We start from the raw sequence: 144,179 nt of genomic DNA, 5'->3' as shown, positions 1-144,179 counted from the left end.
TTTCCACAGTTTATTGTGATCCACACAGTCAAAGGCTTTGGCATAGTCAATAAAGCAGAAATAGATGTTTTTCTGGAACTCTCTTTGCTTTTTTGATGACCCAGTGGATGTTGGCAATTTGATCTCTGGTTCCTCTGCCTTTTCTAAACCAGCTTGAACATCTGGAAGTTCACAGTTCATGTATTGCTGAAGCCTGGCTTGGAGAATTTTTGAGCATTACTTTACTAGCGTGTGAGATGAGTGCAATTGTGTGGTAGTTTGAGCATTCTTTGGGATTGCCTTTCTTTGGGATTGGAATGAAAACTGACCTTTTCCAGTCCTGTGGCCACTGCTGAGTTTTCCAAATTTGCTGGCATATTGAGTGCAGCACTTTCCCAGCATCATCTTTCAGGATTTGAAAGAGCTCAACTGGAATTCCATCACCTCCACTAGCTTTGTTCATAGTGATGTTTCCTAAGGCCTACTTGACTTCACATTCCAGGATGTCTGGCTCTAGGTGAGTGATCACACCATCGTGATTGTCTGGGTCGTGAAGATCTTTTTTTGTACAGTTCTTCTGTGTATTCTTGCCACCTCCTCTTAATATCTTCTGCTTCTGTTAGGTCCATACCATTTCTGTCCTTTATCGAGCCCATCTTTGCATGAAATGTTTCCTTGGTATCTCTAACTTTCTTGAAGAGATCTCTAGTCTTTCCCATTCTGTTGATTTCCTTAATTCCCTTAGACTCCTGTTAATACAGTTAGCTCTTTCTTCTTCCCTTAACAGCTCTCTGTCCTGTGCTGTTAAAGTCCTACTGTAAGGTTTATTTCTTACCTTTCCTATTTCTATTTTGCTGTCCATAGCTTGTTGCCTAATTTGAATTAACTGTAACTCATAGAACTCAAGCTTCCCAAGAGAAGTGAGATTACTAAAATATAATGGGTAAAATTAAATTTATTGCCTAAGAAGAAAGGCGGTAGCTCCTTCTTTAGGCAGTAAAGTTTGCAGGTTTTGTGATAGTTTCATTATGTTTGGTGGAGAAGGCAATAAGGCAATACCCTAGTACTCTTGCCAGGAAAATCCCATGGCCGGAGGAGCCTGGTAGGCTGCAGTCCATGGGGTCGTAAAGAGTTGGACACGACTGAGCGACTTCACTTTCACTTTTCACTTTCATGCACTGGAGAAGGAAACGGCAGCCCACTCCAGTGTTCTTGCCTGGAGAATCCCAGGGATGGCGGAGTCTGGTGGGCTGCCGTCTATGGGGTTGCACAGAGTCGGACACGAGTGAAGCGACTTAGCAGCATCAGCAGCATTATGTTTGGTGGTATTTTATGTATTCCCATGATCAAAATATTCTAGAAAGTAAGAATGCTAGATGAGTGACTGATTAATACTGTACTTACTGTTAGGAACATTACTGGACCACCTCAAATCTAAATCTTTAAGGTGACCCCCTTCACCCAATTAACAGTATGACAGAATACAGTATTATCAGTTATTTTGGGTAACCTTGGGTAAAAGCTGTCAGATAAAAGGATAAGTATATATTTTAATATCCTCAATATTCATTAGGAAGGTAAGATGGAGGTTTACAGACATGTATATTTTGAAGAAAATTTCTTGCCCTACAATTTTTGGAGTGCATCTAGATATCAGCAGTCCCTCCCCAACAAAAAACTTTTATAATGAAATGGGTCATAAATATCTACTAAATAGAAAAAAAAATAAATAGAAAGGAATCATGTTTTCAAAAATTTTAGCATGATTATTGTCATTAAGAAATTTATTATATATAACATCTTGAGCATCATATTTAATGTTCAAGAAAAAGTTTAAATACTAAATACCAATTAAAGTAAGGTATTACCAAAAGAATATCTCCTTTTTGACACTCTTCTGGAATCTTAAGAGATAAGATAAATTTTATTTCATTTATTTCTCAATTTTTTGAAGTAATGGAACAAGCAGTACACTCATGAGTTGATGAAACTGAGGTTGAAAAGATATTCTACAAAGTTCTTAAAGCTCAAGTGAATTAATGGGGGAAAAAAAGTCACAGGCCTTCTAACTTCAAGTTCCATCTTTTCACTATTCATTGAGCGTATTATTCACACATTTATTGAGCACCTGCTGTATGCCTGGAATTATGCCTAGGATACAAAAATGAACAAGATCTGATTCCCACCCTCAAAGAACTTAATAGGTCTATGAGAAAAGGGGGAAGACATTTTGGAAAACAAATTTTATGAACAAACAAAAAAAATCTGCATTTGGGGATTTCCCCAATGTTGTATGAAATTCCGAATCTACAAAAGAGTTGTGCTCCACTAGTTCATTATAAAGGTTTTTAAGAACTTAGATTTCTGGGAACTTCCTTTCTGCATCCCTTCTCTACTTAGTTCCAAACATAGTACCAAGGACAAAATCTGCATGGTCAAAACACAGTCATGCAAGGAACTCTAAAAATCAAAGTATCTTTTCTATGTTGTTGCTCATCTAAATTGGGGCTTCCCCAGTAGCTCAGCAGTAAATAATCTGCCTGCAGTGCAGGAGACACAGATTCGATCCTTGGGTCAGGAAGATCCCCTGAAGAAGGAAATGGCAACCACTCCAATATTCTTTGGAAAAGATCCCAAGACTGGGGAAGACTGAGGGCAGAAGGAGGTGACATAGGATGAGATGTTTGGATGGCATCATCAACTCAATGGACATGAGTTTGAGCAAACTCTAGGAGATAGTGAAGGACAGGGAAGCTTGGTGTGCTGCAGTTCACGGGGTCACAAAGAGTAGGACATGACTGAGTGACTGAACAACAACCAGTATTCTTGCCTGGAGAAGCCCGTGGACAGAGGAGCCTGGTGGGCTATAGAACATGGGGTCGCATAGAGCTGGATAGGACTGAGCGACTGAGCGCTAATCCCTAATTATGCATGCAATATCTTTTTAAAAAACCTTCAGTGAATTTATACAGCAATAAAAAAATTAGTATTGCTTCTGTTGGGATACAAAAGTAAAGTTTTCTATGTAACTTTGGAAACTAGGATAATTACTATCAACTAAATCTCATGTAAAGCAGCAACACTGGATATTCAATCTCATAAACAGGGAAATGTATATACATCTAACAAAATGTTATATGACAACTAAATCTCAAAAACTATTTTTCATTTATTGATAAAGATGAAAAAGTGAACACCCTTGCGAGCTAATGTTCAATGAGATGGTATACTGCTAGTAGGAACATGAAATTGATTATAATTTTTCTGTAAGGTAATCTGGCAGTCTTTACCAAGAACCTTAAAAATCATCCATCCTATTTAGAAATTATCTGCAGGAAATAATCTGAAATGATGATCAAGATTTATGTGTCAATATATTCAAGAGTATTGTTTATAAAAGGCAGAAACAATAATTGGGAAATCATTACATGACTTATGGTATATTATGACTATTACATAGCTTTTAAAATAGTTCCTTTTAACAATATGAAGAATGATGAGACTAAAATATTAAATAAAAAATGAGAATATCAGTGCAGTTTTAACACAAAGTGTACATAGAAAAAGACCAATAAAAACTAGATATAAATATGATGAAAATGTTATCAGTGGGTGAAAAATCATGATTTTATTTTCCTGATTTACTTTTCAGTGCAATTTTTCTTCAATGAGCGTGAATTACTTTTCTAATTAGAAAAAATGAAAAGTGAAATAGTTGTATTTATTATACAGGCTAACTTCTCCATCTGTGAAATATTGGTCATTTTCATTTTCTTGTTTTCTAAGTTCTCTATAAATGGCTATATTATTTAATAAGATTTTAATCGTAATTATGAAGAAAAATGTTTCCAACAAGATTAAGTTAAAAAAACATGGAAAAAAAAAACAAACATGTAAACATAACAACTATGTAAAATACAAATTTGCAAGAAGACAGAGGATTAAATATAAGATCAGAAATGAAATAGTGTTCAGCTGATGAATAAAAGGGATTTTTTTCATTTTTCAAAATGTAATTTAATGGTAAGAGTTCACTTTCTGATACTTTAAAAAAATGATTTCACTTCTCATAGAAGATATATTAATTTTTTGCACTTAAAGAAACCACACACCAAACTGGTTTTGGGGGACTTTACAAAGAAGTTATACAATAAAGTTATTCTTCTAATGAAAAATCAGAAGGCATGAATAAATGTTTGCTGTCTCAGGTAACATCTGCTTCAGTGTTATTTACTACTGACACACTAATTATACATTGTTCTTCTGAAATACCAAGTAGCAAAATCCTTACCATATAGTGAGACCTTTGAAATTAAAACATAAGCACACTTTTCAAGCTCACACATCAAACCACAGGTAGAATCTGAACATACCAGTCTACCATTTGATTGAATAGTGACTGTGATTGAGTGGTCTACAATGAAACGGTTTCTGAAAACAACAAAAGTCAGTAGTAAATGGAGTTCTCCAGTTACCCTTTAAGAATAAATACATTTAACTTTTTTCCCAATTTAAAATTTGACTTGTAATAAACACATACTCCTTGACCCAAGAATTCCACTGCTATGGGATTATTCTGAGGAAATAATCAGATAGATGCACAAAGATGTATGTAACATGATTGTTTTCTGAAATGCTATTTTAGAAAGAGAAATAGCAAGAGAGAGGAATGATCTAAATGTTCAACAGGAATTTATTAAAATAAAATAGACTGTCAAATTCAAGGATACTATTTAACCATGCTTTAGACATTTTTCTGTAACCTTGGGGAAATGTTAACAAACATATTAAGTAAAAAACACAGATTTTATGTATAGGTGACATCAATTTTATTACGTATGTATAAAATATGTGTGAATAGCTAAGAGGATATGAACCAAATATTAAGTGGCTGTCTCTTGGTCTGGATGGTGGAATTAAAATAAGAATATTTTTATTTTCTTCTTCAAGTTTTTCAACAATGTCTACAAAGAACATGTAAATATTTTGTAATTGGGGAAAAACACATAAATACCATGCTTACTTTGAAAAAGAAAAAACAAATTTTAGCATCAATTTTCAGTTTAATTCATCCAAGATTCATCTCTTAACCTGTTTAAAGGATTTTTAAAATGAAAAGTTTCTGATGAAATTCCCAAATGTAACTGTCTTTCATTCTTGTAATTATCTCAAACTGGATATATGGGCTTTTTCTCTTTGAAGGGCGGGAAAGCACTGTCCACAAATGTCCTGTATAAAGAACTTTTACCTAAATAACATATTTCAAATATATGGAAGTGGAAGGTAGAAGAGGTACATTAAAGAGGAAAGAAAGAAATCTTAATGAATTTCTGGAACCCATTTGGTTCCAAGGAAGTGAATTTGCCATCAGCATTGGCCATGAATCAAATATCATCATGTGAATCCAGGAATCAAGGCCAGTTTCAGTTATTTCCAAATAAATGTTTTCTTAATTGCCTGAGACAGAATTTCCCAGTGGAATTAAAAGCAGAATGCGTTAAATTCTGGTAAGCATTTCTACAGAATATGAACATTTATACAACTTATTTTCCACATTTGTCCCCTCTTTCGCTCCCAAAGAACAGATCATTTTGAACAATACTTTGCAGAATAAACATGTCAAATTTTACTTGTCTGGGTACCAAGAAACTAGAGAACAATTTCAAGCAAAACATATATGTTCCATGAAAAATCTAATTTTTATTTCAACACACAATTAAAGAGCATACATAGACTTAGTTACAAACATTAGTGATTAAGTTATTTGGTAACAATTCCTCTTGTTGAACATAGTATAGCTGCTTCTTGACATCTGGAATATTTCACAGAACAAGATTAATAATATCAAGATTACAGAGAGGAGTCTTAAAATTTTAAAGCAAAATATAAAACTCAAATGTATTAAAAAAACTGAATTATCCTCTTCAAGAAATTCCATACTCAGGGAGTAATATGCTCTTCTCTTGTATCTACCTTTGCTCTAAAAATGCAATTTTGTACTTTAACTATTTGGAAAGCTTTAAAAATACTTACATTTTAAGGTAGTACTTAGTCTACAAATTATGCCTAAATATAAAAGCCCCCAAGCACACAAAGAATTGTTTTCAGTGAAAAAAAAAAATTGTTTTCAGTCTTCCAATGTCCTTGCTATCACTTTTATATTCCAGATTTTTAAAATAAGTAATACCTGCATGCCATTTCAATAAAGTAATTTTCAGAACCTGTATGAAATATATTTAAGATCCCATGGACCACACATTTAAAGGCTCTTTAGCCAAGCAAAACAAGAGGTGTGGTATTGCTGCTGCTGTTGCTAAGTCGCTTCAGTCGTGTCCGACTCTGTGCGACCCCATAGACAGCAGCCCACCAGGCTTGCCCGTCCCTGGGATTCTCCAGGCAAGAACACTGGAGTGGGTTGCCATTTCCTTCTCCAGCGCATGAGGAAAAATGAAAGCGAAGTCACTCAGTAGTGTCCAACTCTTAGCGACCCCATGGACTGCAGCCTACCAGGCTCCTCCGTCCATGGGATTTTCCAGGCGAGAGTACTGGAGTGGGGTGCCATTGCCTTCCCCAGTATGGTATTGAGCAAAACAATTATCTATTACAGAAATGGTCTGAAAATAACTAATGATGGTTATCTTTGGGTGGTAATATTATGGTTTATTCTTTTTATTTAGCTACACTTCTTAAAATGTTTGATAACAAACATGATAGATTTGATAACAGAAATACATTATTTTTTAATGTAAAAATAATACCTTCTCACTTGGTAATTTCCCTTCTAGGAGTTTACCTCCAATCACTCCTTCCTAAAATAACTGAGAATGCAGATACAGAGTTATATACATAAAAATACACTGCAAGTTATTGCTTGTAAATGAAAACTTAAACCTGTATAATGGTAAATAAGAAAACTGTTAAGTACAACAGGCTTCATCCACAAGGAAGAACACTATGCAGCTATTAAACAAGTTTAAGGGGCTTCCCTGGTGGCTCAGTGATGAAGCCAATGAAGTGCCAACAAAGGAGACACGGGTTCGATCCCTGATCCCGGAAGATCCCTCATGCCGCGGAGCAACTAAGCCAGGGTGCAACAGCTCTGGAGCCTGTGTTATAGAGAGCCTGGGAACTGCACCTGCTGAGTCCGTGTGCTGTGACTGCTGAAGCCCCCACGCCCCAGAGCCTGTACTCCGCAGTAAGGGAAGCCACCGCAATGAGAGGCCCACACACTGCGCCCCTGCTCCCTGCAAACCGAGAGAGCCCGTGCAGCAATGAAGATCCAGCACAGTCAAAAAGAAAGAAAAAACTAAATGTTAAGATGTTTAATAAAGTTATACATAAGAAGCAAAATGTTGAGGCTATAATGATAAGTGGAAAAAAGGATACAGTTTATATAAGTGTATCTACCATGTGATGTCATCTATGGAAAAAATGCATTAAAAAAAGACTAGAGGGAAATATGCCATAATGTTAATGATTTATTTCTATGGAGGGAGGAATTACACATGTACTTTTTTGTGTACTATATTCTTTATATTTTCTACAGTAAGACTATATTCATTTAACAGTAAGAGACAAAAATATTGAAGGGCACAAATGACTTTTCTGAAATCTTACTTGATGGCCAATAAAAGACAAAAAAAACTAGTCATACGCTTAGTTAGAAGGAAAAAGTTCTTTACTAGTGCAGTATTAATAAAATATACTTCTCAAGGACACTCAAAGCATAGCAAACTAGCAACCATGACTGCCTAAAATAGTTTAATAGTCTAAATGCTACTATTCTTTTCCATTATGCTAATTTTATAAAATTAGCTACTCTAATTCATAAATCACAAACCAATACTACAAAGCTTTTATGAAGTAGCATACTAAGAAGCTGGGTTCTATCACCACCTGCCTTCCCTTTTGTGTGTAAAATTTACACAGAGATCTAACATGAGAACACTGCTTCAGATGATGATGCAATTGTATTTCTTAAACAATGTCAAGCTACTTGATAGATTAGACCAAAATGAAGATCTCTCTTGTCAACTGATTTTTTATTCCACCTAAAAAGCAAACAGTCTTGGATATCCCAAGCTCTGTAAAAACACATCATTTTGGAGATACGAAACAAGAGACAGAGAAAAGTCAATTAAAAAAAGGGGGGGGGCCCAACTGCTCATTACTTAAATATTTAAATTAAACCCTAAAAATTGCCTGATGTTCAAATTTCAGAAAAAAGACCTCTACATTTTAAAACACACAAACTTACATTGATGATAGTGCATACTATATTGAAGAAACTTTTCTAAGCAGTAAGTATAATCATGATATTTTGCCAATATTGTTCTTTATGCCATATTAATTGTTCTCGCTGTAATTAGTATGTTCAGCAATGAGAAACTCAAACGATGTTAAATAACACTTTAAAGTTTCTACTATCCATATTATAATATCTGAGGAAGTTGTGCTTACCAAAGATAAACATTCAGTGAATAAAAACAACAAATACTGCTTTAAAAATCCTCATTAACAAATAGCATACTACAGTAAGAAACAACTGTATCTGTGCTAAGTAATTCTTAAGACAAATTACCACAAAAGTTCACAGAGTAACTTTATGAAACTTGAGATTTACAGGAACTTTTCTCTTCATTAATGCCTTGCTGTTTCCCTCACTCCTCTTATCTGTAACACCTCCAGTTACACCAAATTACCACACACACACTCACCCATCTTAAACTTCACACATTATTCTTTTTATACGTTAAGAACACCTTCTTTAGAAAAAGCAACAGTAGATGGGTTCTATGTACTAGAAAGTTAGCTTTTACCTGAAATGATTTTACAAATGTAAACTATGCACACAGTTGAGGATCTGAGCTTTTACGTGAAATGATTTTACAAATGTAAACCACGCACACAGTTCAGGATCTGAGTGCTCTTTCTTGATCTGACCTGTGCCTTCAATTACAAATGCCTTGATCTCACCGATAGCCAAACCATGATACTACTCCACACTGCCCCCTAGCTCTACAAGAGAGATCAGTTTAAAAGTAACACGGTTTGAGATGACAACCTCAAGAAAAAGTGTCAGTCACTTATAGCTCTACTTAAGTAATTCTTAAGTAGATACTATATACTACATACTAATAAGTAACAGCTGACAAATCTTTCAACTAACACTGATAAGAACTGATGAGAAAAAAATAATATGAGCTGATGGGCTTGGAATTCAACCACTAAACAATCGAGTTCGAAAGTTCTGTAGAAGCTCTTCCTAACTATGAAATCTGTTTAGTTTTTGGAGTCGTTAAGCAAGGACTTATACAAAAATACACATTAAAAATGTCTTCTTTTCATGTAACTAAAGGGCAAACAGCATGGCATTAAGCCATGTTTCCTTAGAGGAATGCAATCAATTTCTTCGTTTTAAAAAATACTGGGATCAGATTAAGTAATCTCACTACAGTCACATTATTTACATTAAAAACTTAAATTGCTAACTCTAGTAATTTTGTGAGAGGAAAATTTGTGACCTTGGCCCTGATGCTAAAAAAAAAAAAACAAGAAAAATGGTCGGAATTCGGCTGCCTCAGTCAGGATCAGCAGGGCAAGACGAAAAATGAGGATGACACAATGACATATGCCCCTTCTTTTTGGAAACGGACTTCTTCACAGTAAGCAAAACTTCTAAGAACAACAGCTACAAAAATCACTCAAGTTTTCCGTTCACCTTACACAGCCATTCTGAAAAAGAATCCTGCTATTTCATATCCAAACTCTGGTACCCTCGCACTAACAAGGAGAAACGCTGAACAGGATGAAAAGTGGAAAGGGAAAAAAGAAAAAGAAAAAAAAAAAGGAAAGGATGAAACTCCAGAACAACTACAACGACGCAGAGTACGTCAAAAACACAAGGTTTTATTCTAAAGAATGGTTTTGTTTCTACCGTTTTTCTAAAGTATTTAATTTGCACGTCTTAAAATAGAGACCCTGAGGAGAGCAGCTTGAGGCGGTGAAAGGAAGGGGAGGCGGGTTAGGTAAGAAGAGAGACTTGCGAGAAAATATGTGCGGTGCGTGAGAATGTGCGATGGAGGGCGGGGGGGGAGATGCTCGCTTCCCCGTCAGGAAGCAGCCGAGGGCTTTTAGAAGAGACAGGTAGAATCTGACGCGGCTTAAGGAACGCGTATTCACCGCCAGAACGCACCCCTGGTAAAGAAATCACCTAGCATAAGAAAGGCCAACCCCACCAACTGTGCGAATGCCCAGATGACCATTTTAACCGGCTCTATTGTCTGGAGTACTAAGGTGGAAATGCCTCAGGCACGAGATCCAGCGAGCCTGACACTAGGTCAGAGATACTGTCTAGCACCAGGAGCGGAGAGAAGATGGGACCGTGGCGCTCCGGGCATTCCCGGCCCTCGGGGCCCCCTTCCTCGAGCGGCCAGGGAGGGGGCGGCGCGGTTCCCCCGGAGCCTCGCGGAGCCCCGTCCGGGGCGTCGGGGCGCAGGCGGTCCCCTCGGCCGGGCTGGCGACGCCTCTCACCGCGCAGCCCAGGAGCGCGGAGACTTCCCCTCCCACCCCACCCCCAGCTGAAAGCCGGGAAGACGCGGAACTTGGGCTCCGGAGCGGAGGCCCACAGCCCAGGTCACGGCCACGGGTGCGAGGCTCTGGGCGAAATTCCGGGGGGGCCCCAGGGGTGGCCCAGAGAAGGCAAAGCGCCTGGCGGCCCGGCTCTCCAAATCGGACGACACCCGGGTCCGGGCGACGCGGCCCCGGTCCCCGTGGCGCTCGCCGACCCCTGGAGCTCCCCGGGTCCTCACACTCCCAGGCCCTCTCGTCTGAGCCGGTGACCCGGCCTCTCGGAGCTGCCCAGGCCCCCTGCGGCAGCCGCCCCTCTTGGCCAATAGCTCGTCTCCCGAACCCTCGCCTCGGACGCTCCCGCCGAGCCCCGGGCCGCACCTCCGTCCTGGTGATCCGGTGTCGCCCCAGCTTCACCACGGCGAAGTTGCCCTTGCCCAGCGTGCCCTCGATTTCGTAGAACCCCACCCGGACCGGCCCGCGCTGCAAGTGCCTCGGGCCATCCGCCATGACCATGCTGGGCCCCGCTGCGAGGCACGGCGGACTGGAGCGCGGACTGGCCGGCTGGCGGGCGGACTGGCGGGCGGGCGGGCTGCGCGGCTCCGCTCGGGCGACGGCGGCTCCGCTCTCTCCTGCGCTCCGTCCCTCCCGCTCCGCAGGGCCCAGCCAGGCGCGCGCCGCCGCTGACGTGCGCCGACGTCAGGGGGCCGGGACAGAGGGGCGGGGGCGGGACCGGGCCTCGATTGGTCACCATGGCGACCGGAGCCCCGCCGACGTCGGCGGCGGGCGGCCGCGAGGGAGGGCGGCTGGGCGGGGCCTGGACGGCGCGTTCCTTCCGGGCTCCTGCGCCCTCCGAGCTCGCGGCCGCCTCGCTGAGGAGCGGGGCGGGGTAGCCGCCTGGCCCGCCCCGCTCCTCGGCCACCCTGACGAAGGGTAAGAGCGAGCCCTGGTGGGCGGCGCGGAGGGCTGCAGCGACTGGGGCTGGCCCTGGGTCTTCTTCCCTCGCCCCGGGCGTTTGCTTCCCCGGCCCCGGCGTTCCCCGCCCACCAGGGGGACCTTCCCGCCAAAACCTCTCACCTATGACTACTGTTCTTCCTAAATTTGGCACGGGCGAAGAACTCTGGCTGAGCAATGCATTGCTCACAGGCTCCCTTCTTTGTATCTTTTTCTCATCTGTTTCTATATAAATCCCTCCAAATTTGATGTCTCTTAGCGTTCATTCTGACACCCGCACGGACCCTTATACACTCGACAGTGTATCAGCGGTGAAGTAGGCCTTGGAGATCACCTAATCCAGGGATTTGGAGCCTCAAATGGGCTTTGGGGCGCGAAACCCCTAAAATGTGTGCAATTTTTTAATGCTTCTTTGAGCTTGCCTCTGGGAAGATGGGAATATAGCTTTAAAATGTGTTGGTGACCGCGAAAAGCTTAAGAAATACTTACCTAATCCAGTTTCTTTTCAGATGAGGAATCAACCCCTTGGGAACGAAGGAAATTGCCAAGGTCACACTGGCAATGCTAAAGTTAGGATAGCAAATCACCACACCGGTCTTTCATATGCTGACCCAGGGAAACAGGTACAGCGTTATTTTAATATTTTGAATAAAAGGAAACAGACTCTGGAGAAATGGCTTTATTCCCAGACAGAGAAAGTATAAAATGCACTTGAAAGGTCTTGTCCCAGAAAGCAAGATTTTCAAAGAATGCGGACATGTCAAAAGGAAACAGAAGCCAGTTTGAAGTTACCTTCACTTACCCATCTGGGACAATTTGAGCATCATGAATGAATACTGATGGAAATGGACTATAACAATGAATTTTAAAAAAACAATCCACAGGTGCTTACTTATTCTTACAGTGTTTCAGCTCAGTTCAGTCATTCAGTCGCATCTGACTCTTTGCGACCCCATGGACTGCAGCACGCCAAGCTTCTCTGTCCATCACCACCTCCCAGAGCTTACACAAACTCATGTCCATTGAGTCGGTGATGCCATCCAACCATTTCATCCTCTGTCATCCCCTTCTTCTCCTGCCTTCAGTCTTTCCCAGCATCAAGGTCATTTCCAATGAGTCAGTTTTTCACATCAGGTAGCCAAAGTATTGGAGTTTCAACTTCACCATCAGTCCTTCCAATGAATATTCAGGACTGATTTTCTTTACGATTGACTGGTTGAATCTCCTTGCAGTCCGAAGGGACTGTCAAGAGTCTTCTCCAACACCACAGTTCAAAAACATCAATTCTTCAGCACTCAGCTTTCTTTATAGTCCAACTTTCACATACATACATGACTACTGATAAAACTGTAACTTTGACTAGATGGACCTTTGTTGGCAAAGTAATGTCTCTGCTTTTTAATATGCTGTCTAGGTTGGTCATAGCTTTTCTTCCAAGCAGCAAGTGTCTTTTAATTTCATGGCTGCAGTCACCATCTGCAGTGATTTTGGAGCCCCCCAAAATAAAGTCTGTTTATTATAAATAAATGCTGTTTCCACTGTTTCCCCATCTATTTGCTGTGAAGGAATGGGACTGGATGCCATGATCTTAGCTTTCTGGAGGTTGAATTTTAAGCCAATTTTTTCACTCTCCTCTTTTCACTTTCATCAAGAGGCTCTTTAGTTCTTCATGTTCTGCCATAAGGGTGGTGTCATCTGCATATCTGAAGTTATTGATATTTCTCCTGGCAATCTTGATTCCAGCTTGTGCTTCATCCAGCCTGGCATTTTGCATAATTGATATTTCTCCATATTTCTCTGCATATAAGGTAAATAAGCAGAGTGACAATATACAGCCTTGATATACTCTTTTCCCGATTTGGAACCAGTCTGTTGTTCCATGTCCAGTTCTAGCTGTTGCTTCTTGACCTGCATACTGATGTTGCTTTTACTCCTGCATATAGGAGGCAGGTAAGGTGGTCTGGTAGTCCCATCTCTTTAAGAATTTTCCACAGTTTGTTGTGATCCACACAGTCATAGGCTTTGACGTAGTCAGTAAAGCAGAAGTAGATGTTTTTCTGGAACTCTCTTGCTTTTTTGATGATCCAACAGATGTTAGCAATTTGTCTCTTACAATGTTAAATAAGTATAAAAGGGGGAGAAATGGCTATTTTTCTTGATAGCGGAATGTCAACTAATACACGTAGGAGAAATGATGAAATTAGAAAATCACCATTTTGCAACCATTATACTACTAATTGATTCAGATAGAATTATCAATAGATTTTAAAATCATTGGGTGCAAATTTGCTGGGGAACATGATATTTACACAGTCTGAAATCATCCTCAGATTTCTTATTCATTACAAATGGATAAAAACAGTACTTCCACGGTGGAGAAATCTGACAGCACCATAACTAAAAGATCAAAGTTAATGTCACCAATTAACAATTAATGGAATAAAATGACATGATGTACCTCTTGGATGTGAGGTACTGAGAAGGATACAGCATTCCTTTTGTAGTATTCCTGTCAAAGATACATGTTCTGAAAATAATCACAAAGAAACTTATCAGAAAAAAATGCAAATTGAGAAACATTCTATCTAACCACTGGCCTGAATCAGTGTCCTGAAAGACTGTGTAACTGTTTTAGATTTAAGAGATTAAAGAGACATGTCACCAAAGGCAATGTGTGACCCTGGATTGGGAGAAAAGTGTTAGGAATATTTTCAGGACAACTGTTAAAATTTCATAGGGATCACATATTAGATAATAGTATTATTTAAATATTATTTAACAAACATAGACAGCATATTAAGAAGGAGAAACATCACTTTATCCACAAAGATCCATATAGTCAAAGCTATGGTTTTCCCATAGTCATGTATGGATGTGAGCGTTGGACCATAAAGAAGACAAATGCTGAAGAACTGGTGCTTTCGAATTGTGGTGCTGGAGAAGACTCTTGAGAGTCCCTTAGACTGCAAGGAGATCAAACAAGTCAGTACTATAGGAAATGAGCCCTGAATATTCATTGGAAGGACTGATGCTGAAGCTCCAATACTCTGGCCACCTGATGTTTAGAGCTAACTCATTGGAAAAGACTCTGATGCTGGAAAAGATTGAGGGCAAGAGGAGAAGTGGGGGACAGAGGATGAAGGTTGGGTGGCATCACTGACTCAATGGACATGAGTTTGAGCAAACTCTAGGAGACAGTGAAGAACAATGAAGCCTGGCATGCTGTAGTCCATGGGGTCACAAAGTGTTGGACTCAACATAGGACTGAAGAACATTATTTAAATGTTAAGCATTTTGAATTTTATAATTGTTTTGTGGTTATGGAAAAGGGTACCCTTATTAAGAGATACACACAGAAGTATTTCGAGATAAAAGTTTTGATATATGCAACTTGCTGTCAAATGGTTTAGCAAAGATAAGGCAAATGTGGCCAAATGTTAAATTGATAAATCTAGGTAAAGGGTATATGGTAGTTCATTGTATTGTTCTTGCAACTTTTCTATACTTGAACTTTTTAATTAAAATTAATATATTTCTGTACATATAATTTTTCTTTCATTTCATAATTTTATGTTATTATTTTAATTTATTTTATATTCCTTGTGTAAGATTGTCTGGCTCTTGGAACCTGCACTTGCTTACTGTGCTTCTGCCCTTCACTCTCCCAAAGCAGTACCTTATTCTATTGTGAGTTATGTTGTTTGTAAAAGTGAGAAGGAAATTGGGGCTGGAGGAGGAGGAAGGTTTAAGATTAATGATTGCTGGGAGTAGTATATGAGGGTTCATCCAAGTAGACCAGGAACCCACATATGTACCCCAGTCAAAAATAGTTCCCATATACATTTTTTCTAGTTTGATTAATGTGTTTTAATTGCTCTGTGAATGGGTTCCTCTGGGAATCTGCTGAAAAGCCACTTACTTAAGAACCAGAAAATACACATAGAGATAGATCCACTAGAGCTAACAACCTCCTCCTTTAAACGTGTATCTTTTGGACAGAAATTAAGACTCATTTCTATCTGATTATTTTAATCAGATAATTAGGCCAACTGCCTCCTTCTGCAATCTAGGATTACGACTTGATTTAGGGATGGATGGAAAGAAGAGAAAGGATTGGTGGGGAATATCAAAAGGTTTCTGGCAAGCCAGAGTTCAGTGTGAGGGTGCTGAGTGTCTAGAGATTAGAGAAAAAGAGCCTTGAGGTGGGAGAGAATTAGGAGGAGCTGGCCAAAAAAAAAAAAACTTTGGCCACCTGGAAATGCAGCAAGGGTGCCACTGAAAATCACTGGTAGGTTGTCAATGTAACCCTCAAGAAATACATGAGGACTAAGTCAGAATATTGCAACCTTGGGAGCCATGATTCAGTTCTGTTTCCTGGGTCCAAAAGATCTACTTCCCCTCTCCAATTTTAACTCTGTATATTTCTTCTATACTTCTGCTCCCATTAATTGATAATTATATACATTGCAGCAATTACTAATACTATTTACGTCTTGCCTTTTTGTCTCCCTTTCTTTCCCTCTTCTAGCTTCTTTCTCTCTTCCTATTCCACCCTCCATGCTCCACAGGCACCACCACCCTGCCCCTCAGGAAAAGAACTAAAAGGAAAAAGGGAGAAAAGAGAAGAGAAGAGAGGCTTCATATAACTCCCATCTTTTTCATCTCCAGTTTATATTGGTGAGGTAGAGTGCTCTAGTCATCAAATTTCCTACTTGCTTGACCTTTAAAATGCAGCATTCCCAGCTCAGCTGTAAGTCCACTATACTTGCCATCCAGCTGCTTAAAAAATATTCATGTAACACTTCAGAAAGCAAAAGTACACATAGAAGGAATTAAGACAATGATGAAAGTTTGAGATAAGAATTAGTTCTATAACATACTTAACTTAGAATAAAGCAGTCATAGATTGTGAATGTGGAATGGGAAGAGGAGGTAGCAAAGACGTAGTGGAAGAATAATTTGCAATGCGAGGAAAGAAAACTTTATGGCTCAGTGCTGTATATCTTTTGCTGAAGCAGATCCCATGAACCTGAAAAATAAATAAGTACCATATGTTTCCTTTATCATAAACAACATCTGCATTTTTGCTGTTTTTATCTTTTCAGAACTGAAAAGAGTCAATACACTGGTAGGCTCAGGGCTGAATTTAGAGTTAGTTAAAATAAAAAATTGGTAAAGTCTTTATTAAAATGACTTTGCTTAGAAAAAATAGATTACAAAGTTAGAATGAATACCTTGCTTTTTATAGTGCAAAAAGCAGAAAGTATATCAGAAATTCCAAATCATTGACCTGGGCCAATTACAAGGACTTGTTAAGGTGCTATTACGGAAACAAACTATAGGATTAACATTATGTAAAGAAAACTTTCTTTGGCTCTTTTAAAGGATGGGTAACCATGTCCTGGTTTTAATTTTTTTTAAGTGTAGGTTTAGCTGTGATGGGTCTTCTCTAAATGAAGAATGTGTGGTCCTTTCTAAACTTTTGAAATAATTTGAAAGATTTTGTATCTCCTCCCAGATGACAGATTTCCTCAGGATCTTAAATTTTAAAGGGATCTTAGAATCTTGTGAGTCCATCTTCCCATTTGATACAGAAATCCCCAGATACTTGACAGATGGCATCAAGCCTTGGTGTACTGCTTCATGCTTCACTACATGTCTCAGTAGAAAATTTTCTTTCTTCAGTTCTCCAGGCAAAACATTCCTGAATTCACTAGCTAGCTGACAATATTTCTATTCCCTTAGTCTTTCTTCTCATGCTTTTCTGGACTGTGGTTGTCAAAGTCTCTCTTAAAATATTGTTCTCAAAACTGAATGCAGTAGCCCAGATGTAGTGTTAGTGGCTTAGAACACTGGCCACTGAGTAGTCCCTACTTTGATTCAGACACTCTACTCATAAGAATTCAGCCAAAGATTGTGCTAGCTTTCTTTTTTAACAGCCACAGCCTACAGTTAAGATTAAAGCCAACTAAAACCTCTGGCTTTTTAAAAGTAGCAATTAATATTACCATTTTTTTGAGCAATTGCTTTTTAAAAAATGTAAATGGAAATTCTGATAGTTAAAATGTCATCTTGTTGATTTTGATTATGGTTCAAGATAATAAAATTTTTTGGGTTTTTCACTCTGCTGTCTTTCATGTTACCTAATCTTAGTTCTCTGAGTCATCTGCAAATTCAAAGCATGCTTCTATGGCCTTACTGCAGTTATTATTCTTTGTATCACCACTCCTAGTACAAATGTGTGATTTGTAGTAGGTTCATAATTAGATTGATAAACTGGTAAATAGGACAAAGCCTGGGTCAGAATTTTAGAGCTTGTCACTAGACATCTTCTAATTTGACTTCTAACAGTTTATGGATCAACATTCATTTGATTTGGTTTTGCATATAACCGTGAGTTCCAGGAAGATTATATGTCTAATGCTGCTGGTTCTTGTTCAGTCATAAGTCGTGTCTGACTCTTTGTGACCCCATGGACCCTCCAGGCTCCTTTGACCATGAGGTTCTCCAGGCAAGAATACAGGAGTGGGTCGCCATTTCCTTCTCCAAATGCTGCTGGGGTAAGATTTAAAAGAGGGTCCTCAACAGTCTAATACCAGTGTTTCAATATATAAGCTACCGCACTCTCAGTTACTTTCCCTTTAGTTCATTTCTTTCTATTATTGTAGTATTTTACTAATCTTCCCTAACCCCTCTAAGTTGTGTGCTTCTTTGAGGGTAAGGATCTAATCTTAGTCATTTTTTTAATTTTCTTAACTTTTCAGCAGAAGTCAACAAGTGTAGTTTCTTTTGACATTTATTGCATTCACGTGCCTAGGCACTATGGCAGACACTGGGGATGCAAACGTGCATAAGGTATGGTCTCCCTTCTTGAGAATTTATGCTTTAGAATGGGAACTCTGAAATCTATAACTGAGGAGTGAATCATGGGTCTATTTGGGAAAGCTGCTTAACCTTTTTCTGCCTCAATTTCTCATCGGTCAAGAGTGCACCTGCCTCAGAGTATTATTGTGGTCAGGATAGATACATAAACAAATACTTAAAGAGGTAAGAGTTAAAAGAGGTTTGCACAGGGAGCTCAGAGGAGAGGTGATTAGCTCAGTTTAAGGGTTCATAAGAGAGCCTGCCAAAAGATGAAAGTTGAGTAGACTTGTAAATCCTAAGAGTCAGACAGCTGAAAAATGATTGGACAAGCATTTGAAGACAAAACTGTGTGAGCCATGGTCACAAAGGTACAAAGAGACAAGATGTGCTCAGCTTCAGTTCAGTCCAGTCGCTCAGTTTTGTCGGACTCTTTGAGACCCGGTGAATCACAGCACGCCAGGCCTCCCTGTCCATCACTAACTCCTGGAGTTTACTCAAACTCATGCCCATCAAGTTGGTGATGCCATCTCATCCTCTGTCATCCCCTTCTCCTCCTGCCCCCAATCTCTCCCAGCATCAGGGTCTTTTCCAATGAGTCAACTCTTCCCATGAGGTGGCCAAAGTACTGGAGCTTCAGCTTCAGCATCAGTCCTTCCAATGAACACCCAGGACTGATCTCCTTTAGGATGGACTGGTTGGATCTCCTTGCAGTCCAAGGGACTCTCAAGAGTCTTCTCCAACACCACAGTTCAAAAGCATCAATTTTTCAGTGCTCAGCTTTTCTTCACAGTCCAACTCTCACATCCATACATGACCACTGGAAAGACCATAGCCTTGACCAGATGGACCTTTGTTGGCAAAGTAATGTCTTTGCTTTTTAAATTATGCTATCTAGTTGTCATGAACTTTCCTTCCAAAAGGAGTAAGCATCTATTTAATTTCATAGGCTGCAATCACACTGCAGTGATTTTTGAAGCCCAAAAATGAATCTGGACCACTTGCTTCCAACTGTTTTCCCCTCCTATTTCCTTGAGGTGGGACCAGATCCGATGATCTTAGTTTTCCTGAATGTTGAGCTTTTAAGCCAACTTTTCACTTCTCCTTCTTTCACTTCATATCCAGAGGCTTTTTAGTTCCTCTTCACTTTCTGCCATAAGGGTGGTGTCATCTGCATATCTGAGGTTATTGATATTTCTCCTGGCAGTCTTGATTCCAGCTTGTGCTTCTTCCAGCCCAGCATTTCTCATGATGTACTCTGCATAAATTAAATAAGTTAAATAAGCAGGGTGACAATATACAGCCTTGATGTACTCCTTTTTCTATTTGGAACCAGTCTGTTGTTCCATGTCCAGTTCTAACTGTTGCTTCCTGACCTGCATACAGATTTCTCAAGAGGCAGGTCAGGTGGTCTGGTATTCCCATCTCTTAAAGAATTTTCCACAGTTTATTGTGATCCACACAGTCAAGGCTTTGGCATAGTCAATAAAGCAGAAATAGATGTTTTTCTGGAACTCTCTTGCTTTTTCGATGATCCAGCAGATGTTGGCAATTTGATCTCTGGTTCCTCTGCCTTTTCTAAAACCAGCTTGAACATCTGAAAGTTCACAGTTCACGTATTGCTGAAGCCTGGCTTGGAGAATTTGAGCATTACTTTGCTAGCATGTGAGATGAGTGCAATTGTGTGGTAGTTTGAACATTCTTTGGCATTGCCTTTCTTTGGGATTGAAATGAAAACTGACCTTTTCCAGTCCTGTGGCCACTGCTGAGTTTTCCAAATTTGCTGGCATATTGAGTGCAGCACTTTCCCAGCATCATCTTTCAGGATTTGAAAGAGCTCAACTGGAATTCCATCACCTCCACTAGCTTTGTTCATAGTGATGTTTCCTAAGGCCCACCTGACTTCACATTCCAGGATGTCTGGCTCTAGGTGAGTGATCACACCATCGTGATTGTCTGGGTTGTGAAGATCTTTTTTGTACAGTTCTTCTGTGTATTCTTGCCACCTCCTCTTGATATCTTCTGCTTCTGTTAGGTCCATACAATTTCTGTCCTTTATCGAGCCCATCTTTGCATGAAATGTTCCCTTGGTATCTCTAATTTTCTTGAAGAGATCTCTAGTCTTTCCCATTCTGTTGTTTTCCTCTATTTCTTTTCACTGATCACTGAGGAAGGCTTTCTTATCTCTCCTTGCTATTCTTTGGAACTCTGCATTCAAATGGGAATATCTTTCCTTTTCTCCTTTGCTTTTCATTTCTCTTCTTTTCACAGCTATTTGTAAGACAACCATTTCTCAGACAACCATTTTGCCTTTTTGCATTTCTCTTCCATGGGGATGGTCTTGATCCCTGTCTCCTGTACAATGTCACAAACCTCCATCCATACATCATCAGGCACTCTGTCTATCAGATCTAGTCCCTTAAATCAATTTCTCACTTCCACTGTATAGTCATAAGGGATTTGATTTAGGTCATACATGAATGGTCTAGTGGTTTTCCCTACTTTCTTCAATTTAAGTCTGAATTTGGCAATAAGGAGTTCATTATCTGAGCCACAGTCAGCTCCCAGTCTTGTTTTTGCTGACTGTATAGAGCTTCTCCATCTTTGGCTGCAAAGAATATAATCAGTCTGATTTTGGTGTTGACCATCTGGTGATGTCCATGTGTAGAGTCTTCTCTTGTGTTGTTGGAAGAGGGTGTTTGCTATGACCAGTATGTTCTCTTGGCAAAACGCTACTAGCCTTTGCCCTGCTTCATTCTGTACTCCAAGGCCAAATTTGCCTATTACTCCAGGTGTTTCTTGACTTCCTACTTTTGCATTCCAGTCCCCTATAGTGAAAAGGACATCTTTTTTGGGTGTTAGTCCTAAAAGGTCTTGTAGGTCTTCACAGAACTATTCAACTTCAGCTTCTTCAGTGTTACTGGTTGGGGCATAGGCTTGGATTACCGTGATATTGAATGGTTTGCCTTGGAAACGAGCATAGATCATTCTGTCATTTTTGAGATTGCATCCAAGTACTTCATTTCAGACTCTTTTGTTGCCCATGATGGCTACTCCATTTCTTCTAAGGGATTCCTGTCCACAGTAGTAGATATAATGGTCATCTGAGTTAAATTCACCCATTCCAGTTCATTTTAGTTCTCTGATTTCTAGAATGTCGACATTCACTCTTGCCATCTCCTGTTTGACCACTTCCAATTTGCCTTGATTCATGGACCTAATATTCCAGGTTCCTATGCAATATTGCTCTTTACATTGTCAGACCTTGCTTCTATCACCAGTCACATCCACAACTGGGTATTGTTTTTGCTTTGGCTCCATCCCTTCATTCTTTCTGGAGTTATTTCTCCACTGATCTCCAGTAGCATATTGGGCACCTACTGACCTGGGGAGTTCCTCTTTCAGTATCCTATCATTTTGCCTTCTCATACTGTTCATGGGGTTCTCAAGGCAAGAATACTGAAGTGGTTTGCCATTCCCTTCTCCAGTGGACCACATTCTGTCAGACCTCTCCACCATGACCCGTCCATCTTGGGTAACTACCATCAGTTGTGAATATCAAGACTTAGTGATAAAAGTGTTTACAGATAAAACAGGAAGATACATGGGACCAGGTGGTGAAGGGCTCCTTCTTCCCCTTCTAGCCAGACTGCTATTCCTAAACCTTAACATAGAAATTCTGAAGTTGCAACTGGGCAGGAAGTTGCAGGAGTGGTGGATTCCAGCTGTGGCAGTGATGAGATGTGAAGGACCGGAGAAAGATGTTGCCGATTACTACCAGGTTTTTGACAGGAATGAAGAGATACAATCAATTACTGAGAGTTTACTATGTGTCATCACTCTGTTGGGCACTAAGCTGCATGAAGTAAGGACCCGGCCCACAAAGAGCGTATAATCAATATCATTCAAGCATTTAAGTCCTTATTTCTTATCTATCTATCTATCTATACACACACACTCAAGAGCCTGTTAAATAATTTGTAGAAATCAATATAAATTATGTTTGTCTACTGGAGCAAAATGAGTTGTGCTAGGAGTCAGATGGGGCTTCCCAGGTGGTCTTAGTGGTAAAGAACCTGCCTGTCAATGAAGGAGACATAAGAGACACGTGTTCAGTCCCTGGGTCAGGAAGATCCCTTGGAGGAGGAAATGGCAACCCACTCCAGTATTCTTGCCTGGAGAATCCCATGAACAGAGGAGACTGGTGAGCTGCAGTCTGTAGGGTCGCAAAGAGTCGGACATGACTGAAGTGACTTAGCAGGCATGCACACATGCAGGAGTCAGATATTCTGCATTGCTATTTGCAAGTTCTGGACACATAATTCTGGAGCTTGGTGAGGAGATTTAGGGTGAGAATTTAGAGGTTGATAGTACTGATCGTTGCAGTCAAGTTTGTAGATGGTATCATGCAATAAAAATATCAAGACTGAAGGAAAAGATGTTGCAGCTACTTTTTGCCTTCTGCTAGTCTAGGAACCTGTTACAGCTCTGGGAGATAAACTCACAGATTCATGGGGGCCAGGTTTTGAGTTTTTGCCATTGTGACTCACCTCTTAAGGGAATAAACATTACAAGCAAGTATATAGCTGTTCTTTTCTCATCTTCAGTCTTGTAAAGTGTGTTATGTTATGAAAACTGGCACTATGTTAGACTCTCATTTACTAGTGGACCTGTTCTTTTTGGTCTTGTAGGTATATTTTGGGAGCTGTGAATATGTAAATTTCAGTTTTTTAATACAATCCTCCAGTCTTGGTGACTATTAATTTTAACTTAGTCTTAGCAGTTACTTTTAGATTAAGTGTTTGTTGAATTTAAGTTTCTTATATTTGTAACTGCAAAAATTATTTTAAGATTTGCATTTATTTTTGGTTTTCCAGACTGAGGAATATATCCATTTGCTCAGTTCACTGGCCTAAAGATAATAAAATACAAAAACAAACCAATTAAAAACTGCCCCTACCTCCCCCTCAGAAAAGAGTGAAGGAGAAGACAGAATCCTACAGCATTTGTTTTGCACTCACAGGAGTGAGCAAATGGAGAAATGCAAAAAGAAATGCAAGAAGGCGAAGTGGTTGTCTGAGAAGGCTTTAAAAATAGCTGAGCAAAGAAAAAAGAGAAAGGCAGAGAAGAAAGGGAAACATATCCAACTGAATGCAGAGTTCCAGAGGCTAGCAAGGAGAGAGAAGAAGGCCTTCTTAAATGAATGACACAAAGAAACAGAGGAAAACAATAAAACGGGAAAGACTAGAGATCTCTTCAAGAACGTTGGTGATATCAAGGAGCATTTCATACAAGGATGAGCAGGATAAAGGACAGAAATTGTAAGGACCTAACAGAAGGAGAAGAGAGTAAGAACAGGTGGCAAAAGCACACAGAAGAGCTATCCAAGATGGATCTTAATGACATGGACAACCACACGATGGTGTGGTCGCTCACCTAGACCTGGACATGCTGGAGAGTGTGAAGTCAAGTGGGCCTTAGGAAGCATTACAACAAAGAAAGCTAGTGGAGGTGATGGCATTCTAGCTGAGCTGTTATAAATTCTAAAATATGATGCTGTTAAAGTGCTGCACTCAATATGCCAGCAAATATGGAAAACTCAGCAGTGGCCACAGGACTGGAAAAGGTCACTTTTCATCCCAATCCAAAAAACTGGCAATGCAAAAGAATGTTTCAACTACAATACAATTGCACTCCTTTCACATGCTAACATTATAATGCTCAAAATCTTCCAAGCTAGGTTTCAGCAGTGTGTGAACTGAGAACTTCTAGATGCACAGGCTGGGTTTCAGAGAAATAGAGGAACCAGAGATCAAATTGTGAACATTCACTGGATCATAGAGAAAGCAAGAGAGTTCCAGAAAAACATGCTTCATTGATTACTAATGCCTTTGACTGTGTGGATCACAGCAAACTGTGTAAAATTCTTAAAAAGATGAGAGTACCAGACCATCTTACCTGCCTCCTAAGAAACCTGTATGTGCATCAAGAAGCAACATTTAGATGGAGAACAGTGTGACGATTCCTTAAAAAACTGGAAATAGAACTGCCACATGACCCAGCAATCCCATGCTGAGCATACACACCGAGGAAACCAGCCTTGAAAGAGACACGTGTGCCCCCATGTTCACTGAAGCACTGTTTACAATAGCTAGGACATGGAGGCAACCTAGATGTCCGATGGCCAACGAATGGATAAGAAAGTTGTGGTACATATACACAATGGAATATTACTCAGCTGTTAAAAAGAACGCAATTGAGTCAGTTCTAATGAGGTGGATGAAACTGGAGCCTATTATACAGAGTGAAGCAAGTCAGAAAGAAAAACACCAATACAGTATATTAACACATATATATGGAATTTAGAAAGATGGTAATGACAACCTGTGTGCAAGATGGCAGAAGAGACACAGATATAAAGAACAGACTTTTGCACTCTTTGGGAGAAGGTGAGAGTGGGATGATTTGAGAGACTAGCATTGAAACATGTATATTACCATCGTGAAATAGATGACCAGTCCAAGTTTGATGCGTGAAACAGGGCACTCAAAGCCAGTGCATTGGGATGACCCCGAGGGATGGGATGGGGAGGGAGGTGGGGAGGTGGTTTGGGATGGGGGGACACATGTAGACCTGTAGCTGATTCATGTCAACATATGGCAAAAATCATCACAATATTGTAAAGTAATTAGCCTCCAGTTAAAATAAATTAATAATTTAAAAAAAGAAGCGACAGTTAGAACTGGGCATGGAACAACTGACTGGTTCAAAATTGGAGAGGAATATGACAAGGCTGTATATTGTCACCCTGCTTATTTAACTTATATGCAGAGTACATCATGCAAAATTCCAGGCTTGATGAATCACAAACTGGAATCAAGATCGCCAGGAGAAAGATCAACAACCTCAGGTATGCAGGTAATACCACTCTAATGGCAGAAAATGAGGAGGAACTAAGGAGACTCTTGATGGAGTAGGGGGAGAAGAGGAAAGTGAAAAACTGGCTTGAAACTCAACATCAAAAAGAAAACTAACATAATGGCATCTGGTCCCATCATTTCCTGGCAGATAGAAGGGGAAAAGTGGAAGCAGTGACATTTTATTTTCTCGGGCTCCAAAATCCAAAAAGTGACTTTAGCTATGAAATTACAAGTCACTTGTTCCTTGGAAGGAAAGGTATGACAAACCTAGACAGTGTATTAAAAAGTACAAACATCACTTTCCTGACAAAGGTCCTCATAGTCAAAGTTATCATTTTTCCAGTTGTTATGTGCAGATGTGAGAGTTGGACCATAAAGAAGGCTGAGCACTGAAGAACTGATGCTTTTGAATTGTGGTGGAGAAGACTCTGGAGAGTCCCTTGGACAGCAAGGAGATCAAACCAGTCAATCCCAAGAGAAATCAATCCTGAATATTCATTGGAAGGACTGATGCTAAAGCTCTAATATTTTGGCCACCTGATATGAAGAGTCAACTCATTGGAAAAGATCCTGATGCTGGGAAAGACTGAGTGCAGAAGAAGAAGGGGGTGGTAGAGGATGAAGTGGTTGAATAGCATCGAAGACTCAGTGGACATGAATTTGAGTGAAGTGTGGGAGATGGTGAAGGACAGGGAAGCCTGACATGCTGCAGTCCATGGGGTCACAAAGAGTCGGGCATGACTGAAAGACTGAACAACAACAATGAAAAGATACTTCTCTGCCAAGAGAGGCCAGAGAAATAAAAGGAGCATGGATCAAGAGGGAAAAATATTTTTTAAATCTAGGGAAAATGAGCTTAAAGGAGGAGAATTTCAAGAAAGAGGGAGTACTTTCAATCCCTGAAAAGATGTCGTGCAAGATCAAGATGAAAAGAATTCTTTAGATTTAGCCATGACGAGATAATGGATGATCTTTGCAGAGGATTTCAGAGTACTGAGGGTGGAAGCCAAACTAGTGTGTGTGGGAAGAGGTGAAGAAGAGTGAGTATAGACTGTTCTTTCAAGAAATTTGTCTGTGAAGGAACGAAGATAGAAGAGGATGCAGAGTCATGAAAAGGTTGGTGTTTTATTCTGTTTTCACTGGTGGAAGTTGAAGCATTTTGGGGGAAGAGTAAGAAGAGAGAAATATTGAAATAATGTGATTAGACATCATCTATAGAAGGCAATGAAATTTGAACGCAAGAGTCAGGAGATGAGATCCCTCCTTTACTCTGATGTGGGAGGCAGGGAGAAAGCAGGGGCCAGTTTGGCTGCAGGTAAGTGGGTAGCTGGCAGTTCAGGAAGTTTACTCTTGGCGTCAGTTTCCTCTGTGAGGTAGAAAGCAGACTGATTATCTGCAGAGTGAGGGTGGAGGAATAGAAAGGTATCGATGAGTTGTGAGAGTTTGAAAATCTGCTCTGAGAATGGGAGAGGAAATTGATTAGGACACACAGAAAATTTCCTGAGCAATAAGACTCTTCAGTTGAGGTGAAAAAAACCATGACTTGGAAGAAACATCAATCCATATGGTCATGGGACTTTGTTTTCTTTAATTAATTCATTCATTTTGATTTTATTTTTTATTGTGCTGGGTCTTTGTTGCTGCATGTGGGCTTTCTCTAGTGGTGGTGAGTGGGGGCTGGTCTTCGCTGTGTTTCACTGGCTTCTTTTGTTGTGGAGCACAAGCTTGAGGCAAGTGGGCTCCGATAGTTGCGACACACAAGTTTAGTTGCTCTGAGGCATGTGGAATCTTCCTGGACAGGGGATCAAACCTGTGTTGTCATGGGACTTTTTGCAAACACGTTTGGTAGTGTGGTTGTCAGACTGATACAGGGCTTGAATTTGCTGGGTGGATCTTACAGAATGTCAAGGGAGTTGAGGATTTGGCAAGAAAACTGCTAAAAACAATTATCATGTTGTCAGAATATATAGGAAAAAAGCAGGAGGACTGGTGGGGAAATGGAGGGCTCAAGAGTCTGGAGCATAAATGAGATGAGAGTCAGTACAGGAAAGATCTTGAGGAGTTATGTCTATGCTGATATATTTAAGCTGGATGTTGTTTTAGATGAGCCTAGGATCCAGGGAATATCCTCAAGAATGGGTGATTAGAGTGAGGAGAAATGGTCTGCCTCTTCCCTCAGTGTTTTCCCAGGTCCTTCACACAATGCCTGGAACACAGTAAGTTTTCAATGTATGTGTGTTAAAAAAAGCAAATACAAATTCTTTATTTTCTATTCCCAGTATATTATACCAATTCTCTTCCCCACATATTTCATTAGTTAACTATAATTATGATAAATTCTCTGAAAGAAAACTACTGCTTTCTATGAGATTGTATAACATGGGGTCCTGATTTAGTCTGGGAGTGGGAGTCAAGAAGTTTTCCTAAGAAAGTGATATTTAAGGTAGGCTCTGAAGAAACAGTATGAGTAAGGCAGGGAATAACAGGTGGGGAGAATCCTACCACTGAAAGTGAAAAGATGTCTAAATATCTTGAGGTGGGAAAAAGCTGAAAATATTCCAACTGAATAGTAAGAATGGAGATAGAGGAATGGGCCTGAAGGGGTAGGTTAGGATCGTATTTCATGAGGTCCTATATATATAGATCTTGAAGTACATTTTGATCCGTTAGACTTGAACTGGGAAAAGTTGACAGGCTACTGTTGTTAGCTTATAAATATTAAAAAGAATTACAATGTTATATGGATGTGCAATTATACACAGTGAAATTTGAAAGCTGAAAGATTATCTTCATTTAAAAAGTCTCCCTCCAGCAGCCACCACTTCCTTCTACACCAACTTATTTCTTTGGATTAAACAAAGCACATGAGATAGGCTTCCAAAAACCACTATCAAAATGCACTTAGGTTACCTGGAGAGAAAGTCTCTAGGCCTTCTTTGCTAATTTTTTTCCCCACTAGCTTTCATGATTAGGTTAATTAGGTTTTTGCATAGGGAAAAGATAAACATATTGATGGAATGCAAAGAAGGCAAGGAGGAGCAGAGACCTTTGTCTGACCATTGGGAAGTGGACGCGAGGCTCAGTTAGGCAAGCATTGTTAACTGAGATTTTGAATTTGGGGCTGTCCTGTTGAAGCTAAAGTTTCAGGGAATACTTGTTTTCACAATTTTGTGTAATATAAATCTACGTAACCTCTAATTTTGCTAAAATGGAGAATTACCACAGAGTGGCTGCTGATCCAAGATCCATTTTGGAGGAACTATAGGAAATAACAGGGAAAAACTCTAGAGAAATTCCCAGGGACAATGAAGCCTGTTTAGAACAGATGTGCATGTGTGTGTGTATGTGTGTGTGTGTGTGTGTGTATGTGTGTGTGTGTGTGTGTGTACACACCTGAAGTCTGGGACAGAAGGCTAATGTGGAAATTAGCAATAGAGGCCCAGACCTCTGGTGTAAGTATTCTCGAGGATAACAACCAGGGCAGAACAGAAGCCAGAGTATAGAAAACTGGTGGAGACTGACTGATTCAACATTTGCTCACATCTCCCTCTGCTCCCCACTCTCTCTAGCACCTAGGAGTACTTCCTTTTAAGGCTGCTTCTCCTTTTTGGGTGCAGGATGGGGTGAGTCTAAAAGTAGGGACCTGGTCTTTTTTTTTTTTTTTGGGACCTGGTCTTAAGAGTTACTTGGCAGCATGGTACCCAGCCTAAGCAACTAATTATGTAGTCTGGTGCTTGGAACTCTCTGACCCTAAGGTTACCCCTTCCTCTCCCCTTGATCTTGCTGGATGTTGACACAGACTGGAATCCACCCTTTGGTCTTTTCTCATGCCAAATGTGAAGACAGAACAGCTGATACCATCAGAGAAATATATGCTCAAAGGCCAAAGCAATGAGATATTTCAAGAGCATAACTATGTCAAAAGAGAGTAACAACCTGGATTACAGATGCCACCAGAAGAAAATACATTAAATCCAATGGTTAACAAACATAAAATAAACATAATAAGTAATTTATAAAGAAATCATAAAAGTCAAGAGGAAATACTGGACATGAAATATACGTATGTAATAGTAGAAAGAACAGAACAGACATAGCTAAAAAAAATTAGTGAGCTAGAAGGTCAGATTAAGGAGCTCTTCTGGAAGGAAGGAGGGAAGAATAAAGAAAAACATAAAATAAAAACTAAGAGATAAAGAAGACTGAATTGGAATGTTACCTTCAACTTAGAGAAAATAGGATTGTCAGAAGAGAAAAATAAAAATGGAGAAGAGGAAATATTTGAAGAAATGTAAAAAATTTATCAGAATTAAAGAAAGATGAAAGACCTTATATTTATGCTGTTCCAATAATGAAATGGAGGTTTTACAGACAAAAATAAAATTCTAAAAGTTTCTAGAGAGATGGAGCAGATCGACTACAAAGGAACAAGAATCACCAGGATCTCAGGTTTTCCAAGAGCAACAAGAGCTAATGGCAGTATTTTAAAAGTATTGAAAAGATACTTTAAGCCTAAATTTATATCCAGCCAAATTGTCATTTAACTTTGAGGGTTTAATAATACTTTCAGGCATATTAGGCCTCAAAAGTTTTTCACAAAAAGACCCCATAGTGAAAAGAATGTTGGAAAAAGTCCTCAAATAAGGAAAGAAGCAAATCCAGGAGATGCTACTAGAAGTGTATGAAGTAAAGATAATTAAATACCTGGATGAAGTTTGGTGTTGTGTTTCAAAAATTACCAAAGACCGAAGAAAAGAAAACGAGAAGATATGTCTACCATAACCTAGACTTAAATTTTATACAATATTGAAGGTAGTGTCTTTAAGTTAGACATTGTTAAGGTAGAAAAAATAAAACAACAAATTTAAAGAAAGTAGAAGGAAGGAGATGAGAAAATAGCCAAAATTAATGAAATCGGAAACAAAAATAATACAGATCAATAGGAATAAAAGTTGATTCTTTGAAAAAAATTAATAAAATAGGCAAGCCTATGGCAAGAATGATCTAGGGAAAAAGTAATTTAAAAACTAGTATTTTCTTATCACCTTTTAATCTCAACTTTAAAACCTCAGACATCTGGAGCATGAATGAGATAAGAACAAAATGTGCCATGTTATTGTTTATAATATCATCTCCATACTATACAAACACATTTGAAGAAAATGGGCAAATTCCCAGAAAAATATAATCTATCAATTGAATTAAGAAGAAAGAGAAGGCCTTCATAGTGTTATAACTTTAAGAAATTAAAGCAATTTAAAAAAATCACCTCACCAATAAAATTTTGGGCTAAGTGGTTTTGCAGAGAATTCTACTAAACTTTCAAGGAACATATATTAAACTTGTAGAAACTGTAGCAAAAACTAGAAAAAGAGAGAATACTCCCAACTCACTTATGAGGCCATATAATCTTGATCTTTAAATAAGGAAAGGGCAATATGAGAAAAGAGAATTATAGATTATATCCTTAGGGTTATAAGTATAGAAAGCCAAAATAAAATATTTGCCAACTAAGTCCAGCAAAGTATACAAAGTAAAATATATCATGTAGTGTTTTCCCAAAAATGCAGATAGATTCACAGAAAATCCATAAACATAGTTCACATTAATAGCTTCAAGGACAAAAACAGTATAGTTGTCTTTAAAGATTTGGAGAAATATTTCATAGAAAATGAGCATAAATTCATGATAAAAATTCTTAGCAAATCAAGAATTTGCTTAACCTAATGAAGGACAGTTATGTTATAGCAAACATTATACTTTTGAGGAATCAATAGTAGTATTCCATTTAACGTCAAGAATGATTAAGGGTGCCCAGTATCATCATTTCTATTCAACTTGGTATTGACAATTTTAGCTAATGCAATAAGGCAAGAAAAAGAAAGTAGAGGCATAAGGATTGAAAAAGAAATAAAATTGCCAGTTATTTGCTGATGACATAATTGCCCCACAGAAAATCAAAGACACGAGGGGCAAAGTATTATATTATTCAAAATAATAAGAGAATTTAGCAAAGTCAGTTTATTTCTATACCCCAGCATCAAATAACCATAAAATGTATTAATAATTTAAAAGAAGACATCACTTATGATGTATTTCAAAAATCAGATATATAGAAATAAAATTTCTCTAAAAGATGTGAAGGACCTCCTTGGAGAAATTTAAAACTGTTCAGTATCAGTATCAGTTCAGCCGCTCAATCGTGTCCGACTCTTTGCGACCCCATGAACTGCAGCACACCACGCCTCCCTGTTCATCACCAACTCCCGGAGTCCACCCAAACCCATGTCCATTGAGTCCGTGATGCCATCCAACCATCTCATCCTCTGTCGTCCCCCTTTCCTCCTGCCCTCAATCTTTCCCAGCATCAGGGTCTTTTCAAATGAGTCAGCTCTTCACATCAGGTGTATTGGAGTTTCAGCTTCGACATCAGTCCTTCCAATGAACACCCAGGACTGATCTCCTTTAGGGTAGACTGGTTGGATCTCCTTGCAGTCCAAGGGACTCTCAAGAGTCTTCTCCAACACCACAGTTCAAAAGCATCAATTCTTTGGTGCTCAGCTTTCTTTATAGTCCAACTCTCACATCCATACATGACCACTGGAAAAACAATAGCCTGACTAGAAGGACCTTTGTTGGCAAAGTAATGTCTCTGCTTTTTAATATGCTATCTAGGTTGATCATAACTTTCCTTCCAAGGAGTAAGCATCTTTTAATTTCATGACTGCAATCACCATCTGCAGTGATTTTAAAGTCCCGAAAAATAAAGTCAGATACTGTTTCCACTGTTTCCCCATCTATTTGCCGTGAAGTGATGAGATCCGATGCCATGATCTTAGTTTTCTGAATGTTGAGCTTTAAGCCAACTTTTTCACTCTCCTCTTTTCACTTTCATCAAGAGGCTCTTTAGTTCTTCACTTTCTGCCCTAAGGGTGGTGTCATCTGCGTATTTGAGGTTATTGATATTTCTCCCAGCAATCTTGATTCCAGCTTGTGCTTCCTCTAACCCAGCGTTTCTCATGATGTACTCTGCATATAAGTTAAATAAGCAGGGTGTCAATATATAGCCTTGATGTATTCCTTTTCCTATTTGGAACCAGTCTGTTGTTCCATATTCAGTTCTAACTGTTGCTTCCTGACGTGCATACAGGTTTCTCAAGAGGTTTCTTAAGCTATTGAGATTCATTAAAGAAATCCTAAGGAAATGAAGAGCAATGCTATGATATATATTTCTTATTTCTTAAATGGAAAAAACTTTAATAGTATATTTTAATTATCCTCGTATTGGCTCATAGGCTTAATGCAATTCCAACAGAAATTTCAGTAGAATTTTAATGAAACTTCACAATTTATTCTAAAGCATACATATAGTGTGATGTGCTAAGTTGGTTCAATTGTGTCCGATTCTGTGCCACCCTGTGGACGTAGCCTGCCAGGCTCCTCTGCCCTTGGTATTCTTCAGACAAGAATACTGGAGTGGGTTGCCGTGCCCTCCTCCAAGGGATCTTCCCAACCCAGAGATTGAGCCAGCATCTCTTGTGTCTCCTGCATTGGCAGGCGGGTTCTTTACCACTAGCACCACCTGTGATACTTGTTCAGAAAATACTTGTTCAGAAAAATTAACTTTGGGGCAGGTAAAAACTCAGAAGCTGGCCCATGTACTATATATATATGGTACTTCCATATATGATAGATGTGGCATGACAGAGTAATGGGGAGTGGAGAAACTGTTCAATAAATATATTTGTAATAACTGGTTACCCATAATGGAAAAAAATATTAATTGCTACCTCATGTCATTTGAAAAAAATGAAATCCAGATAAATTAAAGACTTAAATGTCAAATGTTAACTTTTATAAATTTTATTAGAAAATATAGGTAAATATATTTCTGACTTTGAGGTAGGGAAGCATTTATTAAAGACATGTAAAAAGCCTCTAAATATATAAAAAAAAAAAGATCAATAAATCTGGCTGCATTAAAATCAAGATCTGAACACCAAAAGATATCTTACAAAAAGAAAAGAGAGAAGGTACCAACTGGAAGAGGATGTCTGCAACCCACGTAACCAACAAAGGACTAATAGCAAGAATATATAGAGGTTTCCTCATATTAATGAAGAAATCCAGACAATCCAATAGAAAATGGGCAAGAAATACAAATAAGAATTTCACAGAGGAGAAAACACAGATTATCAATAAATCATTATGAGAAGGTCAGCTTCATTATTTATTGGAGAAGGCATATTAAAACCACAGTGATACCAGCTTATACCCATTCGATGGGCAGGAATTAAGAAATGGGACAATGCCACATATTGGAGAGAATGTGAATTAACTGGGTGCTTTATACAAACTTTTGGGAGTGTAAATGGTATTACCACTTTGCAAAGTTTGTCATTATCTAATGTTGAACATTTCCATATCCTGTAACCCAGCAATTCTACTGTTAGGAATATACCCAAGAAAAACTGTGTACAATAGGAGAGTTAAACAAGAATGTTCCCAGCAGCACTTACTGTATTCTTACTATTAGTAGGATAAATACCTGCAACAACCCACATACGTCTCAATAGAAAATAGAAAAATAAATTGTGGTAATTTCACACAATGGCATGTTATATAGCAAATAAATAACTGCAAGCAAAAATATGAATAACCTGAGCAATAAACTTTTTTAAAAAAGGAAATTCCTTAAGATTTTATAGAACTGACACTTTTATAATGTTGAAAATAAAGAAAATTTAAAAATATAATTATTAGGAAATACATATATGTGATAAAGCTATTAATCTCAAAAACAAGTTATAATAATAACTGCAAGATTCAAGGAATGGGAAGTAGAGGAGTAGACTGGGGAGAAGTCCAAAGGTGGGCGTAAATGATTCTTGTATTTGGGTGGTTGGTTCATATGTGTTTATCTTATTAGTAATAAACAAATTCATAAATGGGTACATAGTTAGTATAAATAAAAACAAAAGAGGACCATTTTAAACCAGTGATGGGTTATGAATCAAAGATAATCCAATTCTGGTCAGCTGAGTGCATGAACAACATCAGCTCCCTCACTATGTTTTGCTTTTGTTGTTATCAATAATCTGGCTGACAATCCTATTTTGGGTTATTTCTATGATCTCCTTTTTTTGGATGCATCAAGCTAGCACGTGGTAGATTCCAGAACTTGAAATCTCATCTGTTTGACTCTAGGGCCTAGCCCTTAACAATGGGGTTAGGCTCCTGGTCATGAAGTTTGTTTTAATCACTAGGATACCAACCTCGAGTAATTATTCTGTTGAGGATAACAGTCTCTAGATATGTGAAGGTAAGAGTTCACCAAAGAGTTCATTTAAGCATTTTGCCAAAGTATGCCATGGCAAGTTGAGGAATTTGCACATGTGTGTCATAATGGAAAAACTATGTTAAAATGAAATATCATTGAGTAAGAAGAATTTGAATGCAAGAGAGCTCAAGTGAGAAATGTCATGCACTGTTGGAAGGGAGTGATTCATTCCTCTAGTCTGCATAATGTTCCTTTCTCATATGCCCACACAGGAATGTAAAGATATAGAGAGAATATTCACAAAGCCTTTTTAGTAGTTGTCAGTGTCCTCTACACCTAATTTATTCTGCTTTGTGACCTCACCCAGGGGCCCTTCTTTCTGGTTTCTTGTTTTTGAAGAATATCAAATATGAAGCCCAGGCCCCCTCTACTGGTCAGCCACATTTTGACATATTGAATAAATGTCTTCCTAAATAGGGATCCATCCTTCCCCGTTAGGGAAGATAATTTGATGCTTATTTCTAGTGCCCTGATTTTTTGGAGGGCAGAACTGACAGTGAGAAAGAGAGAGGAGTATATATATTTTTTTGTGAAGAATACAGAATGTCACCAAGAAGCTGGTTTGTGGGCAGATGTCATAGAATGACTTGTACAGAAACTTTGGGGGAAGAAGATTGGAGGTGTGGAGATCAGCTTTAGAGGCAGCATCTGTAGTCTTTCTTTTCCGCTTAACAGTGTATTAATTTTCTTTGACTCATCATCAAAGTTAGATTTATTAGGTAATCCCACAGACAGACATCGCTTTTGGGTATATCTCTACCCCATTGCCCTTGAGACTGGTGTTCTCCTCTCCTTCCTGTGTTTACATGCCAAATCTATTCATCAGAGTAAAATGAGGACTTCTGAGGGCAGAAATCACATTTAATTTTCTGTCAGGTTCAGCCCCTAACTCCCAAATAGTGCATACCACATGGTAAATAACAATTATGCTACTTAGCTACCCTTCTCAAATTGCCATGTAAGGACAGAAAACACTCCCATCCAGTAGCCCAGGGAAATCCAAATCAGAAGGATGAAAGAAGATGCTGACCACTCCCCAGAAGACTAAATACAGTAATTTTATTGTTGGGCCCATAATCACTATTTGACCGGAAACGTTTCAGGATATGTTAGTTACCAAGATGTCGAAGTTCAATAATCAAATTCAGAAAACATCTATTAAAATGACTTCCCTTTTCCTCCACCCCTGAACCTCCAAATCCTTAAACACAAAAGAGGGCAAAACAAGGTGGTTCTTCTATTCTTTTGGATTCACAAGACCCTGACAGAAACTCAGAAGCAACTCTGAGCATCAAGTAGCAAACAGAAGGCTGCAGGTTCTGTGGGCCAGGAGCCAGGGGTCCCGGGCTCTGGTCTCAGCTCCATCAAATGGTGGCTGGGTTAGCACTGGAGAGGGGGCTTGGTTTCGTAGTGCCTCAGTCTCTCTATTGGTAGGCTAGTCATAATCACATCTGCTGTACATCCTAACCTCCCCGGGCAGGTAGGTAATGTGTGAGAAAGCATTCTGTGAACTCTGTTCCTAGATTCTCCTCTCATTCTGTATTCTCTCCAGAACAGAGTGGAGGGGATCATGTCACACCCACTCTACCCCATCATGTCTACATACTGGAGACTCCTGACAGCCCTCAGACTGGGCCAATTGAGGCCTACCCTGGCTTTAGAGGCCTACTCTGGCTTTCAGAATCTCACCCCCACCATAAATTATTAAAGAACACATGGCACTCAGCACTGACATAGCATGGCCATACGCCTACATATCCACTTCAAAATATTTTTATTGGAGTAAAGTTGATTTATAATGTTCAGTGAATTAGTTATATGTATACATATATCCATTCTTTTTTATATTCTTTTCCCATATAAGCCATTACAGAGTATTGAGTAGAGTTCCCTGTTCTGTGTCCTTATAAGTTATCTATTTTATATCTAGTAGTATATATATCTTAATCCCAATCTCCCAGTTTATCTCTCCCATATCCCCCTTCCCCCATAAGTTTGTTTTCTACATCTGTGACTCTACTTGTGTTTTGTAGATAAATTCATTTGTATCCATTTTTTACGATTCCACATATTAATGATATCATGTGACATCAATCAGTTCAGTTCAGTCTCTCAGTCGTGTCCGACTCTTTGCGACCCCATGAATCGCAGCGCGCCAGGCCTCCCTATCCATCACCAGCTCCCGGAGTTTACTCAAACTCATGCCCATCGAGTCGGTGATGCCATCCAGCCATCTCATCCTCTGTCGTCCCCTTCTCCTCCTGCCCCCAATCCCTCCCAGCATCAGGGTCTTTTCCAGTGAGTCAACTCTTTGCATGAGGTGGCCAAAGTACTGGAGTTTCAGCCTCAGCATCAGTCCTTCCAATGAACACCCAGGACTGATCTCCTTTTGGATGGACTGGTTGGATCTCCTTGCAGTCCAAGGGACTCTCAAGAGCCTTCTCCAACACCACAGTTCAAAAGCATCAAATCTTTGGCGCTCAGCTTTCTTCACAGTCCAACTCTCACATCCATACATGACCACTGGAAAAACCATAGCCTTGACCAGACGGACCTTTGTTGACAAAGTAATGTCTCTGCTTTTTAATATGCTATCTAGGTTGGTCATAACTTTCCTTCCAAGGAGTAAGCATCTTTTAATTTCATGGCTGCAATCACCATCTGCAGTGATTTTAGAGACCAGAAAAATTAAGTCAGCCATTGTTTCCACTGTTTCCCCATCTATTTCCCATGAAGTGATGGGACCAGATGCCATGAGCTTAGTTTTCTGAATGTTGAGCTTTAAGCCAACTTTTTCACTCTCCTCTTTCACTTTCATCAAGAGACTTTTTAGTTCCTCTTCACTTTCTGCCATAAGGGTGGTGTCATCTGCATATCTGAGGTTATTGATATTTCTCCCGGCAATCTTGATTCCAGCTTGTGCTTCCGCCAGCCCAGCGTTTCTCATGATGTACTCTGCATATAAGTTAAACAAGCAGGGTGACAATACACAGCCTTGACGTACTCCTTTTCCTATTTGGAACCAGTCTGTTGTTCCATGTCCAGTTCTAACTGCTGCTTCCTGACCTGCACATAGGTTTCTCAAGAGGCAGATCAAGTGGTCTGGTATTCCCATCTCTTTCAGAATTTTCCACAGTTTATTGTGATCCACACAGTCAAAGGCTTTGGCATAGTCAATAAAGCAGAAATAGATGTTTTTCTGGAACTCTCTTGCTTTTTCGATGATCCAGCGGATGTTGGCAATTTGATCTCTGGTTCCTCTGCCTTTTCTAAAACCAGCTTGAACATCTGGACGTTCACGGTTCATGTATTGCTGAAGCCTGGCTTGGAGAATTTTGAGCATTACTTTACTAGTGTGTGAGATGAGTGCAATTGTGTGGTAGTTTGAGCAGTCTTTGGCACTGCCTTTCTTTGGGATTGGAATGTAAACTGACCTTTTCCAGTCCTGTGGCCACTGCTGGGTTTTCCAAATTTGCTGGCATATTGAATGCAGCACTTTCAAAGCATCATCTGTCAGGATTTGAAATAGCTCAACTGGAATTCCATCACCTCCACTAGCTTTGTTCGTAGTGATGTTTCCTAAGGCCCACTTGACTTCATATTCCAGGATGTCTGGCTCTAGGTGAGTGATCACACCATCATGATTTTCTGGGTCGTGAAGATCTTTTTTGTACAGTTCTTCTGTTCAATTATTGGTCTCTAATACTGCTAAGTGTACACGTGTCTTACTTCTTTTGTGTTCACAGATTTAGGGTGATTTCACAACTATTGCACATGGTGGCTGAGAAATATTTTGCAACATTATGTGATTTATATCCCTCTTAAATTGTATATGTGAAGGCACAACCAAAACATTTATGAAGCATGATATCAATAATTTGCATTGGCAACTAGAAGGGCAATAAATTCTGAATGAAGAATCATTTTATAAACCACTTAGTAAAATTTAAGTACATTTTCAAATATTAAATTTAAAATATTTGATTTAAAACGTTGACATTGGATATTCCCTTGCAGCCCAGTAGTTAGGACTTTGTGCTCTCACTGCCAAGGGCATGGGTTCCACTTGATTCAGCAGCTAAGACATTGCGCACGCCCCCCAGAAAAGTTGACATTTATTCTTTTTAATTTATGTTTTCATTTTAATAGATGCTTTTGAATATTTTAGAAGAGATGTAACTTGTTTGATAATATATGAAAAATAATTCTACATTTTTATTCTTAGTTATTTTAGTTTACATTTATAGTGAAAACATAGTAACATTTTATACAGTTTGAACACACATTTTACTTTTATGTCATTATTGTCACGAAAGCACAAATCTTGTGAATATCTTCATTAGAACAGCTTAGTGACTTTACTAAAATGAGAGCAAGAAAAATAATAGATACTTCATAAACATTGACTGATGGAGTAGAAAAAATGCAAATTGAAAAATAATAAATTACCTTCAAGAGTACGAATTCTGCCTCAGAGCAAAAATCTACTATACAATTTTCTCAAGTGGAGTTTTTCCAAATGGAAATGTGAGAGATGTTCCATGATTGAGGAGGGGGGGAGATTTTTCTTAAAGTTTTGCTTAAATAGACTATATCTTCAGGAATACAATATTTCCCTTTTAGGTTTTATTTATATAGGAAAAACAGTAGGTGTGAGATTTAAACAAGTAAGATAGACACAGAACTTTAGAGAATGTTTATTTCCTAAAGATTGTGTTGGGCCATTTTCCCAGGGCTGTGTGTTTGCACACGCGTATGTGTGCCCTTGCGTGCACATGTGTGTGCGAGCATATGTGTGCACGCATGTGTGTGCATATGTGTGTGCTGCTGTGTGCACACATGCGCACACATGTGTGCATATGTGTATGTGTGTGGTGCTATGTGCATTTTCAGTGGAAAGGTTTAAGAAGCACTGAAAGGTATAATAACTGATGGTTGGACAAGGTGAGTATGCCTGGGGAGGGATTGACAAAATTCTCTTAACATCCTTCATTTGAAGAGGACCGAGGAATTACAGCATGTCACCAGCTTGATGGCTTGTTTTTGTGTGTGGCACAGATGAGACCAGGTCATTAATTCTCTTCCTAAGGGGGTTGGCTAGTTGAACTCTTCTACTCTGCTGAGATGGCCCTGCTTTGGCCAACCTAGTGTGAGCCTGCCTGGCTATTGGCAAAAGGGAAGGAGGGAGGACAAGCTGCTTTGGAAGAGCAACGGAATGAATGTTTTCTACTGAAGGTGGGTAAGTAGTGCTTCCATTTACTCTTCAGGGGGAAAGGAAAACCTTGCAGGAAAGTGCTCAAAAGTAATCCAAAACATTAGAATTAGAGGGAAACTTAGGGATCATGCAGAGACCAAAACTCTCATTTATAAATGAGGAAAGGGGGGCCGAGCAAAGTTCAGTGAATTTGTGCCGAGTTTTTCACGATTACTTAGTACCAAGGCAGAGCTGGGGTGAAGCCACTAACTCCTAACATGCTTGTTTTTTCCCAACTCTTCTCCCTAGGGTTACCGCTCTAATGTTGCAGAACTGAGAAAAACAGAGCAGAGAGGAACAGAAAGGAGAACGGATCACTTAGGATGTCGTAGTGCCTCAGAGAAACCGAGAACTCAGCACAGACCTCGCAAAGGGGGCACGGCTGACTCCTAATCTGTACCTTTCAGCTGTCCTTAAGACACCTCTCCCTTCTGGTTTCAATTTCAAGTTTCCAGATTCCCAGGGCTTCCCTTGTGGCTCAGCTGGTAAAGAATCCGCCTGCAATGTGGGAGACCTGGATTCGATCCTTGGGTTGGGAAGATCCCCTGGAGAAGGGAAAGGCTACCCACTCCACTATTCTGGCCTGCAGAATTCCATGGATTGTATAGTCCTTGAGGTCGCCAAGAGTCGAACATGACTGAGCAACTTTCACTTCAAAAGAACCCTTGTTGTTCAGTCCCTAGGTCATGTCCGACTGTTTGCGACCCCATGGACTACAGCAATGCCTGGCTTGCCTGTCCTTCACTATCCCCCAGAGTTTGATCAAACTCATGTCCATTGGGTTGGTGGTGCCATCCAATCACCTCATCCTCTGATGCCCCCTTCTCCTGCCCTCCATCTTTCCCAGCATCAGGGGCTTTTCTAATGAGTTGGCTCTTCACATCAGGTGGCCAGAGTATTAGAGCTTCAGCTTTAGCATCTGTCCTTCCAATGAATATTCAGGGTTGCTTTCCTTTAGGATTGACAAGTCTGATCTCCTTGCAGTCCCAGGGACTCTCAAGAGTCTTCTCCAGCACAACAATTCAAAAGCATCAATTCTTTGGCGCTCAGCCTGCTTTATGGTCCAACTCTCACATCCATACATGACTACTGGAAAAACCACTTCCTTGACTAGACGGACCTTTGTTGGCAAAGTGATGTTTCTGATTTTTAATACACTGTCTAGGTCTGTCATATTTCCTTCCAAGGAGCAAGCGTCTTTTAATTTCATAGCTGCAGTCACGGTCTGCAGTGATTTTGGAGCCCAAGAAAATAAAACCTGTCACTGTTTCCACGTTTCACCCATGTATTTGCTATGAAGTGATGGGGCCTGATGCCATGATCTTAGTTTTTTTGATATTGAGTTTCAATCCAGCTTTTTCACTCTCCTCTTTCCCTCTCATTAAGAGGCTCTTTAGTTTCTCTTCTCTTTCTCCATTAGAGTAGTGTTATCTGCATATCTGAGGTTATTGATATTTCTCCCAGCAATCTTGATTCCAGCCTGTGCTTCCTCCAGCCCAGCATTTCACATGATGTACTCTGCATAGAAGTTAAATAAGCAGGGTGACAATATACAGCCTTGTCATACCCCTTTCCCAATTTTGAACCAGTCAGTTGTTCGATGCCGGTTCTAACTGTTGCTTCTTGACCCACATACAAGTTTCTCAGGAGGCAGGTAAGGCAGTCTGGTATTAACATCTCTTTAAGAATTTTCTTCAGTTTGCTGTTATCCACACAGTCAAAGGCTTTAGTATAGTCAGTGAAGCAGAAGTAGATATTTTTTGGAACTCCCTTGCTTTCTCTATGATCCAATTAATGTTGTCAATTTGTTCCCTGGTTCTTCTACCTCTTCAAAACCTAGCTTGTACATGGGAATTCTTGGTTTAAATACTGCTGAAGCCTAGCTTGAAGGATTTTGAGCATAATCTTGCTTGCATGTGAAATGAGTGCAATTGTATGGTAGTTTGAACATTCTTTGGCATTGCTTTTCTTTGGGATTAGAATGAAAAATGACCTTTTCCAGTTCTGTGGGCATAGCTAAGTTTTTCAAACTTGGTGACATATTACGTGTAGCATTTTAACAGCATCACCTTTTAGGATTTTAAATAGCTTAGCTGAAATTCCGTCACCTCCATTAGTTTTGCTTGTAGTAATGCTTCCTCTGGTGGCTCAGATGGTAAAGAGTCTGCCTGCAATGCTGGAGACCAGGGTTCGATCCCTAGGTCAGGAAGATCCCCTGGAGAAGGAAATGGCAACCCACTCCAGTGTTCTTGCCTGGAGAATCCCATGGACAGAGGAGCCTGGCGGGCTACAGCCCATGGGGTCGCAGGGAGTTGGACATGACTGAGCGACTTCACTTTCATTTTCAATGCTTCCTCAGGCCCACTTGACTTCACACTACAACATGTCCAGCTCTGGGTGAGAGACTACATCATCGTGGTTATCCAGGTCGTTAAGACCTTTCTCGTATAGTTCCTCTGTGTATTCTTGCCGCCTCTTCTTAGTCTCTGCTCCTTCTGTTCAGTTCAGTCACTCAGTCATGTCCAACTCTTTGTGACCCCATGAATCACAGCACGCCAGGCCTCCCTATCCATCACCAGCTCCCGGAGTTTACTCAAACCCATGTCCATCGAGTCGGTGATGCCATCCAGCCATCTCATCCTCTGTCATCCCCTTCTCCTCCTGCCCCCAATGCCTCCCAGGATCAGGGTCTTTTCCAATGAGTCAACTCTTCACATAAGGTGGCCAAAGTATTGGAGTTTCAGCTTCAGCATCAGTCCTTCCAATGAACACCCAGGACTGATCTCCTTCAGGATGGACTGGTTGGATCTCCTTGCAGTCCAGGGGACTCTCAAGAGTCTTCTCCAACACCACAGTTCAAAAGCATCAATTTTTCGGCGCTCAGCTTTCTTCACAGTCCAACTCTCACATCCATACATGACCACTGGAAAAACCATAGCCTTGACTAGACGGACCTTTGTTGGCAAAGTAATGTCTCTGCTGCTTCTGTTAGGTCCTTACTATTTCTCTCCTTTATCCTGCCTATCCTTGCATGAAATGTTCCTTTGATATTTCCAATTTTCTTGAAAGGATCTCTAGTCTTTCCCCTTCTGTTGTTTTCCTCTATTTCTTTGCATTGTTTGTTTAAGAAGGCCTTCTTCTCTCTCTTTGCTATTCTCTGGAACTCTGCGTTCAGTTGGATATGTTTCCATTTCTTTCTTGCCTTTCTCTTCTCTTCTTTCCTCAGCTATTTTTAAAGCCTCCTCAGACAACCACTTTGCCTTTCTTGCATTTCTTTTTCTTTGGGGTGGTTTTGGTCACTGCCTCTTATATAACGTTATGAACCTCCATCCATAATCCTTCAGGCACTATGTCTACCAGATCTAATCCCTTGAATCTATTTGTCACCTCCACTCTATAATCATAAGGGATTTGATTTAGGTCATACCTGAATGGCCTAGTGGTTTTCCCTACTTACTTCAATTTAAGCCTGAATTTTGCAAGAAGGAGCTCATGATCTGAGCCACAGTCAGCTCCAGGTCTTGTTTTTGCTTACTGTACATGTACGTTACAATGCTATGTTAGAGTAAAACGAACATGTTTCAGCAATCTTATGTCTTCAGGATGGATAGTGCATACTCATGCTCACGTGCAAAGACCAGCATGATAACTGTCAACAAAATTGATTCACAGCTTTTTATCTATTTTAAAACACACTTCATGGGATAAATTAAAGAGCCCTGGAGATCTGTCAGTGCCCTAATTGTCCTTTTACTATTTGTACTTTTACTATTACTACTCTCAGGGCGATTGTTGATTAAATCCCTATAAAATATTTATGAGTTATGTCTCACTGGCTTTCTTGCAGATACTGTTAGTTACTATAGTACTTTAATCCAGGCCATTCAGTCCGGTCATGAAGAGGTGTTTTCCTCTTTCCTTAACAGTTGTCTAAATACCCCTGTTATTATGCTATAGACCCGTGATGGAATCTTCTGGGAGAAACATTGAAAGAATCATAACCTCAAGAAAGGCCTGCAGCTATACTCTTCACTATTGATACTAAATGGAATAGATTCACAGGTATAGGCTTTCCATTCTGATGTCACCAAGTGTGTGATTAAATGATGACTGAGGATTTCCAGGATTTTTTTTTTTTTTTTTAGTTTGAAAGCAGATGATTTTGTGACAGTAGTTGGCCAATTATACACTAAGATTATAAAATAAAAAATTAATTATCTAGTCTCTCTTCACTGCTCAGTTGTGTTTGACTCTTTGTGATCCCACAGACTGCAGCATGCCAGGTTTCCCTGTCCTTCACTATCTTCCGGAGTTTCCTCAACCTCATGTCCATTGAGTCGGTGATGCCATCCAGCCATCTCATCCTCTGTCACCAACTTCTCCTCCTGCCCTCAATCTTTCCCAGCATCAGGGTCTTTTCCAATGAGTTGGCTCTTCGAATCAGGTGGCTAAAGTACTTGAGTTTCAGCTTCAGCATCAGTCCTTCTAATGAATATTCGGGACTGATTTTCTTTAGGGTTTACTGGTTTGATCTCCTTGCTGTCCAAAGGACTCTCTAGAGTCTTCTCCATCTAGGATGGAAGAAAATTAAGATGAAAGGCTTGCTTGTGGATAGTGTTCTATTTTCTGTTGGGCAAATAAGAACATCACTTTTTTCCTGATTTATCACTAATTTTTGATTTAACAAGTTAACTCTGTTCAAAGTAGAATAAAACATTTTTAAGGGGTGTCTTACTGCCATTGGTCTCCCAGAGTTCAGAAAAAATCTATAAAATATCTTAGAAAATGGATAATATAATAATAAATCAAGAGGAAAATCTAAGAAAAATATTTTTTCAAGTTACAGCATTTTATTTTATTTATGTAAAAGATTGAAATATAATTGAAGTATAACATTCTCTTAGTTTTGGAGTACAACATAATGATTTCATATTTGTATAAGTTGCAAAATAATAACTAAAAATAGTGATTCTGAGGGAAATAGTAACACATACTGATTGGTTTTGTCTATAAAACTACACAGAACAATGATTATTACACAAAGTGCCATTTACTTTTACTTTACTTTTTCATCACGATGTCATTATTTACACAGGTTCAGAACAAATCTATCCTTTTCCTTTGGGGATTTGATAAAAACTTGTAACAGAAATGTCACATTCAAAACCAAATCTCATTTAATTAGGTATGGTAGGCTCACTATTAAGAAACAAGGACTGCTCTGGAATATTTGGAAAAGATGCCACAGAATCTTTCCAGAAAACTTTCCTTGTTCCTGCTCTATCATGAGTGGAATCTCAGCCTTATGGTTAATAAAGAATGTTACCTCCTGGACTTCCTTGGTGGTCCAGTGCTTAAGAATCTATCTGCCAATACAGGGGACACGAGTTTGATCCCTGATCTGGGAGGATTCCACAAGCCTTGGGGCAGCTAAGCCTATGCGCCACAGCTGCTGAAGTCCTTGTTCTAGAGCCTGTACTCTGCAACAAGAGAAAAGAGAAAGTGAAAGTCACTCAGTCGTGTCCGACTCTTTGCGACCCCATGGACTATACAGTCCATGGAATTCTCTAGGCCAGAATACTGGAGTGGGTAGCCTTTCCCTTCTCCAGGAGATCTTCCCACCCAGAGATCGAACCCAGGTCTCCCGCATTGTAGGCAGAGGCTTTTACCGTTTGAGCCACCAGGAAAGTATGAAGCCTCTATACAGACGTTAATTCACCACAAGGCTTTCGTTCCTTTGAACCATACAATAAGGAAACCTTTTCATACTAATCAACATCTCTTGTGTGCTGGGTGTGCTCAGCTATGTCTGACTCTTTGCAACCCTATGAACTGTAGCCCATCAGCCTCCTCTGTCCATGGGATTCTCCAGGCAAGAATGCTGGAGTGGGTTGCTATTTCCTCCTCCAGGCAATCTTCCTGACCCAGGGATAGAATCCCTATCTCCTATGCCTCCGTGCACAGGCAGGTAGATTCTTGACCACTGGGCCACTTGGGAAGCCTCGCACCTCTTATGACTCCTATATAAATTAAACTGGCCAAATAGGAAAAATCCACCAAGTTAATGACACGAATCAGAAAATCACTGAACAAACCTGTATGGTCAAATTTATGCTTCAGGGGCAGGAACTCGCCAAGCAAGCAGGAGTAATACTTGTCCTGCTGGTCTCTTGACTTAGCGCATCATGTACCACAGTCAAAAACTCACCCCCAAATAAATAAAAAAAGAAACCCCAAATATTTGGCATTCTTAAACTAAAAAAAAGCAGAATATCCTAATACTAGCCTCTAAATGCAGACCTAAGTAAGCCCTTCTTGTAAGCTGCTCAGAGCCTGTTGCAAACAACTTTATTCCTGATTTTTGCAATATTGATATCCACAGATGAACGACAACCCTTGCAATATGATACAAACTGGTAGTAATCTTGGCAACTTCTCATTTTTAATCTAGATATTTGCTATGTTCTTTGTTTGTAGAACACATTTGTTATGAAGTATTGTCTCCCTTGCTAAAAAGTGAAAGCAAAAAGTCTTTCTTTAAGGGTTCTATGTCTTGAGTTCTCCTTTCACAATCGGTAACTGTTGAAGCTGGGCAAATGAATTCTCCCTGATTTGGTATATGCTCTTGAAGTGTTAGTCACTAAATCGTGTCTGATTCTGTGCAACCCCTTGGACTGTAGTCCGCCAGGCTCCTCTGTCCATGGGATTTCCCAGGTAAGAATACTGGAGTGGGCTGACATTTCCTTCTCCAGGGGATCTTCCCAACCCAGGGATCAAACCTGGGTCTCCTGCATTGCAGGCAGATTCTTTATCACCTGAGCCACCAGGGAAGCCCTGTATATGCTCTTAGATTTTCATAATAAAAGTTACAACTGGGCAGAAGGGCTATACACCATATTAAAGAGACATTGTCGGTGCTTTCATGCAGAGGCACGGGGCTGAGTCTAATTTTAGCTAGTTTCCAAACTTGAAGGCTACTTGGAAGCTGTGTTCAATTGTAAAGCACAAGCTGCTGGTAGAAATGACAGATCATCACGACGATGGCACCGGAGTTGGCATCCTGGATCCAAGGAAAGCTATCTTTGTGGTTGTGAAACTGGTGTTTTCTAGCCTCACTAGTGAGGTTAGGTTCTTTAATGTCAAACAAAAATGAAAGGAGCCAGAGTTTCCATATTATTTTCTGTGTTCAATGTGCTTGTCAAAAATATATCCCAAAGCTATGGCAACTGAAAAATATTTGTTTTAATCAGTGTTTGGGAAACAAATGCTGGTAGTTGGCCTTAGGATCGGCTCCTTCAGCACTGATATTGGCAGATTCAATTCACAATAAAGTCCTACAGCACTTGTGTTGTTTTTTAAAATCCCATATGGACTTACTCTGTAAAACCTCTTGGCACACTTGCTCATTTTTGTTTCCTGGAGGTTTCTTTGGATTTGTTTGGCTTGGTATCATGCTTATTTATTATATTTTCCCTTGAAATACAAAAAGAAAGGACAAACTTATTACATTTTGTGATCTGTATGTTAACAAGTATTTATTGATCTCCTACTGTGTACAAGGCTTTATTCTTGGCACTCTGGAAAGAAATAAAAATCAATCAGATAAATATTGTGATCCCAAGGTACTTTCAGCCCAATCAGGAAGCCAAGTTATGAGCCAGGCATTCAACTAGGTGCTGGGAATGCCGAGGTGAACATATAAAGTTCCTGACTCTGTGCTATTCCACATAATTAAGACAGTACAGAAATCAGAGAAGGCCTTGTGGAAAATGTATTCTTGATGATAGAGTCTTAAAACACATAGAGTTAACTAGACAAAACTGAGTGGGGTGGAAGGTGTTTTTTAGGGAGAGGAAACAGCTAATATGTATAGAGGTTGTGGGATGGAGAAGACTCAGTGTCAAATCTTTGCAGATCTAGAATCCGGACCCTCCCTGGCTTTCAGTTGTCTCAAGATAACTTTTCTGCTTGGTTGGCTCATTTCAGTAACCAAACAAGGTCCTCACAGTTCCTTTTGGTTAAAATTCAAATCCAACCCATTACCTCACAGGAAATATTCACTATGCTCTCTTTATCACACACACACACACACACAAAAGGCAGCGCCAAGTTCCCCTAATGGCTGACAGCCTCCCAGCCCATCCAACGGGGCCACGTCCCTTCTCTGAGCCTGAGGAAGGGATGATTTGGGGTGAGTTCTGTGTCAAGTGTGGCAACCTGCTGTGCTGCCTATTCCAGCTCACTTTATTCAAGACTCTTTAAAAAAAATCACTATTTTAAAAGTTAAATGAAATTAAATTATTTTGGGGCATGTTGGGTCTTTGCTGCTGTTCGGGCTTTTCTCTAGTTGCGTTGAGTGCAGGCTACTCTCTGGTTCTAGTGCACAGGCTTCCCATTGAGACAGCTCCTTTCGCTGCAAAGCGCAGACTCTGGGGCATGCAGGCTTCAGTGGTTCCGGCTCCCGGGCCCTTCAGGACAGCCTCAATAGCTGTGGCGCGCAGGCTGAGTGCTCTGGGGCACGTGGGATCTTGCCAGATCAGGGATCAAGCCTGTGTCTCCTGCATTGGCAGGCAGATTCTTTACCACTGAGCCACCAGGGGAACCATATTCAAGACTCTCTCATTCATTGTCTCAGGGGTAGGGCTTGGGGTGAAATATTGAGGACACATGTGGACAGGTGGCTCAGGGGCAGTTCTTCAGCCTTCATACCACCTAACTGATCTCAATCTTTAATAAAATTGGTTTTTAGAGATTCTAGATCTCAACAAAAGCAAAGAAAACAAAACTACCACCAAGCTTCTTTGCCCCTTTCCCTTTCCCAGCTTTTAGAGAATAAAGGGAAATGACCAAAATTCGTGGCCTGAGATGAAGAGGGATGCTACAATTATTAGATTCAACTCTCCAACCAGCAGATGGAGGCCCTCTCTGGTATGAAGAACTAACACCTTTATAGCGCATGCCTGAGAGTCTCAAAACCATAGAGCTCCAAATCCTGACCCTCCCAAGGGGTCATGTGGCCTCTGTGTGAGCTTCCTCAGAGAATGAAGACCTTACATGTCTCATTGTTAGCAGCTGTCCTCCAGTGTTTCACTGAAACTCCCCTCCCTGCTCTCTCTTTCTCCATAGAATGTCTTGATTTGGGTGGGGTGTGTGCGTGTGCGTGTGTGCGTGTTTGTGTGTGTGTGTGTGTAGGATATGGTCAATAAATCCATGGCAGCTGGAAAATGCACTTTATAGCAGAAAGAGTCTTGCTGCCTCATACAATTATATTAGAAGGTCTCAGTGCTCCTAACAGCTAATATGCATGAGTCCTTTTTCACATGCTGTTCATTTTCTGGGGCTGCTGTATCAAAGTGCCACCGACCGGAAGGCTTAAACAACAGGAAAGTATTGTCTCCCAGTTCTGGAGGCTGGAAGCCTGAGATCAAGGTGTTGGCAGGCTTGGTTTCTGAGGGCTGTGAGGCAGGATGTGTTCCCTGCCTCTGCCCTAGCTCCTGGTGGTTGCTGGCCGTCCCTGGTGGTCCTTGGCGTGTAGAAGCATCACCCCAGGTCTGCCTTCCTCTTCACATGACAGCCCCCCTCTGTGAATGTCTGTGTCCAAGTGTCCCCTTTGTACGAGGACACGGACCATATTAGATTAGAGTCCACCTGAGTAACTTCATTCGTGTGAACTAATTATGTCTGCAATGACTCCATCTCCAAATAGGGTCACAGTGTGAGGCAGTGGGGACTAGGACTTCAACATACGAATTTTGGTGGACACAATTCAACACACTAACATATGTCCATGCTTTGCATATATTTGTGATTTTATTCTCACAACACTTTTAGGGAGGTAATGTTACCCTCACCCTTTCCCTTATTGTTTCAGAAAGTTACTTGTCAGAAACCAGTAAATGTTAGCAGTAAGTAGAATTTCTATGATATCCTAACACTGCCATCTGGTGGTGGAAACAATTAAAGCAGCTTCTAACTTCCTAGCAAAAGTTGTTCAGTTGCTAAGTCGTGTCTGACTCTGCGACTTGCTTTATAGGAAATGTTCAATGACTTTTTTCTGTAATTGCAACAGTTCAGCCAAATAAGTATGAATTCTGCTTGATATTGCTTTGCATCAAACACAAGCCATATGAGAAAAATTAAGAATGGAATAGCACAAATTTTGAGTCCTTGATGGGCTCTAAATTTTGCTAATTAAAATACATAGCTCATTATAGAAAACTCTTGAGTGACTAGCCTGTGATAATACATATTCAAAAGCTTTGTATTTTTGGAAAAACCTATTTTGAAAAACTGGTTTCTCCTGATGCCCTTCCTCTGGTGAGTCAGTCTAGACACTATTTCATTCTGTTGTTCAAACTCAGAATTCAAAAATAACTTTAGTTAGCAATTATTGAACTTCCCTGGTGATCCAGTGGTTAAGACTCTGCACTCCCAATGCAGAGGGCACAGGTTCGATCTCCGGTTGGGGAACTAAGATTTCTGCATGCCTTGTGGTGAGGCAAAAAAAAAAAAAGGGTAATTTCTAACCATTTACTGTTATTCAAAGGAAAAAAAGAGGCTGTAAAGAAGAATTGGCTTTGTTGCTTTTCCATCTCTGGATGTGTTGTTTCCTAGGCCTCCATTTGGTACCTCTCTCGGCAGTTTGCTCTCCACTATTATTTTATACCAGTGTGGTCTTCTGTTTATCCAATGGGTTATAATCTATCTCTATAATTATTTCTTATTCTGATGCTTAAATTATCCCACATTTGGCAATGCTGGCTGCTGTAAACTGGCTACTATGACCTATGACACTGGTCCCTCATTCCTGGATACTTCTTTGCTTTCCTGAAAAAAAACTTTTTTCCCAAGCTAATCAAGTATTTTTCCTACTCTGGCCACGGAATCAGGCACTTTTTTTTCAAGGAGTCCTTTTGTAAATCAGCTATACTTCAATTTTAAAAAGGAACCCTGGTGTATTTTAGTGGAGAATGTTATTTACAATCCAGCTGGAGAATATACGTATGTGTATATATACGGTACATTGGAAATCATGAAGTCACACCAGTATTTCGATCTAATACAAAAGCCCACTCCAGTTTTTCTCTTTTTTGTATCTGCAACTCTCTCCTCTTGTGGTGAGAAACGGGCCCTTCTTCCTTCGTCTGCTCATTCATTCCATCGCCTCCCTGTGCAGCCCACTGCTCACTGTTGCTCCACGGCACGTGGGGATGGCGTCCTACCACTCGGGCCACACCTGAGCCAGGTTTCTGCTCTGGACTGACCTCTTCCTTATCCTGCTCCGGCCTGACACTCCGATCTAAGCCACCAAGTCTCCCCATGTCCCCAGACATGGATGCTACCTTCCTTTGACTTACCTAATGGCTTTAGGACCGAAGTGCTCAAGAACAGGACGGGAGGGAAGAGGAGGGAGACCAGAGAGAGCTCCACACAACTAAAAAAAAAAATCACATTATAGCAAATTCTGTTTCACTCACTTGTGTTCTGATGCAGCTTCGTCCCCTACTAGAATGTAAACTCCATGAGAGGAATGTGTGTCTGTCTTACTTACCATTTTATGCCTAGCACTTAGCATATATCCTGACACAAAGTAGGTATTTGAAAGCATTCTGAATAGAGGAATGAATGAATACCATGAAAAAATAAAGAACTTTATAGTTACCAGGCTGGGAAATGTACATAATTACCAACCAACTTGTCTAAGCCTTAGCCTGACATCTGGCTGTGTGCCATGTCTGGCACTGTGTGTGGCAGGCATGTAGTAGGTATTCAAGAAATTATTTAAAACATAAAAACAAGTTTTTTGGTTGCACTGTGTCTTCATTGCTGTGCTGAGGCTTTCTCTGGTTGCGGCAGCGAGGGTTACTCTTCATTGCCGTGCACGGGCTTCTCATTGTGGCGGCTTCTCTTGTTGTGGAGCATGGCCTCTAGAAGCATGGACTTCAGTAGTTGCGTCGTGTGGGCTCAATAGATGTGGCTCACAGGCTTAATTGTTCGGTGGCATGTGGGATCTTCCCGGACCAGGGATCCAACCTGTGTCTCCTGCATTGGCAGGTGGATTCTTATCCATTGTACCACCAGGGAAGTCCAAGAAATTATTTTAAAATGGACAGACCCAAGGAATTATCTGAGATATTCATTTCGTCCATTGTGTGTCACAGTGAAGAAATAGCTGGGAACTCCAGCTTGAAATGATGAAACAGATTAACTAAAATTTTAAACAATACCAGGATGAGTAAGCTCAACGTTCAATTTTTTTCAAAAGACTTTTTAAGGGACTTCTCAGATGGCACAGTGGTAAAGAATCCTCCTGCCAATGCAGGAGATGCCAGAAACTTGGGTATGATCCCGGGGTTGGGAAGATCCCTTGGCTGGGAAATGGCAACCTACTCCAGTATTCTTGTTTGGAAAATCCCATGGAGAGAGGACCCTGGTAGGCTATAGTCTATGGGGTCACAAAGAGTCAAACACTACTGAGCATGCAATTATGCAAGATTAAAAAAAATATTTATTTGACTGTATTGAGTATTTCAAATCCTAAAATGTGATGCTGCTAAAATGCTGCACTCAATATGCCAGCAAATTTGGAAAACTCAGCAGTGGCCACAGGAGTGGAAAAGGTCAGTTTACATTCCAATCCCAAAGAAAGGCAATGCCAAAGAATGTTCAAACTACCGCACAATTGTACTCATCTCACACGCTAGCAAAGTAATGCTAAAAATTCTCCAAACTAGGTTTTAACAGCATGTGAATCGAGAACATCCAGATGTTCAAACTGGATTAGAAAAGGAAGAGGAACCAGAGATCAAATTGCCAACATCCACTGGATCATAGGAAAAGCAAGAGAATTCCAGAAAAACATCTACTTCTGCTCATTGACTATGCTAAAGCCTTTGACTGTGTGGATCACAACAAACTGTGGAAAATTCTTCTAGGGATGGGAATACCAGACCACCTTATCTGCCTCCTGAGAAATCTGTATGCAGAACAAGAAGCAACAGTTAGAACTGGACATGGAACAACAGACTAGTTCCAAACTGGGAAAAGAGTATGTCAAGGCTGTATATTGTCACCCTGCTTATTTAAGTTCTATGCAGAGTACATCATGCAAAATGTCAGGCTGGATGAAGCACAAACTGAAATCAAGATTTCTAGGAGAAATATCAATAACTTCAGGTATGCAGATGACACTACTCTTATGGCAGAAAGTGAAGAGGAACTAAAGAGCCTATTGATGAAAGTGAAAGAGGAGAGTGAAAAAGATGACTTAAAACTCAACATTCAAAAAACGAAGATCATGGCATCTGGTCCCATCACTTCATGGCAAATAGACAGGGAAACAATGGAAACAGTGAAGAATATAAAGTCTTTTATATTCTTGGGCTCCAAAATCACTGCAAATAGTGACTGCAGCCATGAAATGAAAAGACATATGCTCCTTGGAAGAAAAGCTATGACAAACCAGGACAGCATATTAAAAAGCAGAGACAAAACTTTACCGACAAAGGTCCTTCTAGTCAAAGCTGTGGTTTTTCCAGTAGTCATGTATGGATGTGAGAGTTGGACTATGAAGAAAGCTGAGCACTGAAGAACTGATGCTTTTGAACTGTGGTGTTGGAGAAGACTCTTGAGAGTCCCTTGGACTGCAAGATCAAACCAGTCAATCATAAAGGAAGTCAGTCCTGAATATTCCTTGGAAGGACTGATGCTGAAGCTGAAACTCCAGCACTTTGGCCACGTGATGTGAAAAACTGACTCATTGGAAACGACCCTGATGCTGGGAAAGATTGAAGGCGGGAGAAGGGGACGACAGAGGATGAGATGGTTGGATGGGATCACCAACTCAACGGACATGAAATTGAGCAAGCTCTGGGAGTTGGTGATGGATAGGGAAGCCTGGCGTGCTGCAGTCCATTGGGTCTCAAAGAGTTGGACAATGACTGAACTGAACTGAAGCAGGTATTAGCTGTGGGACACATGGGACTTTTAGTTGTGGCATGTGGGATCATTTTCTTTAGTTGCAGCATGCAAACTCTTAGTTGCAGCACGTGGGATCTAGTTCCCTGACCAAGGCTCAAACCCAGGCCCCTGCATTGGGAGCATGGAGTCTTCACCACTGGATCACCAGGTAAGTTTCTCAATGTTTAATTTGAACATAAGACAACATTTAGCAAGACCTTGTTAGATTTGCGTGTGTGCTCAGTCATTCAGTAGTGTTTGGGTCTTTGCAACCCCATGCTAGGCTCCTCTGTCTATGGAATTTTCCAGGCAAGAATACAGAAGTGGGTTGCCATTTCCTCCTCCAGGGGATCTTCCTGACCCAGGGATCGAACCTGTGTCTCTTGTGTCCCCTGCACTGGCAGGATTCTTTACCACTGCGCCTCCTGGGAAGCCCGCTTTATCAAGGAGGCAAAAACATAAACACAGGTACAAACTTTATTATCAGGGACATGGCATAATATGTAGTAGAGCACATGCTTGTGTGCTTAGATGCTAAGTCATATCTGATTCTTTGTGACCCCACGGACTGTAGCATGCCAGGCTTCCCTGTCCTTCACTACCTCTAGGAGTTTGCTCAAACTCATGTCCATTGAGTTGGTGATGCTATCTAATTATCTCATTCTCTGCCACCCTATTCTCCTTTTGCCTTCAAACTTTCCCAGCATCAGGGTCCTTTCCAATGAGTCGGCTCTTTGCATCAGATGGCTGAAGTAGTGGAGCTTCAGCTTCAGCAACAGTCTTTCCAATGAATATTCAGGGTTGATTTCCTTTAGGATTGACTAGTTTGATCTTCTTGCTGTCCAAAGGACTCTCAAGAGTCTTCTCCAGCATCACAGTTCAAAAGCATCAATTCTTCAGCACTCAGCTTTCCTTCTGGTCCAGCTCTCACATTTGTACATGACTTCTGAAAAACCATAGCTTTGACAATGTGGACCTTTGTTGGCAAAGTGATGTCTTGTCTCTGCTTTTTCCTTCCAAGGAGCAAGTGTCTTTGAATTTCATGGCTGTAGTCACTGTCTGCAGTGATTTGGGAGCCCAAGAAAATAAAATCTGTCACTGCTTCTGCTTTTTCACCTTCTATTTGCCATGAAGTCATAGGACCAGATGCCATGATCTTTGTTTTTTGAATGTTGAGTTTCAGTCTCACTTTTTCACTCTTTCTCCTTTCACTTTTTCTCCTCTTTCACCCTCATCAAGAGGCTCTTTAGTTCCTCTTCACTTTCTGCCATTAAAGCAGTATCATCTGCGTATCTGAGGTTGTTGATATTTCTTCTGGCAATCTTGATACCAACTTGTGATTCATTCAGCCTGGAATTTTGCATGATGTACTCTGCATATAAGTTAAATAAGCAGGGTGACAATATACAGCCTTATCATACTTGTTTCCCAATTTTGGACCAGTCTAACTGTTGCTTCTTGACCTGCATACAGCTTTCTCAGGAGGCAGGTACAGTGGTCTGGTACTCCCACACTGGCTGTATATAAACACAGAATAAGAGATCTGGGGGTCCCAATAGAGATAAGACACTAATGAAGAAGGGAAGATGCAGAGGGTTATCTCTGATTATAACCTTAAGATTGAATCCTCACTTTAAATTTTAGTGACATGTGTGAGTATGTACGCATGCGCACATGCTAAGTTGTATTGGACTCTTTGCGACCCCATGGACTGTAGCCCACCAGGCTCCTCTGTCCATGGGATTCCTCAGGCAAGAATACTGAAGTGGGTGGCCATTTCTTTCTCCAGGGGATCTTCCAGACCCAGGGATCAAACCAGTGTTTCTGGCATCTCCTGCATTGGCGGGCAGATTCTTCACAACTAGTGCCACCAAATAAGTTGTTATTTCACCAGCTTCTGTTTACTCGTCCCTATGCTTCCATCTTCCCAAGTAGTGGGAGTGCTTTCCAAACTAAAATAACTCCGTTATCTTCCCCCAACACCAAGGTGGAGTGTGAAAACCACGTCCTCCAAACTTTCAAGCTGAAATATTTAGATGGATTGTACTTCACTCTGAAAGATGAACTGTTCATCCATCCAAGAAGTACTGAGGATTTACTCTGCTCACCGCACTGCCTCAGGTGCAGGAAGCACCCGTCTGGCTGGGTAGATTGGACCCCAACCTTCATGGAGCTTGCAGTCTAGTAGGGATCAGAAGACAGGGGGACAGGTGAGGATAAAGAGACACATCACAGAGCCAGGAAGTGTGATGCAAAGTAGGAACTTTGATGTTTTGGACAATGGATCAGTCCTTCAGACCATATGGTCACTCTTTCTGTTTTTTTTTAAACTTTTTACTTTACATTGGAGTAGGGCTGGTTAAAAATGTTATGATAGGGTCACTCTTTTTACTTGAAATAGTGTTAACTGCACCAAACACACATCTCTGAAGCAGGCATGAATGATGTTTTGTTATCCACCCTGCTCTCTGCCTTGGTAAGTCAGGCAAATTGGCCATGATTAAAATCCACTACATTCAATACCACTCTGACCCAGACGAATTTACTCTGTCTAGTTTGGGGTTCCATGTGTTAAGCAAAGTTACAAACCATTCAGAAACAAGATATACGAGGAATGGTAAAAATAATAAAATCATTGAGCTGATGGTAGGATGTTGCTGGTGTTTTAAATAATGGCCTTCAGAATTTCACATGGTAAATGACTGGTGTTAGGCCGCATTTCTCTGCATTTGAGTCTTAAAGTGTTTGAGATAGCTCCCCCAAACAAAAAAAGGTAAAATCATTAGCATTATTTCTAATATTATGTTGAGGCTGCAGTGAGACAAACACACAAACAGAACAGTGTGCAATACCAGGATTGGGAACACAGTTAAGCGGAGAAGCCTAGATTCAAAGTTCATGTTTAGTTTCTAAATTGTTTCCAAGTTACATTTTGCCAAGTTTGGATGTCAGGAGAAAGAAAAAAAGGTCCCCTGAGGCCACAGGCAGAGGAAGGACTGTAGACACAAACTGACTAACATTCTGCTTCCTGCTTTTGGTTTGATTTGATTCTTTGGGAAAAAACAAAGCAAAACAAAAACAGATATAAGAATTGCTATGTGTAGGCCAGCCCGATGCTAGCATATCTCAGCTTTGAAAAGCTTCTGGAATTTTTGTCTCTTTGTAATGATGTTTGCCGCTGTACTGAAGAAGAGGAACAGAACCCAGAGGTTGGTTTCCCGAGCTCCACAGCACCCCCGCCAAGGAAAGCACTCTCTCTTGAAAGTCAGTTATAACAATCAGGTATTTATTTTCTACCACGTGCCCGCCCCTGGGCACGGTGCTTCTTAGAGGTTCCAGCCCTGCGAGGGGCTGGGTTAAGTGACACAGCCCAAACCAGGGCTCCAGTGGGGGCTCAAACCGTCTCATGCTCACCCCCAGGATGTGATCCGAGCCCTTTCAGAGACCTTCCGAGTGTTTCCCTTATAGGAAAATTGCTTCTCTCTCCCCTCCCATTCTTGTCAGTTCAGGGTTCCTTCGAGCCTCCTAATAACCATATATTTCATTTTCCACCCATCCGGACTCCTTGCTCCTCCCCGCTCGGCCCGGGGAGAACTCGTAAACGTCGTTGGTGATGAAGCCACTCTCCAAGCTCCCCAGCGTCACGAACCCGCTTTCAGACGGGTTCACGGCCACGTTTTCATAGTCACAGGACACGGCGTCGGGCGTGGCCTCTCCCGAGCGCGCCCGGAACGAGATGTTCTTTAGGTCCGGGCGGGTCTCGGCCAGATCAGCTTCGCTCTGCTTTCGTATGACGTTGTAAACCTCCAGGTCCGGGCTGATCCCGGGCTGAGAAGCCGGCCAGGTGGGGCGCTGCTCCTTAGTGCTGGGGTCCGGCTGCCCCCGTTTCCTAGGAAGACAGAGAACCAGGGCTGAGCAGGCAAGGGGCCTGAGAGTGTCCCCGGGCCCCTGTCCAGGCAGGACAGGGTCATCCCTGCGCGGTCACTACGCCGCACTTCTCATCTGTGTCAGCCTTCAGGGCAGGGTTTCGGGTGTGGCAGGAATGAACCAGGCAAGTGTGCTATCTGCCCTTCACCGTGGCCTGAGCACAGAGCAGAACTGGTGATCCTAGGGTCCCCAGAGCCCCCAGAGGGCCTATGGGGAGAACTGCATGGGGGGGAAAATGCCACATTAAAACAAATCCATCTCCAAGGGAAACTGTCCTTCAATTCTGAATGTGGGCAATCAAGCTGAGTAGAATTAGTAGTATCTTTGACTTGCTCACCAATGGAAATGATAGATATTTTCATATCACAGTTATTGTTTAAGATGCCTTAAAATATTTTATGCTCATTTCTGCTTCAATATTATGATAATTATACCTAAAGAAGCATTAATAAAGAAGCTCATGTATTACTGTTTCACATACATTTTGGGAAATATTTTGCTATTATTTTTGTGTCTGTGGTACAAAACGATTAAAACCGTGAGTAGACTCCAGCTTCAAAGTTACAATTCCCAGACTGGGGTGAGCTGCTCAACGGGTAGATAAGGAAGGGAAATCAAGAACCAAGCACAGAGTAAGCAGTTAGAAAACATATGAGCAATTTTTTAAACTGAACTCTGTTTTTTTGGCCATATCAACATTTTTAAAATTTAGATTTATTTATTTTTAATTGGAAGATAATTTCATTACAATATTGTGTTGGTTTCTGCCATATATCAACATGAATCAGTTATAGGTATACCTATGTTTCCTCCTTCTTGAACCTCCCTACCACCTCCTATGAACTGAATTCTGTCGATATTTTGGATCAAAAGGAATTAACTAAAAAAATGATTATAGGAAGAGATATTTTTGAGTGCTTATAATATACTCACTCTGCATGTATTAACTGCTTTAATTCTATAATTCTATAAGGACGTTATTATTTTTTTAATCTTTTGGCCACGCTGCATGGCATGTGGGATGTTAGTTTCTTGACCAGGGATTGAACCCCTACCCTCTGTATCAGCAGCACAGAATCTTAAACTGCTGGACCACCAGGGAAGTCCCTAAGGAATTATTATTAAATGAAATAGGTTCTACATTGAAATCTTATTAGTTTATCTTAAATTGGTCATCAAAGGGAGTCAAGCCTTAAAATGTACCTTTGCTTTCCTGTTGTGAAGTGGCAATGCCACCGTCTTCTATATAGACCATGATGATGGGGAATAAAAAGGTAGCTGAGAAGAGCTCTGGGTACCTCCAAGATGGCGGCTCCATGATCCACTAACAGAGGTTCTCTAAGCTACTTAAGGTACACTATTTTGTAGCCATCTATACTTGTGTATTCAAGTAAAAGTCAATTAAAAGGATTTGGCTATTTTATTTTGAATGAAGTGGTTTTAGTTTCAGAGGTTTGCCAGGAGCCTTTGGAACAGTCATTTTCATATGGCTCACTATTTACTCCTTTACTCACCCAAAAGACATTTCTGGAGTGAGAATGTACATGCATGAGAAAACTTTGCTGAGTGATGTGTGGATACACAGGTGAATAACGCAGTCTCACCCCTCAAGTCATTTAAAATCTTCCACACTAAAAAATTAAAGAATGTAAGATCACTCTGTTAATTACAACTGAGTACAAATGCTTAGTACTTCTGAGTGCCCCGAACCCATCAGATTTATTCTCAAATCTGCAGAAGAGATTCTCTTGGAGCTGCCTTGCCTTTTAATGAAGTCCAAGTTCAGAAAACACAAAGGTTTACAGGATCAACGTTTTACTTGCCTCCTTCTACAGATCCAAACCCAACATACACCTGTGGTGACCACAAGGAGGAGAAGGAGAATGCTGGGGATTAGGATGTAGGCAAGATTCAAGGCAGCTTCTGAAAAGAAAAGCGCAGATAAAATGTAGTTATGGGTATGGTGTTTTTCTGAGTTCTATAAGTTGTTCTAGTGAATTACTGAATGTGACTCCCTGGAATTGCAGTCAGTGGATTAGAAGTGCAGGTGGCCTGGGGACCCCCGATCTTGTGGCTGATATCTGAAGCAAGGGCGTCTGGGTGGGGGCTGAGCCCTTAACCTGTATGGTCTGTGTTAATTTGGGGTGGCTAGTGTCATGGCTGAATTGCAGTACTTCAATATCCTATTTCATTATATGGACACAGTGGATGCTCTCAGGTAGGTGAGAAAAATACTGTTACTTCTCTTATGTAAATAACTAAACTGAAAAATTAAGTGTTTGTTTTCTTAAAGTTACCCAGTGACAAAAACTCAGATCTTTTCTTTTTTGTTTTAATTGAAATATAGTTGATGTACAATATCATGTTAGTTTCAGATGTATCCTATATTGATTTGACATGTGAACATATTATTAAGTCTAGCTACCAGCCCAGATCTTCCTCTTGAAACTCAAGGTGAGAGTTGAGGTTCAGAGTCCATCAGCACTCCAGTTTATCACCCCATTTTCTTTTATCTTCTATGTCCATTTCCTCTGTTTGTCTTGTAAAGAAATACTAATCATGGCCTGGGTCTTTCTGCTCTTATTTCTCAACATTCATTCTCAATTCCCCCTATCCCAACCCAGACAACTTCTGGGAGATTCTCAAGTCTCCGACTGTCTTCCTGAAGACTTTTTACCTCCTGTCTCATCTAATCACCCCAATTGTCTTATTTCACTGACCAAATCTAACATTTAATACAGTTTTTACAAAGCCACATGTGCCCTGTCTGTTTTCATTTTTAAGTAGCCGTGGGGAGAACAAGCAGGGTATGTAACCATGGGGATTTGTAATCAGGAGAGCCCCACTATCGGTTTTTCCCTGGGAGAGCTCTGTGTATACCTTTGCTTTCTTTCAGTGTTTCTGTGGCATCTTCTTTCTCTGTGTCTTCTGGAAGTACGGGTGTTGCTGGCTCTGTCTCTTCACCTGGAGAGAGACACATGCACTCAGAACCTGGAGAAAGGCATTAACATCCAGATATTCTCTGAGGTCCTACCAGCTTCGGGGAGGTGGTGGGGGGATGTCAAAAAGCACTAGCAAAGTGACTAGTGCAGTTTATAATCATGGAAAGTGAAGAACTGAATTTGCGGACCGAGAGGTTTACTTTTCGTGATCTTTCTGGAATGACTCTTGCTGCCAAGAATCCAGTGGGAACACAACCAGCAGGCAGCTGACATCAAGGCCCATAAAGTGCTGCAGAACACAGGGGAAGGGCCAGTGACTCACTTTTAGGACCACAATGGTCAGTTTGACTCACTTGTCTCATTAGATTGAATTATTCCTTTCATATTGTCAATAAGGATAAGTAACATCCCAAACTGATTTGTAATTGCTCCTTTTCACATAGTTGAAAGGCAACCCTAGAGGGTGAGATTAATGAACCACGTGCCATGTCTCAGCGTGACTTACACCCATCCAAAGAGTCGGTGTCTTTCCATCGAATCATCTGGTCTAAAGAGCATGTGACTCTAAACCTATGGAGAGGTTCTAAACCTGTGAAACAGCCCAAATGAACTCAAATCTCCAATGACAGTCTTACCTCCAGTCCTTGTAGAAGGAACTGTTGGTTTCTCTGCAGCAGAAAGGAATAAGAATGAGAGTAATAGGTAAATCGCCACACCCTCTGAGTGAAGCTGGCCAGGGCACAGCTTCCATCTAGTTGCTCATTCAATCTTCCAACAAACTTCAATTCATGCTATCAGACTCCAGAACCTGGTTAGTAAGTCCAAAGAATCCCTTCTGCACAAACGCTAGCCTTTCTCCAGCTTTGCTTGGACACTTTTTAAAAAAAGCATTAAAACTTTTAAATATGAGAACTTCCAAATATACACAAAAGTGGAAAGATTGGTATAATGAACCCCTATGGAGTGTCAATGCTTATCAACATATGGCTAATCTGGTTTCAACAATAATCCCTATTCCTCCCTGGCTAAACCCAGGTCTGAATATTTTATTCTATTCTATTCTATTAGGTTGCACTGGGTCTTAGCTGTGTCTTGTGGGATCTAGTTTCCCTGACCAGAGATCAAACCCAGGCCCTCTGCATTGGGAACATGAAGTCTTAGCCATCGGACAACCAGGGAGGTCCCCTGAACTGTTTTAAAGCAATCCAAGACATTTTATCAGCTCCTACTGGGGATGTTTTAGAGCAATGAACACCGATCTCCAAGCAGAGGAGGTGGCTGGGGACCAAGTAGAATATGGCCCGCCCCAAAGCAGAGCTGTGATCTAGAACCTGAGCTATTTAAAATAATTCTAAGAGCCTCGGGATAGTCAGGCTCCACAGACAACCTACAGTAATGTTTTTACTTCTGGCATAAATTGTATCAGTCTTTTGTACTGGCAGTGACTCTAATGCTGATCAGATACTCTGGGTCATAGAGTCAGAGTCTTTAAGGTCAAAATTTTAGAATTCATAGTCCTAAGGCTGGGATGGGCTTCCCTGGTAGCTAAGATGGTAAAGAATCTGCCTGCAATGCAGGCAACCTGGGTTCGATCCCTGGGTTGGGAAGATCCCCTGGAGAAGGAAATGGCAACCCACTCCAGTATTCTTGCCTGGAGAATCTCATGGACAGAGGAGCCTGGTGGGTTACAGTCTGTGGGGTCACAAAGAGTCGGGCATGACTGAGCGAATAACATGCACACAAAAGGCCAAGATGTCAAAGCTATTCTGAGGTTTTATTCAGAAGGGAAATTTTAATCATGTGTGTGTGGGTGTGGGTGTGGGTGTGTGTATAGAAGTGATGCAAATCCATTTATTTATTAAAAATGTCTGCTATATGATAGAAACATTCTTCTGTTCTAAATGTTTTTATAAAAACAAACACAACTTATCCTGATAACAGCCTTGTGAGTAAGTGCTATTCTGAATTTGTTCACAAGGAGACTCAGGTACAGGGAAATTAAGCAACCTACTCAAATCTCACAGCTAATAAGTAGCTGAACTGGGATTTGAACTTAAAAAATTCAAATGAAAATTTCAGATCACAAGGAGACAAACCCCATGCTAGATATTAGAGATACACTAGCAAATCAAAAGCTGTCCCAGCTCTCTAAGGAACTGACACTCTACGGGATGGCAATAAAATATAGAATTATAGGAGAATATTCATACATATTAATTTTGTGATATTATATTACAATATATCATATATTCAATGACATTACAGAAAATGATGCAGTCATTTTGTTGTCCCTCCATAGTTCAATCCACTGGGCAAAACTGCTGTGAACACGGCAAATTAATGCAGCCTTTCCATCAACAATGCAATGCAATGGTCTGTGACATTGCCTCAGATGATTTGTCTCTGATTTCCACTGAATGTGTCTATGCTTTTAGCCCACCCTGGAAGGAATCAAGTGTTCAGATCTGGCTGGTATGCCACCAACTCTACGTGGTCATGTTGTCAAATTTCATTTTAGATGCTGTCTTTGAACTGGTCGCTGCCCTCTGGTATAGTAGGATATTGTGCCATAATGTTGGAGCCATACTGGGTGACCGTCCCCTAGTCCATGAAGCGTAGGGTCAAACGTGTATTTCCAGACTTCATGCCAACCATATAGTGAAGTGGACAAACTTGCCAACAGGCAGTATATGTACTGTGTGTGTGAGGTGTTATGATCCTCATAGGAGGAACACTTAACCTAGTTTTGAGGTTAAGCCCTGGAATGCTTCCCAGAGGAAGTGATTTTTTTTAACTTATTTGGAAATAATTTAAAATTTATGAAAATTTGCAAGACTACTGCAAAGAATTCCCATGTATCCTTCGCCCAAAAGTTATCATTTTATCACATTTCATTTATATAACTATTCTCTCTGTCTCTCTCTTTATATATATCTCTATATATCTATGTATCTATATCTAAGTCTCTCTATATACACAGACACACATATATTCACATATATTCACATACAGACACATGCATAACTTTTTTTCGGAGAATAAGCTGTAGCCATAGTTACCCTTTATTCCCTAAACACCTCAAAGTGTATTTAAAACAGGACCAGGAGGGGCATACTCTATCATAACCATAGTACAATTATTGAAACCAAAATATCAACATTGATATGTATAGTATCATCCAATCTACAGATCTTATTCAAGTTATGCCTATTGTCCTAAAAATGCCCTTTACAGAAAATTACTATTGTCATCATCAAAGGTACAATCCAGGACCACCTATTGTTATGAGAGAAGGTGATGCTTAACCTGAACCTGAAGGCTGAGAATGAGTTGACTGGGAAAGAGGGAAGGATGTTCCAAGCAGTGGAAACAGCAGTGAAGAGATCATGGGGAACTTCACAAAACACAGAAGGGAACTGGCTGGGAGATGGAATAAAAGTGGTGAGAACTGGGGCTGCAGAGAGGCAAGGGTCTGATCAAGCCAGTCCCTCCGCGGTGTGCTGAGGTCCGTGAACTCGTCCTGAGAAGGAGGGGGTGGTCTGCAGCGAGGCAATGTGTTAGCCTTCTTTCGTGTGCCCACATCCCCCGCTCAAGTCTATTCCTGGTCCTTCTCTGTGTCCTGGGAGGCTGACCTCTGGGGATGTGTCCCGGGCTCCCTTGTCCTCTGGTTCTTGACTGGACTTAACACACACAATAGGAGGCAGAAGCCGGAGATTAGAGGGTAGGAGAAGAGACAGGTCCTAGTATTATTCCCCAGACCTCTCTCCCACATCACGGTGGTTTGAGAGTACTGTGTTGTCTGGTTACAGCTCCTGTTGGGTGATTCCTCTTGCATGACTCCAAGATTTCTCTGGGTTCTGCTAAAACCATCCCCTCCCTTCGCTCCTTGAAGCCTAGGGGTAGTAATAGCTTCCCGCTATAGCTGGTCCCTGGACACTTCACCATCTCATGTTCTGTGGCCACACTTTGGTAAAGATCATTTTATTATACTCCTCTCATTAAACCCTTTGAGTGTGCCATCTTTTCCCTGCCAGGACTCAGTCTAATACAGGCAACAGCACGATTAATAAACAAAATTACTTTTAAAAAAACTAGCTGATTCTAACCCCAAAATAAAAGGCTATGAAAACAAGTGCCAAAATCTTACATTTCAAAAAATGTTTAAGGTACAAAATTTTAAATCATGACGATAATAGGATATAATGAACAAAAGTGATGGGCAGCCAGTTTGTCATAAGTGCACTTGCTTTAATTGCTCTCAAAAAGGGCCCTGCCAAGTCAGCCTCGATCCTTGCAACCTCCCTGCCTGAGACAACTCTGTGGTGGGGAAGACCGGGTCTCTGGAGAGAAGAATTCATCTGACGGGGTGAAGAGGGAGGAAAAACAACTTTAGCAGCAAAGGCGCAGTCAAGCTCCAACAATTTTGAAACGACAGGATTGTTTAGTCCCCAACTAGATGTAACTAACAAGTCATTCTACTCCTGTCAGGAAAAGATGCAGAATTGAGATCAAGCAGTTGGCTTCAGGGTGGTGAAAAACTTCACTAACAGCTCAAGAATCACTTCATGTTTAGATTCCAGTCCATCATAATGGAGAAATTTGGGAAACCCCAGCACAGTGAGATTACAGGCTTGTAGCCAATTCAAAACCCTTAATAGATTTAGAAGAAAAAGCTAGTTAAGTTCGCAAGGCATATATATAGAGGGTGGCCTAAGGAGTTTAAGCCTGCTCATCAAAGTGACTGCCATCTGCCCAGTGTCAGTAAAATTAGCATATTTTATCATCTACCTCCTGTGGTCATTATCCTGTCTCCTTAAAGCCCCAGAAAATGGCTGGCAGAAGACATGCAAGAAAAATGGCCAGCTTCCTTTCATATTTCGTCCTTATTCCAAGCTCCTACAGTGTACAACCTCACATATGGCGGTAATAAGAATTGTAACTGTCGACCTGGAAGGCTTTTTATTTCTTGAAGTTCTCATAATTCTTGCCTTATCATCCATAAATTAGACCCTTTCATTCCTTCATCTCTTAGCATCTTATACCCTCTCCTTTGCTAGAATTACTCCTCAGCGAGGAGGAATCAGGACATCTCCCTTTACAAGAATTCCCAAAGTTTAACACTGCTGGCATTTGCAGCAAGCTTTCTCAGAGACTAGGTGACAAATTCTTGGAACCAGCAGCTGATTATGAAAGGAGAGAGGAGGCTGAGAGTGCAGTCACTTAACCTGGGAAAGGATTCATTACCATCAGAATATTTGCAGATGAAATTGTTCTTCATGGTACATCGGTCGTCATTCCACTGGAACATGTAAGGGCCCCCGATGCCGGCGGGGGCCGACGGCTGATGGTACATGACCACGCAGACCTCGCTGCCGCAGGAAGGCTCATCCACGTACCAGTTCCTGTAGGAAAGGGGTCAATAGTGGAGGCAGCTGGAGAAGGATCCCCCAAGACTTTAAAGCCTTTGCTTTCCTCTCAAGTTCTACGGAGCCAGGAACTTAAGAGAGAGTGAGGAATTGAAGTGCGGCCAATAAGGAGAACCATGCTTTCGAATATGGACATCACAATCAATCATCTGACATTTGCCACAGCCTCTTTGCAGGGAGGAATATATTACCATATGATGTCTGCAAAGTTATTATGAGAAAAAGCAGCCAGCAGGGCCTGTCTGGACAATCTTATTATTTTTTTTGCTTTTGGCTAACTGGGTTTTGTTTCTCTTTTTTAAGAAATCAGACGCACTGGGAGAGGCATGGCTTACTGCATCCAGAGCTTGCCCTGCTTCCATCTCCCCATGCTTTTCAGTAGCCACAGCTGCCTTCTGAACTCTGAGGAGTGGAGAGAATATTCAAGCATCTGAGGCTTCAAAGTAGAAGACAGAGTTCGGGAAAAAGCAGGAGGCCCAGCTAGTCTTTTTCAGTTTTTAAGTGGTTTCTAGTTCATCAGGCTGATGAGACCTTTTGTTAGCTTCCGCTGCCTGATTTCTTGTCGTTGTCTCCCAGTTTCCTGGATGGGGTGCACTCCAGCCCCAGTGGTACTTGGAATTAAATGGTGCTGCTGCCCAGTTAGATCTGTGGGTGCCGGGTTAAAGCCTTGGATTCATAGGTAGTTTAGATGCTGTGAGCACCTAGGCCACGTACTGACTCAGGCCTGGGCTTTGTACTCTGCCTGGTTACTCACCCAAGCAGGTTGCTTCCAGGGCCCATCTCTGCCCTGATGCTCAGACTGTTTAGATGAGCCCTGCAGCTCTGCCTAGCGCTTGTCACAGCCCCTCCTTATGGACACCTAAGAGACAGCTCTCCGTGTACTACCCCAGGAGAGCTCTGCTTGAGTCTGGTGCTGCAGTTCACCAGAGGGAAAGTCCTCTGCTGAACTCATTGGGTTGAATTTGCCTGGATGATAGCTGAGCTTGCAACGCTGCTTGGACACTGGTCAGCTGGGGTTCCTGACGGTGGCTGGGCTCTGCACCTCACTAGTCACCTCCAGGCAATTTTCCAACCTTGTTGCTGGGCCTCCCACTTGTCTGTTCTCCTCCCCACTGGCCTTATGGCTTTATGATATTTCACAGATAAAGGAATGGATGGAATATGATGCCTGGCATCTAGTTTCTGGACTTGAGCCAGCTTTCAGGCTTGGAACTCACTGCTAGAAAGAGGAAGGACCCTGAGACACCCCAGTGGGTGCACACGGTGACTGCATGTGAGCTAAGTTGCCTCAGTCATGTCCGACTCTTGACCCTCTGGACGGTAGCCCACCAGGCTCCTCTGTCCATGGGATTCTCCAGGCAAGAATGCTGGAGTGGGTTGCAGTGGGTTGCCGTGACCTCCTCCAGGGGATCTTCCCAACCCAGGGATTGAACCTGAGTCTCTTATATTTCCTACATTGGCAGGTGGGTTCTTTACCACTCGCACCACCTGGGAAGCCTCAGGTGCACATGGTATTTTTCCTTTATTCTCCCCAAGGGACCTATGGCCATATATTCGAGGAATCACACTCTGGGGGAAGAGGAATACCCTGATATTACAAAGGCTGTTGGACAGAGCGTGCAAGTTAACATTGCTACCCAAAGTTGTGAAGTGTCATTAAGGTTACCCATTTGAGTGGGAGCATATTGAGGCCAAGTATTAAATGGAGTTCTGGCTCAGGACTGAGGTAGGAGATAGACGGGCCCCTAGGCTGAACAGCCGGTGTTTGCCAAGCAAAGTTGTGTTTGCTTGGGGCTATGTTCTCACCCAGACACTCCAACCACAGAGGTAGTGGCAGAAGCTTCGCTCTGCTGGAATAAAGAGATAAGATGACCACTCTTGAGGTCAAGGAAAAGTTCCCTGTCTGCCCATAGAATGCTCATTGGGGGGGGCAGTCAAAAAGGGAGGGGGTCCATAATAAGTAGGTGCATGGGGGACCACATACACCTACAGGCATCTGTGATAAGATCCATCTTAACAAAAAGTTGTGCATGCATCTTGGGGAGGGTCCTAGGACCTGTCAGGTGTGAAAAAAGAAGATAACTGGCCAAAGGTAAATGAAGCTCCAGAAGGATTATCCTATATCAGTGATTTAAATCACCTCTTTACTTCACCCCTCCTCATTAGAGAGGACTCCCATACCCTTTCTCTCTGGGTGTGTATTTCTGCCTAGCTGCTGACTTAAATAAATAAATTGCTCCTCTGTGTGTTTACCCACGCTTCCGTGGTGGCTCAGTGGTAAAGAATCTGCCTGCAAGGCAGGTGATGCAGGAGATGTGGGTTGAATCTCTGGATCAGGAAGATCCCCTGGAGGAGGAAATGGCAAACCACTCCAATATTCTTGCCTGAAGAATGCCATGGACAGAGGAGCCTGGCGATCTACAGTCCATGGGGTCACGAAGAGTAGGACATGACGGAGCATGCACCCATGTGCTCTCCCACATGTTATGCTGTGTTTCTAATAATAAACTTTGTACCTGTTTTTATGTTTTTGCCTCTGTGAGAAATGTATTTTTCAATGGGTCAGGGGAACTTTGCTTTTAGCCTCTAATCCCTGGTGGACTAGTGGCTAGGATTCCTGGTTTCTATCCAGGCTACGCAGGTCCTATTCCTGGGTAGAGAACTAAGATCTCTCTTCAGGACTGCTCAGTGCTGTCTCTCTGAGATAAGGACCAGCTCACAGTGGGACCCATCCAGTGGTCATTCTCCAGTCTCAAAATATATGAATTGAAAACTTATGGGGTAAGAGTTATAACAGTGGAGAAGCTCAAGGGGAAGCCTTGAAAACTGCATTCTTCCCTGTCCTCTTCAAGAGAGTAAACAGAAAACAATACCTTATCCAGGCAAACATGACAGAAGGCAGTGCTGCCTTCAAAGACCTAGGAAATGCCAGGATGGTATTCCCCATCACATCTCTGTATAATCACTAGTCTGGCCCCTGCCCCTGTCCCCAGGCAGGTTCTGAAGGATGAGACTGAAGTAGCACAGACTCAGCCAAGTAGAAGCCCCCTTGCAGCTGCTGTGGCATATGTGGCATCTTTGCTAGAGCTGGTTAACACATCCTTGGGTACCTAGTATGAAGATTGGGTGAGTACATTCTTCTTCATCTGTATCCGAAAGAGAATTAGAAACAGTCTGCCTTCATTTGGAATGGACATCAGTATGTATTTATGGTCTTGCCCCAGGACTATACTACTTTTCCTACCCTCTGGCATAATATGACATGAAGAGAGACTTCCTGGATATCTTGCAGAAAATCACTTTGGTCCACCATACTGTTGAAAGTGAAAGTGAAAAGTTTCTCAGTCAAGTCCTACTCTTTGTGACCCCATGGACTATAGAAGTCCATGGAATTCTCCAGGCCAGAATACTGGAGGGGGTAGCCTTTCCCTCCTCCAGGGGATCTTCCCAACCCAGGGATTGAACCCAGGTCTCCCACATTGCAGGCAGATTCTTTACCAGCTGAGCCACAAGGGAAGCCCAAGAGTACTGGAGTATATAGCCTATCCCTTCTCCAGGGGATCTTCCTGACTCAGGAATTGAACCGGGGTCTCCCGCATTGCAGATGGATTCTTTACCAACTTCCCAATGAGGGAAGCCCCAAGGCTGGAGATAAATGCTATGAAGATCCAGGGGCCTGCTACTTCATGAAAATGTGTAGGTGTTTTGTAGTCTAGGGGATGCCACAACACCTCTTTCAAGTTACAGGTTAAATTATTTCATCTCACAATAATTTGAAGCATCTTGCAACCATTTGAAGAAGGAAGCCTAGCATGTGGTAGGTCCCTTCCGGGCTCTAGAGGTGGCATATTTCATACCTGGGAATACTGTTCTGGTCTATATACCTGTTGACATGAAAGGCAGCTGTCTTTGAGTGGGGTCCAGAGCCAAAAAGGACTCTGAAGCAGTTCTAGGCTGTGATGGAAGCAGACTTCCCACTTGGGTCATATGATCCATCAGACCCTGTTGTTAGAGGCATCGGTGGTGAGAAAAACAATGCCATGGGGCATCCGCACAAGCTCCAATGAGAGAATCACAATGCAAAACCTTAAGATTCTGCAGCAAGGCCATATCACCTGTAACTGAGAAAAAAACCACCTTTTGCAAGCAACTCTGGCTTACTACTAGGCAAGGAGTACCAAGAGACCATACAATCCAACTTGCTCAGTGAGAGTGAGATACTGTCAGACGTACATAGTCAAAAGATTAGGCAGGAATCAACTCATTATAAGATGGAAGAGGTATATTTAGGACCAATGGGCATGTACAAATGGAGCAGACCACCGTGACATCTTCCTCTATTCTATCAGCCTATCCCTCAGCTTATACCTATAGCTGCTTAAGGGAATCCCTTACGACCAGCTGGTAAAGGTAGCCTAAGCTTGGTTAGGTCAGCCAAGCATGGGGGGACAGCTCCGCATGGGCAGCAGCTGTCCTACAGCCCCACTCAGAGGTGGCTTTGAAAGGTCTAGCGGTAAAGAGACAACCTCCCAATGGCCAGAGCTTTGTGGGTGTACCTTCTTAACAGCTTGGTATGGAAAGAGAAGTTATTGGACATTAGACTAAGGCAAAGAGCTTGGTCAGCTGATCAGGAGTCTAAAAGGAGAAAGAGTGGGAGGCTGAGGACAAGGAGCTCTTGGATAGAGTGACGTGAACAGACATATGGGAGTAGGTATAAACTATGAAAACCGACCATGTGTTAAAGCCCAGCAAAAAGCCTCTAGCACAGAAGAGGCCCTGATTAACCAGGGAGACAAAACAGCTCAACCTGTGAGCAGCTGCCCCCGAGCTGATGTAACAGGCGTATGCTAGAGTGGCCACGGTGGCAGGAGGGAGGCCATCCACGGGCTCAGCAGTAGCTGTTCCCACTAACCAAGGCTGATCCAGCTACTGCCAAATCCAGCCTGCCAGGAGCAGAGACGGGCCTAACACGTGGTGGCAACTAGACCCCACTGGACTCCTTTCATCCTGGAAGGGGCGATGATTCATGTTGATAGGAATGGATAATCTGGCCATTGGTTTGCCTTTCCTACCTCAGGGCCTTAGCATCACTAATCAAATACTTACACAGTCTTTGATCTACCAGCTCAGGATTCTAAATAAGGTCTAATCAGACCAAAAAAACCAAGTTTCTAGCAAAGGAGATGTGGGAGTAAGCAGGGGATTTACTAGCCGGACCACATACTTTGCTCTCCTAAAGCTGCCAGTCTGAGAGAATGAGGAATGAGCTTGTTGAAAACACAGCCGAAGCACTAACTGAGTGGCGATACTTGTGAGGAGGGGGCAATATCCTTCCAGAAGCAGTGCAGACTTTGAATCATCAACCTTTGTGTCATCCTGTATCTTGCAAGAGTATTCTGGGGTCTGGAAGCCAAGGGGTGTAGAAGAAAAATTTGAAGCTAATAGAGGTTGGTTCATGAAATTAAGGAAAGAAACTGTCTCCATAACATAAAAGTGCATGGTGAAGCAGTAGACGCTGATTAGAAGCTGAAGCAAGTTATTCAGAAGATCTAGCTAAAGATAACTCACAAAGGTGGCCTCACTAAACAACAGATTTTCAATGTAGGATAAACAGCCTTTTAGTGGAAGATACCATCTAGGACTTTCCTAGTTTAGAGAGGAGAAGTCAACCTTTGGCTTCAAAGCTTCAAAGAGCAGGATGACTGGAGGGGATGTATGCGTGCATATCTGCTCAGGCTCCTCTGTCCGTGGAGCTTTCTAGGCAAGAATACTGGAGTGGGTTCCCATTTTCTACAACCCAGGGATCTAACCTGAGTCTCTTGTATCTCCTGCGTTGGCAGGCAGATTCTTTACTACTGATGCCACCTAGGAAGCCTGAAATATGTCCACTTATATCTGATTCACTTCGTTGTGCAGGAGAAGCTAACACAATGTTGTAAAGCAATTTTAGTACAATAAAAAAGATTTTTAAAAAAAGTTGACACAGGGAATTTGCTGTGTGGCTCAGGAAACTCAAACAGGGGCTCTGTATCCACCTAGAGGGATGGGCTGGGGAGGGAGGTGGGAGGGAGGGTCAAAAGGGAGGAGATATATGTACACCTATGGCCGATTCATGTTGAGAGTTGACAGAAAACAGCAAAATCCTGTAAAGCAATTATCCTTCAATAAAAAATAAATAATAATAATAAAAAAAGCTGACACAGCCGGTGACTTTAAGTTGAAGCTAGTTTTCACCGATCATTTTGGAAATTCTAGGGCCCTTAAGAAATACGCTAAATCTACTTGGCCTTTGCTGTATAAATGGGACGACACAGCTGGATGACAGCACAACTGTTCACAGCATGATTTACTGAATATTTTAAGCCCCCTGTTGAGACCTACTATCAGAAAAATGATTCCTTTCCAAATATTACTGCTCCTTGACGATGCACCCAGTCACCCAGGCACTCTGATGGAGATGTACAATGAGATTATTGTCATTTTCATGCCTGGTAACTACATCCATTCTGCAGTCCATGGATAAGGAAGTAATTTTGATGTTCAAGCTTTATTCTTTAAGAAATACATTTCTCAAGGCTACAGCTTGCAAAAGGAGGAGAACCCTTGCTTTCCATCCCTGGCACTACCCACTTGGGGAATTTGTGCTTCTTGTCTCTGCAGTGTTGAGGTCTGTGAGTTTAGAGGGCCTGCTATCCAAAGGAGAAATCCTTCCACCAGAAGATACACCATGAATGTTGTTGAACCAATGCCTGCCACTTGGACACCAAGGGATCCTTGTGTTCAGGAACCAGCAGGCAAGAGGAGGAGTCATTGTCTTTGCAGGAGGTACTGACCCTAATCATGAGGTGAAGGTATCTCTGCTGTTATAGGCAGGGGGATATGTTTGGCACTCAGGTATCTACTTGGGTACTTGTTGGTACTCATGTGCTCCATTCTGATGGTAAATAGAAAAGTGAAATCACTCCAGACTGAGAAATTCAAGTTGACTAGGGCTTCACACTCCTCAGGGATAAGGGTCTGGGTCTTGCCACAAGGTAAGCAAGCCACTGAGGCTCCCCAAGAAGAGGGGAGGGGAGCCTCGACAGGACGGAGGAGGTGAGTGGGGCTCAGTAAGTGTAAGTCATGGCTCTGGGGACCAGCTGCAGTGGTGGAGAGGGTAGTTCCTCCTGCTAATCTTCTTTTTAAAAATTTCTCCCAGGAGTACTTCCCTGGCAGCCCAGTGGTGAAGAATCATGCCTTCCAATGCAGGGGACACAGGTTTGATCCCTGGTTGGGAAACTAAGATTCCCACATGCCACGGACAACTAAGCTTGTCCCTGGCAACTGGAGAGCCTGTGTGCCACAAGTAGAGAAGCCTGAGCGCCGCAGTGAAGACCCAGAGCAGACAAAAAAAAGTTTCTCCTGGGAAGAGAGGCCCATGAGAATCTTGGAGGAGATACTCCTGGAACTTAAACGAAGGTGTGGATCAGAATAGCCAAATGGGTGGGCTTCGATAAATGCTGACACGCTGTCGTAAATGGAGTAGGTAAAAAGAGATATATTCTTATCTTCATTCTTTTGATTGAAACTGAGTTTAAACTTTTTCCCCATACGATTGTTTACCAGTTAGAGTGTCTATTTTGTGAACTGTTTGCTCAGGTCTTTTGCTCAGGGGTTTTATTGACATTTAAACATTTAGTGTTTCACTGACTTATATATACTCTTTACTGTAAAAAAGACAGTAACTGTTAAATTTGTTACAGCACATTTCTGGTCTTAAGTCTGCCTTTTAATTTTGATATTTGTTGACATTTTTCCATGTCACTGCTCTCCTCAGGGAAGGATGGTGGCAGTGCTATGGTGCTAGGGCAAGTATGTGAAGTGAGTGCAACACTGGAGGTTTAGAAGCGTTCTGCAAACAGCAGGCTTCTTTGTGTCCCCTCTTGGCCACGCCAGAGAATTAGATCTGGCTCTAATTTCTTGCCTGTCATCATAATTCCGGAGACGGCAATGGCACCCCACTCCAGTACTCTTGCCTGGAAAATCCCGTGGACGGAGGAGCCTGGTAGGCTGCAGTCCATGGGATTACAAAGAGTCGGACACAACTGAGTGACTTCACTTTCACTTTTCACTTTCATGCATTGGAGAAGGAAATAGCAACCCATTCCAGTGTTCTTGCCTGGAGAATCCCAGGGACGGGGGAGCCTGGCGGGCTGCTGTCTATGGGGTCGCACAGAGTCAGACACGACTGAAGCGATTCAGCAGCAGCAGCAGCATAATTCCTTATTGTCTAAAGCCCTTCAGCTCCATAGCCCTTTAGTCTCTCACTGGGCCTGCAATCCCACTCCTGGGCAGATACTCAGAGAAAACCATAATTCAGAAGTATACACGCACCCCAGTGTTCACTGCAGCAGTGTTTACAGTAGCCAAGACGTGGAAGCAGCCTAAACGTCCATCAACAGAGGAATGGATAAAAGATGTGGTACATATATGCAATGGAATATTACTCAGCCATAAAAAGAACAAAATAATGTCATTTGCAGCAACATGGATGAACGTAGAGATTGTCACACTGAGTGAAGTCAGTCAGAGAGAGACAAATATCATATGATATCATTTATATGTGGAATCTAAAAAAAAATGGTACAAATGGACTTATTTACAAAATATAAATAGAGTCACAGATGTAGAAAACAAACATGGTTACCAAGGTGTAAGAGGGTGGAGGGAGGGATAAATTGGGAGCTTGGGAATGACATATATACACGACTATATATAAAATAGATAACTAACAAGGACCTACAGTATAGCACAGGGAATCTACTCGGTACTCTGTTATGGCTTATAAGGGAAAGGTCCTAAAAAAGGGTGCATATATGTATATGTATAACTGACTCACTTTGCTGTACATCTGAAACTAACACAATGGAAATCAACTATACTCTAATAAAAATTAAACAATCTCTCATTAGGGTTCTAGTCCAAAAGGCCAGGGAGCCAGAACCGGTGACATCATGCATTGTGTGCTATTGAAGCAGTGTGTCTGGGCCACCCTCCTGGGCAGAGCTCTCTGGACATGAGCTGGGCCCAAGGTAAGGCTGATTTATCACCCTTGCCACACTGCTTGGGTCCGTGGCTGTGCCAGTGCTGCTATCCCCTTGGGGCTCTGCCCAGCTGGGCTTCTCTTCCACCCTGACTGGCACCGGGGAGCTAGCCTGCCTCTTTCCTGAGCTATGTCAAGTGAGCTAGCCGCTGTGAGTTCCGCACACTTACCTAAATGCTGCTCTGCTTCCATCGATCCAGGCATAAAGGTCCTGGCAGGCTGTGCCATTGCTTTGTTTGTCCTCACGCCTCCTGAGTCCAATCCAGAAATCGCCATCAGAAGCCAGGAGGTTTTCAATGAACTTTTCTATCAGTCTCTGTTCATCTTCAGATTCAATGCTGACTAGCTGGCCCCCATTCCTCCTGCAGGCTGCTCTGGCTTCCTCAAAGTTCAGTCTTTGAGAAGCATCACGGAAGTAAATGACTTCATAACAAGGCTTCTGGGTTCCTAACCGGCAGACTGGCTGACCTGGAGAAGAAAAGAAGCCCCCCTATTTTAGTGCCCCCCAACACATGTTCAGATGGTAAAGAATCTGCCTGCAGTGCAAGAGACCTGGGTTCGATTCCTGGACAGGGAAGATGACCTAGAGAAGGAAATGGCTACCCACTCCAGTATTCTTGCCGGGAGAATTCCATGGACAGAGGAGCCTGGCCGGCTCCAGTCCATGGGGTCGCAAAGAGTTGGACCCGACTGAGCGACTAACACTTAAAATATACCAGAGCAGAGATGCTTGGAGACATCTGAATGAAGCTGGGCAGGAATTCTGATTACTCATCAGTGGACTGTTTTAGTGTCATTTAGGCTCTCAGAGCAAATTAATACTCCTTCCAGTGTGGAGATGCAGTGATTTAGACTCTGATGCCTAAATTGTGTAGGACCTCCATCCTTTGTTTATTCCATTACAGATGATTGAAAAGCAGATATTTAAAATTAATCTTTAAAAGAGCAGTGGATGAAGATTTATTGTTTCACTTAAAGGCACACAAACAACACTTTCATGCCATTTGGGAGTCTCAGGAGATAGTGTGGTTTAAAGTGAGTTATCTCTGTTTGGGGTTTCCTTCAGGTAAAAGAGGCATTCTGAAGTCAAGTGTGGGCTTCTCAGCCCTGAACCCTCTGCCTAGGTAGCAGGACTGAGGATTCACCCAGTCTATGGTATAAGCAGAAGCTATGAGCATCAGATCCAAGGGGATTTCTGCTACTGGTCTTGCTTAAAGACAACAGCTAAGGTTTAGTGAACTCTTACTATGTGTCAGGCATTACACTAAGGGCTTTTACATTTACATACATACCTTATCTCACTGAACACTCATAGTAATCCTCTGCTGTAGATGCTGTTTATGCCTCATTTTACAGATGAGAAAACTGAGGCTCAGAGAAATTTGCTTGGCTAAGGTCACACAGGGCTTCCCAGGTGGTGCTAGTCATAAAGAACCCGCCTGCCAATGCAGGAGACATGAGAGACATGTGTTCGATCCCTCATGCCAACGCAGGCTCAGGTTGCACTGGGGGTCTGTGTAATATGTCTCATCTGACTGACACCTGAAAGGCTGAAGACAAAGACAAATGGATGGGACTCTACTGAGGACAGATTACAAGTCCTTCAGCAGTACATACCACCCTAGCTTGTGTCTGGGCTCCTGAAGCCATTTCTGATCTGTTCTGTTCAGTCACTAACTCAGGTTCAACTCCTTGCAACCCCAGGGACTGCAGCACGCCAGGCTTCCCTGTTCATCACCATCTCCTGAAGTATGAGTTGCTCAAACTCATGTCCATCGAGTAGGTGATGTCATCCAACCATCTCATCCTCTGTCATCTTCTTCTCCTGCCCTCAATCTTTCCCAGCATCAGAGTCTTTTCCAATGAGTCAGCTCATCACATCCGGTGGCAAAAGTACTGGAGATTCAGCTTCAGCATCAGGCCTTCCAATGAATATTCAGGGTTGATCTCCTTTAGGATGGACTGGTTTGATCTCCTTGCTGTCCAAGGGACTCTCTAGAGTCTTCTCCAACACCACAATTCAAAAGCATCAATCCTTCAGTGGTCAGCCTTCCTTATGGTCCAACTCTCACACCTGTACAAGACTACTGGGAAAATCATAGCTTTGACTATATGGATCTTTGTCGGCAAAGTGATGTCTCTACTTTTTAATACACTGTCTAAGTTTGTCATAACTTTTCATCCAAGAAGCAAGAGTCTTTTAATTTCATGATTGCAATTCTGCACCCAAAACATCAGCCTCATCGCTCCTTTGTCCAGTCAGTATGTACTGAGTGTACACTCGGTGCCTGGTGCTGGGCTAGGTGCTGGGAATACAGAAACACACATGCTTCTGAGCCCACAGGAAGAACACAGCATATGTTTCTGGATCCAGCTGTACAGTGAAAACCAGATTTCAACAAGGAGAATCCCTTGCAGTGGAGAGCCAGTTCTTGGGCTCTGGATGTCAATTGCTGCCACAGAGCGAGGAGTTGAGGATTTGTGTTTGGAGAACTCTTTCCAGCTCTCATAGAATGTTCTCATTTTCCTCTTTGTTTTGCAACTGTGCAGGGAGCCAGATAGCATTCGTTATTCCCCAAACTGCCCAGAGTACAGGGCAAAACGCCGCAGGCAGTGAACTGCATTTTCAGTGCTTAAGTGGGAACAGAGTACATACAGATAATCCAGAGAGCTCTTGTGAATTCTTATTTTCAATTTCTTCTTTCATTGCTTTTGTAAATAAATTCTTCAATGAAAAACGTTGGTTTTTCATTTTGCATCTTCTCCCTTTCTCTGCCATTTTTCTCCTGTTGCTAAATAGAGAAACTCTAGCAGGACTGCTCCAACAGAAAATTAGGAGCCCTCCTAAGAGCAGCATTCTCAATGAGGAGGGGTTCTGGAGACCTGGGAGAAGGCTGGGCCAGCTCAGCTTCTAGGGGTCCTTAAAGGTGGCTCCAGATGAGGAGGAAGAGGAAAAACAAATGAGTCACAGGAACCCCAAATCTGGAGGTGAATTTACAGGCAGCCTCCATTTTTCCACCGTTGGATTATCAAGGTGATCATCATAACACCCTAAACGAGTTTCCTGTATGGCCCAGCCTGGCCACACATTCCCAGTCAGCCAGTGAGTGCCAGAGTGATCCAGAGCTGGAAGAAGGCCCAGGGCTCATCTGGTCCCCTTGCTTTCAGGAAGTGTCTCTCATCTCCCACTTGCAGGAAAGGGAAGGGCGGGAGGGACTTCTGTTCCTCTCCATGGACGACAGAGCCCGGGGAAGCGGTCACCCAAACAGCTGAATTCGGTTACCCTCCCATTTTGCCGCTCGGTACCCCACCCCATCCTGAAAGCAACTTTAGAGTCTCTCAACCAACTTCGGAAGCATAGATAACTGAGCTGAGGTTTTCTTTCTCCTCCATCCCTCGTGGCCCATCTATTGCCTGCAAAAGTCACGAAGGAAACCCGAGAAGGGACACGGACATCGCCCTCCCGCCGGCCCCCGCCACGACATGCGGAACAAATTCAAGAGGCAAGAAGCCAGAGCACTGTACCTCCTCTGAAGCCCAAGTCCGCGCCTGCAGTCACACGACAGGAGGAAGGAAGCCGAGAGTCATTCATCCCAGTAAGGCGGGGCTTGTCCCGCGCCAACTAGGCTGCTTTTTCCAAACGCTCTAATTCCAGGCGCGGGATTCTGCCGCCCTCCCTACCCCCCATCAGGAGAGACCAGGAGTAACAGGCTGGGTTCGCACCGCACAGCTGAGCTAGAATCGCTTCTGTACGCCCCCCGCCCCCTCGGTCCCCGGGGACGGGAGACCTCCTCGGTGGGCTGGACAGACCCTGTGTGGGGGTCCTGGGGACTACTGAGACTCGCTCAATGGGGGCGGACCGAGGGGCGTCTCCTGGAGCAGTTTGCTCACTGTCCCATCTAGCCTCCGTCTCCCGGTATCTGGTAACCCTGGGCGGGGAGTGGACGTCGAGCTGTCCAGGACACGCAGGGAACCGGCGCTGGCTGGGCTCAGCCGCTCGGCGATTGCTCCTCTAGAAGCAGCGGGAGCCGGTGGGGCTGAGTCCACTGGTGGGGCGGGGGGCGCCATCCCTCCACCCTCTCCTCGGAGGGCCAGAGAAAAGGCGCCGTGGCCCTGAAGACGGTCAGCCGCAGCTGGGGTGCCGTGGGAGCCGCAGCCGAGCGCGCCTGGGAACCAGCCCCCGCCCCAGCGCGCGCACTCACCGCTGAGCAGGCGACCCGTCGCCCCCAGGAGCCCCGCCAGCAGCACGGCCAGCAGCACGGCCCGCGGCGCCGCTCCCCGCGGCATGGCCCGGCTCGGGTGCGCCTTCGGACCCCGGGGCGCTACAGCGGTGGAGCGGGCAGACCCGCAGCGGCGCGCTCCGCAATGCCAACGGCGGGCGGCTGCAGCATCTCCCCAGCACCGACGGACCCGGCACCCGGAGGAGGCGGGGAGGGCGAGGAGCCAGCCTGTCGCCCCTCCGCCCCCGGGGACGTCACTGCGGAGAGGGCAGCCCCGCCGGCGGGCCCGCCCCCAGAGCCTCCTCCAGCGCGCTCGGCGCCAGACACCCGGCCCGCCCCACTCGGAGCTTCCCAGGGACATCCTGCGTTTGCCCGGGGCGTAGAGCCGAGGAAAATCCCGGTCTGGCTTCTCCGAAATGCAATGAAGACGGCACTGGCTAAAAACCGACCGTGTCTCGCCCCAACTCCTCCTCCCAGCGTCCTCGGCTCCGCCTTTGGGCCAGCGGGAGAAGCAAACTCCGAGACCTGCCGGGACTCTGGAGGCTGCCGTCCGGGCCTTCGCGGCTACGTCTAAGAAAGGAGCGGCGGACGTCGAGAACACACGCGCACCCAGGCGGGGTGCCCACTGGCCGGGCAAGTTATGCCGCAGCGTGGATACCGTCCAGCGGAGGCTAAGTTGGAGTTCTGGCTGAGAGGAGAAGAGTGGCTCTCCCAGAGCGTCCTTGAGGCCAGCGAGGAAATAATACCGCTTTTTGCAGAGCACATGGGTGTGGGTGATGGTTCAGTCTCCTGGTAGAAAGGAGGTGACCCTCTCCCCGTCCCCCCAGGAAAGAGTGACCCTCGTTTCCTGTGGCAAAGCTTTCCTCAGGAACCCAGGCTTCTTCCAAACTCTCACAATAGTCCTGTTTTACATTTGCACCTTGTAAACGAAATGTCTTCAAATATATGCAAACAATAAAAGTAAGACTCCTGTCCAAAAACTAAAGTGCTAAGTGCTGGAAGGTGGGTCTGATTTGCATACTTCCTTCCCGCCCCCACCCCTCCCCACCCGCCACAGCCCAATCTGGTCCACTGACTTCTGAGTTTTGGTCTCAGATGGAGCCATTGCCGTTTGAGACAAACAGGCCAAATTGATCACAGGCTGGGGCATCTGTTTTCAGTATCAGCTGACCTTTTGGGAAGCTCTGCTACTGCAGAAAGGACAAAATTGGCAGGAGGAGGGCTGACCTTTAAGGCAAGTTCATTTACAGCCTGTCCTTCTGCCTGAATTAGAATATTTCATGTCCAGCACACATTCTTTCTAGAAATTCCCGATTATCAAAACATCCAAAGAGTGGGCTGATATGGTGAGTAGAAGGACTTGATTCTGCAAGTCAACGTTTGAAATCGTTTCTGGTTCTGCTTTTTTTCACTTAATGTCTCTGTGGACTCCAGCAAGTTTCTTTGCCTACGTTTAACTCTTGGTAACAATAAAAATCACTTTAACTTGTGAAGTTTTGATAAGGCAACTGGGTAAGTGTGCAGATAGCTGGGCCCTTAATGGCAATTACAAAGGATTTATTTCCAATCTTACAGCATGTATTACAGCTTAGAGAAGCTGTTTAACCTTGGCCCAAATAATTAAATGTCCTGAGTTCTCCCTTGGATACCCTGGCCCTTGGTCCAGATGGACATTGTTGAGGTATGCAGTCAATCTAATGTAGATTACAGTAGTGACCCCAATTCTTCACCCCACCCTATATCCTCACCCTTTAACTAGGTGAATTTGCAGTTCTTCTTACTAAAGGAGCAAAGTACATTGCCCCCTCCCTTGTCCTTGTGTTTGACCAACAGAATGAGCTTAGACTGGAAAAGGCCTCACATGGTTTTGTTTCTTCTCTTGCTTCTCTGCCACCCTCTGAGAGCTCAGATATCTCACTTGTCCAGGTAGATCCCAAAGAAGACACCTGCGGCAGAGTGGCCTCTGTCAATCAACAGACATATAGTGAGAAGCAGAGCTGTCCTGCAGCCAAAAGCTGAGCTATCTGGCCAGACTTAGACAGTCAAATCTTCAGCTGACCTCCAGATATATAAGCAATAATAAATGTTTTAGATCACTTTGTTATGCAATGCTGTTGCAGCAATACCTGACCATTACACCTGGTAATACAGAGCGATGCTGCTGGTTGCTGAAAAAGCTCATAAACTGGAATTTTTCTTGGTAAAATTGTCTTGATCCAGGCTCTAATCCTTAGTTTGACAAGCTCAAGCCCAATTTAAGAGACTAATATATTCACCCATTGAGAAACATAATCATAAGGTAAACCAAAGTTTGCCTTGGTCTTTTGAGCACATACTCGCCCTCTGGGGGGGAAAAGACTTCTCAGTGAGCATGGCATCAGAACAAAGGGAATCAGCTATACAATTTGAAATTTAGGCTTTGGAATCCAGCTATGTCCATCTTCGCGATAAGAGAGCTGTCTGGCAGACAAACACATCATCCTGACAGGGTAATTTTTAATCTTGATAATGCTGAGATGAGATTGCCAACTTGTAACTTTCTAAATTTCCCTTCTCTAGGTCTGATTACCTTTCTTTTGTTCAAAACATTTTTCTCCAAATAGTGTCACAGCAGAAATGCTAATATCCATTCTCCACTTCTTTTAGTGAGTCCTTGAATTCCAACTAGGCAGATATCCCCTCATCCCCCCCCCACCCCCATTAAAGACTGTTTCCCAGCCTCCCTTGCAGTTTGGTGTGCCCTTAATGATTAAGTTCTGACCAGTGGGTCACCCGCTCTGCTGCTGGCACTGGATGGAAGCTGCACTGTGCGAAGTTTATGTTCAGGAGTTGCAGGTGGAGGCTAGGAGCAAAATGCATGGTGCTTCTAAATAGAGCTGCGAGCTCTGGAATCTCATGTACAATCCTGAATAGGCCTGCCAACTGGGCAATGCAGAAGGGACAAAGTCTTAACCTTCTCTTTTCCAGTGCATCCCACCTTTGTAAGTGAGGTAGGTTAGCACTGGGATTGTGGACATGTGTATAAGATATGGGGCTGTTGAGCCAGCTATTCACAAAACTGGAAGTAATTCACTTCTGACTTCAGACATGTCCCAGAAGCTGAATTAACCAAACTTTGGATAATGAATTTTTTTTTTTATAGCAAGAAGACTTCAAAGTTTTCAGGACTGATCTTTCATCTCTGTTTCCTTATTGTTTTTACTTTTGTTGAATATGTAGTGCTTTTGTGCTGTTGCTCAGTCGTGTCTGACTCTTTGCAACCTCATGGACTGTAGCCCGCCAGGCTCCTCTGCCCATGAGATTTCCCAGGCAAGAATACTGGAGCAGGTTGCCATTTCCTCCTCCAGGAGATCTTTCTGACCCAGAGATAGAACCCACGTCTGCTGCATTGGCAGGTGGATTCTTTACCACTAGCACCACCTGGGAAGCCCTTGTTTTTATGGTGGTCTACAAGGTGAGGCACATAAAGTCCCTGTTTCTTGTTTATCTGATATTCATAATATAGATCAAATATAGCAGTTCTGGAAATACCCTTCAAATGAAAGCAAGATAAGTTGGAACTTGAGAATATATAAAATGAGAGAGATGATAACTATGTGGTATCAAATACAATGGTTTTCAATAAGTAAAACAGACACAAGTATTCAATAGCTGGTATTCCTAGAAGTGCTGCATATTTAACTTTTATTTCTTGGTCTAATTTAATTGATTCCAGTGATCCTGATGTAAGAGCCAGTTGTTTCAAAAGTGAAGATCTAAGTGAGCCATCCTCTCCCAGGTGTCAGTCAAATTAGTCCAAGGCTTTGACTTCTTCCTGGTCTTCTTTATCTGACTCTGAAATCACTTTCCTGTTGGCAGTAACACGAATCAATTCAGAACTCTGTACAGAACTCTGTAGTTGTGAACACAGTGTGGCATGAAAATAACTTTTGAAAGTTTCTCCAATAAAAATTTACTGTGTTGGATTCTGACTATGGGTTAGATTTTGCAACCAAGTATAAATTTCTGTATGGGAGGAACAGTCATTCCACTGTGAAGTGAATTGAAAGGTTTGGGAGTGGACCTCCTAAAGGTAAATATAATGTGCTCACCTAAGAGTCAAACTTCTGAGATTTCATCACTGGTGACTGATTTCTTTGGATTACCCAGTATTCCTTCTAGTAGCCCTCTTTTAAAATGCAAATATTCCTGGGTGGATAAAAAACATAATGCCACTAAAACCTTACTGTGTACATACTTTTTTAGTTCTTTCTGACAGAATGGGACCTGGAGTATTGTAAGATCTGGTGAAGGAGTGATGGTAAAGGCAGATATGTTTATGTAGGGAAGTTTTGGGTAGACAAGAAAGGATGGAGGGAGAGGAAAGGGTACAATTAAAATAAAACTTTAAAATAAATTACAATAAAATCTTAAGATATTTCACAAATTAAAAATTGTTCACAAACCAATGTAGAGTATAGAAATACTACTTTCTAAATTAGCTAATGCTGAACAACATGACATTTTTTAAGCTAAAACTTTTTGTTACATGGAATTCCCTTGTGGTCCAGTGGTTAGGACTTGGCATTTTTTACTGCCTGGGTCTGGGTTCAATCCCTGGTTGGGGAATTAAGATCCCAAAAGCCATGTGGTGTGGCCAAAAATTTTTTTAGTTTTTTACAAATATTTTCTGAATTCCTACAGGGAGGCAGTGTGTTAGGCATTTTGTGTTAGGCCCAATTTCTTTTGGAGCATACAATACAGTCACAGACAAGTAAAAAATAGGTGAAAAGTTAAATAACAACATAGTAGAGAAGACTTGAATAATTATAAAATATGTGCACAAAGTAGTGCATGACTAATTGCCAAAAAAACCAGTGCAGGAACTGTGTAAGAAGCTCAGAGGAAGAAGATGTCACAGTGAAACAGAATGAAATTCAAGGCTTTAGAACTGAGGAGAGAGGCCAAGCAGGTGTACAGAAGGAATTAGGTAAGCACTTATATCATTAAGGGAATTATCTGTCCAAGTTGTGGGATAATATTTTACTCTTAGGTGAATCCACATATGTAGTAACAGGACTGTTCTGATCATCCCTATAAAAATATGCACAGAAATCTAAGGTACCCAGGGCTTGCCTGGTGGCTCAGACGGTAAAGAATCTGCCTGCAATGCAGGAGACCTGAGTTCCATCCCTGGGTTGGGAAGGTCCCCTGGAGAAGGGAATGGTTACCCACTTCAGTATTCTTGCCTGGATTAATTATCCCATGGACAGAGGAGCCTGGCGGGCTATAGTCCACGAGGTCGCAAGGAGTCAGACACGACTGAGCAACTAACACTTTTACTTTCTCTGTTGTACCCAGACAGATCTGCTGATACAATTCAAGTAGCAATTTTTATTATTTGAATCAGGCAAACGATTTTCACTGAACTAATTTTGCTCCATCCTTATAAATTAAATCAAATCATCTGACTGAAAAGTAAGAAATTAAGTTGCTAAAGATTGTGTAGACAATATTAGGTCATTAAGTGACTTTTCCAATTTTTTTTTCAGAACTTTAAAAAAATCAGGGTAGACATATTCATGTTTTCTTTAATAATATCTGATAACATTAATGGAAGTTGGCCTCAGTACCAATAAGATAAAAATTCTATTACTTCTTGTTAATCCATGAATGTAGTATGCAAATAAACATCTGTCAAGTTAATGTTGAATTAGAAACGTTGGGTTTCAGTCATAATACAAAGATGGAGACATTTTTTTATTAGGGATTCTTCACTAACTCTTCTGGACCCTGTGTCTGGTGCTGCTCTGGGCAGCAGTATTCTGGGAATAAGGCGATTAACCCTGAAAACCCTGAACTGTGAGGCTAGCCCTTGCTACATGATTTAAGATTTAGCTATTTTAGGTATGCCTTTGGTTGTATCAGAGTTGAAATCTAGAGGACATGCTGTTTTGCCAAAAATGAGAGGGTTCAGTGTCAGTGGGAGAGAGGGGAGCTGAGAGGGTGTGAGGGCAGGTGGATACAATTCCCTGGGGTGAGAAAGGAGGGGAATGGAATGTGTACAAAGGCTCAAGGTTGATCTATTCTCCTGTTTGCATCAACTTATGCTTTTGTATTGCACAGACAGATAAGCGGACACACACTTCTATGTAGATGAGAAGAAGAAAGTTTTCTCAAAGCCAGAAATCTCTAAAGCAGTGGGTGGGTTTTTTAAATAAGATTTGAAGTTAGGGAGAAAATTGAGTAAGGAAAAAAGAAGCACTTCTTTATAGGGAAATCCTTCTTTATAGGGAAACCAGAAAGGTGATGGAATTTCAGTTGAGCTATTTCAAATCTTAAAAGATGATGCTGTTAAAATGCTGCACTCATTATGCCAGCAAATTTGGAAAACTCGGCAGTGGCCACAGGACTGGAAAAGGTCAGTTTTCATTCCAATCCCAAGGAAGAGCAATGCCAAAGAATGTTCAAATTACTATTCAATTGCACTCCTTTCACATGCCAGCAAGATTTTGCTCAAAATCCTTCAAGCTAGGCTTTAGCAGTTCGTGAACCAGGAACTTCCAGATGTACAAACTGGATTTAGAAAAGGCAGAGGAACCAGAGATCAAATTACTAACAAATGCTGGATCATAGAAAAAGCAAGGGAATTTAAAAAAAACCTACTTCTGCTTCATTGACAATGCTAAAGGCTTTGACTGTGAGGATGACAACAAACTGGAATATTCTTAAAGAGATGGGAATACTAGACCACCTTATCTGCCTCCTGAGAAACCTATATGCAGGGCAAGAAGCAACAGTTAGAACCAGACATGGAACAATGGACTGGTTCAAGACTGGGACAGGAGTACATCAAGGCTGTATATTGTAACCTTGCTTATTTAATTTCTAAGCAGAGTACACCATGCAAAATGCTGGGTTAGATGAATTACAAGCTGAAATCAATATTGCTTGGAGAAATATCAACAACCTTAGATATGTAGATGATACCACTTTAATGGCAGAAAGTGAAGAGGAACTAAAGAGCCTTTTGACAAAGGTGAAAGAGGAGAATGACAAAGCTGGCTTAAAACTCAACATTCCAAAAACTAAGGTCATGGCATCCAGCCCTATCACTTCATGGCAAATAGATGGGGAAAATGTGGAAACAGTGTCAGATTTCATTTTCTTGGGCTCCAAAATCAATGTGGACAGTGACTGCAGGCACGAAATTAAAAGACACTTGTTGCTTGGAAGAAAAGCTATGTCAAACCTAGACAGTGTTTAAAAGAGCAGAGACATTACTTTGCCGACAAAGATCCGTATAGTCAAAGCTATGGCTATCCAGCAGTCACATATGGATGTGAGAGCTGGACCATAAAGAAGACTGAGTGTTGAAGAACTGATGCTTTCCAGCTGTGGTGTTGGAGAAGGCTCTTGACAGTCCCTTGAACAGCAAGGAGATCAAACCAGTCAATCCAAAAAGAAACCAACCCTGAATATTTATTAGAAAGACTGATGCTGAAACTGAAGCTCCAATACTTTGGCTATCTGATGCAAAGAAATGACTTATTGGAAGAGACCCTGATGCTACAAAAAATTGAGGGAGAGGGGAGAAGGGAGCGACAGAGGATGTGACGGTTGGATGGTATCACTGACTCAGTGGACATAAGTTTGAGCAAACTCAGGGAAGCAGTGATGGACAGAGAGGCCTGGTGTGCTGCAATTCATAGGGTCACAAAGAGTTGGACACAACTTAGCAACTGAACAACAACAACAGACTGGTCAGACTATTTTTGACAGAGGTAAACTTACCTTGCTTTGTGTACTTTGCCTTTTGGTTTATGTGGAAGGGAAATCAGTTCCTTCTAAAACAAAACAAACATCAAAAAGGAAAATTTTTACTTCTTGCAATGACTGAAATTTACTTACTTAGGAAAAATCTGAAGTAAAATTATCACAGAGTTTATAATCACTATCTTCCTAAATCTGGAGACTATGGTGTTAGAAATGGTCCAGATTAAGGCATTTGGGGTTCATTCAGGAGAGTGTGTTTGTACATCCATAAGACTATGGGATGCTATTGCTTTTATTGTTTGTTTATATTGTTTATTTAGCATTTGTTTTTGTATGATCTAAGCAAGATCAATCATTATAAAACAATACAGTAAGTCCCCTACATGTGAACCTTCAAGTTCCAAACTTTCAAAGATACAAATGTGTGTTTGCATGTTCAGTCAAAAGGTGTGAGTGGAACTGCAGCTCACCCTCCATCTCCTATTGCTGACGATCCTTCAGCTCTACCGTCTCCCCCCTCCTCTCCCTCCTCCAGCCGGTAACTCCAGCCCCTCTGGGCCAGCTGTTGTACTATACTACTGTGCTTTTCAAGGTAACTGTATTGTAGGATTAAAAAGGCTTAATTTTTTTTTAATGTATTATTTGTGTGAAAAGTCTTATAAACCCATTACAGTACTGTACTATATAGTCGACTGTGTTAATTGGGTACCTAGGCTAACTTTGTTGGATTTACAAACAAACTGGACTTATAAATGTGCTCTCAGAATGGAACTTGTTTGTATGTACGAGCAATGAAGTAGCCCATGTTAATATCTGACAGCTTTATAACAGGTGACAATAAGCCCGGTGACAATAGCACCTTTTCCGTGCCTGCAGAGTTGCACACTCTGGAGATATCTTTGGTTTATCAAGGATTCTCAAATTATCTGATGTCTATGCCCTGCCCCACCTCCAGCATATAGAAGGCTCTGGACCATGGGCATCAAGATTTAAAGGATTAAGCTATAAAACCTCTCAGAGTTTGCCACCCCCCAAAGGTTTGTCTGAATGCCTCACTATCAGTCTCACCGAGATCCTTTCTTCTCTTTGTTTTCTTAAGAGTTGGATAATTTCATCTCTCTTTTTAGCCTGTTTAAAGAGAGAAAAACAAGTGGGTGAGTCTTTTGACTTAATAATAAAGCTTTATGTCCATGGGAGGAGGGATGGATTTTTTCCCATTTTCCTTCTTGTATTTTGGGGCAGAAATAAACAGTTGTTTTCCTTGATAGATTTATACTTTTCATCTGTACAATTCAGTTTTATTCCAGAGGTGCTGCTTTACAAAATAAACTTGATTTCGATCGTAAATGGAGGGAATTTTTCTTGCCCATATAACAATAGCTTTCACTGATTTTAGTACATGAACCATGCTAAAAGCTTGATATATATTACATCATTGATATATAAGCTTGATATATATTACATCATTATTTTCTTATAATAAGTTAGAAGTTTGGCACCACTGTCATCCATTTCACATATGAGGAATGTGAAGATTACTGAGATTAAATAATTTACCTAAGCTTTAAAGTGGCAGGATTGGATTTGATACCCACTCTACTTGACAACAAAACCCAAGGGATCAGCCGTTACACTAAATTGCCATTAAAAGGTAGCAAGACACATCAGCCAGCTCAAACAGCATGCCAGCACGTGTTGCGATGGCATGAAGGCTTTCTTGAGCAGCTTGTATACAGAACAGAGCTTCACACCCCATCGCTCCTCTGTCTTAGATATTGAGACGTGCATATGCTCAGGTAAGTTTTCTTAAAAGAAATGAAAAAAATTAGTGCAGGCACAAAGATTTACCCAGATATAGACTGTATACAGTGCTTCCCTGGTGGCTCAGGCAGTAAAGAATCCACCTGCCATGTAGGAAGCCCAGGTTTGATCCCTGGGTTGGGAAGATGCCCTGGCGAAGGAAATGGCAACCCGTTCTAGTATTCTTGCCTAGGAAATCCCATGGACAGAAGAGTCTGATGGGCTTTAGTCCATAGGGTCACAAAGACATGACTGAGTGACTAGCACTTTCACTTCACTTTTTTCAGACTGTATACAAAGAGGCAAATATAGGTACACATTTTTTTTTTCCCCATAGAATCTACGTATGCTCAGTGTTGGAGATGGCCAGGCAGAAAATCGCATCTGGAATAATGAGAAGAACAAGAGAAGAAACCTGAGAATCTGACAAATGAAACTCATAGCTTCAAACAGCCAATACAGTGAGAGAAGCTTAGATCAAAGCTAGGAGGAAAATAAAACTGAGAATAGACATAGATTTGTCACAGCCAGGTAAAAGTTCTAGGTCATCCATTCAAAGGTGTTGCACTACTTTCTTAGAACTCAGTAACAAAGTATCAAAAATCAGGTGGCTTAAAAAAACAGATATGTATTGTCATACAGTTCTGAAGGCTAGAAGTCCAAAATCAAACTGTAGCAGGGCCATGTTCCCTCTGAAACCTGTAGGGGAATCCTTCCTTGCCTCTTCCTAGCTTCTGATCATTTGCTGGAAATCTGTGGCATCCCTTGGCTTGCAGCTGTGTAACTCCAATCTCTGCTTTCGTTGTCACATAGCTTTTTTCCCTGATTCTACTTCCAAATAAGGTCACATTTCGATGGTACTGGGGATTAGGACTTCCATATATCTCTTGTTTCAGTGGGTCACACTTCACTCCGTTGCTAACAAATTGTGACCAGTTGGTCACAAAGAATGGGACACATTTAGCAACTGAACAACACTTTAGTCTATAATAAGCACCTATGATGTAATATTACTGTGCTAGGGGCTGGGCAAAATAAAATACCATTCCTGCCTGCCAGGTGGTGGCAGACTTGTAGAGAAAAGGACTACAATGAGGTTAGAACAGGATGCAAATAGAGAACTGAAGAGGGACCCTTAATTCAGACAAGGGTGTGTATCTATGGCTGAGACTCAGAGGAGGTGATGTCCAAGATTAGACACAAAAGCATAGTCACCAGATAATATCACAGACAGGATGGGGAAGAAAGCTTTTAGGCAGAGGAGACAGGTGTGCAAAGCCCTAGAAGCTGTGTATTGCTAAGTAATTCAAGATACTTCTTCAGTCCAGATGCAAGAGAAGCTGCAAAGTTTAGGCACACCCCACCCAGACGTGGGAGGGAGGAGGGGTGCTGGGCCTGCGTAATCATCGGGGCACACTGCTGCTTTGGCTCTGCTTCATTCCATTCAAGTCATATTAATCTTGCTTTCTAAGAACCTACAAAGTTTTAGTTTTATCTATTTTGGGACAAGATTTCTATTTTTCACTTGAATTTAAGGCATTATATATCATAGATATTGAGAGAAGAAAAGGCATCATATATCACAGATAATAAAAGAAAAAATTCAGAGTCCTTCAAAAACTAAGCTAATTTTTTCCAGCTATACATATATATGTATCTATTCTTTTTCATATTCTTTTCCCATTGAGGTTACTACAGAATATTGAGCACTGTGCTATTATCGATTATCCCTGTGCTATTATCTGTTCCCTTGCTTGCATGCTTAGCATGCTTGGTCGCTCAGTGGTTTCCCACTCTTTGCGACCCTATGGACTACAGCCCACCAGGCTCCTCTGTCCATGGGATTTCCCAGGCAAGAATACTGGACTGGGTTGCTATTTCCTCCAGGGGATCATCCCCGTTCAGAGATAGCACCCGCATCTCCCACGTTCTTTACCACTGCGCCACCTGGGAAGCCCTTGCTAGTTATCTATTTTAAGCGTGCATATGTCATTCCCAAACTCCCAATTTATCCCCCTCTACCTTTCCCCTTTGTATCCTTTCCTCTACCTATCCATAAGTTTTATTTTCTAAGTCTGTGAGTCTGTTTCTGACAAACTAGGATAATTTAAAAGTATCTGTCAATTTGCTAAGGATTGAATAAACAGCACTTATAGAAAAAGACCTGGGATACTTTCAATGTAGGTATTAGGTGGCACTAGTGATAAAGGATCCACTGGCTAATGCAGGGGAGGTGAGAGATGTGGGTTTGATCCCTGGGTCAGGAAGATCCCCTGGAGTAGGAAATGGCACCCCACTCCAGTATTCTTGCCTGGAAAATTCCATGGACAGAGGAGCCTGGCAGGCTACATTCCAGGGGGCCGAAAAGAGTCGGACATGACTGAATGACTGAGCACATTCAATATTAACTTTCTTTTCTAACTTTCCCATTACACATGTAATCAGTGGGAATTAAATGCTCCCATACTGTGATTACATAGCACTTTATACTTTTATTACAGTATTGATCTTACTTTGCCTGCTTTGTCTCATAGCTGCTACCATGTCTCTTTCAAAGTCTTACTCATCCTTTTATCCTTCCTTCAAGCTTAGCAGTGCCTTGTCAATGATACTCAGTGAATTTCTGCTGAATTGATTGAGTCATGAAACATGAATGAATGAAACCATTACATTGTCTAATACACAATTACTAGTCTAAGCAAAAAAAAAAAAGTCTTAGAGATTGAAATTAAACAGTAGGAAGTTTAGTTCTTAAAATCCCCTATAAACAAAACTAATATTATTATTTTCTGTGTAATAGAAAATATTGGTTAGTCACAGGCAAGATATTAATATATTGTCATAATGCTTCTAGTATAAATGGTCAAATATTTAGTTATAAGAGTCTAAATAATAGTAAGGTAAAATTCATTCATTTAAATTTTGATTTCATGTCCTTTTTTATTATAACGGATTTTAATATCTAATCAGTTTTATAATATAATATAATGCACCAGAAACAGAGTTTTCAAATATGATTTGATTTTTGCTTCCTGGATATGTTTCCTGGGAATAAATAACAAAACTATTGTAGGCAACTGTGTCATCAGAACAAAAACATTGCCAACTACTCTAAGAACTCTCAGCCAGGACAACTAAATAAATTCAGTGGTAAGAGAAAATTCTTACAGTTTACCTTATTAGTTGGAATAAATAATTTACTTGTTAATTTCATAACAAAAGAATTCTCATTTCTAACCACAGTGCCTTTGTTGTGTTCATTAATGGAATTTTATAAGGCATTTAAGTCATTTAATTTATTAATTCCTAAAATGATAGCATAAGGGGGTCAGAATTTACAATATTTTTTATTTTTTTCAGGTCTGTTGCAATATAACTGACATACAACACTAACTTCAAGGTGTACAGCAGAATTACTTGACATAAATGTTGTGATGTGATTACCACATGAGTTTAGTTACCACCCGTCATCTTATATAATTACAAATTTTTTTCCTTTTGATGAAAACTTTTAGATTGACTCACTTAGCAACTTTCAAATGTATCAATACAGTATTTTTTTTAACTACAGCCATAATGTTGTATATTACATCCCCAGGACTTTATATCTTATATTCATAATATTTTAATACTGGACATTTTCATATAATCTAAAGTTTAGTTATATTACTTATATTTATATACTACTCCTGAGAAAATAAATGACAGAATAAAAAGTAATTTTAGGAAATTAGGATTTGACAATATATAAATTTAATATCTCATAGAAGGTTAATGAATTTTAGTGTCACTTCAAGAATTAAGTTGCTGAGTTCCTATTTTTGGCTTTTCAGAGCCAAACAGTTTGGGTGGCAACATATATTAGTTGCCAAACACATTTGGGTGTGAATCCCAATTCTGTGTGATTAATGGCAAATAATATCTTAACTAATCATCCTTCTAACTGTAATCACTATCCCATTTGGTTAGAGATTTGTGACCTTGGGTAAATCAAAGAACCATTTCTCTGGGTATTGATTTCTTATCTGTAAGGAAAGGTGTGAAAACTGGAGATAATACAAACATTGCTTAACAATGCATGGCATATAGTGGATATTTATTAAATGGCAGCTATTATTATTATAGAAAAACATTTTTCAATCCTTTTAAAATGTGAAAAGTGGGAAAAAGAGAAGGATGTGTACCGCCTTCTGTGTACAAGCATGAAAGATTTCTGATGATTCAACCTCAGTGAATTAGTGAATAGTGTTGGAAGGAAGAAGAGAGAAACAAGAAGGGACATCTAAGGTATTAATTGTCTTTTATGCAGTAGAAATCCCTCTGTTACAAACTCTCCAGTATATTATAAACTTTCTTCTCAGTTAAATTTCAGTTATAAAGAAGATCTTAATAGGTACTAAACTCTAAAAGAAAAATCCTTTCTTCTCAAGAACTTGTCCTCATATGAAGAATGCATTTCTTCCTTGTACTATGCTTAAACATTTTGACTGAAACATTCATCAAAGATAGCATATGGTAGTGCTTATTTCATTGATTACCTATCTACATTACCAAAAGAAATTTTCTCTTCACTACCATTGTATAAAAGCCTAATGACTGAATTTAATCTTAAGAATATCTTAGAAGAGTACTGAACTGGTTCCAATTCAATATGCTCTTTGCTTAGTTACCTGGCAACCATCCCAATGCTTAGAGAATCCAGAAACTCTTGAAATCAGTGTGGAGGAGTATTTAAGCACTTTGGCTCCATCGTCCGATGGGTCCAGGTTCAAACTGTCTTTACTATATTTTAGCTGTGTGACCTTGAAAAAGTCACTTACAGGTTTCTGTTTCAGCTTCCTCATCTGCAATAGGGGTAATTATAATGCTTCTCAGACAGAGCTTTTCTGATGATTAAATAAGAATGTGAGTAAAGAACTTAGTGTGTATATGCTATGTAGTTAGTTCTCAAAAATATTACTATTCCTTGATGAAAGGAGCAGATAGTCGGAAAAGGAAAAAACATGAAGAAATAGGCCTAGGAAGCACTGGGGGAAACATATCCACTCAAATACAGATTTAAAAAAAAACATTTATTCTTTCCATTGACTATCAATGCAATATGACACAAACATCAAAGTATGGGGAAAAAAAGCATGTAGAGGAAAATTATATTTACATAAATCCACTGCTGAATCTAAAATCTTAACATAAGTTTAAAATTTTAAAACATATAAAAATTTTAGAAGAACCCTAAGGGAGCTCCAAAATAAACAATCTAAGGATTTAAAAATAATACATCAAAGGGAGAAAGGCAACTAGGGAAGCAGCTTAATGATCATGATACCAAAAAAACGCTCACTGATGAAAAGAGGATATCAATTCACCCAATTAAAAATAAATGGAGACATGGAGGCAGGAATGAGCATAAAGTTGCTTAATAACCCTGGCCTGACAGTGTCAAGATGTGTGTTTTGGGGAACAGAGGTACATAGGGTAGGACAGTTGAATGGCATCATGCTGAGGACCTTGACATAAAGATAGCTCTGTTTAAATTTACTTAGTAGATGACAGGAACTATGTTTCTGACCTCAATATTACTAAGTTAGAACTAAAAAACAGATAAGACTTCATAGATTTGGAAATTAAAAGGCATACTTCTAAATAATTCATGAGACAAGTTATAAATCAAAATAAAAATTTAAAAATACTTAAAATGGAATAATAATGAAAACTCTATATAGCTTGTGAGTTGCAGCTAAAATAGTACTTTGAGGAATATTTACAACTGTAAATACTTGTATTAGAAAAGAGATAAGATGGAAAATTAAGAAACAAAGTGAGAAGGGAAGGAAGTTAGAATGAAAATAAGAACTAACTCAAAACTGAAGGGAGAAATAATAAAAATCAAGAACCGATAACACTGGAAACAAAAATACTTTACAGAGGATAATAAAACCAAGTGTTGTTTTTAGAAAAGACTATTAAAACAGATAATCCTTTGGTATAATTACTGACAAAAAAGGATATGAATGATTAGAAATGAAAACGAGTAATAACTAGAGCTACAGCAGAGATTATAAAGATGATTAAAACCACTATGAATCCTTATATCAATAAATTTGAAAATGTAGATGAAATGCATGATTTCCAAAAAAAAAAAATTTTTTTACCAAATTATTTCAAGGGAGAAAAACCTTATTTACTCAAAAACAAAACAAAACAACCCAATTAAACCTATAGTACATATGCATATTAAGGTCATATTTATCATTTCTAGTAATTATTTTAGTCAATATTTAGCTGATAGTTTGGGTTTGCCTTGGATTGAGTTGGGTCTGCTTGCTGTACAACCTACCATTTCTTGGCTTTTTCTTCTACACTAGAGTCTCTTTCTAGGCCTTCAAGAACTGTTGCAAAGGGTGTATATAGTTGGAATATAGTAATATTCTTTTCTTACTTGATTTTTGACAGGGTTCTAATTGAGAACCACTGATCCAGACCTTCAGAATTATCATGACATTTACCTCTTAATCTGTATTTGTAGAGAGAGGCATTAAGATAAATTTAATTATATTTTTATTTATCTGCGATGTTTAAATTAACTTTGCCCACACAGTTTGCTCCATAGTTGAAATTTCAAAATATACCTTTGGTGGTAATTTGTCCTTTTGCATATTATAAATAAAGACAGGATTAAGAGATATACATGAGGCTCTCTTGAACAGTATGAGCAAGTCCATCTTGACTGTGTCTTTTAATTAGGACTAGGATACCTGGGTGACCATGCCTTTCATAATCTACTCATCATCTTTTGAGATTTACCACTTTGGTCAAACTGTTTCACTTAATACTAAAGCTTATTTTGTACCTCCTAAAATTTTATTTTTCAATTATGGGTTTAAAAAAGAGGGGAAACAGAAAAGATAAAAACAAATTTTGATTGGGCACCTACTGGATGTCAGGCTTTATGTAATTCATCTAAATCCTGAAGTAGATGGTATTACTATCTTTTAACAGATAGAAGGAACTCAATTAACATAAAAATTAACAACTTTAATCAGGGTCACGTAACTAATTAATTAGGTAATTAATTAATTAGGTAATTAATTAATTAGGTAACTAGTAACTGTCAGAGCAAAGGATTCAAACTCATTCTCGGTTGTTTACCTCCAGGCTTCTTTTGCTGAGACTAGAGACTGTGGTACATTTAAACACACACACACACACACACACATGCAGTAACAGAATGGTTTCTTTAATCGATCTTGATTATGAAAATGAAGAATTAATTAGGATTAACCGTGGTGAAGGAGACAAACAAAGTCTCCTCTCACAGAACAATTTACATTCTAGTGGAAAATGTGTGCTATGAGAATACACAGCAGGGGAGCTAATCCTGAGTGAGGTGAGGTCGGCTTGATCAAAGGTGTCTTACTCCATACTCTCTGCCACATACAATCCCACCAATGGTGGAATTTTTCAAAAAACTAGACATCGAACTACCACATGACCCAGCAATCCCACTACTGGGCATATACTCTGAGAAAACCATAACTCAAAAGGACACATGTACCCCAGGGTTCATTGCAGCACTGCTTACAATAAGCAGGACTTAGAAACAATCTAAATGTCCAATGACAGGTGAATGAATAAAGAAGATGTGGTACATATATACAATGGAATATTACTCAGCCACTAAACGGAGTGAAATAGGATCATTTGAAGAGATGTGGATGGATCTAGAGTCTGTCATACAGAGTGAAGTAAGTCAGGAAGAGAAAAATATTGTATATTAATGCATATATGTGGAGTTTAGAAAAATGGTACTGATGAACCTATTTTCAAGGCAGAAATAGAGATGCAGATACAGAGAATTGACATGTGGACACAGTAGGGGAAGGAGAGAGTGACTCAAACTGGGAGACTGGGACTGACATATACACAATGTCAGGTGTAAAATAGGTAGCTAGTGGGAAGCTGCCACATAGCACAGGGAGCTCAGCTCAGCGCTCTCTGATGACCTAGAGAGGTGGGATGGGAGGGGTGGAAGGGAGGCTCAAGAGGGAGGGGATTTATGTACGAATATGGCTGGTTCACTTCATTATACAGCAGAAGTTAACACAACATTGTAAAACAATTATATTCCAATAAAAAGTTAATTTACTTCTTTTTTTTTTTTTCTTTTTTTTTTTTTTTTAATTTACTTATTTTATAGGATCATGTAGCACTTTGCAAAACGTGGTCCAAGGGAAAGAATAGTTAAACTGTACGGGTACTTATAAACTGATGAATTTTCTAACATTTTATTTAATGTACATTAAATAGTTATGATAGGGCTTCCCAGCTGGCTCAGTGGTAAAGAATTCACCTGTCAAGCAGGAGACTCAGGTTTGATCCCAGGATCAGTAAGATCCCCTGGAGGAGAAAAGGGCAACCCACTCCAGTATTCTTGCTAGGATAATCCCATGGACATGAGCCTGGTGGGCTGTATCCATGGGGTCACAAAGAATTAGACATGACTGAGCGACTGAGCACGCATGCAAATATTTATGATAGGACTTTTGATATAAATTAAGTATACAACGAGAATTACATTCCAATTTTAGAATACTATCTAAGCAGAACCAAGGTTCTGTGGTTTTACAGAGATTAGAGAATACTATCAAATTTTTTTCTTGCAGCTCTAGAATTTAATTTTTACTTCTATGCCAATAATTTCAAGTTAAATGCCCAAAGGGATCACTAGGGAATCTTAGTTCTTAGTCTACATAGTCTTAATCTTGAGTAGGTTCCATTTCTATTCTGTTACAAAATGCAGTTAAGGAAGGTTAAAATTACTATTGGTTTAAGGTAAAACTATGTGTCACACTTGGGCTTGAATCCAAAAGGCAGTATGTGCCTCTTGGCCTGTTGATTTTGATAACAAAATGCTTCAGCTATTAATTTACTACCATCCCTTGTGTCTATTAAGTGAAATCTGCTATGTAGATTCTACAAATTTCATACAGTAAATTTACATCTACTATAATAAGATACAGAAATGTTGGACCTCAAATGGTCTATCATGCACTTTAAAAGATAGCCTGAATAATCAGTGAAAAGGCTTTCTCCAGCTTTAATCTGATATTTAGAAGGTAGACCTCAAGGCAGTCATCTATGGGAGTGGATGGAAGGTGCTAGACGATTATTAATTGGATGGAGGAAGAATGCTGACTTGTAGGAAAAAATATGCATGTCTCAGCATCTTTTCATACCTCCTGGAAATTGCCTGATCCTGGCTCAATTCCCAGCTCTGGCATATATAATTTTCATTTGAAAAATAATGGCTTACTAAAATGAGAAAAACATATCAGTCATTACATAAAATGGAGTCAATATAATTTTTCTTAAATGTAGATTTTGGTAAAATAATAATTTATCTGTTTTAAAGAAGGAAAATGTGTATTTTCTTGGTTCTGTTACATATTTTTTCTTAATTTTGTTATATATATATTAATGAAAAACCAACAGTAATTACCTGAAGAGCATAGCTCTTGTTTTAAGTGTCACACGAAACAAATGCAGGAAAAAATAAGCATAAATGATTTTTAAAATTGCTTTATTTATTTACTTTTAAAAAATCTCCCCAGCTTGTTTTATTTTTTATTTATATTTTAAAAGATTTTTATTGGAGTATAGTTGATTTACAATGTTAATTTCATGTATACAGCGAAGTGAAAAACTGCTTTAATATTGCTTTAAAAGGCACTTACTTTTTTTAAAAGCAATAAGTGAGACTTGAATCTTAATGTTGAGGAAAATATGATCATAAAATGAATATTACACTTTTAAATTCAATAAGTGAAAGTGGCTCAGTCGTGTCTGACTCCTTGCGACCCCATGGACTATACAGCCCATGGAATTCTCTAGGCCAGAATACTGGAGTGGGTAGCCTTTCCCTTCTCCAGGCGATCTTCCCAACCTAGGGATCGAACTTCGCATTGCAGGAGGATTCTTCACCAGCTGAGCCACAAGGGAAGCCCAAAAATACTAGAGTGGGTAGCCTATCCCTCCTCCAGCAAATCCCCGACCCAGGAATCAAACCAGGGTCTCCTGCATTGCAGGCAGATTCTTTACCAATTGAGCTATCAGGGAAGCCCTTAAAATTCAATATAGATATATTAAAGACAATCTGACGTTCCTCGGTGGTCCGTGGTAGGATTCCGTGCTCTCACCACTGCAGCCCACATTTGATTCCTGGTCAGCGAACCTTTCTTCTATGGGCTACCCCAGTTGCTTATCAGTAAAGAATCCGCCTGCCAACGCAGGAGGCTCTGGTTTGATCCCTGGGTTGGGAAGATCCCCTGGAGAAGGAAACGGCAACCTGTTCCAATATTCTTGCCTGGGGAAACCCCATGAACAGAGGAACCTGGCGGGCTACAGTCATTGGGGTTGCAAAGAGTAGAGCACACATTGACAACTAAACAACAACAACAATTTTAAAGATATTTCTATATGTGATTGAATTATATATTATTGCTGACCTGGTCCACAATAATCACCAAGACTTGTCCTTAGCAAACAAATAACTACTGAGTCTTCATGGTTTATCATGTTGCTGGTTATACAGATGTGATGAATGGATGAATGGGGTTGACCTCATCATTCAGGTATGTCTGTCCTGTCCACTATGTTGTAACAAGGAGCAGGTGGGGATTCCCCATCTAGATGACTCTATCTCATCTCTGGCCCATACTTCTGTAGCTCACAAATTTACAGGCCTATTTGACACTCACATAGACTTATCATTGCTTATCTCAAAGGCACCTCAAACTCCATGAGTCTAAACTGAATGGACTTTTGTAACTCAGTGAAACTATGAGCCATGCTGTGCAGGGCCACCCAAGACTGACAGCTCATGGTGGAGAGTTCTGACAAAATGTGGTCCACTGGAAGGGGGAATGGAAAACTACTCCAGTACTTCTGCCTCCAGAACCCCATGAACAGTATGAAAAGGCAAAAAGATATGCCACCAGAAGATGCGCCCCCAGGTCAGAAGGTGTCCCATGTGCTACTAGAGAAGAACAGAGGGCAATTAGTAACAGCTCCAGAAAGAATGAAGAGGATAGTCCAAACGGGAAATGACACTCAGTTCTGGATGTGTCTGGTGGTGAAAGTAAAGCCCAATGCTGTAAAGAACAATATTGCATAGGAACTTGAAATGTTAGGTCTGTGAAGCAAGGTAAACTGGATGTGGTCAAGGAGGAGATGGCAAGGGTGAACATCAACATCTTAGGAATCAGTGAACTAAAATGAATGAGAATGGGTGAATTTAATTCAGATGACCATTACATCTACTACTGTGGGTAAGAATTCCTTAGAAGAAATAGAGTAGCTCTCATAGTCAACAGAAGAGTCTGAAATGCAGTACTTGGATGTAATCTCAAAAATGACAAAATGATTTTGGTTCTTTTCCAAGGCAAACAAACCATTCAACATCACTGTAATCCAAGTCTATACCCCAATCACTGATGCTGAAGAAGCTAAATGATTTTATGAAGACTTATAAGACCTTCTAGAACTAACACCAAAAAGAGATGTCCTTTTCATCATTGGGGATTGGAATGCAAAAGTAGGAAGTCAAGAGATACCTGGAGGAACAGGCAAGTTTGTCTTTGGAGTGCAAAATAAAGCAGAGCTAAGGCTACCAGAGTTTTGACAAGAAAACACACTTATAGCAAACACCCTCTTCCAACAACACAAGAGACAACTCTACACATGTCCATCACCAGATGGTCAATACTGAGTCAGATTGATTATATTCTTTGCAGCTAAAGATGGAGAAGCTCTATACAGTCAGCAAAAACAAGACCGGGAGCTTACTGTGGCTCAGATCATGAACTCCTTCTTGCAAAATTCAGGCTTAAATAGAAGAAAATAGGGAAAACCACTAGGCCACTCAGGTATGACCTAAATAAAATCCCTTTTGATTATACAGTGGAGGTGATGAATAGATACAAGGGATTAGATTTGGTAGACAGAGTGTCTGAAGAACTATGGACAGAAGTTCATAACACTGTACAGGATGTGGTGACCAAAACCATCCCATATAAAGATTAATGCAAGAAGGCAAAGTCGTTTCCTGAGGAGGCTTTACAATAGCTGAGAAAAAAAGAGAAGTGAAAGGCAAAGAAGAAAAGGAGAGATATACCCAACTGAATACAGGGTTCCAGAAAATGGCAAGGAGAGATAAGAAGGCCTTCTTAAATAAACAATGCAAAGAAATAGAAGAAAATAATAGAGTGGGAAAGACTAACGATGTCTTCAAGAAAATCGGAGATATCAAGGGAAGATTTCATGTAAGGATGGGCACGATAAGGGACAAATATGGTAATAACCTAACAGAAACAGAAGAGATACGAAGAGGTGGCAAGGACACAGAGAACTATACAAAAATGGTCTTAATGACCTGGATAATGATGATAGTGTGGTCATGGGCCTAGAGCCAGACATTCTGGAGTATGAGGGCAAGTGGGCCTTAGGAAGCATTGCTACAAACAAAGCTAGTGGAAGTGAAAAAATTCCAGCTGAACTGTTTCAAATCCTAAAAGATGATGCTGTTAAAGTGCTGCACTCAATATGCCACCAAATTTGGAAAACTCAGCAGTGGCCACAGGACTGGAAAAGTTCAGTTTTCATTCCAATCCCAAAGAAGGGCAATGCCAAAGAATGTTCCAACTACTATACAATTTCTCTCATTTCACATGCTAGCAAGGTTATGCTCAAAATCCTTCAAACTAAGTTTCGGTAGTATGTGAACCAAGAATTTCCAGATGTATAAGCTAGTTTAGAAATGGCAGAGTAACTAGAGACCAAATTGCCAACATTATTTGATGCATAGAAAAAGCAACAGAATTCCAGAAAAACATCTACTTACGCTTCATTGTCTATGCTAAAGTCTTTGACTGTGTGGATCACAAGCTGTGGAAAATTCTTAAAGTGATGGGAATACCAAGCCACCTTATCTGTCTCTTGAGAAATGTGTATGCAGGTCAAGAAGCAACAGTCAGAACCAGGCATGGAACAATGGACTGGTTAAAAATTAGGAAAGGAGTATGACAAGGCTGTACATTGTCACCTTGCTTATTTAACTTCTATGCAGAGTACATCATGAGAAATGCTGGGCTGGATGAATCACAAGCTGGAATCAAGATTGCCAGGGGAAATATTAACAACCTCAGATATGCAGATGATACTACTTTAATGGCAGAAAGAGAAGAAGAACTAAAGAACCTCTTGATGAAAGTGAAAGAAGAAAGTGAAAACACTGGCTTAAAACTCAACATTCGAAAACTAAGATCATGGCATCCAGTCCTATCACTTTGTGGTAAATAGAAGGGGGGAAGTGGAAACACTGATAGAATTTATTATCTTGGGCTCCAAAATCACTGTGGACAGTGACTACAGACATGAAATTAAAAGTCATTTGCTCTCTGGAAGGAAAGCAATGACAAAATATATAGACAGTATATTACAATCACTTTGCTGACTAAGGTCTGTATAGTCAAAGATATGGTTTCTCCAGTAGTCATGTATAGATGCGTGATTTGGACCATAAAGGAGCTGAGTACCAAAGAACTGATGCTTTCAAACTGTGGTGCTGGAGAAGACTCTTGAGAGTCCCTTGGTCTGCAAGGAGATCAAACCAGTCAATCCTACAGAAAATCAACCCTGAATATTCATTGGACTGACTTATGCTAAAGCTGAAGCTCCAATACTTGGGTCACCTGATGTGAACAGCCAACTCATTGGAAAAGACCCTGTTGCTGAGAAAGATTGAAAGCAAAAGAAGAGGGTGGCAGAGGATGAGATGGTTACATAGCATCACTGACTCAATGAACAAGAATTTGAGCAAACTCCTGGAGATAGTGAAGGACAGGGGAGCCTGGTGTGGTGCAGTCCATGGGGTCACAAAGAGTCAGACATGACTTAGCGACTAAACAACAACACTTTCCCCCTCCCTGCAAAACCCCAACAACCTGATCTTTATTTAATGTTCCTTGTTTCATTGAATGGCACCATCTGTCATGTTCTGCAAGCCAGGATACCATGATATTATCTTTGATACCTTGCTATGCCTCACTGTACACATTCAATACACAATTCAAGTCCTAATTATTTTTCTTCCTAAGTATATCTCTTAAATCAATCTACTTGTTCCTAATCCAAGCTGTCATCACCTCCCAACTGAATGATTGCATTGGCCTTCACTCTGGTTTCCGTACTTCTGGCCACTTTCAACCTCTTCTCCTAAATTTTTTCAAATAAATCTGTTATTATCCTCCCCCAAATTAAAACCCTACAGTGGCTTCTTATTGTTTAAGTACTGTAGCCTAAGTTTTCCATCACCACACTGGCCATTCAGCTTCAGACAGGCACCAAGTTGTTTCTGCTATCCAGAATGTTCTCTTAATGTTTCCTCCACCCCATCTCTGGCCTAATTAAAGCCCATTCTTCCTTCAAATCTCAGCTGAATCTTTGCAGAAATTCTCCCCAACTCCATTGATTGGATCAATACTGCCTGATCAGATGTTCTCCTAACATCACGTGTAATTCTTTCATAAGTATTTCTCTTGTTGATTAGATTATAAGTTTCAGATAAGGGCAGAGTTTGTAACTTTAATGCTTGGTTTTTTGTTGTTGTTCATCATTACAGTCCTGTGTCTAGCACAATGCCAGACTAAGAGAGATTCTCAACAAATATTTGTCAAATGAATCTTGCACAATTTTTTCAAAATCGGATTCTCCTGCCTTTTGACTCTGGAACTCATCCTCCTGTTGATGGCTTTGTCTGACCTTTCATGCCTGAGTTGGACACTGCCTCTGAAGTTTTGATTCTTTCCTTGCCTACATCTTTTTATAAGGGTACAAAGTTTTCAGCTGCTTTTGGCAAACATTCTATAAATTTCAGCTTGGCCCCATGACCCCACATTTCAGTGTATGGCCCTCACCTGTATTAATGTATGAATCGAGATGCATATATGTTGTGATTATTTTCTGAGTGACCTGATCCACAGAATTACCCAGTTCTTCAAAAAATTCTATTTGATTAACCCTACTGGTGGCTCAGATGGTAAAGCGTCTGCCTACAATGCGGGAGACCCGAGTTCCATCCCTGGGTCGGGAAGATCCTCCGGAGAAGGAAATAGCAACCCACTCTAGTATTCTTGCCTGGAAAATCCCATGGATGGAGGAGCGTGGTAGGCTACAGTCCACAGGGTCGCAGAGTCAGACACGACTGAGCGACTTCACTTTCACTTTCACTGCTTAAAGGTGTTTACTAATTTGAACAATAAGGCTTCATGTAGCTGGAATCAAATAGTTCTGACTTTATTTAAAAAAATACATGATGTTCTTTGCTTTGTTCTGTGTTCAATAGTTTCATTTATTCATGTTTTACCAGGTGATAGTATGGGTCCTTGCCTATTTGTACTATAGGGCTTAAAATGCTTTTATTTTGTTCTTAAAGTGAATGTATACAGAAGAGAAGATATACAGATCTTTGGAAAAAAAGATGAGATGCATTTGGGGCATGACCCTATCCAACTCTGGGGCTGGGTCTGTCTGGGGCAATGAATTCAACTATTTGATCTCAAATATCATTTCTCACCCCAAGCATCTTTTGGTGGACTCTGTGTGTGTGCGTATGTGTGTGTGTATGTGTGTTGAGTCCCTTTAGTTGTGTCTGACTGTTTGTGACCCTGTGGACTGTAGCCTACCAAGCTCCTGTGTCCATGGGATTCTCCAGGCAAGAATACTGGAGTGGACTGCCATGCCCTCCTCCAGGGGATCTTCTCAACCCAGGGATCAAACCCATGTCTGTCTCCTGCATTGGCAGGCAGCCAGGTTCTTTACCACTAGCATCACCCGGGAAGCATTTGGTGGAGACAGTAGATGTTTAGAAGATTACGAGGGAAACCTTATCTGTCAACCTTAAATGTTTCCCAAGACTGAATAGTGTTTGAAGACAAAGTGGTACAACAGAGGATATAAAAGAGTAATTCATATTTATGCAATCTTTTAATTATCATTTGCTACCAAAATATTTGCTTGCTACAGTGAAAGCACAATCTGTTTTTATGATTCTTCCATTTGAATTCTTTGACAAATTTGCAACAACAAGAATTTAAATTAGTATCTTGTTGGTGAAGGAGAAACCCACCACTTCCTAGTGGTATTCATTTTATGGAGGAAAAGGAATTTTATTATTACATGAGGGCAGGAAAGCAAAATTAGAACAAAGCCAGGTAACGCTGAGACTGAGAAAATTTTGATTTGTCTGGGAAGACATTCCTGGGCAACTTGATACCAAAAAGGATTTTCTTTTAACTGAACATCTTAGGCAATGACACTGAGGAAATTCCTTACATCTTTGGTTTGGCTCTACAAAACTGATTAACAATGATTCTGAGTGTCCCTTCAAAGTATAAGATAATGGAGGATAATGTTAAAGGTTTCCACTTCTGTGATTTGGTATCTAAAAATGCATCTTTGTGAAATTTCTTAGATTCTTCTTCTAAGCATCATAGAATGATTTGCTTCTGGTTCACTGAAGTGTCATATAGCAACCTGACTTTTTTTGTTTAAGAAATAGGAGTTTCTTTTTTCTTAAAAAATATTAAAATTTATATATTTATTTTTGGTTGTGCTGGGTCCTTTTGCTGTGCGGGCTTTCCACTGCAGTGGCTTTTCCTGTGGCTGTACAGGCTCTAGGGTGTGTAGGCTTCAGTGGTTGTGGTTCCCAGGCTCCAGTGCACAGACCCCATAGTTGTGGTGCAGGGGCTTAGTTGCTCCATGACGTGTGGGATCTTCCTGGATCAGGGATTGAACCTGTGTCTCCTGCCTTGGCAGGCAGATTCTTTACCACTGAGCCACCAGAGAAGCCTGCAAATTGACTTTTGAGGAAGACGTACCCCATAGTTAGCATTGGTCGTACAGGTTGTGAGGCTGAACAGATTTAAACCCCACTCCTGATAAAATGTTAGTTGCTCAGTGGTGTCCAACTCTGAGACCCCATGGACTGTAGCCCACCAGGCTCCTTTGTCCATGGAATTCTCCAGGTGAGAATACTGGAGTGGATAGCCATTTCTTTCTTCAGGGGATCTTCCTGACTCAGGGATTGAACCCAGGTCCCCTGCATTGGAGGCAGAATCTTTACTGTCTGAGCCATCAGGGAAGCCTGATAAAGAGTATATCTTTATTGCTGATTCACAGATGGGATCTTTTCCTTTTAAAAACCTTTAGTTTATATTCACTCACATTAAACTCTGATTCCAGATGAATGTTTATGAATATGTTGTCTATATACATGCCTTAAAGTACTGCTCTGATCTTTTCTTCCCCTCCCAGAAAATGAATTATTTATAATCATTTTCATAAAGAGATAATCAGGTAAAGAGCTTTCTTAAAGGTGGCAAAACTAAAAAGCAAATTAGTTATATGATTTCAAAGAATTAGCTGACTATTCATTTATTATAATGTTTTCAGACTACTTTAGAACTCTCAAAGGAAGAATAATGGACCAGAAAAGCGCTATAAGATTTCCTTTATGGATAGAGTAAGCCATTTAATCTTGATGGACTCAAATTGCTCTTGATTTTCTGCCATGGCAATCCATCACAGAAATAGTACTTGTGATTAATAGCATTTTCTCCACTAACCAAAGTATTTATAATGTATACCTGGAAGATATGCCAAGATGGAGGATAACATTAAAGTTTAATAAAGTACAACAACTGAAAAAATTAATCAGTATCAGTTGGGGAGAAAAGCTATAAAGGTATTTTTAGGAGACAGAGAGATAAATTTTTAGATTTTCATTAATTTTAAGGAGACTGTGAAAGAAAAAAAACTTTAAGTGACTTGATGGGGAATATTTTTTTCCCATTTTAGAATGAAAATTATACCAGGAATTTACTTACAAATGTATATGTTCAAAATATGTAGGAGATCTGCAAATTAAATAGATCATTATAAATGTTTTATTAGTTAAATAGAACCTCCCACCCCCATTTATTTTCTGCCATCAAGCTGAAAATTCTAGAATGGTGGTGGCAGCAATGTAGGGAAAGTACTACAATCTTAAAAAAACAGTGTCATCCAAAAATAGAGTCTAAGTTTTAGTAATTGCAAGGAGTCACATTTCCTCCCATCATATATAGACCCATGAGAAGCGAGGGCATGTGCTAAATTGATCCTAAAGTAGACTTGCAAATAGACTAGCTTTGGAGAATATTCTTCCAAAAACTGTCAGCCTAGAAAAATTTGTCAGGGGTCTATACATGCAAAAGGCTAACCAAAATGACATTATCACTGTATAGAGCATATGTTCATTCATTTGTTAACTCAATTATGCAATTATTTATTCTATCAACAAATATTTATTGAGTTTCAATAGGTAGATGAGCACCAGGGTCAAGCAAATAGGAAATGACCTCTGCCCTCATGGAGGAAAAGAGAACTGGAATTTGTTGAGAGCAAACGATGGCCAGGTGTTTTACATATCTTTTACCAACTGGATGAGGGGGATCCTTATCACTGCTTCTTCTCTATCTGAGGAAGCTGAGCCTTACAGGGGTTAAGTAGGCTTCTCAAGGTCATTGAGATAGTAAGTGGCAGAGTCAGACTTCCAAACCCAGCTTGTCTCCAAAGTCCACTACACTACGGTGCCTGGAATCTAGCAGGAGAGACAGAAGCATCCACGTGCAGCTATAACACAGATCATGACTTGCTCTGGGAGCACAGAGAAGGGAGCTATTCATTCTGTAGTGTCCAAGTCACCTCTGGGAAGGCTTCAGAGAGAAGTTGTATTTGAGTTGAAACTTGAAGGTAAATGCGGGACAGCATTTTAGGAAGACACACAAAAGTGCACTGCAGGTTGAAGAAGCAGTGTACAGTTCCACAGGGCTGGAAACACTTTCTCACACTTGTATTCATACCACAGCTTTGAATTTTAGAATCTTTGGCTGCATACTTGAACAATACCGTGGCCATCAATCAGTATAATAAAATGAGACTCACAGGCTTTGGAATTAGAATACAGGCTTTGAACTTAGACTCAGCCACTTTCCAGTTGTGGGAACTTTGAGACCATTTAAGCCTCGTTTGATTAAATGGGAATAATCATCATGAGGTTATTTTAAGGAAAGTATGAGCTAATGCATATACATTGCTTAGCTTAGTATACACACCACATGGTATGCACTCACTAAGTTGGGTGTTACGAGTACTATATCACAATGGTATCTGAGGACATCTATCGTTGTTCAGTTGCCAAGTCGTGTCCAGCTCCTCACGACCCCATGGACTGCAGCATGCCAGGCCTCCCTGTCCCTCACCATCTCCTGGAGTTTGTCCAAGGTCACATCCACTGGCCTCCCCAGTGGCTCAGATGGTAAAGAGGATCTCTACAAGAGCATTCAATTATTACGTGATTCTCTTAATTGTATCGAATCGGCTCTCCTATATCCTCACAAGGCAGTTTCAGTAATATTCTCTTTCTGTCCTGCTGGTCTGCTGCTTGGTTAGGCCTCTTCTACCCTCAGCAGATAGAGTCTTGTTTATACTGCATTGCAGAACCCATTTGACTTAATGTACAATTCGGCAGATATCACAGGATAATGTGAATGTTTAGGTTTAGCAAAAATATATTAATATTTACCCATTTACCATCTCAGCACATACGGCAAAGGGGACACAGTGTGCCCTAGCCTAGTGGCTGAGAACCAACTGAACAGAGGACGCTGCTTTTGGGGTAGGGGGTGGTGAACAGGGGAAGGAAGGAGAGTGGTAGAAGACAGTCAGGTCATGGTCAGACTGGGAAAGAACTTGAATACCACGCTGGAGAGTTTGGTCTCCATCATGCAGAAAAGCCAGGGAGAAAAATAAAACCAGATATATAGACTGAAATATATCATTCCCATCCCCACTCCTGCAATTTCTATGCTAAAGCCCTAACCCTTAGTGTAATTCTATTTGGAAACAGATCTTTTAGAAAGGTGGTTCAAGTTAAATGAGGTCAAAGCGGTGGGGTCCTAATATAATAGGACTGATGTCCTTATAAGTTGATGAAGCGATACCAGAGCTCCTGCTACTATGTGAGGATGCACTGAGAAAGTGGCCATCTATTGCAGAAGCCTGGAAATGAGACTTCATCAGAAACCAACTCTGGAAGCTCCCTGATCTCAGGCTTCCAGCCTCCAGAACTGCGAGAAAATAAAATTCTGTTATTTAAGCCACCTGTTCTGTGGTATTTTGTTATGGCAACCCTAGCAGACGAATACAGTAAGAAAGCAGCATAACAGGACTTGGGTTTTAGGAAGATAACTAGTTCCGCATGGAGGATATTACTTGATTGGTAAACTCTATACATTCTTTGAAACGCAGTTCCTTTGGGAAGAGTTCTTGAATCCTTAAGCTTGACTTTGATGTCCTTCAATGTGTTCCCATAGTTCTACATGTGTATCTCTATCATAATAATGCATTATTTAATTGGCGTTCTCCCCCACCAGATTATAAAGTCCTGGAAGTCAGGGAATACATCTTTATATTCCTGGCATCTAGGATAGTACTTGGCATGTGACAGGTTCTCAGTAGATATCCGGGTATTAATTAATTAATAATAGAAGAAACTGAGGCAAGGAAATCAGTTCTAAGGCTATTAATATAATAGTCCATTAACAGAAAATTCACTTGTAACTCCTCAAATTGTCTAAAATTGTTTGACAAAAAAATGATAAAAATTGGAAATAGTTTGCCTTTAATATTTTATTTCTAATCTCTTCCAAAAATGAAGTTAAAATGTGGTGAAGAAGTAGAATTTTAATGATTTTTGCCTCACTGAAAATTAAGTTCTCTTCCCCCTCATTAAGTCCTGGTATAAATATACAGTAGATAGTATCCCCAGGAGAGAAGAAAATGCTGACTATTTCTAATCACTTAATTTGTTTGGAGGAATCACCAAGAGTCCACAAAGGGAACTAATGTGATCAGCAAACTCAAATGCATTGTTCTGTAATTTATGTAGAATTCCCAATAAGTCTTTTGGAGTTTGCCAATAGATCTGGTGATTAAAGACATTAGGTCAGACAAATCCTCTATCTTTGCTTTTATAGTACAGGAACAGTTACAGGAATGGAATCTCCCCATTAGCCAAACAAAATGTTTCTATAAATCACTGTACTAATTATTGAGTTAAAGTCTGTGCTTGCAACAAGAGAAGACAACAAGGAAGGTTGCCAAGAAGAGACATGTTCAGTTGATTTGACAACACCAATGTGTTGAATTGTGGCCTTTAATCAGAATGGTTCTAGATGACAGACTCATTCCTCTGATCATTTAATTTTGATCTGTTAAGACAGTCGGTTCATCAAAGAGTCAGATATGACTGAGCGACACAGCACAGCAAGACAGTCAATTCTCTTCACCTTTTCCTGTTCTTACACTGTTTCTCTTCTTACAACTTTCTATATGATTTAGGGCCTTATTGGATGGAAAGTGTGCATTTTTCCCCACTTCCCTCTGATTTTATTGTTCTTATACATCCTTGGGCTTTTGCAGAGACTGAGAACTGCCAAAGTTTAATAGAATTTCTTAATCTTCAATTAAAGTTCTAATAAAGGTTCTTCAATGCCCAAGCTGATATACCAGAAGCAGAAAATTTCTATGTATGTATATTAAAAAAAAAGAATATTGGGATGATTTAGAAAATAATGGAGAAGGGCATGGCAACACACTCCAGTATTCTTGCCTGGAGAACTCCATGAACAGGAGCCTGGCGGGCTACAGTCCATGGGGTTGAAAAGAGTCAGACACGACTGAGCGACTAAAACACACACAGAAGATAATAATGAAATTTTAATGAAAATCAAATAACTTTCTGAAATATTGGCCTACCTTTTGGAGATACTTTTTTTTCTCCTCGGATTCTTGAATCTTTAGGGTTTCAGCAGTGACATCTCTACTCTCTAAAGAAAACAGTCAAATTCAATCTGAAATAATTTTATCACGATTTCACAATAATGTTGATAAAAATTAAAGGTTAAAAGGTAATACATAGAGTAGGAAGGTAACATAAATATGTACTGTCTTGAAACTTTATGAACCAGATTCATAAATAACTGGAGACTGAATTAATTAGCTCTGACTGCAAGGAACCTTTAATCTCTTTAGAAGAGGAGCAGCCTGAGTCCAGAGATAAGAAAAGGTCTCTAAACAGAACAAACTTGCAGTATCAGATATTACAATTCCTATTCAAAGTGTTACAGGAATTTAGGCATTTTCCTCTGGATAAATGATCCCTGAGGCAGGGTCCTGGTATGCTTTCAGAAAGTTATGCCAAAGTATGAAGTTGTATCCTTATACTTGTTATCTATATTTTTTTAATTTTTAAAAAAATTCTTAGATTTTTTAAAGAATCTAGGAATCAGGATATTGAAAGGCATAAAACTTTGTACTTACTGCTTTCCTCAAGGAAAAAAGGCTGGAAGTAAGTTTTCTCTAAAAAATACAAAAGGGAAGTAAAGAGATTACTGGAAAAACCATATCGTTAAAGGTATTTAAGTTTTCTATACCTATAAAAATTGCAGTTTCCCCATCTTAGGCCTTACAGGTCAGGGAACTTGTTTCCTAATATTAACTCTGCCTTCAACCTTCTCTAGGGCTTTCATGTTTGAACTCAATTATGTAAACGACTGTCTTTCGTATCTTTTCAGCCAACACTTGCCCAGACTATTCTACACTATTTAGACAAACAGATGTCATAACCCAGGGGATATTTTCAGATGTGCTTTTAGATATAACAAAGACACCACTGATCATTTTGGGGTGGAAAAATTGCAGAGACGATATTAAAATTGTTTGTATAGAGGTTTAGATATTTGAATGAAAGGTTCTTTAGAACTAGGTTCAGCAGTTTCTGCTGGGCGGGGCCTTAGTATCTTCCCTGTGGGTTACAGAAGAGCTACTCACCCGGTGCATTGCTCCTGGAAGGACGCGCCACCGGCAGACGCTGGCTGCTACCTCTGGACAGCACCAGCTGAGATTCGTTGGGGGGGTACATTGACGCCCCGATCCAGAACTGCTTGGCCAAGTTGGCATCGCGATCCGAAGAACCGGTGAACACTAGCAATCCTTGGGGAAGAGCTTCACAGGACTCCTCTGGGCTGCTAAGACTGCTGCTGGGCCTCGTTTCCATGGCAACTCAGGACGCTTCTCCAAGCTCCTTTGCCCGTCTCTCAGCCCCGCCCCGCCCTCACTCCGGAAACCCGCCAAGTTGGCAACCGCCACGGCCGGAAGCCCTTGGTTTGCTCGGTAGATGTTGGGGTCTGGCGCGTGCTTGTGGGTCACCTGAATCCCATTTCTGCAGTGATCACAGGCTTCGGGACCTGTCTAAGCCTTGGGGTCCAAATAGGAGAGTCAAAGCATCCACTTTGAGGCGTCTTGTCCTGTTTGAAGCAGTGGGGGAGCACTTCAGCTTTTTCATCCTCAGCCTCCTTCCCCGCACCCTCCTTCCTCGTATCCCCGCCAGACCAGTTACCTCTCCCCCAAACATATCTAAATAAAGCTTTCAGTTCCTTAGTTCCAACGCCCCAAACCCTTTTCCACACCAGATTGCTGTAGCGCAGCACCCTCTATGGGGAGGTTCTGGGCCTGCATTGGTTGATGAATTCAACAGGGCAGCTAACATCACAAGCCTGTGGTAGCTAGAGGTCGGAACTGGGCTGATAGGTTACCCGTGTGTATAGTTTTTAACACATTAGCCCCCTGAATCTGTTAGGCCAACCTTACGGAAAGAAGCTTGATCTAGGTTGTCAGTCCCAGTAAAAGCTGCTTTTACGGCAAGAGTTGTAAATGGATAAGTGGGATGAAAAATACACTATGAACATTTTTGTTAATATGTTTCTACAAAAATGTGTACAAATGTTATGTGTGTAGCTTTCCCCGGAGATCTGGTTAATCTAGGAACAATTTAACTCTTTCAGCGATAGGAAAGTTGTAATTACTGTGGGAGGAATTGAGATGGAAATCATAAAACCAATTTAGGAAAGGACATGAACATATTGGTAATAACCACAATTTCGTTTCCTTATGGTACTTTATTCTTTCAAGATGTTAATACAGTCTCTCACAAAAATATAGTTCAAAAGTTGATAATTACAAATCTATACAATGACAGCTAAGGAAAAAAATTCTATTCTCCAATATATCTGAACATTTTTTTGGTTCAGAGACTGAAGGAATATTGAAAAATCATATATATATATAACATACATCGTATATTTAGCACCTAAAATGTTGACTTCTCTCTTGGTTAAGATATTAATAAGCAATGGGCAATAGCAGCAAATCCCAACCCCCCTCGCCAAGCCCCCCATATTGATATATACATGCAGCTCATTTGGATGAATTACCAAATCTTTTTACCTGGCCGTGTGGTTAGTGATTGGTATTATTAGCAATCAGCTAACTACACTGCCTAGTAACTAGACTCACAGGAAAAAGGTTTATGTTTATCACAAACTGCGTTTCAGGTTGGTGCTCCATACGTTGTAATAGGCAAGATACCGGTTCAGTAGCAGCTCACTTGGTGACTTGGTGAATACCCTACTAAATAATGAGAGGATGAGCTGGTTGGATGGCATCACCGACTCGATGGACATGAGTTTGAGAAAGCTCCGGGAGTTGGTGATGGACAGGGAAGCCTGGCGTGCAGCAGTCCATGGGGTCACAAAGAGTCCGACACGACTGAGCGACTGAATTGAAGTACTAAATAATGAAAAACAGGCACAACGAATCACAGCAAACAGCATTAAACGCTACGTGGGGGCTCCACCCAGCAGTTAATCAGTCTTAAGGCCATTCAACACCACGGATTTCGCTTTGTTTACAAGGGATTGCACCGTTTTGCTTCTACTCCTAGAGATGGCTAACAGTTTAACAGTATCTAGAAGCAGCAGCTTGCAGGAGTTTGCAAGGGTGTTACTAGCAAGCTGACAACGTGCTCGGCCAGCAGCGCTAAACGCTGACGCGTCAGATCTCGAAGCCCCGGGCACTCTTCTCGAACGCTTGGGGTCGGCGGTTAGCCGCCGAGGGTGGCGTCTTCCTCCCGGCAGGGCGGCGGGTGATGCTGTGCCTTGTTTTGATGGCAGTGGAACTAGTGATTGTAAGCACGAGAGTACAATCAGCTAATTACACTGCCTACAAACCGAGCACCGGGCGCCCGCGGGCTCGAAGCTCTCAGACGGTTCGCAGCGCCGACGCGGTGTCCCCGAGCAGGCGGGCGGGAGGGATCGGGCCCGCCGCGACCCCACATTTCCCCGGGGGCGACACCCGACACTGCCGGGGCGCGAGGCCCAGGACGCGGGTCCCCAGAAGTCGCCTCCGAGCCGCCCCCCAGCGACTCTCGCTCGGCCCGTGGGGCTGCGCGGGACCCCCGCCGGACGTGCGGCGCACGCTTGGCGAGGCCGGCGGGCAGCGCTCCAGCGGGAACCTGCCGCCCGCGGGTTCGGCCCCCACCCCAGGCCCAGGTGACTCCCGGGGGCCCCCGGCCGGCTGGCCCCACCTGGGCCACCGAGCCCCCGACCCCGCGTCCCCGGCCCGCGATCTCCCCTCCTCCCGGGGCTCTGCCTCTCAGGTTCCCTTCCTTCCCTTCCCTTTCCCCTCCGCTCTCCTTGGGCCGGCTCCCACCTCCCTCAGCCGGGCCCGGCCAGCCCCAGGAAACTTCTCTTCAGTTCTGGGCCCCAACCCTTCGAGCCGGCTCTTTCGACCCCGTGCGCCCCGCCGCTCCGAGTGGCCAAGTGACCGTGGCCGTGGCCGACCAACCGCCCTCGGAACCCCGCGGGTGGAGGGGGCGGGGCGGGCGCGAGGGGGCCGGGTGGGGGAGGGGCGGGTGGGGGCGGGGAGGACGCCGCCTGCCCGGGCGCGGGGCGGGCGCCGGTCGGGACGAGGCCCCGGACCGGGAGGCGCTGATCTTGGGAAGCTGTTTTTCCTCATCTATCGGGAGGGACGAGGAGCTCCGTCTCTCCGACCCCCCCTCCCACCCCTCCAAGAAACCCCAGGCCCTCCTCCCAGTTTTCAAAACCCATCCCCGTCATGGAAAACGGCTTGCTGGAGTATCAGCTGGTTGGCTCCAGGTTTCTGAAGAGCGGTTGGCCCGCGTAGCCCGTAACATGCCTGAGGAGTGCCCGTGAGGTCGCGTCCGCCCTCTTGTGTTCCCGTTGGGTGCTCACACTGTCGGAGGGCCATTCCGTGGGGGTGGGAGCCAGGTCTTCTTTTAGTCAAGAGAGGGAGTCGGCCAGCTCGTTAGTTAGATCGGAGTGTGGTCCTCTTAAGGTCGAGGCCGAAGTTTCGTACCCTCTGGGTCAGCTTTGGTGGTTTAGTCGCTAAGTCGCGTCCAACTCTTGCGACTTCATGGACAGAGGAGCCTGACAGGCTACAGTCCATGCGATTCTCCAGGCAAAAATACTGGAGTGGGTTGCCATTTCCTTCTCCAGGGCATCTTCCCAACCCAGGAGTCGAGCCCGGGTCAACTTTAGGCAAAACTATGCCTACTTCTGGTACATTGTTTACTTGAATCCCTGCTATATGTTCAGCCCCTAGGATCGTTCCACCCTCCCTATGTACAACCTAGATGGTAACACAAAATGAACACACATTATTTACTATACAAGACAGTGCCTAGTAAATGCCCAAGGGGGGCGTAGAAATAGAAGTGAGCGGGGTGGTGCATGAAGGAGAACTATAATCGGTTAGGGAAGTGTCATGGAGGAGGTAGTACTAGAGTAGGTTCTTGAAGCAAGCGTCGTTTTGGACGTTCAGGGTGAGGGCTGTGGAAGAAAGACGGTGTTTTGTGACCAGTTGCATTTTCTTATTCTCCCAGTTCCACATTTGAGGATGTAGATGTGTTTATGTGTGCATTTGGAGTAGATTGAGCGAAGAGGATAGTGAGGATTTCTGGGAGACCTCTACTAATAATTCTTTCCCTTAGTTACTCCTTCCCTTTGTTTTCTTCAGTGCATCAATCAGGAGAGAATAAAGAATATTGTTTGATTACACACTTTCTAGGGCTCAACTGGAAGTAGCCCTCCCTTTGATCTTTATGCACCCAGGATGGAGTACTCATTATTAACCCAAATATCTTAATTCTAAGTGATTGTCCACAAAGGAAAACTCCCCAGCTATAGGCTGATTCCCTAAACCCAGCAAGTGGTTTCACAGATGCCACTCAACATGGATAGGCCCAGATGATCTAGATCATTCAACACACTTTCCAAACTCACATTCTTAAAACACCTGAAGAACATCTTCTAAAGGATGAATTTGAGTAAGTTATAGCATTATCTTTGAATATGAAAAACAGTACTTTTTTTTTTGTTAAATGCATCATTTGCTCTGTGTATACTAAAGTGAAGAGTAAGAAACCAAGGTATAAAATGTACAATACAGAAAATGTTAATTGTAAAAATTAACTTGTTAAATTGCAAAAGGCAGGTTATTTACAACTAACAGTGATTTGTATTCATCATATCTTTGGGAGAGCATGATGTTATTGAATACATTACATAAATCCTTCATAAACCTTTAACATGTACAGTATACCAAGCCATTATCAGGCAACATGCTGTAATCAGAGTTAGCTAACCTCTAAACTCTCTAGAGATAACTGTAGAGTTCAATTTGTACTTTCTAGTTAAATATACATATATAAATAAAATAGCTTCCATTCCATTAACCACATGCAATCTTATAAGTCTTGGTTAGGACGTGGTTACAAAGGCAATTCTTTCAAATTGTTGGTCATTTTTACCCAATACAATATTTAATACTTCTTCCTTATTGATATTTTATGATTATTAGCTGCATCTTACATGTCTTACCTGAGCTGAATTGCTGCCATCCAAGGCAGTGGTTGCAGGTAGATGCCTTGAAATTTAGATTTTTAAAACTTTTCTTCAAAGATGATAAAAAAGGAGAAAATTCATATATAAAAGTCATCAATATGCATTGTCTACTGAAATCAAACATTTAAAATGCAGTTTATTTTGTAGGTAGTGCAACTAAAAAAAAATAACCTAACAAAATGTGTGTGGGTTAGTTTTGCTTAAAAAAAAAAAGAATGCTTGTTCTTAGGGTTGCTGTTGGTTTGGCCTGCAGTTACTAGAGAAACTCCAAGGATCTCATTCCCTTTATGGTTCATGTCTAGACATGCCTGGAGACCAGGGAGATCCATGATTTAATCTAAGTAAGAATGCTTGTGGTGTTTTTAAATGCCCAAACAGAAGATTGCATTTGTTTTATACAGTACCAGGAAGGTACTATTCAGGGGCTTGTTTACTGTTGTATTTGATTTCTGGGCATTTGGTGATTAGGGAGATGGGGACGGTGCACTATAAAGAAAGGAGGTGAGATTGGTTGTTAGGAGGAAAGCAAGAAGAGTGTAGAAAACAAACAAGTCCTGCTTTACCAAGTTTATTATATTGGCTAAACTTACCACTCCGAAATAAAAACTAGAGTGTTGAGAGCTGGGAATTACAAAAGATGGTGAAAGCTTATGCACTGCTTTCAGCATACACAAATTGCTGTCTGGACATTTTCTAACTTCCATAGCTTTTTTTTTTTTCATTTAATTTTTAAAAAATGTTTGGCTGCGCTGGGTTGCCATTGCTGCATTCAGGTTTTCTCTAGCTGTGGTGAGTGGGGGGCTGCTCTCAGGCTGCAGTGCAATGGCTTCTCTTGTTGCAGAGCATGGGCTTCAGTAGCTGAGGCTCAACAGCCAGTAGCCCCGTGGTATGTGGAATCTCCCTGGACCAGGGATTGAACCAGGGTCCCCTGCATTGGCAGGTGGATTCTTAACTACTGGGCCACCAAGGAAGTCCTCCATAGCTTTTGTCAGGGAGGAAGACGTGAACAATCAGACTGAGAAGCAATGATTGGAGTTTAGCAGCTTCTTTTTAAACCTGTTTTTTTAAAGGGTACATTTTCTTTGAAGAAATATAAAACCATGTTTTGATTTCTATATAGATCAATAACTATTAGAATATTTTATTAATATTCATGATACTATAAATAAGAACTAGTTTATTTGTTGAAGCAAGACTAGATTGAAGTCAGTGTGGTGCCTTTGAAGAACTAAAAATCAGTGAATGTGTTTAATTATGAGAGGAGATTTTTTTTTCAACCTAAAATGAACTGCCAGCAACTTTTCTAACTTTATACTTCTGATTCCATTTCATTGTACTCTCATTAGTAAGAGTGCACCAGATTCTTGATTATCTTCAGTTTCTATTTATTGATTAATCAATACTGTTGCCTTCTATATGAAAATGTTAAATTGATTTGTCTTTTAGTAAATCAGAAACAATCTAAAATATAAGCTTTATAATTAGAGTTGCTTGAACTCTTGGTTATGACTTAGCAGCAGGAGCAAGCTTATTGCATATTTATCATCTTTAGAGAACACAATCTAGGGATCTATGGTCTATTAATAGAGAGATAGATAATTTCTACAATATGTAATTAAGGTAGTGATAGTATATTAATTTTATTAATATATACAATATAATAAGTTGTGTATTATTTATATACTTATATAATATATAATGATCTTAAGTACTAAGATAGTTAGATTAATAGGTGTTTCAAGACTCCTGAATACTAATGTGAGCTCTGTTGTTGCCAAGCATTTAGGAAAAAGGAAAGAAGAAAAACACCAGCGACTGGCACACAGAGAAGGCTATGTGGGAAATATGGGTCTAAGAAGGAAAAGTAGGACATAGATAAAGGGAGAAGATGGAGAGGATGCTCTTGGTAGTAGGAGCAACTTATGAAGAAAGAAACACAAGCAAATTCGTGGAGACAGTAATACACATGGTGGATGGGATAGCATTGGGGATTGTATCCCCATTGGGGAAATAGTAATAAGATCAGAGAGGAGTTAAGTAGGAGATAGACCTTGGAGGACTCTAGGTATCTGGCCAGGAAATTTTAATCTTATTCTTCTATCAGAGGTACCTATGACTTACATGACATGTTGTTCTATGGAGATTAATAAAGTGACATAGATTAGAAGAGGGAGAGAGAGAGGAGACTGAAGGTCCATTTATGAGATTATTTTAATAGCCTAGGCATAGAGTCACATAGAACATACGGTCTGAATGAGAGAGGCTTTGTGAAGGGAGTTTCACAGGGCTTTGGTGACTAGTTAGAGTGAAGAAGGAGAGGACAGAATCAACCTCCAGATTTCAATGACAAGTAGAGATGTTGGCAGGCAGACCTACTTAGAGGAGAATTATGAGGTATTTTAGGTTTAGGTGTGTATAGTTGTAAGTAATGGAAGGACATTGTGATGGAGTTGGGTATTTGGAGGTGGAACTCTGGAAAAACACCAGAACTGAAAGGAGAAATTTAGTAGTTTTTCTGAAGCTGTAGTAGTTGAAGTTATGAGGATAAATTAGATCGCCAAGAGAGGTATGTTGTCTTATTTTTCACTGAATCTCCAGCACGTGCTGTGGTTCACTCAGGAGTAGGTGACTTCAGCAATGTGTTTTTTTTTTTTTTTTTAATTTGCTAAAATTGTTTTCTTCTTTTAAAATTTGGTTGTGCCAGGTATTGGGAGTACAGAGTCTTAGCCACTGGACCCCTGGGAAGTTCCAGTAATGTGCTTTTCTTGAATAGAGAATAGAATGAGGAAAGTGAAAGGCTCAGGACCCAACTTTGAGAGCATCCATTTCCTATTCAGGGGCTGGCAGGCGGAAATAAACCTTGAGGAGGCTTGGTCCACAAGAGAAGCAGAAGAGCGGACTCTCACAAAAGTCAGGCTGTTTCAAACAGGGTCATAGACACATATGAATTCAAAGGAAACTGCCGCCTTGACACCACCACATCATAAAGTTTGTCAGTGGAATTAGCCAGAGGGCAGAGGATGACCACTGGCTCCACCAGAAGGTTACTTCAGGGCTTGATTCAGTGGGACTTTCAAGGGGCAATGAACTTCTCTAGGCTATTACTAAACAGATTAACTTTCCTGACTGCTTTTCACCACTGATTGATCTCTGTCACCTCTCAAAAAAAACAAAACAAAACAAAACAAAAAACCAACCCACCTCAGGTAGATTTTCAAGATTTTTAGAAATAACTTGACAATTCTAGGGATTCAGTATAGTAACAAGTAAACAGAGTGCATAGCTGAAGAAAGTCTATTCTCTTTAAGAGCTCTGTGAAATCAAAAGGAGGAAATTCGCTATCTTGTTAATTGTTTACAAGAAGGAAAATACTTTCAAGTATGATTCTCTTAAGCATCACTCTATGTCTACTTATTCTTTTTTTTAATTTTATTTATTTTATTTTATTTTTTTTACTTATTCTTGTTTTTGTTTCTACTCCCCACATTTGGTACTTAAGTCTTTTTTTCCAGGCAGAATTTATATCCTTTAGTTTTTAAGAATTACATAACATTTATTGTCTTTATTTCCTCTGCAAACATGGAATATATCTTAAGGATTTCATCTTGCTTACATTTAGTAAAGTTCATATTATCCTTCTCTTAGCTCATCTACTGCTGATTTAAATCTCAAGCTCAGCTTCCACTTCTTGGGTAAAATCTTTCCTCGTGCTTTTAGTTAATTTTGGTATTTCCCTTTTCTAACTCTTTTCACTTAATGTATTCACTCTACAATTTGTATCTTCCATTAGTAAGATAGTATTATTATTCAATACTCAAATTCAATTTTGAAATCAGTCTAATTATAATGTTGCAATTAATATTGCAATGAAATGCAGCAGTTTATTATAATATCTTATGGAAAAACCCAAATGAACCTTTTGACTAATGCAATATTAGAGAATGTTGTTCTGTATAACACACATTTATTATATTAGCACAGAATCGTGTCTATACAATTTCTTACACCCTGAATTATTTTTAGTGGGCTGACTTGGTTTCCAACTTGAGGCATGATACAGAGACTCCCATGGACAGAGAAGCCTGGCGGGCTATAGACATTTTTGTGATACAGACATTTTTGTGCCCTCCAGGACAATTCCACTTAACCATTATGTGTGCTTCATCATGCACATGGAAAATACAAATAAAGTAGGAAAAAGGCTTGTGGTAAATAAAACACTTGTAGGTAACTTTATCAAAAAGAAGCAGCATATAGTTTAAGGTTCATTTAGTTGATCAGAAAATGAGTTTCACTTATTAGTGGATTAGGCAGCTCTAAACTTAATTTCTTTTGGGTTCAAATGAACATTACATGACTGCAGATTTTTATTAGATAACATTTTAGCATATGCAATTCCATTTCCACAATTAATGTGACTTCCCTTGTAGGTAATTCAAATTTAACAGGAGTGACTGGCTGTGTGGGTTGTAGGCTAGTTCACTGCTTTAAAAAATGGTGCTATTTAGTTGCCTTTATCAAAAAATGCCCTTTCTGCTTGAGTGGGAGTTTTGCTAAAGCAACTGTATTTTTTCCCTCATTAGCAATGATGTACCTTTGCAAACAGCTGGATGAGTCTATGGATGTAATTTTCAATTTAAGGAAGGGAAGCTGATGAAATCAGAGGTCTGATTATAAAGGCTACTAGCTATGACATCGAAAGTCCAATCAATTTTTTGTCCAATTTAGATGATATTTTAAAATTATTTTGCCTATTTGAAAACTTATATGCACAAATAGTTTTATTTTATAGCTGAAGTTCAGCTAAAACTAGGAAGACAGATTTCAAGATAAATCTTTGTTGGTGAACCTTGGGTCTTGAAGATACCGTAGCAAGCGAGTTGAATTCCCTCATGTTAAAATGAAGAAATGTGATTCTGGAAACTTATTCTAGATCTTTTGGGTTATTTTCATGTTTTAAACTGTTTGAGTCTGTGTTTCAGGTCTAATAAGGTAAAATCCGTCTCTGATGCTCTCTTTTCTTCTGTTCTTCATCCTTAGCCTGCATGACCAGAAACCTCACATAGCTGCCATTTTCTGTGGTGCCTCCTCCAGGCTTTCTCTGCTCTCCTAAACTTTGCCAGGTGGAACACAGTTCTTTTTTTCTGCGATGAATGTGTGTATGTTTGTTGCTCAGTTGTGTCCGACTCTTTGTGACCCCATGGACTGTAGCCCACCAGGCTCCTCTCTCCATGGGATTCTCCAGGCAAGAACACTGGAGTGGGTTGCCATTCTCTTCTCCAGGGGATCTTCCTGACCCAGGGATCAAACCCAGGTCTCCGGCATTGCAAGCAAATTCTTTACCATTTGAGCTTCCTGGGAAGCCCCCTCTACTATGGGTAACTCATCTGGAAATCCTGGAAAGACAGTATCTAAATCAAAGGAATGAAAGTCTGATAGTGGGAATTTTATACATTACACAAAAATAATGAGAGAGCTGACATTTTTGTCTTCAAAACTCAATAGCTATTTTCTATTCCACTTAAATATGAAGTTGCCTTAGGCTTGCCCAGGCTGAACCTTCCACTAAATTCTAGTACCTTTTCAATGGACATTACTATTTGTGTATTTAATTGCTGTAAAGAAACTCAGCAGACCTCATTCTGAACCAACCATTGTTCTTTTTTTCTGGGCTATTCTGCTGAACTAAGTTATTTCAACGATAACATTATTGTCTTGGTCACTAATGCTTGAAACTTGAAGTAATTTTTGAGTATTCCATTTCTCAAGCTCTGCATCCAAATGGTCTTGGGTGATTTCTTTCTCTAGAAAACAAACCTGTTGAACGTTGAAATTTTTTTAAGCCCACAGCAGTGTAGCAGTGCTAATATCTAGTGGAGTGTCAGTAGATAGTTAAAGAAAGCACAGAGTAAATGTTAGTTATAACAGAAAGTATAATTGTCATTAATGCGTAGGAGGTGATTTAAATATGGTGTTTAAGATCATCATAAACAAGTAACTGAAGGAAGTCTTGCGTGGTGTTTAGTTTCTATTTGATTGTTCTTTCCTGAAATCTAAGTACATTGTTGCTCTACTGTTCTATTCATAACTTCCAAGGCCTGCCTGGACCTGTTGCAGAAAATAATGCAAGGAAAGGATTCAAAACTTCATCAGTTAATGTCTTTCACCAACTCAGCGTGCAAGAGAATGGCATGTCATCCGGGAAGGTGAAATAATGGAAGAATTATTCAATACCATTTTAATATTATAAATGCAAACCAAACCATTTGAAAAGGAAAAATTTGAGTATGTGCTAATACATAGGTTACTTTTGGTTCTGAAGCACATTTTATTTCAGCAATATATGTATGAGTAACCATCCTTATATTCAATTCTGTCACCTCTAAGTCAAAAAAAAAACTTTGCAAAAGTTATCTCAGCAAAGACTAGAAACGATGAGAATAAATGATGCAAATTTGGCATAATAATCTTTGTTAAGCTTAAGGCACTACTAAGCATTCAAAAGTGTTAAAAAAAAGCTAAAATCTCCTTGATAGCTAGGAGAGATCTATCTTAATGATATTCCAACTTGGCTGCCTGTTAGAATCACTTGGAGATTTTTAAAGAATCCTGATGCCCCAGGATTAATAGCAGTTAAATCAGAATATCTAGGGGTAGGAGCTAGGCATTTGTATTTTTAAAAAGATATTCAAGTGATTCCAAGTACAGCAGGTTGAGAACTCCTGCCATTGAGTAAGGGGAATGAGTAACACATCATGGCAGCTGAAGTAACTAATATACTGTAGAAATGGAAGGACTAGTCTCACCTTTATATGTTCTGAGTTTATAGTGAAATGAAGTGTTAGTCACTCAGTTGTGTTTGACTCTTTGCAAACCCATGGACTGTAGCCCACCAGGCTCCTCTATCCATGGGATTCTCCAGGCAAGAATACTGGAGTGGGTTGCCATTCTCTTCTCCAGGGGAATTTCCCAACCCAGGGATTGAACTCGCGTCTCTTATGTCTCCTGCTTTGGCAGGTGGGTTCTTTACCACTAGCACCACTTAAATACTCACTGAAATCGAACTGAACAAGTCTTATTAAATCATGTTTTTACTAGACATCAAGGTGTTTAAGCATCTTTTTCCACAGTCCTTGTATTATCATTTCGCATATCTCTTCAGCGTCAAAGATATTACAACAGCCGACGCACCTCCTACTATCTGTATTCCATCTTAGTTCATCACTGGCGAGGTTTGTAACAATCATACCACGCCAGCATGCCTGGAGTCAAATATACCCATATTCTGCTACCACCAGGGTTTTTATGCCAGCCAGAAGGTTTGTAACCTACTCCCCAAATCCCATTTTAGAGTCTGCTTCCTTAAACATTCCTGATACAAACTGTCTTAGACTGAGCTTCTTAGAAATAGAGTCTGCGATAGGGAGTTTCATGCAGAAGGTTTATTGGGGAGTTTTGTTGAGAGATACACCCATAAGGGAGTGAGAAAGAGGATTGGGCAGAGGGAGAGGAGGGCCAGTGATCTGGTTGTTGTTGAGGCCTCTGCCTATCTTATGGGAGCTCTGGAGATGAGATGGCTCTTCAGAGTTGTTGCTCATTGAGGCAGGAGGGCCAGGTTTTTTCCCCCTCACACCAGCCAGTCAATGATTGCAGGCCACCCTTTGGGCAAGGAATAACTTTTTGAAAATAAAGTTGATTAACATGATTTAATAAATAAATCAACATATTTAATGATAAGAAAGGCACTTTTGAACACTTACTATATCCAGTAAATTCAGCTAGGATCCACATCTGGCAGTCTGATTTCAAGGCCTTAGGTACACGTCTTACCCACCTTTTTATAGATAAATATTTTTTTAAATTAGAGAAGTTGAGAAACTGCTCCAGGTTTCTAGTCAGCTAGAGGACTGGGAGTCAATCTCATAACACTTGATTTCATAACTTAATTCTTAACTACTCTGCTGCACTGCCTTCATCTAACAACTGCTAGGTAGGCCCTAGACAAGATGCTCTCACACAAAAGATTATTAGTTGTAATTTCACTAACAACCCTATGAGGTCGCTATTGTTCCTTTCAGGAAACTGAAAGTTTGAGAAGTTAAGCAAGTTGCCCAAGGTTACATGTATAGTGAGTTGTAAAGTTGCAGTTTATACCCAGGTCTGCCTGACTCCAAGCCCATTATTTTTTAATTTATTTTTAAAAAAATAAATAATACATTTTAAAAAGATTACTTTCCATTTACAGTTATTATAAAATATTGGCTAGATTCCCTGTGTTGTACAATATATCCTTGAGCCTGCCTTATACCCAATGGTTTGTGCCCCCCAACTCTCCCACCCTTATATTGCCTCTTCCCCCCACCTCACTAGTCTGCTGCTTTTTTTGTGTATTCACTAGTTTGTTGTATTTTTTAGGTTCCACATATAAGTTATACAGTGCTTGTCTTTATCTGCCCTCCAAGTCTACCCATGTTGCTGCAAGTAGCAAAGTTCTGCTTCTTTTTTTTTTTTTAATAACAGTAATATTCAAGTGTGTGTGTGACATCTTCTTTATCCATTCATCAATTGATGGACACTTAAGTGGCTTCCATGTCTTGGCAATTGTAAATAATGCTGCTTTGAACATTGGGGTGCATGTTATCTCTTCAAATTAATGTTTTTGATTTTTGTTTTAATATAGCCAGGAGCAGAATTTCTGGGTCATATGGTAGTTGTATTTTTAGTTTTTTGAGAAACCTCTATACTGTTTTCCACATCAATTTACATTCCCAGCAACAGTGTACAAGTGTTCCCCTTTTTTCCCACATCCTCATCAACATTTATTTGTGTTCTTTTTGATGATAGCCATTCTGATAAGTGTGAAATAACTCACTATAGTTTTGATTTGCATTTCCCTGATGATTAGCTATGTTGAACATCTTTTTGTACACCTGTTGGCCATCTGTATTCTCTCTTTGAAAAAATTTCTACTCAGTTCTTCTCAAAGCTCATATTCTTAAACATTATATCGTGTAGGAGAGAAAGATGTGACAAAACAATAGCATTAGTGAAAAAGACTGCTTGGCTGTTAATAGTTCAGCGTGAAGCAGAGACATGATGGCGCTACAACTAAGGCAAATGCCACCTGAGGCTGTGTTCTAGATACACACGTTTCAGAGCAAGGTAACAGTCCATCCTATTCCATTATGGCAGAGCACACTTGGAGCACTGTGTGGGATTCTGGGCTCCAGCCTTTAAAAGAGGATTACTGACGCACCTGAAACTCATCCAGATGTGAGTGATGAAATGTCTGGGTAACATGTCTACAGGAAGAACTACTGGAAAACTAAGAATGGTTAGCTGTCTCCCTCAAGAGGAGGCTCAGGGGAGGCTCAATAGCTAGTATTTGAAGTGTCTTCCTGTGGTGGGGAATTAGATAAAATCTGTATGGTTTCAGAGGGGAAAACTAGGCTGTACAAATAGAGAATCAAAGAGGTGGATGTAGCTTCTCAAGAAGAGGGACTGCCTGGCATTTGGGGCTTTTTTGAAAAGAAATCTTTTTCCTTGTAAGAGAAAACTCTTTTTTCACTGACAAAGAACCTGAATGACCACTTACCATGGGTGTTAAAGACATATTCAGGGTGTAATGTTTCTTAAATTTAGTGGGTATAAGAATCACCAGGGGGAACTTGTTAAATAGATTCCCAGACCTGCCTTTAGAGGTACTGATTCAGTGGATCTGGGATAAAGCCCTGAAATCTGCATTTTTAACAAGCAGCTCAGCGGGTCCAAATCAGGTGATCAGTGACCTACCCTTTGAGAACTAGTAAGACTAGATATACTTTGAGGTCTTTCCCACTTATTTTACAGTGAAAAATGTGTGGAGTCAACACAATGACTGTTCAAAGAAAGTTGTATTTAATTTTAAAAAAGATCCAAGACAAAATGCTTTAATATGTTGACAATTATGAGAGACAAAATGAGAGACAAAAATATGGAATGTAGGCTCTTAGGATTTGGAAGGAGAAGGATTGATTCTCATTTATGTCATAAAAGATGGGACTTTAATAGCAAAACAGAAGATAGAAATCCAGTTTGAAAATCTTTAAACACTTTACGTAATGAATATCCTCTACATATGCCAAGGAGCAATTTGATGGGGACCTGGAAAGAGCTGTCAGTTATCCTGAAGGGCAGCACCTGTGTGAGGCGAAAGCCTATCGGGCCTCAGGACCCAGGTTTATATAAACTGCAGCCTGGAACTGACAAGCCAGGTGTGGTGAGAGTGGCTTCTGACTCTGGCCCCCTTTCTGCTGGGCTAAAGATCTTTTGCTGGCAAGTATAATAATATATATTTGATTAATCTTAACTTTTGAGTGTGCAACCTGAGAGCCACATTTTAGGAATGACTATATCCTGAAATGTTTTTGCTCTTTGTAAATACGTTTTTAAACAGTAGTGCTTGGTGTAACTTACTCTCCTGGGTCTGGACTTTAAAAACATTTAATTTGCATAATCATTTGTTTAAGTATATTACAGTATTTAAAATTTTTTTTTCTTTGAGAATCATTAAAGGTTAGTTGAGGAATTGGTTTGCTTGGCTGTTTTGTTGATAGTATTGATGTGCTTTTTAAACTTCATTAAGGACTAGCAAGTGACTTCGGTTTTAAATTTAAGGTACATATATAAAATTTCCAAATGGTAATTACATGCTGATAATAAGTTAGACCCTTGTTTCTGTTTAATTTCTTCTTGCTTCCTTCCAATGGTTTCAGACCTCCTTATAGGCTCTTCTTGAATCATGAGAGATGAAATAGCAACAACAGTCTTCTTTGTGACAAGATTAGTGAAAAAACATGATAAACTGAATAAACAGCAAATAGAAGACTTTGCGGAAAAGCTGATGACAGTCTTGTTTGAAACATACAGAAGTCACTGGCACTCTGATCACCCTTCTAAAGGGCAAGCCTTCAGGTGAGAGCTGGGATGTGGTATGCACGGCAAAGGGTGGTAACAAGCCAGCAGCTACCGCCTGCAATGACTGTTGGCCACCTATAAATAACGAAAATTTATTTGTTTGAACTTGGGCTTGAAAAGAGGAGAGTAGTAGATGATAGCACAGTTTGAAAACTATAGAGCAAACCTCCTTGTGCGAGGTGGATTAAACAGTTTCTAACTTGTGTTTACTGTGAAGTATATACAGAGAACCTTTAGTCTTCCCAGGCAGCTCTGGTGGTAAAGAATCCACCTTCCAATGCAGGAGACACGAGACGAGGGTTTGATCCCTGGGTCAGGAAGAGCCCCTGGAGCAGGAAATGTGAACCCACTCCAGTTTTCTTGCCTGGGAAATCCCATGGACAGAGGAGCATGGTGGGCTACAATCCATGGAGCCACAAAGAGTTGGACACGACTGAGCACATTTGGTGAACTAATTGTGTGATTTAGTAATGGAATCCATATTCTGAGTTGTTGTGTAAAAATTTGATATTTTACTCTTACTGTAAAACTTCTGAGGGGTGATGAAGGAGTTGAGGGAAGATGGGAGTGAGGTGAGAGCCGGGTGTATTAGAAACCCTTGCCAGCAGCATGATTCTCCAACTATCACCACGTCGTTTCCCTTTTCTTGTTTTTAAAGGTGTATCAGGATAAACAATAATCAGAATAAAGATCCTATTCTAGAAAGGGCTTGTGCTGAGAGTAATGTGGATTTTTCTCACCTGGGACTTCCAAAGGAGATGACCATATGGGTAGATCCCTTTGAAGTGTGCTGCCGGTGAGTAATCTTATTGGAGCCAGTTTGTGTGGTCTATGACTTTTGGGAACCTTAGGTTATTTAGCCTACGCATCTTTGTGAAAGGTGATGCTACAAATCCCTGGATTAGCAATGAGGGCACAAGCCCGTTAAGACTAAATGCAAGCTATATCAGACAATACAGGCTTCATTTTAGGGTGGATGGAGTGGGAAGTACAAAAATTTTTCCATAGTATTTGAAATTTGATTTTAAACATGGCATCCTATTGCCAATTGCATGAAGTCCAAGCATTTTAGGCAGTATCAAGGGGAAAGAGGAATTATCTATCATCAGCAAGTCAGTCCATTAGTTGAATCAAAAGAAGTTAGTCTGTCTTTACCTTAGCTAATTCCTAGAAAGCTTTTACAGAATCCTTGACCTCCACCAATTATGACTGTATAGTAGCAGAAGGTCATAATGTCTCTCAATTTGCTTTGCTGACAAGCCATTCAATTTGTTGTCTTAAACTATAGTTGATTTACAAAATTATATTAGTTTCAGGTATACTTCATAGTAATTCAAAGTTTTTTTTATAGATTATACCCCCATTTAAAGTTATTGTAAAATATTGGCTATATTCCCTGTGTTGTACAATATATTATATTTTATACATAGTAGTCTGTACCTACCCCTACCTTGCCCCTTCTCACTTCCTTCTTTTCTACTGGTAACCAATAGTTTTCTGTATCCATTGAGTCAGTCTTTTTGCTATATACATATATTTAATTTTTTTAGAGTCTACCTATAAATAATATCATGCAGTATTTGACTTTTCTGATTTATTTCACTCAGCACAGTCTTCTCTGGGTCTATCCATGTTGCTGCAAATGGCAGAGTTTCATTCTTTTTTATGGCTGAGTAGTACTCTAGTGTGTACACATACCACATCTTTATTCATTCATCTATTGATGGACATTCGTGTTACTTCCATGTCTTGGCTATTGTTAATAGTGCTGCTCTGAACACTGGGGTACATGCATCTTTTCAAATTAATGACTGTATTTTTTCTGGATATATACCCAGGGGTTGAGTTGCTGGATCATATGGTAATCCTACTTTTAGTTTGAGGAATCTCCATATTCCATAGTGGCTGCACCAATTTATGTTCCCACCAATACGTACAAGGGGTCCTTTTTCTCCATGTTCTCACCAACATTTGATATTTGTAGACATTTTAATGATAGCCATTCTGACAAGTGTGAGGTAATGTCTCATTGTTTTGATTTGCATTTCTTTAAATAATACAAGCATCTCTTTATGTGCCCGTTAGCTATTTGTATGTCTTGTTTGGAAAAATATCTATTCGGGTCCATTTTTAGGTTGGCAATTAAATTTTTTTGATATTAAATTTTGAAATAAATTTTGAATTAAAATTTGAACTGAATTTTTTGATATAAAGTTGTATGAGCTGTCTATATATTGTGGATAGTAACCCCTTATCCATTATATTTGCAAATATTTTCTTCCATTCAGTAGGTAATCTTTTTGTTGATGGTTTCCATTGCTGTGCAAAAGCTTTTAAGTTTAACTGGGTACCATTTGTTTTTGTCTTCTTTGCCTTAGGAGACATCCAGAAAATATTGCTACAATTTATATCAGAGTTCTGCCTATGCTATCTTCTAAGAGTTTTTATGGTTTGCAGTCTTACATATAGGTTTATGATCCATTTTGAGTTTATTTTTGTAATGGCATGAGAAACTCCTTCTAATTTCATTCTTTATAAGTAGCTGCTGTATTTTCTCAGCACCACTTATTGAAGAGACTGTCTTTTCCCTGTTGGATATTCATCCCTCCTTGTCATAGATTAATTAACCATAGATGCATGGGTTTATTTCTGGGCTCTCTATTCTCTTCCATTGATTTGCATCTCTGTTCATCAATGATACTGACCCTGTCATTTTTTTCCTGTGATATCTTTGTCTGGTTTTGGTATCAGGGTGATGTGACCTCATAAAATGAGTTTGGAAGTGTTCCTTCCTCTGCAAATTTTGGAAATAATTTAAGAAGAATAGATGTTCACTCTTCTCTAAACGTTTGTTAGAACTCACCTGTGGAAAAAAAAAAAAAAAAAAGAACTCACCTGTGAAGCTGTCTGGTTCTGGAATTTTGTTTCTTGGGAGTATTTTTTCCATTACTGATTCAATTTCATTACTTGTAATTGATCTGTTCATATTTTCTATTTCCTTCTGATTCAGTATTGGGAGACTGTACGTTTCTATGAATTTGTTTCTTCTAGGTTGTCCATTTTATTTGCATATAGATTACTATAGTCATGGTGATCTCTCTTTACAATCTTTGTAATTTGGTATTGTTAGTAACTTTTTATTTCTGATTTTATAGATTTGGGCTGTCTCCTTTTCTCTTGATGAATTTCGCTAAAAGTTTATCAATTTTATTTATCTTTTCAAGGAACCAGCTCTTAGTTTCATTTTCTTTCTTTCTTTCTTTTTTTTTTTTTTTTTTTTTTTTTTTTTTACTGTTTTTGTCTCTGTTTCATTTCTGCTCTGATATTTATAATTTCTTTCCTTCTACTAACTTTGGGCTTTCTTTTTCTTAAAGTTCCTTTAGGTGTAAGGCTATGTTGCTTGAGATTTTTATTTCCTGAGGTAGGCTTGTATCACTATAAATTTCTCTTAGGACTACTTTTGCAGCATCACATAGATTTTTGGATCATTGTGTTTTTGTTTTCATTTGTCTATAGGTATTTTTTGAATTTTCTCTTTGATTTCTTCAGTGATCCATTGGTTGTTTAGAAGTATATTGTTTAGCCTTCATGTATTTGTGTTTTTTGCAGTTTCTCACAGCAATTTCTAGTTTCATAGCATTGTGATCAGAAAAGATGCTCAATATGATTTCAATCTTCTTAAATGTACTGAGAACAGATTTGTGGCCTAGCATGTGGTCTGTCCCAGAGAATGTTCCATATACACTTGAACATGTATTCTATGGCTTTTGGATGGAAGGCCTGTAGATATCTATTAGGTCCATTTGGTCTATTATGTCAGTTTAAGGCTAGTGTTTCTTTCTTGATTTTCTGTCTGTATGATCTGTTCATTGATATAAGTGGGGTGTTAAAGTCTCCTACTATTATTGTGTTACTGTCAATTTCTCCCTTTATCTCTGTTAATATTAGCTTACAAATTTAGATGCTCCTATGTTGGGTGCATATATATTTATAATAGTTACATTTCTTGGATCAATCCTTGATCATTACATAATGTTCTCCTTTGTCTGTTGCTACAGTCTTTGTTTTAAAGTCTACTTTGTCTTAGAGTCTACTTTTTCTGGTATAAATATTGCTACCGTGGCTTTCTTTTCATTTCTATTTATGTGGTATACTTCTTGATATCCTCTCACTTTCAGTCTGTATGCCTTTAGATCTAAAGTGAGTTTCTTATAGATAGCATATATATGGGTATTATTTTTGTATCTTCACTCTGTGTTTAGAACACTTATTCCTGTTACATTCAAAGTAATTATTGATTGGTACTTACAGTCGTTTTATCAATTGTTTTGGTGTTTTTGTAATTCATTTTGTTCTTGTTGCTCTCTTCCCTTGTTAGTTAACTATCTTCAAATAATGTTTGGATGATGTTTAGATTTCTTTTTTTTTTGTGTGTATCTATTATAGATTTTGATTTTTGGTTACCATGAGGTTTATAGGTAGCAATATGTATTTTATGTGTATTTTTGTTGTTTAGCCTCTAAATTGTGTCTGTTTCTTTGTGACCCCATGGACTGCAGCATACCAGGCCTTCTTGTTTCCCTCACCATCTCCTGGAAATTTGCCCAAGTTCATGTCCAAGTTCAAGTTTGTGAATTGGTGTTGCTGTCCAACCATCTCATCCTCTGCCACCCTCTTCTCCTTTTGTTTTCAATTTTTCCCAGCATCAGAGTCTTTTCCAGTGAATCAGCTCTTTGCATCAGGTGGCAAAAGTATTGGAGTTTCAGCTTCATCATCAGTCCTTCCAATGAATAGTCAGGACTGATTTCCTTTAGGATTGACTGGTTTGATCTCTTTGGTATCCAAGGGATTCTCAAGAGTCTTCTCCAGTACCACAATTTCAAAGCATCAGTTCTTTGGTGCTCAGCCTTCCTTATGGTCCAGCTCTCACATCTATACATGACTACTGGAAAAACCATAGATTTGATTATACAGACCTTTGTTGGCAAAGTGATATCTTTGCTTTTTAATATGCTGTTTAGATTTGTCTTAGCCTTCCTTCCAAGAAGGAAGCATCTTCTGTTTTCATGGCCACAGTCACCATCTGCAGTGATTTTGGAACCCAGGAAGAGAAAATCTGTCACTGCTCCCACTTTTTCCCCTTCTGTATGCTGTGAAGCGATGGGACCAGATGCCATAATCTTTGTTTTTTAATGTTGAATTTTAAGCCAGCTTTTTCACTCTCCTCCTCATCCTCATCAAGAGCCTCTTTAGATCCTCTTCACTTTCTGCTGTTAGGGTGGTATCATCTATATATCTGAGGTTGTTGATATTTCTCCCAGCAATCTTGATTCCAGCTTGTAACTCATCCAGCCCAGTGTTTCGCATGATGTACCCTGCATATAATTTAAATAAACAGAGTGACAATATACAGCCTTGTTGTACTCCTTTCCCAATTTTGAACCAGTCAATTGTTCCATGTAAGGTTCTAACTGTTGCTTCTTGACCTGCAACAGGTTTCTCAGGATACAGGTAAGTTGATCTGGTATTCCCATCTCTTTAAGAATATTCCACAGTTTGTTGTGATCCACACAAAAGCTTTAGCATAGTCAATGAAACAGAAGTAGATATTTTTCTGGAATTCCATTGCTTTTTAAAAAATGTGTGTGTGTGTATAAATGTGATTGTTTAAGTTGCTGATCTCTTAATTTTAAACGCATTTTAACAATCCTTCACTTTTACTCCTCCTCTCTCATGCTTACTGTTTTTGATACCATATTTTACATCTAATTTTTAATTACTTACTGCAGGTCTAGGCAATTTTACTACTTTCGTCTTTTAGCCTTCCTATTAACTTTGTATGTGGTTGATCTTGCTGCTTTTTAGTGTATATTTTCCTTTAACCATAAGCTCTTCTTTTCTTTTGTAATTTTCATGTTTCTAGTTGTGGTTTTCCTTTTTCACTTAGAGAAGTCCCTTTTTAACATTTCTTGCAAAACTGGTTTGGTGGTGCTGAACTCTTGTAACTTTTGCTTGTCTGTAAAACTTTTGATCTCTTTTTCAAATCTGATAGTAAACTTTGCCATGTGGTGTATTCTTGGCCATAATTTCTCCATTTCATCACTTTAAATATACTACATGATACTCTTCTGGTCTGCAGTTTCTGCTGAAAAGTATGCTGATAGCCTTATGGGGATTCCCTTACATGCAACTTGTTGCGTTTCCCTTGCTTTTAATATTCTCTGTCTTTGCCATTTTAATAACAATGTATCTTGATATGGCCCTCCTTGGGTTGATTCTGTTTGAGACTCTATGCTTCCTGGACCTGGATGTCTGTTTCATCTCCCAGGTAAGGAACTTTTCAGCTATTATGTCTTCAATTACGTCCTCTGACCCTTTTCTTTTCTTTCCTAATGCAAATGTTAGTGTGCTTGGCGGTGTTCCAGACATCTCTTAAAGTATCCTAATTTCTTTTTATCCCTTTTTTCTGTTCAGGTTCAGTGATTTCTATTAATCTGTCTTTCAGCTTACTGATCTGTTCCTCTGTGTCACCCAGTCTACTGCTGAGTCCCTCTAGTGTATTTTCATTTCAGTTACTGTGTTCTCCTGCTCTGTTTGATTCTTCTGTATATCTTCTAACTCTTTTTTAACTTTTCACTATTTTCTTCCATTCTTCTTCCAACTGCTCACTATTTCCCCCCATTCTTCTCCCAAGTTCTTTGTTTATCTTTATGATCTTTACCTTGAACTTTTTATTGGGTAGATTGCCTTTCTCCACTTAACTTCTTGGGTTTTATCCTGTTCCTTCATTTGGAACATGTTCCTTTGTTCCCTCATTTGTGGCCTAATTTGTTTTTATTTCTATGTATCTGGTTGGTTGGTAGCATTTCCTGACTTTGGAGAAGTAGCCTTTTGTAGGAGACACCCAGGGCATCCCAGCAGTGCTCTCCCATCTGGTTACCAGAGCTGTGTGCTCTAGGGGTGCCCCCTATGTGGGCCCTTATGCTGTGGTGGGCTGACTACTGTGGGTGGTCTGGTAGGTGTGGCTGGCCCCTGGTCTGGTTGGTTGCCAGGCCCTGCCTTGTATGGAGGCTGCCAGCTGGTGGTTTGCAGGGTTGGGTCGAGGCAGTTGTCTGTGGAACCCTGAGGAAGGGGCTCCCGGGCCTACTGCTTGCTCACTGATTGGCAGAGTTGGCTTCTGGTGCTGGGGGGTAGAGGTGATGGTGGTTGCAGGGCTGAAGTTTCTAATTTTAAAGTCAGCCTGTTGGTGGGTGGGGTTGCTTTCTGATACAACTGGTTGTGGGTTCTGGAGTGTCCCACGACTGGTGCTGGCTCATTGATGAGTAGGGCTGGATCCCACAGTGGCTGGCTGAGGGGGTTCAAGATGTCCTAGAGCTGGCATTGGCCTACTGGTGGGTGGGGTATGGTCGAGAGGGTGCTGGGGCTTAGTACTGGCTCACTGGTGGGCAGAGCTGTGTCTCGGGGTCTCTGGCAGCAGGGCTGGGGATCACAAAGCTGGTGTCAGCCCACTGGTAGGTGGGATTGTGTCTTGGGGCTGCTGGATGAGGGTCCCAAGGAATGCCAGAAGTGGTATCCACCTGCTGGTGGGCAGGATTAAGGCCCAAGGGATCCTGGGGCTGGTGCCCACCCACTGAAGAGTGTAGCCAGATCCTAGGGCTGGTGCTGACCTACCGTCAGGCAGAACCAGGCCCTGAGTTCTCTTGCTGCAAGGGACTCAGAACTGGTGTCAGGCTGTTGATGGGGGTTTAGGAGTGGGGACAGGGCCCCAGGGTCCCAGGGTGCCCTGGGGCTAGTGCTAGCTCATTTGGTGGTTGGAGCTGTGTCTTGAGATTTCTGGGTGCAGGACCCTGGGGGTCCTGGATTTAGCTGCTGTAGGTCTGCTGGTGGGTGGGGCAGCACCCTGAGATAGCCAGCTACAGGGTCCAGGGTGTTCCAAAGCTTGATTTGGCCCATTGATGGGTGGGGCTAGATATCTGATTGGCTGACTGAGGGATCCAAGGTGTCTCGGAGCCAGTGTTGACCTGCTGGTAGGTGGGGCCTGGGCTCAGGAGATCCTGGAGCTGGTGTTAGCCTGCTGGTGGGTGCTCTTGGTCCTGTCATGGTAGGCTGTGGGCCTGTGGTGGTCCTAGGGCTGGTATCTGCCCATTGGTGGGTGAGGCCAGGGCCCAGGGGTCTTGAGGATGTCCACTGGTGTGTGAAGTTGGCCCCCAGGTTAGTGCTGGTTCATTGTCAGGTGGGCCCAGGGGTCAGGAGGTCTTGAGGTTGGTTCCAGAACACTGGTAGGCAGAGCTGGGTCCTAGGTCTCTGCTTCCAGGGCCCTGGGGGTCCTGGGGCTAATGCTCATGCACTGGTGTGTGGGGGCCAGGTGCTGGGCCCTCTGGTGGACTGTGTAGTATTCTGGGGCAGCTGTGGGCTCAGGGGGTCTTAGGCAGTGTGGCTGATAGTAGGTGGGACTGTTTCCCCACCTGGCTAGTTGTTTGGCCCGAGGCAACTCAGCACTGGTGCTGACAGGCTAGTGGGCGGGTCTGAGTCCTAGTACTAGTCAGCTAGATGGAGGGTTTCAAAATGGCACTCACCAGCACCAGTGTTCATATGGTGGAACAAGCTCCTTGGAATGGCTGCTGCCAGTTTCTGTGTCCCCAGGGTGAGCTCCAGGGCCTCCTGCCTCTGCGGGAGGCTCTCCAAGATAAGCAGGTGGGTCTGATGCAGGTTCCTTTCAAATTTCTGCCTCTGCCCTGGGTCCCAGCGCATGTGAAATTTTGTGTGGGCTTTTTGAGAGCAGTGTCTCTATTTCCCACAGCCATCTGGCTCTCCAGAAAGTAAGCCCCTTGGCCTTCAAAGCCAAACATTCTGGGGACTCATCTTCCTGGGGTTGGCTCTGGTCTGGGGATTGTGATGTGGGGCTCACCCACTGAATACTCTTCAGGAGAACCTCTGTCATTATCCCTGTTTGTGTGTTGCCCACGTGCAGGTATATGTCTGGACTATACTCCACTCCTCTTACCTGTCTCATTGTGGTTCCTTCTTTATAACTTTAATTGTAGAAGATCTTTTCTGTTAGAGTTCAGTCTCTCATCAATAATTGCTGTCTAAATAGTTGTAATCTTGGTGTGCTCATGAGAGGAGGTAAGCTCAGGGTCTCCACCGTCTTGGCCTAATTCTCACAATTTGTTGTGTTTTTTTTTTTTTTCCCAAGTAACTCTTATAAGTTACTGAGCTGTTTCCAGAAAAGTTTAGAAATAAAAACCTGTGAGAATTTGAGTCCCTAATGAATGCTTTATTTTCCTTTCTTTCTTAGGTATGGTGAGAAAAATCATCCATTTACAATTGCTTCTTTCAAAGGCAGATGGGAGGAATGGGAATTATCCCAACAAATTAGTGATGCTGTTAACAGAGCCACGTTAGACTACTCCTCCGGCACTTCCTCTGATGAAGAAAGTTGTAACAAAGAACCTCAGATAATTCCTAAAGTCAGCAATCCAAAGAGTATTTATCAGGTAAAGTGTTTCCATTTCTCCTCTGTACTTTTTCCTTCTTTTTAAAATGTACTTTTATTTATTTATCTGTGCCGGGTCTTTGTTGCCGCGCAGGTTTTTCTCTAGTGCTGGGAATGGTGTGTGGGCTCCTCACTGCGGTCTCTCCTCGTGTTTTGGAGCACAGTCTCTCGAGTGTTTGGGCTTCAGCAGTTGCGGCTCATGGCTCGGTAGTTGCGGCTCCCAGGCTCTGGAGCACAGGCTCAGTAGGGGTGCAGGGGCTTAGCTGCCCCCGGGCATGTGGGGTCTTCTCAGACCAGGAATTGAACGGGTGTCTCCTGCACTGCAGGCAGATTCTTCACCCCTGAGCCACCAGGGACGCCCACTTTTTTTTTTCTATTTTAATTCTAAAAAGGGTAGGCTCACTGTAAAAGCAAGGAAACAAATAATTGGAAAGCATGGAAAAACAAATTATGAAGACTGAAATCACAATAATAATATTCTGGCAAAACTTCTATTTTTTTCTTCCTTCTCTCTATTCCCTCAACTTGGCTGAGTGCTCAGGGTATACACCATCTTTTCTAGTCGAATTTCTCCTATATAGTATTTGAACATACATAAATTTTCTTTCGGGCTTCACTCTCGGCTCAGACGGTAAAGAATCTGCCTGCAATGGAGACCTGACTTCAGTCCCTGGGTTGGGAGGATCCCCTGGAGGAGGGCATGCGGCCCACTTCAGTACTCTTGCCTGGAGAATCCCCATGGACAGAGGAGCCTGGCGGGCTACAGTCCCAGGTCTCAAAGTGTCAGACATGACTGAGCGACTAAGCACAACACAATACAAATTTCCTTTCACCTAAATTCCTTCAGAATCAGATATCAAAACTAGTAGTTTTTGACAATGGAAAATAACATACCACCTGTAGAACATTTGGAATATTAGCGGATGATCAAAGATCTGTGACTCCACCACTAGATCAGCTTTCCAAAAAAAAAAAAAAAACAACAAAAATTTTTTATTTTTCAAGTCACAACCATGATCATAGGAAGATATGCATATCTATATATTGGAAATAGGCTTCATGACATACTTATCCTTACTAGGCACAATACCTCAAATCTTTGACAAATTAAATTAATATCAACCACTTAAATTGATTTTTATGACTCACTCATGGTGACAACTTACAGTTGAAAAAACACTGATTTAGGGAGGTTTCTGATATTTTGTATGTAATTTGTTTTCTTAACCACTTATGTATGGGCATGTTAAAGCAATTTAAGTATTTAACACTTTAAACCACTTGCTTCCCTTATAGTTTATTTAGCTAACAAATTATTGTCAGACATCTAGGTTGCTTTCACATTGTTGTGGTATTAAAAAGCTAATTTTTACAGAGATGTCTGAATCTTAAGTTTCTGGAGATTTGATTCTCAGACATGGAATTATTAGGTCATTGAGTATGGGCATTTTACAAGTTAACACATAGCAAAGTACTTTCTAAAAAGATGTCTTTATTTGTAGTCTCACCAGCTCTAAGTGAAAGTGTTTGTTCTATCATTTTCCCTAAGATTGGATATTCTTCTTGAAAAATAGCATTTTATTAATTATGTTGTTCTGTCACTCAGTCGTGTCTGATTCTTTGCAACCCTATGGACTGCAGCATGTCAAGCTTCCCTGTCCTTCACTATCTCCCTGAGTTTGCTCAAACCCATGTCCATTGAGTCGGTGATGCCATTCACCCATCTCATCTTCTGTTGACCCCTTTTCCTCCTGTGTTCAATCTTTCCCAGCATCAGGGTCTTTTCCAATGAGTCAGTTCTTTGCATCAGGTGGCCAAAGTATTGGAGCTTTAGCTTCAGCATCTGTCCTTCCAGTGAATATTCAGGGTTGATTTCCTTTAGGATTGACTGGTTTGATCTCCCTGCAGTCCAAGGGACTCTCAAGAGTCTTCTCCAGCACCACTGTTTGAAGGCATCAATACTTTGGTGCTCAGTTGTTTTTATTGTCCAGTTCTCACATTCGTACATAACTATATGAAAAAACATAGCTTTGACTATTATAATATTAAGTATATCACTAATTAAACATTAAAACAAAAACTCCATGTACCTAAATGTTGTAGGTACTATCTGTCTAATGATTTTTTTCTTCACCCATTTATCATTTGAGGTCCTAATGTGTTGTTGTTATAGGCTTTTCAAAGGTTAGGAATATTTTTGGGGCTTCCCAGGTAGCGCTAGTGGTAAAGAACCCAATTGTTAATTAAAGAGACAAAAGAAATTGCTAATGCAGGGGATGTAAGAGACACAGGGTCAATCCCTTGAACGCCTTGTCATATTACTGGCAAATTTTTTTCCCCTAGCTTGTTATAGTTTTCTAAATTATATATATTGTTTGTGTTTAGTTCTATATGTGAAAGTGAAAGTCTTTCAGTCGTGTCTGACTCTTTGCAACTCCATAGTCCATGGAATTCTCCAGGCCAGAATACTGGAGTGGGTAGCCTTTCCCTTCCCCAGGGGATCTTCCCAACCCAGGGATCGAACCCAGGTCTCCCGCATTGCAGGTGGATTCTTTACCAGCTGAGCTACAACGGAAGCCCAGGAATACGGGAGTGGGTAGTCTATCCCTTCTCTAGGGGATCTTCCCAACCCAGGAATTGAACCGGGGTCTCCTGCATTGCAGGCAGATTCTTTACCAACTGAGCTAGGAGGGAAGCCTCTATATGTATAAAAGTTTAAAATTATGTAGTGAAATATTTGCTTTTAATTCTATTCTGATCCTTAGGAAGATCATCTTCATCTAAGGATCAGATCTGTAGTCAGCTATGTTATTTTAGAGCAATGTCCTTCCAAAGTGTATTCTGCAAAACATTTGTATTGGCCATCTAGGATGTTTAACATGGGTATTTCTATGCCTCAGCCCCAGAGATTGTGATTAAACGGTTATGGATTGAGTGAGGTGGGAGTTGGATAGGGGAGAATACAGAATATATACTAATTTGAGTAAATGTGTTTTTAAAAGTTTTAGTTGGAGTAAAGAATTTTGTTAAAAGACATGAAGTGACTTATTTCATAACCTCCATCAAGTCAGTTTTCCAAAGATGATAATTAACTTGACTTCTATTCGTTCGTATTTCCTATGCTTTTAAAAGTTTTAAGACTTGTGAGTTATGGGTTTATAGTTAATCCTTAAAGCTGGCTTATTAGGTGATTAGAAAATCATCATGTTCCTTTTTATTTTCTCCCCAGGTTGAAAACTTGAAACAGCCCTTTCAATCTTGGTTCCAAATTCCCCGAAAAAAGAATATGAGGGATGGCCGGATGGGCCTCCTAGGAAATGCTTATCATGCGTTGCATAAGACCCCTAAAGGTCACAGGCCTGTTGCTGGGCACCGGGTGGATAGGTACCACTGGGTCAACACACACTGATAGTGCAGCGGCTGGGCCCTCATGGGCCAGAGCTCAATGGAGCCACTTTTATAGTCTCTGAAATGAAAATGAGTCTAAGCTGGAGAGACCCAGGAGACAGAAAAAATAACCGCATTAGGTACTAGGGTACATGATGGTGAATCCTCTCATGCAGATCGACTATGTTCTTAACTGTACTTTTAACTGTTTAATTTTACATGAAGTTTTATGTAACACTAATGACTGTACCCAATAAGGTAATAGAATGAAGATACTGACCTGTCATAAGAGTCAATGAATTATCAAAAGTAACAGTTTAAATAAATGTGCTGTGTTTTTAATACCTTCCTAGTTGAGTCTGTTGCAAGAAGTTAAAAGTTCATGTTTTTTATTAGCCATTAAAAAAGTAGACCTTCATTTAGGGAAGAGTGATCCTCACAATACATGAATAGTATTCTGGTTCTACTCTTTTATCTGCCGTAACTCTTCTGTTTCATAAGGTCAGTAAGAGCGTGTTTGAAAATTACATTTTAAAATACAAAATTCTCTTAAAAATTTTTGTTTATTACTAAGCCTCTTAATAGCCTTAGTTATGACATTTTATCAGTGCTATATCTCATTAGGAAGAATTCAAGTGAAGCAGGAAATAAAAATACTAAGGAAATAAAAATCCCTCCCACCAGCCAGAAATTACCATTGTTAACATTAAATGATGACCATCTTTTCCAGTCATTCTTAATATACATACAAATGTAAGAAATGATATACAGACAGTTTAACAAGAAAACTATACTACATGAGCTATTTGTTAGATATTTGGATTTGATTTTATTTGATCTTAGAAAAATGAAGAAACCTAAAGTGAAACTGAAGCTGTTGAAATATTCGTATGATTGTCTACCACAAAGTATTTTATTTTTTGAAAGATTTCTATTATGGTTTTAAAGAAAGAAACACCAGAAGGCCAGAAGAGTCTTTAAAACTTTGAAAAAAAAATACTGTATTGCTTATTTGTTGCTATGAAAGCTGCAGAAATTAGCATTCTTCGTTTTTTCCTTGCCCCTTATTTTCCATGTCACTTTAAAAATTGAGGTATAATTGACATATAACATTATTAGTTTAAGCTGTACAACATGATAAGTCTAGTTAACTGTCAGCCTAAGTACTTTTATTTTTCTTGTGACGGGAACTTTTTTTACTCTCTTGGCAACTGTCAAATATGAAGCTTTTTAATATCAAGGTTTAACATTTATGTTCTCTCCTGGAATGATTACTCTCCACAGTTGTTTTTGCTTAGTTGTATATTTCAACTGATTCAATAAATGCTCATCAGTCTTTTCTTTTTTTTTTTTTACTAAACTAATTGTAATTTTTTTTCATTTATTTTTATTAGTTGGAGGCTAATTACTTTACAGTATTGTAGTGGTTTTTTGCCATACATTGACATGAATCAGCTGTGGATTTACCTGTGTTCCCCATCCCGATCCCCCCTCCTGCCTTCCTCCCCAGCCGATCCCTCTGGGTCTTCCCAGTGCACCAGCCCTGAACACTTGTCTCATGCATCCAGCCTGGGCTGGTGATCTGTTTCACCCTTGATAGTATTCTTGTTTCAATGCTGTTTTCTCAGAACATCCCACCCTCGCCTTCTCCCACAGAGTCCCAAAGTCTGTTCTGTACATCTGTGTCTCTTTTTCTGTTTTGCATATAGGGTTATCATTACCATCTTTCTAAATTCCATATATATGCGTTAGTATACTGTATTGGTGTTTTTCTTTCTGGCTTACTTCACTCTGTATAATGGGCTCCAGTTTCATCCATCTCATTAGAACTGATTCAAATGAATTCTTTTTAATGGCTGAGTAATATTCTATGGTGTATATGTACCACAGCTTCCTTATCCATTCATCTGCTGATGGGCATCTAGGTTGCTTCCATGTCCTGGCTATTATAAACAGTGCTGCGATGAACATTGGGGTGCACGTGTCTCTTTCAGATCTGGTTTCCTCGGTGTGTATGCCCAGGACTGGGATCTCTGGGTCACATGGCAGTTCTATTTCCAGTTTTTTAAGGAATCTCCACACTGTTCTCCATAGTGGCTGTACTAGTTTGCTTTCCCACCAACAGTGTAAGAGGGTTCCCTTTTCTCCACACCCTCTCCAGCATTTATTGCTTGTAGACTTTTGAATAGCAGCCATTCTGACTAGCGTGTAATGGTACCTCATTGTGGTTTTGTGATATGCATTTCTCTGATAATGAGTGATGTTGAGCATCTTTTCATGTGTTTGTTAGCCATCTGTATGTCTTCTTTGGAGAAATGTCTGTTTAGTTCTTTGGCCCATTTTTTGATTGGGTCTTATTTTTCTGGAATTGAGCTGCAGGAGTTGCTTGTATATTTTTGAGATTAATCCTTTGTCTCATCAGTCTTTTCTGTATGTGAAATCTCTTTTGATTCATCTTTGATTAGCTGCATTTTATTGTTAAGCAACTTTTTCCCAGATGACTCATACGTGTTCTATTGGGGGTTTATTTATGCCTGAGGTTCTTTATTCTTTTATACTTGAAGGACAACTTGTCTGAGTATTAAAATCTTAGGTCATGGACTTCCTGGATGGTACAGTGGATAAGAGTCCTCCTGCCAATGCATGGGGCATGGATCTGACCCCTGGTCCCGGAAGATCCCACATGCTGCAGCCCAACTAAGTCTGTGTGCCACCATCACTGAGCCAGTGCTCTGGAGCCCGTATGCTACAGCTACTGAAGCCTGTGTGTCTAGAGCCTGTGCTCTGCAACAAAAGTCACCACAATGAGAAGCCCATGAGAGTGCTAGGAAGAATAGCTGCCATTTGCCACAACTAAAGAAACCCCGTGTGCAGCAATGAAGGCCCAATGCAACCAAAATATAAATACATAATTAAAAAAATCTTAGGTCATGTTTTCGTTCCCTTGTAGCTTCATAGCCATCACTCTAATCTAATGATTGTGGCATTACTCATCGCCATGGAGAAACCCGAGAGCTGCCTGATTTCTGCAACTCCCCACCACTTACAGAAACATGTGCATATATTTTTGTAGGTGACTCCCTTTGCCTGATAGTCTGAAAAATTCTTTGTACTTGGAGTCTATGTCTCAGTCATTCATTCTATATCATTCTTTTCCTGAAGCACTGTGCCTCTTTTTGATCTGTAGATTTTAATTTTTCTAAAGCAATCTTTTGCAATACTATATTTGACTGCTTTCTTTGTCCATTTCGGGGATACCAACTCCTTATGCTGGATCACTTGCTTTGTCATAACTATTATTTGATTGCTTTCATATCGTTCCTTTTTAAACCATGATTATTTTAAGCTTTCTTACTACTAATTTGATTCTCAGTCCTGTCTAGTCTGTTTTGTTTCTACCTTATATATTCCATAATGATGCTATTTTGGATT

At 40.9% G+C, this 144,179-nt stretch overlaps 5 protein-coding genes across 12 annotated transcripts in view; 2 read left to right on the top strand and 3 right to left on the bottom strand.

Moving 5' to 3' along the window:
- The window catches only part of SIK2 (salt inducible kinase 2), a 130,940-nt gene extending 119,710 nt beyond the window's left edge, over positions 1-11,230 (bottom strand). For 4 of the 5 annotated variants that reach the window (XR_006272097.1, XM_043482594.1, XM_043482593.1 and 1 more), the window contains exon 1: positions 10,930-11,229. Coding sequence is in view for 4 of the 5 variants with exons in the window: in XM_043482594.1 (XP_043338529.1) it covers positions 10,930-11,064 (135 nt within the window). In the remaining variant the exon portion in view is untranslated. Of the gene's footprint in view, positions 1-10,929 lie in introns of all 5 variants that reach the window. The other variant, XM_043482591.1, reaches the window with a different exon arrangement.
- A 45,871-nt stretch (positions 11,231-57,101) lies between these two features.
- On the bottom strand, positions 57,102-79,832 carry LAYN (layilin). 3 transcript variants are annotated; one of them, XM_043482076.1, is made up of 7 exons: positions 79,416-79,832; positions 75,384-75,681; positions 65,950-66,107; positions 61,341-61,373; positions 60,650-60,727; positions 59,587-59,686; positions 57,102-57,725 (listed from the first exon to the last, which is right to left on the bottom strand). In XM_043482076.1, the coding sequence occupies exons 1-7, from the start codon at positions 79,792-79,794 to the stop codon at positions 57,362-57,364; spliced, it is 1,410 nt and encodes a 469-aa protein (XP_043338011.1). In that variant the 5' UTR covers positions 79,795-79,832; the 3' UTR covers positions 57,102-57,361. The 3 variants fall into 3 exon arrangements, with proteins under 3 accessions (XP_043338011.1, XP_043338010.1, XP_043338012.1); XM_043482075.1 differs by having other exon boundaries at positions 60,644-60,727; positions 79,416-79,829; XM_043482077.1 differs by lacking the exon at positions 61,341-61,373 and having other exon boundaries at positions 60,644-60,727; positions 79,416-79,817.
- Positions 79,833-83,084: 3,252 nt separating this feature from the next.
- On the bottom strand, positions 83,085-117,006 carry HOATZ (HOATZ cilia and flagella associated protein). 2 transcript variants are annotated; one of them, XR_006272043.1, is made up of 8 exons: positions 116,885-117,006; positions 111,978-112,453; positions 111,468-111,506; positions 110,904-110,974; positions 88,257-88,316; positions 87,207-87,259; positions 83,525-83,621; positions 83,085-83,281 (listed from the first exon to the last, which is right to left on the bottom strand). XR_006272043.1 is itself a non-coding variant. In XM_043482119.1 (7 exons), the coding sequence occupies exons 2-7, from the start codon at positions 112,201-112,203 to the stop codon at positions 83,224-83,226; spliced, it is 507 nt and encodes a 168-aa protein (XP_043338054.1). In that variant the 5' UTR covers positions 112,204-112,453; positions 116,885-117,006; the 3' UTR covers positions 83,085-83,223. The 2 variants fall into 2 exon arrangements, 1 of the variants encoding a protein (XP_043338054.1); XM_043482119.1 differs by lacking the exon at positions 83,525-83,621.
- Positions 114,151-115,149, top strand: LOC122450069 (basic salivary proline-rich protein 2-like). Its single transcript, XM_043482214.1, has one exon. The coding sequence runs from the start codon at positions 114,151-114,153 to the stop codon at positions 115,147-115,149; it is 999 nt and encodes a 332-aa protein (XP_043338149.1).
- A 10,682-nt stretch (positions 117,007-127,688) lies between the features above and the next one.
- BTG4 (BTG anti-proliferation factor 4) lies at positions 127,689-140,769 on the top strand. Its single transcript, XM_043482975.1, has 4 exons — positions 127,689-127,861; positions 128,523-128,660; positions 137,163-137,361; positions 140,590-140,769. The coding sequence occupies exons 1-4, from the start codon at positions 127,689-127,691 to the stop codon at positions 140,767-140,769; spliced, it is 690 nt and encodes a 229-aa protein (XP_043338910.1).
- Positions 140,770-144,179: the final 3,410 nt, after the last annotated feature.

The sequence above is a fragment of the Cervus canadensis genome, chromosome 11 (genome assembly GCF_019320065.1).
Source record: "Cervus canadensis isolate Bull #8, Minnesota chromosome 11, ASM1932006v1, whole genome shotgun sequence".
NCBI lineage: Eukaryota > Metazoa > Chordata > Mammalia > Artiodactyla > Cervidae > Cervus > Cervus canadensis.
This window is presented reverse-complemented; position numbering and strand designations above follow the sequence as displayed.

Excerpts from the sequence above, each read along its gene's own strand:
- LAYN (XM_043482075.1), bottom strand. The coding sequence starts at position 79,794 with ATGTCCCTGGGAAGCTCCGAGTGGGGCGGGCCGGGTGTCTGGCGCCGA. Across the intron at positions 75,682-79,415 it reads GACGGGTCGCCTGCTCAGCG|GTCAGCCAGTCTGCCGGTTA; the intron begins GTGAGTGCGCGC and ends TTTCTTCTCCAG. Across the intron at positions 59,687-60,643 it reads AACACTGAAAGAAAGCAAAG|AAGCTGCCTTGAATCTTGCC; the intron begins GTATACACAGAG and ends TTTTCTTTTCAG.
- HOATZ (XM_043482119.1), bottom strand. The coding sequence starts at position 112,203 with ATGGAAACGAGGCCCAGCAGCAGTCTTAGCAGCCCAGAGGAGTCCTGT. Across the intron at positions 88,317-110,903 it reads AAAAAAAGTATCTCCAAAAG|GCTAAAAAGAGAGATGAAAT; the intron begins GTAGGCCAATAT and ends CTCTTTAAACAG. Across the intron at positions 87,260-88,256 it reads AAAGAGAAGAAAGGATCTCG|AAGGAACTGATTTCCCTTCC; the intron begins GTGAGACTGATA and ends GTTTTGTTTTAG.
- LOC122450069 (XM_043482214.1), top strand. The coding sequence starts at position 114,151 with ATGGCAGTGGAACTAGTGATTGTAAGCACGAGAGTACAATCAGCTAAT.
- BTG4 (XM_043482975.1), top strand. The coding sequence starts at position 127,689 with ATGAGAGATGAAATAGCAACAACAGTCTTCTTTGTGACAAGATTAGTG. Across the intron at positions 127,862-128,522 it reads TCTAAAGGGCAAGCCTTCAG|GTGTATCAGGATAAACAATA; the intron begins GTGAGAGCTGGG and ends TTGTTTTTAAAG. Across the intron at positions 137,362-140,589 it reads ATCCAAAGAGTATTTATCAG|GTTGAAAACTTGAAACAGCC; the intron begins GTAAAGTGTTTC and ends TTTTCTCCCCAG.